This window comes from Ornithorhynchus anatinus, chromosome 21, assembly GCF_004115215.2.
Source record: "Ornithorhynchus anatinus isolate Pmale09 chromosome 21, mOrnAna1.pri.v4, whole genome shotgun sequence".
Classification (NCBI taxonomy): Eukaryota; Metazoa; Chordata; class Mammalia; order Monotremata; family Ornithorhynchidae; genus Ornithorhynchus; species Ornithorhynchus anatinus.
The window spans coordinates 21594777-21729468 of NC_041748.1; the positions used below are offsets into that span (position 1 = coordinate 21594777).

Genomic DNA, 134692 nt, shown 5'->3' on the forward strand with positions numbered 1-134692 from the left:
GGCATTTGTTAAGCGCTTACTCGGTGCCGGGCACTCTACTAAGCGCTGGGCCAGATCCAAGCTAATCAGGTTGGACACAGTCCACGTCCCACACGGGGCTCCCAGTCTTCATCCCCTTCTACAGATGAGGGAACCGAGGCCCAGAGAAGCGAAGCGACAAGCCTGGAGTCGAGGCCAGTGTCCACTGGGATCTTGGGACCCCAGACCCAAGTTGGAAAGCAGCACGGAGCGGCAGCAATGTGGGAAAGGCGGAAGGAGCCGGGGGGGGGGCTCTTCCCAGGGTGCGTCCGGGACCCACCGGGAGCAGCGGGGACGGGGAGGAGACCCCAGGAGAGTAGAGCCCAGGAATATCTTCTCACTGAAGGGGACGGTTGGGCCGGTGGAGGAGAGGCCGCCGGGCCGCCTACCCCGCTCCGACCACGGACGTTCTGGGAAGGAATTAGCGGTTGTCGGGATCTTCCACCGCCGGCCGAAGAGAGAGACAGCCAAGTGACCTGGCTGTCTGGAAAAGGCCGCCCGGGAGCCGACCCACGGTCCCCTGGGAGTGGCGGAAGGCGGCCCGTTGCACTCAGAGTGGCGGGGTTAAGGCACCCCTGTTACGACGTGATGCGGTCACGCTCGTAGGTGAATACGCATTCGCGTGCCTAAAATGACCTTCAAGCGCTTGACGTGTGTGGACCAGTCCCTCCCTCCTGGAAATACGATCTAACCGGGGGTTCACCGACACCGTCCTCTCCGATCTCTTCGGGCCGCTCCTCCTCCGTCTTTTCCGCGGGTTCCTCCTCGCCCTCCCACCTGCTGGGGAGGACAGCGAGGCCTCAACGGCATCGTGGAAACGGTTGAAAACCAAGCGGGGGAAACAGTGCGTAACCAACCGGGTGAAGACGGTTGAGCGGATCCTCCGATAAAGTCGCCGAATACGGACTCTAGACCGTCATCTCGTTGTGGGGAGGGAACGTGTCTACCGACTGTTACCTTGTCTTCTCCCCAGCGCTTAGGAGACGGTAAGCGCTCCATAAATACCATCGACCGGTTGGTTGATAGGTACAGCTAGGTAGGAGAGCCGTGAAGGACATTTGGTAGGGAAGGAGAAGATCAAGTGACCCTCACGGACGGTTCAAAGGCCTCAGCGCTAAGGCTGGTCAAATAGTGACATTCGTGGGCGGGATTTAAGGAAGTGGCATTCCCAAGGAGAAGGGGGATTAAAACTGGAGAGACTGAACTGATCGGGATCAGTACGCCGGGCCGTGGGTTCAATAAACCTAGGCCACGTCCTCCCGCGGTCCTGGAACGCCCTTTCTCCTCACCTCCGACAATCTAATTCTCTTCCCCTCTTCAAATCCCTACTTAAAGCTCACCTCCTCCAAAAGGCCTTCCCAGACTGAGCTCCCCCCTTTTTCCCTCTGCTCCCTCTACCCTCCCTTCACCTCTCCGCAGCTAAACCCTCTTCTCCCCCCTTTCCCTCTCCTCCTCCCCCTCTCCCGTCCCACCCCCTCGGCACCGTACTCGTCCGCTCAGCTGTATACATCTTCATCACCCTATTTATTTTGTTTAATGAGATGTACATCACCCCGATTCTATTTATTTGCCATTGTTTTTATGAGATGTTCTTCCCCTTGACTCTATTGCCATTGTTCTTGTCTGCCCGTCTCTCCCGATTAGACCGTAAACCCGTCAAAGGGCGGGGACCGTCTCTATCTGTTGCCGATTTGTACATTCCAAGCACTTAGTACAGTGCTCTGCACATAGTAAGCACTCAATAAATACGAATGGATGAATAAACGACGGCTGTGCTTTGGGTTTAAAGCCCCAGAGCCTCGGAGACTCTGCCTTGCCTTGGCATAACCCCCAACTGTGAGGAATCTCCCCGGGGCCCATCCTGCGTCACCTCCCACTTTCCATCTACACCCAATCCCTCGGAGAACTCGTTCCCTCCCACGGCTTCGACTACCATCTCTACTTGGATGATTCCCAAATCTCCATCTCCAGCCCTGATCTCTCTCCCTCTCTGTAATCATGTATTTCCTCCTTCCTTCTCTACCTGGCTGTCCCACAGGCACCTCAGACATGCATATATACAGAAATATATATATATATATATGTATATATAAAGACATCTCAAATGCCGTCGAGACATTTCTGATTCACAGCGACTTTATGGACCTATTTTCTCCATAACCTTGCTAGTTCTTCCCTTATCGTCGTTACAGTTTCTATCCACCTAGCTGCCGGTCTGCCTCTTCTGTATTTTCCTTGGACTTTTCCTGGCATTAGTGTCCTCTCTAGAGAACCGGTCCACCTGATGTGTCCAAAATATGCTAATCTAAAGTGAGTCATTTGGCCTTTAATCTGCTCCAGAACCCATTTGTTTGCTTTTCGGGCAGTCCGTTGTGTGTTCAAAAGCCTCCTCCGATACCACATTTCAAAGAAAACGGTGTTCTTTCTATCCTGGTCTTTTGACCGTCCAACGTTTGGATCCACACGATGTTAGGGGAAACACCATAGAATTTGTATTTTTTTTGGCAATTGTTACATCAGCACATTTCATGATTTTTTCCAGGGTTTTCATAGCAGATCTCCCTAACAGTAGTAATCTTTGGCAGGTTTCTTGACTACTAGTTCTTTTGTTATTCAATATCCATCCCGGGAGAGAAAAACCGTCAACTACTTTAATCTTCTCTCCGTCCATTAGAAATGTGTTAAAGCTTCCAGTCGTCATGATCTTTGTTTTCCTGACATTCAAATGCAGGCCCATCATTTTGCTCTGCTCCTATATCGCAATACGTCCTTTATTTTCCCTTCAACCTCCCCCTGTAATCTGCAAGTTCCCAGTGGGCAGTGTGGCCTAGTGACAGAGCCCGGACCCGAGAGTCAAAAGAACCTGGGCTCTAGTCCCGGCTCCATCGCTTGTCTGCTGCGTGACCTTGGGCAAGTCACTTCACTTCTCAGGGCCTCAGTTAAGACTGTGAGCCCCAGGTGGGACAGGGACTGTGTCTAACCCAATTATCTGGTGCCCACCCCGGCGCTTGGAACACCGCGTGGCACACAGCAACAGCTTAAGAAATTGCCCAGTTATGATCAGTGGTCGCAGACTCTGCTATATTGCGTTCTCCCAAGCGCTCAGGACAGTGCTCTGCACAAGGTAAGTGCTCAATAAATACTGACGACCGAGGGAGACGATCCCTGAGGCCGGCCCCTGGCTACCAACATGGCTCACGGCAATCCTTACCTGGGGCCGGGTAGGGCTGGGTTGGGAAGAGCTGCACCAAGGCGCCCGTCACAGGGCTTCCGCGGGCGCAGAGAAGAAGGAACGGCGTCAAGGCCGGGGGGAGAGAGGGGCCGGCCGGCCGTTTGCATCGGAAGCCACGGCAGCGGGGCGACCGTCGGAGCGAGCCGGGGCCGGGCGGGCCGAGTCCGTCAGAGGCCGTCGAGGGCCCGCAGGACCTCGGCCGTCAGGGAGGACGGCGCGTGGAGGGTGACGCCGGGCACCCCGATGGTGGTCTCCCAGCACTGGAATCCACAGTCCCGCAGGTCCCTCTTAGTGGCCTCCACCTGGCTCGCCTCCGCACCTGACAGGAGACGAGGCGGCCACCTTAGCGTGGGCATCGGTGCTCCCGCTGCGTGCGGTGGGGAACGGCGGGGCAGAGGGTTGGGCTCGCAGTGGCTCCCTTCATCCTCCTCCCCCGACACCTCCCGACCTCCGCCACTCGGCTCGCGGACGCCCGCCCGAAGCTGCCGAGCCGGACCGCGGACCCATATCAGACGTGAGGCGCTGACCGCTCTCTGAGGATTCTCAAAAGTCGGAGCCACTTCTCTCCAGGGGGAGGGCGGGGGTTGAGGTGACCGGTGGGGGACTGGTTATTAGCCAAGTCCTGCCCGAGGACCCAGAGCTCGCCTAGTTCCCCACGAGCACCCCCCGGCTCACATGGGGCCAGAGAAGTCCAGCGATAAGGCGGCCGACTTTTACTTCGGCAGAAGGAAGATGGGGAGGCCCGTCTGCCTGGGCTGCTCCCGTCCCCCTCATCCCGCCCCCCACGGCCCACTGCCCGTCATCCTTTGGCAAGCTGCTTCCCCGCCGGCCGGCCGTCTCACCTGGTCCGAGCAGGGTGATGGCACAGCCTCCGCCGCCGGCCCCGGTCAGCTTGCTGTGCAGACCGTGGGTGGCCGTCACGCGGCAGAGCCGGTCCAGGCTGGGGTGCCCCACCCCCAGGGCGTTCAGGAAATGCTGGTTCATGTCCATCAGCTCCTACGGAGATAATAAGGGTCCGGCTGGGATGGGCGGGAGAGGCCGGAAACCCCGGCTCCAACGGCGCCACTTGAAGCGGTCTCTGGCCACCTGGGCCCAATCCGGTGTCCGGTGTGAGGACGGGCACACGGGACACCGCTAGGCCTTGTGAGACAGTCAGGGGGACGTGGGAGAGGAGCTGACCCCGAAGAATCTCCCCCAGCTGGGACGGGGAGCTCGAATGGGCTCCTCGGACAGTCACGTTGCCCGGCCGAAGGAGCTTAGCTAAGCTCCCCCCTCTCTCCGCTTTAATCAGCCGGCCGCCCCTCATGACGCCCTAGACACCCAAGTAGTTGAGACGTGAAACCGTCCGATTGGGCATCGTCCCCATCCACCCAACCCCGTGCCCGCAGGGAACGGCCGGCCGGGAAGACGACGGATACCGGAAGGTTCGGGGTCCCGGACCTCCGGGCTCCCCGGCCGACCCCCAGGTTCGGCGTCTGATGAAACCCACGGCCCGGAAGGCCCCCAACCCCGGTCTGCCGCCCCCCGGCCCCCGCTGCCAAGGTAGCAACGGGGGTGGGGGGGGGGGGCTGGGTCCGCCGAGAGGAGGAGGGCTTACTTCCAGCACCGCGTACTGGCTCGCGACGGGGGCTTCGGCCATTTTGGCCAGCAGGCCCTCGCACTCCTGGGAGATGGCGTCCATCGAGGCCAGCAGCGGTGCCATGATCTTCGGGAACTGGGCCCGAGGGAAAGAAGCAGGGGACGAAGGAGAGAGGGGAGGCAACAGAGGTCAGCGGTGCCGGGGCCCCTGAGGTGGAAGGGCCGGCCGCCCTCCACCCCCATCCACCCACCCGGGGCGGGACGGCTTGAACGGCCAAGTTTCTCTTTAATTGTGTGAGGCGAGTTTGTGTGTGTGGTGTGTGTGAAGGGTGTGTGTGTGTGTGTGAATGAGAGACAGAGAGAGACAGAAATCAACTCCTCAATTTCCACAGCTTCCCTGGAACAGAGAAGGAATCCACCAGCGGTACTGAGCGCTTACTGTGTGCACAGCACTGTTCTAAGCACTTGGGAGAGGACGGTCTAACAGAATTGGTAGACACGCTCCCTGTCAATCAGAAGCAGCGTGGCTCAGTGGAAAGAGCCCAGGCTTGGGAGTCAAAGGATGTGGGTTCTAATCCCAGGTCCCCCACTTGTCTGCTGTGTGACTTTGGGCAAGCCTCTTTACTTCTCGGTGCCTCAGTTCCCTCATCTGTAAAATGGAGATGAAGACCGTGAGCCTCACGTGGGACAACCTGATGACCCCGTATCTACCCCAGCGCTTAGAACAGTGCTCGGCACATAGTAAGCGCTTAACAAATACCAACATTACTATTACTATTCTCTGGGCCTCAGTTCTCTCATCTGTAAAATGGGGATTAGGACCGTGAGCCCCACGTGGGACAACCTGATAACCCTGTATCTACCCCAGCGCTTAGAACAGTGCTTGGCACATGGTAAGTGGGTAACAAATACCACAATTATCGATCAACGGTATTTATTGAGCACGTACCGTATGCGGAGCACCGTACTAAGCACTTGGGAGAGGACTAGAGAACAATGAACGGACACATTCCCTGCCCACAACGAGCTGACAGTCCAGAGGGGGAGACAGACATTTAGAGGAGGACAGCTAACTGGGGACTAGGAATCGGAAGGAAAGGCTGCCCCAAAATTGTCAATAAACTTATTTGGATCCCGGATGCGCCCCTCAACAGGGCCCTGGACTGGACGCCCCCCAACCGCTCCCCGGCCCGCCGGCCCATCGCCGAGCCACCCTACCTTCAACAGCTTCTCCCGGACTCCGGCCACCAGGGCCTTGGTGCTTCGGGGGACCTGGGTGTTGGTCAGCAGGATCCTCAGAGACGGCACCCTGCGAAGCCGAGCCGACGTCCCACTTCTCAACGCGGACCCCCCGCCGAGGAAGAAGTCCCCACGGACCCTCCCTCCTCTCCCGAGAGGCCGCCGCCCTTCCTCAAAACCCCCTCCCTGCTCCCCGCCACCAGGCCCCGGCCCGAATCCGTCGATCGACCGGACGAGCCATGAGGCCGCGGGAGTCTACCGACCCTCCTGGCCTCTCCCAAATGCTCGGGTCGGGGCTGTGCACGAAGTAAACTGTTGGCTCCTTGAGGGCAGGGATGGTGTCTACAGAAGTGAAGTAACTGCCCAAGGTCACGCAGCAGACGTGCGGAAGAGCCAGAATTAGAACGCGGGTCCTTTCACTCCGAGCGGACGACCGCCTCGGCCCAGCGGCGACCCTCACACGAGCGAGCGGGAAGGCGAATGGGGGGCGGGGGGAGGTCAGGATGGTGGTCAGCGGCCCGGGGGTGGGGTGGGAAAGACCGAGGGATGGGGGGGGGTCTCCCTCCCACCCATCCTTTCCTCGTCTTACCTCGTCAGATGTGAAATGGTCCCGGCTTGGTAGCTCAGTGCTCCTCCTGCAAGGCGACACCGAAAGGAGTGAGGCCCAGGTGCCAAGTGTGGCCGGCAGCTTCTTTGCAATTTGGGGACCCTCCGCCCCCCCGCCCCGGCCCATCTCCCGAGCCCAACGAGGCAGAATGAGGGCCGCACCCCAGGTGGCGACCGCGTTGTCCACGCCCGACGGGTTCCCGTGAATGACCTTCTCCCCGACGAAGGCCCACCGGTTAATGAGCTCCAACTCCTCCTCCGTCCACCTGCCGGAAGCAAGGAAGTCGTCTTCAGGGGTGAGGGGGAGGCAAGGGGGGCGGTCGCGCGGAGGAATCGTGCCCACCTGGAGGGTGGGGGTCCGCTCCGCTTCGGCTTGGCTGAGTGCTCTGGACACAGTCAGCGCTCCATGGGATTGATACCCACCTCCTCCAGGAAGCCCTCCAGGCTGCACACTCCCAGCCATCCCCCTCAGCACACAGGGGCGCACGTCAGAGAGGAGGAGGTGGGGGGCGATGGTGCCCGGCCCAACGTCCCAGGGCTGGGGTTGCCCGGGCCCCCCGTCGCCCCCGTGACGGACCCCCTGCCCCGGCTCACCTGCCCACGTCGGCCCCTTCTTTCCGGGGGTTGGGGATTCGGCCGCAGGAGAGCAGCAGGCAGGCGGCCAAGCAGGCCGAGTAGGCGGCGCTGGACCCCAATCCGCCTCCCGGGGGCAGCTCGGACCACACCGTCACGTCCACGCCGGGCCAGGCGCTGCGGACACACCGGACAGCCCGTCGGGGACCGGCGCACGGCGCCCGCTCTGCGCGGAACGCTCACGACGGCCCCGACGCGGGACACGGCTCCAGTCGGAGACTGTGCCGGAAACCCGACCAAACCAAGTCCGTAGAAGCGGCGTGGCTTAGTGGCTAGAACCCGGGCCTGGGGACTCGGGGGGACCCGGCTTCTATCCCGGGCTCCGCCACCCGTCGGCTGGATGACCCTGGGCCAGTCACTTCACTGGGCTTCAGTTCCCTCCTCTGTCAAAAGGGGCTGAAGGCCGCGACACTAATGTCACATTAACGTCCGTTTCCCCCCCGGACCATAAGCTCGTCACGGGCAGGGAATGTGTCCGTTTATTGTTCTGCTGTCCTCTCACAAGCCCTCTAACCAGTGCTTTGCACACAGTACGCGCTCAATATACACAACTGACTGACTGTTTCCAACGTGATTAGCTCGGGTCTACCGCAGCGTTTAGTACAGTAGCTGGCGGACAGTGAGAGCTTAACAGATACCCTTTAAAAAAAAGAAACAACCCACACCTCCCCTCCACCGCCCCCAACCCCGATCGAAACAGAGCGGCGTCCCCAAGTCCGGCGGACTTACCCGTCCGTCCCGCCGATGGCCGTGTATAAATAGAGGAAAGCCAAGAGTGCCAGGCCCTGGCTGTCCAGGGGCCCCGGCGCGAGGCCCGCAAACTCCTTCAGCTTTTCCATCCGCTCCGGGGTGGGGACCGCCGAGGGGTCCGGGTCTGTGACGGGCGACAGGAGACACGTGTCCGGCTTCGCCCCCCTCCTCCTCAGAGCCAGGCTCGGCCGACGCCCCCGACCCGCTCCTCGAATCGCAACATCGCGCGGACAAGGACGAGACTGGGGGTCTCCCAAGGAGGGGGGAATCCGCGTCCCCTCCCGCGAAGCAGGGCGGCCCGGCCGACGGGGCTCGGACCTGGGAGGCAGAAGGAGCCGAGTTCTAATCCCGGCTCCACCACTGGTCTGCTGTGGAACCTCGGGCAAGTCACTTCACTTCCCCGGGTCTCAGTTCCCTCATCTGGAAAATGGGGATTAAGACGGGGAGCCCCGTGTGGGACGGGGACTACGTCCAACCTGACTGCCTTATCTCTACCCCAGTGCTTAGAATAGTGCCTGGCACATAAGAGCTTAAATACCAGAAAAAAACCCAAAAAACCCATGCCGTATTCACCACAGTGAGCATTTAATAAATGTCATCCTTATCAGGAGAGCATATTTATTAGAGCCATAATTACAGCCATAATTCATTTATTAAAGCTGCGATTTATTATAGCCCTAATTTCTTTATATTAATGTCTTCCCCTGTAGATTGTCAGCTTGTAGAAGGCAGGGAACGCATCTACCAACTCTGTTGTACTGCCCTCTCGCAAGCGCTTAGTACAGTGCTCTGCACCCAGTAAGTGCTCGATAAATACCATCGATTGATCGAAAGGACCCCTAAACTGAAACCTGGTTTATTTGCGTCGGGATGCAACCCCGTCTCTTAGTGGAAGATTTAGATTGGGAGCCCGTTGAGGGCGGGGAATGTCACCGTTTATTGTTGCATCGTACTTTCCCAAGCGCTTAGGACAGTGCTCTGCACACAGTAAGCACTTAACAAATAGGATTGAACGAATAATAATAATAATGTTGGTATTTGTTAAGCGCTTACTATGTGCCGAGCACTGTTCTAAGCGGTGGGGTAGATACAGGGTCATCAGGTTGTCCCACGTGAGGCTCACAGTTAATCCCCATTTTCCAGACGAGGTAACTGAGGCACAGAGAAGTGAAGTGACTCGCCCACAGTCACACAGCTGACGAGTGGCAGAGCCGGGAGTCGAACTCATGACCTCTGACTCCCAAGCCCAGGCTCTTTTCCACCGAGCCATGCTGCTTCCCCAAGGAATGAAGATTTGGCTTTTCCCAAACTGGGATCCAGCTGTGGTCCCAGCCTGCCTGAAACTGGTATTTACTTCTACGCCAGTTGGCTGAAAAAACCCCTAGCCCGGGACCACGGACCGCAAGCTTCCCACGTGCCAAGCGCTGTTCTAAGCATTGGGGTAGATCCGAGGTCATCAGGTGGGACCCAGGCCCTGTCCCCCGAGGGGCTCCCAGTCTTCTTGACGGAGCGAGCGTTTCCCTCGGGGCTCAGGGCGCTTACCCAAAGGCTCGGGGAAGACCAGGCGGAGGCCGGACACCTCCCAGGTCCTCCGGAGGCCGAGGTTGGGCAAGCTGACGGTCACCCGGTCCTGGTCGCCGGGGCGGAACTGGAGGAAGGTGCGCAGGTTGAGAGCTACTGCCAGGGCCACCTGGAATGCAGAGGGCGACGACATGACCGCCGGCGGTGGGCGACGGCCACCCCAGGGCTTTTATGACAGGCAAGGTCGGCCTACCGACACCCACCTGGACATTCTCCGCACCTCCAGCCACCCCGGGGTCTCTCCGTTCCCTCCTCACACACTCCCATTGGAGGGAAAGATCCTTGCGGGCACAAGCACGAGACCGGGGGTCTCAGAAGCACAGCGGCCTAGCGGAGGGAGCCCGGGCCTGGGCAGCGGAGGACCCGCGTTCTTATTCCGACTCAGCCGCCTGCTGGGCGATCTTGGGCCAGTCCCTTCACTACCTGTAAAACGGGGATCAAATCCCGCTCCTCCCGCTTGGGTCGCGAGTCCCAGGTGAGACAAGGACTGTGTCCGACTTGATTACTTCCATCTACCCTAGTGCTAAATATAGTGCTTGGCACACAGCGCTTAACCGGTATGGTGATTTATTAATCCCTTCTTTATTAGGGGACGTGTTCCATTCTACCGTTGCATGAACCGACTGCTTCAGTAGAGCAACTTGGCAGACGGCGGATGCTCAATAAACATCACTACCTCTAATGAAAAAAATATAAATTTAGAGGCCTTCCCCGACCAGGTTCTCCTTTCCTCTTCTCCCGCTCCCTTCTGCGTCGCCCTTGCGCTTGAATTCGCTCCTTTCACTCACCCCTCCCTCAGCTCCACACCACTTATATCCATAATTTATATTAATGTCCATCTGCCCCTCTGGAATGTAAATTCACTGTGGGCAGGGAAATGGGTCTATCAACTACATTACCTTTTCCTCTCCAAACGCTTAGTAGGGTTCCGCGCGTCGTAAGCGCTCAACCAATACCATCGATGGATCGATTACAAGGACTTTGGAAAACCCGTCACCTGGACTCGTCATTACTCGAGCTTGGCTCTGATCTGGACCAGTGGTTGTTTTTCTTTAATGCCGTTTACTAAGCCCTTACTCTGTGCCCAGCGCTTGGCCCTGGGTAGGTTCAAGATAATCGGGTCAGACACCGTCCCTGTCCCACACGGGACTAACAGTCTAAGGAGGGAAGAACAGGTTTTGCAACCCCATTTTACAGGTGAGTTAACCGAAGCCAGAGAAGTGCTGTGACTTGTCCAAGGTCACCCAGCAGGGCAGGGGCAGTGGCTGGGTCAGAACCCAGGTCTGGGCTCCTTCCACGAGGCCGTGCTGCTTCTCATTTCCGCAGGAACAGGGAGGTCGAGTTTAGGAAAACACATGATGTAATAGAGAAGCAATGGGCCCTACTGGAAAGAGCCTGGGCTGGGAGTCATTCATTCGGTCCTATTTATTGAGCGCTTACTGTGTGCAAAGCACTGAACGAAGCGCTTGGGAGAGCACGATACAACAATAAACACAGTCCCTGCCCACAACGAGCTTACAGTCTAGGTGGTCTACAGTCATTAACGTAATAAATGACAGATAGGGGCATAAGTGTCGTGGGATTGGGGCGGGGGGGGGGGGGGAGAATGAAGGGCGCGTGTCGGGTTGCCGCAGAATAGAGAGGGAGAAGAGGAAAGGGTGGATTAGTCAGGGAAGGCCTCTTGGAGGAGATGGACCTTCGATAAGGCTTTGAAGCGGAGGAAAGTCGTCGTCTGTCGGATCCGAGGAGGGAGGGCGTTCCGGGCCAGAGGCGGGACGTGGGCGAGGGGTCGGCGATGAGACAGCCGAGACGGAGGCCCGGGGAGAAGGTCGGCATTAGAGGAGCCGAGCGTGCGGGCCGGGTTGGAGTAGGGGAGCGGCCAGGTGAGGTAGGAGGGGGTCGAGGGATTGAGGCCTTCAGAGCGGGCGATGAAGAGGAAGGCCGGCCCTTTACCTTGCCATGAACCACGGAGTGCTCCCCGTGGAGGATGGCCTTCCCGGGCGCCGACACCACCAACGTCTCCGCCGACATGGCTCCCTGGGGGTCTACGGGCAGGAGGAGCGGGGGGGTTAGGGGGAGGGGCGGGGGGGGTTAATGGGAGGGGCGGGAGGGTAAAGGGGAGGGGCAGGAGGGTAAAGGGAGGGGGTTAAGGGGAGGGGTGGGGGGTATAGGGGAGAGGTGGGGGGCTAAGGGGAGGGGCGGGGGGTAGAGGGGAGGGGCGGGGGTAAAGAGGAGGGGCAGGGGGAGAGGGGAGGGGCAGGGGGGAGGGGCAGGGGGAGAGGGGAGGGGCAGGGGGGTTAAGGGGAGGGGGTTAAGGGGAGGGGCGGGGGGGTAAAGGGGAGGGGGTTAAGGGGAGGGGCGGGGGGGTAAAGGGGAGGGGCAGGGGGTAAAGGGAAAGGGACCAGGACACCGAAAGACAGGAGATGGGGGGCGGGACTGGGATGGGATGGGAAGGTCCAAGAGGGAGGGGGAACTAGGGGAGGAGGAGGCGCGGGGGGGGGGGAAGAGGGGAGGCCCAGAGGGGGGTGGGGGAGGAGAAAACCAGGGGAATTGGGCGGGGGGAGAAGGACCAGAGGGGGAATTGAGGAGGGGGGGATAAGAAGGCCCAGAGGGGGAACTGGGGGGGGGGGGGGGAATCCGAGGGGGAATGGGGGGGGGGTGAGAAAAAAGGCCCAGAGGGAGAAAGTGGGGGGGGGGGGACACACATCCAGAGAGGGAAGGGAGCGGGGAGAAAAAATCCAGGGAAGGGGGACCAGAGGGGGAATTATTAATAATAATAATAATGTTGGTATTTGATAAGCGCTTACTATGTGCAGAGCGCTGTTCTAAGCGCTGGGGGAGATGCAGGGGAATCAGGTTGTCCCCCGTGGGGCTCACAGTTAATCCCCCTTTTACAGGTGAGGTCACTGAGGCCCAGAGAAGTGAAGTGACTCGCCCACGGTCACACAGCTGACAAGGGGCAGGGGGGACGCGAGGGGGGATGGGGGGGGGGGAGAGAAGGGGACTGAGAAAAGGCCCAGAGGGGAATGGGGGAGGACGGAGGGGGCAAAGGACAAGGGGGAAGAAGAAGAAGAAGGGGGGGAAAGAGGAGAGACGGGCCCGGGGCCCCTCACCTCGCCCGCCGCCGCCTCAGCCTCCTCCGCCCGGTCCTGACGCTCCCGCCCCCGAGGCGGTCCCCTCGTGCGCCGGGCCTCGCGCCACCGCCCCCCCCCCCGCCCCGCGCGCGCCGCCCGCAGCCAATCCGGACGCCCAGCGCCGCGTCCCTTCCCTCCGATTGGCGGGCGGCGACCAATGGCGGGGAAGAAGGCGGGAAGCCCGCGGAGGCCGCGCGCCCCCTCCTCCCCCCGCCCCCCGCCGGCCGAGAAGGACCAATAGGAAGCGCGGGGGCCGCGGCTCGGCGGCGCCGGCCAATGGGGAGGCGGCGCGAGGGGGCGGTGACGTCAGGCGGGCGGGGAGGGCGCGCGGGCCCCGAGGAGAAGGGGGGGAGGGAGGGCGGGATAATGGCGGGTTGGGGGAGGGCGGCGAGGCTGGCGGCGCTGAGGCGGCTGGGCCCGGGAGGCCCGCGCCTCCGCACCCTCGGGGCACAAGCGGGACGGGACGGGGACGGGTGAGTCCGTCCGTGCCGCCTCCGCGCGCTGCCCCACCCGGCCCCGTCAGGTCCTGTCCGGTCCTGTCCGGTCCTGTCCGGCCCGGCCCGCATTCATTCATTCACTCACTCACTCACTCACTCATTCATTCCATCTTAGTGATTGAGCACCTACCATGTTGGGATGTGCGAAGCGCTTCCTAGGTGCCGAGCACTGTTCTAAGCGCTGGGGTAGAGCCAGGGGGCAATCAGGTGGTCCCACCCGGAGCTCCCAGTCTTCATCCCCATTTTCCAGATGAGGGAACGGAGGCCCAGAGAAGTGAAGTGACTCGCCCACAGTCACCCAGCTGTGCGGAGCCCTCCGCAGCCTGCCTCCGGGCTGGGGAGTCCGAGGTCATGGGTTCGAATGCCGGCTCTGCCCTTCGTCAGCTGGGTGACTGTGGGCGAGTCACTTCTCTGGGCCTCAGTGACCTCGTCTGGAAAATGGGGGTGGAGACCGGGAGCCTCACGTGGGACCACCTGATTTTCCTGTCTCTCCCCCAACGCTTAGAACAGTGTTCTGCGCCTAGGAAGCGCTTAACAAATTCCAACATTATTAAAATGGGGATGAAGACTGTGAGCCTCACGTGGAGCAACCTGAGGACCCTGTGTCTCCCCCAGCGCTTAGAACAGTGCTCTGCACAGAGTAAGTGCTTAACAAATGCCAACATTATTATTATTATTAAAATGGGGATGAAGACCGTGAGCCTCACGTGGGACAACTTGATGACCCTGTATCTCCCCCAGCGCTTAGAACAGTGCTCTGCACTTAATAAGCGCTTAACAAAAACCAACATTATTATTATTATTTATTAAAATGGGGATGAAGACCGTGAGCCTCACGTGGGACAACTTGATGACCCTGTATCTCCCCCAGCGCTTAGAACAGTGCTCTCTCTGCACATACTAAGCGCTTAACAAAAACCAACATTATTATTATTCAAATGGGGATGAAAACTGTGAGCCTCGTGTGGGGCAACCTGATGACCCGGGGGTGTCTCCCCACAGTCTCAATCCCCATTTTCCAGAGGAGGGAACTGAGGCCCAGGAGAGGGAAGCGCCTCGCCCAAGGTCACACAGCAGACAAGTGGCGGATCCGGGATTCGAACCCCTGACGGTCCGACTCCCGGGCTCTACCCGCTCCGCTGTCCTGGAGTGTAAGACAGTTTGGTCCCTAGCAAGGAACAAGGGTCATAGTCGTAAAGGATTTATTGGGCGCACATGGGGCGGGATTCCTCGCTGATTCCCTCCCACAACCCAACCCACACGCTCCGCTCCTCTAATAATGTTGGTATTTGTTAAGCGCTTACTACGTGCAGAGCTCTGTTCTAACGCCACCCTACCCGCCGGGCCTCCATCTCCTCCATCTCGCCGCCGGCCTCCCGCCCACCTTCCCCCTCTGCCCTGGAAGGCTCACCTGCTTGGACGTCTGTCGAAGAAGTGACCCATATTCCCCACGTCCAAGGAGCGAATCCTCCGTCACCTTTAGACCTCTCTTAAGCCCTTGAGGGCGGCCATCCTGTCTCCCGATCCTCTCGTATTGTACTCGCCCAGGCGCTCAGTACAGCGCTCCGCAGGCAGCGTACGCTCGAAAAACCCCAGCAGTCGGGTGCCGACTGGCCGTCGTACGCTCCTCTTCACCGACGGGTATTGATTTTTCCCTCCAGGCCGGAGCCCACGGCCAAGGTCTCCAGAACGCCAAAGATCTACACAAAGACAGGAGATAAAGGTAAGGCCTCCTTCCGCCCCGCTCCAGAGCGGGTGTTCTGTGAGGATTGAGGAGGAAGAACGTGTGGCCCAGTGCAAAGGACACGGACCTGGGAGTCAGAAGGACCTGGGTTCTAATCCTGCCTCTGCCGCGTGACCGCAGACGGGTCGCTTCACCTCTCTGGACCTCGGTTACCTCATCTGGAAAATGGGGATTCCGACTGTCGGCCCCAAGTGGGACGAGGGACCGTGTCCAACCCGATTTTCCTGTATCCGTCCTAATAATGATAATGACGGGATTTATTAAGCGCTTACTATGTGCCAAGCACTGTTCTAAGCGCTGGGGTAGGTACAAGATAATAATAATGTTGGTATTTGTTAAGCGCTTACTATGTGCCGAGTACTGTTCTAAGCGCTGGGGTAGGTACAAGATAATCAGCCTGTCCCAAGTAGGGCTCACAGTCTGAATCCCAGTTTTCCTGATGAGGTAACTGAGGCCCAGAGAAGGTAAGTGACTTGCCCAAGGTCACACAGCAGACAGGTGGCAGAGGCGGGATTAGAACCCACGCCCTCTGACTCCCAAGCGCGTGTTCTTGCCTCTAAGCCATGCTGCCTCCCAGCATGTCCTAGCGCCTAGTTCAGTGCCTGGCACATAGTAAGCGCTTAACAGATACCGTAATCATTATTATTATCATTATTAATAATTCCCTCCCCAAATAGGATCTTGCCCCTGTACTTTGCGGAAAGGACGCCCAAACCAAAATAAACCCGTATTTGATTTAAAATGGCAATTTAGACTGCGAACCTCCCGTGGGACGTGTATTTTTGTCCAACCTGATTAGCGTGAATCGACCCTAGAGTTTCTTACAGTGCCGGAAGCAGAGTAAGGGCTTAGCAGATACTATTATTCATAATTATTATATAATTATAATATAATATAGTTATAATACTTATGATGGTAATAATAATAATTTCTTCCCCAAATAGGATCTTGCCCCTGCACTTTGCAGCAAGGAAACCCAAACTAAGATAAAGCTGGCAGCCTACCTGTATTTTGAATTAAAAAGGCGATTTAGGCCGTGAACCTCGTACAGGACACGTACTTGCGTCCAACCTGATCAGCTTGGATCGACCCTAGCGTTTAGTACAGCGCCGGGCACAGAGTAAGAGCTTAACTAATACCATAAAAAAAAAAAAGAGTTTTGAATCTCCCGTTGTGTTGAAACCCCACCCAAATGGGTAGTTTTTATTCATTCAGTCGTATTTATGGAGCGCCTGCTGTGTGCGGAGCACTGTACTAAGCGTTTGGGAGAGGACGAGAGAAGAATAATCAGACCCAAGGAGGCCACCCATCGTGCTGAGCGTGCGCAGAGCGTGGAGGTGGGGACGGCCAGAAAGTTCTCGGGGGGAAAACGTCTGAGTCTGTTTCTTTTCCAAGGGTTTTCCAGCACCTTCACTGGGGAGAGAAGACCCAAAAACGACCACGTGTTTGAAGCGGTGGGAACCACCGACGAATTAAGTTCAGCCATCGGGTAAACTCCGTTTGATAATAATGATAATGATGGCATTTGTTAAGCGCTTACTCTGTGCAGAGCACTGTTCTAAGCGCTGGGGGGCGGGGGGGATACAAGGTGATCAGGTGGTCCCTCGTGGGGCTCCCGATCTTCATCCCCATTTTACAGATGAGGTCACTGAGGCCCAGAGAAGCAAAGTGACTCGCCCAAAGTCACACAGCTGACGAGCGGTGGAGCTGGCATTCGAACCCACGACCTCTGACTCCCAAGCCCGGGTTCTTTCCACCGAGCCACGCTGCTTCTCTAATGTGTTGACGCGTTGGATCGATCCGTTCGATCGATTTGCGATCACTGGGGGGGACGCAGGCGGCCCCGCGGGAGGAGCCCGGGCCTGGAAGTCGCAGGATCCGGGTTCGAGTCGCCGCTCCGCCGCCCGGCTGCTGTGTGACGTTGGGCAAGTCGCTTTGCCTCTCTGGGCCTCAGGTCCCGCACCTGCAAAATGGGGATTCAGTTCCCGTTCTCCTCCAGAGACTGAAGGCCCCACGTGGGACCATTTTTGGGGTTCTTTTACGGCACTTCTTTAGGTCTGGTGTTTATGGTGTTTACGGTATGGTATTTGGTTTTACGGTATCGCATTTTTTATGGTATTTTTTTATCCTACAGAGCTTTTCTGGTATCTGTGGTATTGGTTTTATGGTGTTTTTTATGGTATTTGGTTTTATGGTATTTTTCATGGCGTGGTGTTTTCAGTGGTATTTTTTATGGCATCGTGTTTTTCATGGTATTCTTTATGGTGTGTGTTCAACGGTTTTTTAATAGTATTTGTTTTTATGTTTTTCTTTTGGTGTGGTGTTCTTTATGGTATTTTTTATAGTATTTGTTTTTATGGTATTTTTTATGGTGTGGTATTTTTTATGGTATTTGCTTTTATGGTACTTTTTATGGTATTTTTTATGCTATTTGTTTTTAAGGTATTTTTTATGGTGTGGTGTTTTTTATGGTATTTGTTTTTATAGTTTTTTTTATGGTGTGGTGTTTTTTATGGTATTTGTTTTTATGGTGTTTATGTTTATTATGGTATTTGTTTTATGGTATTTATGGTATGATATTTGTTGTATGGGATTTATTTATGGGATGGTATTTGTTTTATGGTATTTGTTTTTTATGGTATTTTATGGTATTTATGGTTTTATTTATGGTATGTTATTTTGTGCCAGGGACTGTACAAAGTGCTGGAGTAGACAAAAGCTAATCAGGTTGGACCTAGTCCTGTCCCCCGCGGGACTCCCAATCTTCACCCCCATTTTCCAGATGAGGGAACTGAGGCCCGGAGAAGTAAAAAGACTTGCCCAAAGTCACACAGCAGACAAGTGGCGGAGCCAGGATTAGAACCCAGGTCCTTCTGACCCCCAGGCCCGGGCTTTATCCACTTGTCTCTCCCCCTGAATTCAGTTCAGTGCTTGACACTTAGTAAGCGCTTAACAAATACCTCAATTATTGCTCTTATTAGTTGAACATAAAAAGTTTAAAAGATCAGGTAGTCCCGTTTGGGCACTTAAAGATGTCTTATTATGGTAGAGTAGCAAAAAATTTGCAGTGCAGGGGCCCAAAGATTCCTTTGAATGTGGGGTATGGGTGACCTTTCGAGACTCTTTTAAGCGTTTGGTACAGTGTTCTGAACACAGTAAGCACTCAATAAATACGATCGGTCGATTGAGCTGCCAGTGATTTGGTTGTCATTCACCGGTAATAGCACGGATGATGCTCCTACGGTAGAGAAGCAGCATGGCTCAGTGGAAAGAGCACGGGCTTGGGAGTGAGAGGTCTTGGGTTCGAATCCCAGCTGCGCCGCTTGTCAGTCGGCAAGTCACTTCACTTCTCTGTGCCTCGGTTACCTCATCTGTAAAATGGGGATTAACTGTGAGCCTCACGTGGGACAACCTGATTACCCTGGATCTCCCCCAGCGCTTAGAACGGTGCTCTGCACATAGTAAGTGCTTAACAAATACCAACATTATTAGTAGTAGTAGTAGTATTAATAATCACCGTGGTATTTATGGAGGGCTGGCTCTGTGCCCAAGTATTTTACCAAGCTCTGGGGATGGCGGAGGATAATCAGATCACAACTACAGGGCACTCACCGTCTAAGCGGAAGAAAGAGGAGCGTATCCCCATTTTACAGCTGAGGAAACTGAGGCCCAGAGAGGCCTGGGCCGAGTTTTTCTCCGCCCTTGTTACTTACAGCATTCAGAGCACCGGACGAAGCCCTTGCGAGAGTTCAGTAGTAGACGCCGTGATCTCTGCCTTCCAGGGACTCACGATCGACCTTGTGCAGAGCAGCGTGCGAAGCGCTGTGGCCTGGCGGAAAGAGCAGGGGCCTGGAAGTCAGAGGACCTGGGTTCTAATCCGAGCCCCACCACTTACTTGCTGACTGACCTGGGGGAGGCCGATTTTTAAATGTCTCCGTGCCTCAGTCCCCTCTTCTGCAAAATGGGGGTTCGATCCCTCTTCTCCCTCCTACTTAGACTCGGAGCCTTATGGGGGACTTGAGTATCTTTTATCAACCCCAGCGCTCAGTACAGTGCTTCGTACATTTTTGGGGTTTAACAGCCTGGCCTAGTGGATAGAGCACAAGCCTGGGAGCCAGGAAGGACCTGGGTTCTAATCCTGGCTCCACCACGAGTCTGCTGGCTGACTTGGGGCAAGTCACTTCACTTCTCCGTGCCTCACTTCCCTCATCCGTAAAATGGGGATTAAGAGTGTGAGCCTCATGTGGGATAGGGATTGGGTCCCACCTGATTAACTTGTATCTACCCCAGCGCTTAGAACAGTGGCACATAGTGAGGGCTTAACAAAGACCATCATTAATAATAATAATAATAATAATAACAACAAATACCACAATCATTATTTAGAGCACTGCACTATGCAATTTGGAAGCATACAATACAGTCAGTAGACATAATCCCTCCCCTTAAGGGTTTAAAATTGACACTGTGCAGCACGCTATACTGACTGCTTGGGAGATTGCAAAATAGGAAGGAGAAGAATAATGATGATTGTGGTATTTGTTATTCAACACCGGGTTGAATTCCCCAACCTTTTTTTAAATGGTATTTGTTAAGCACTTACTATGTGCCAGGCACTCTATTAAGCGTAGTAGACAGGATCCCCGCCCCCAAGGAGTTTACGGCTTAAATCCAGGCTTGGGTAGCCACAGCGTCAGCATAGAAGGTAACCTGGTAAGAATCAGGAGGATGAATTCTCTGGAGAAGACGCTGATGCGAGGAAAAGTCCAAGGAAAAGGTGGAAGAGTCAGGCCGGGAGCTAGATGGAGAGAGACCAGAATGACCAGAACGCTTAGAAGGGTTACGGGTTATGGCAGAAGACCTGACGTTCTGGAGAAAATAGATCCACGGAGTCGCCGTGAATCGGAAACGACCCGATGGCACTTGATAATAATAAAAATGCACCCCTCCCCCGGCCTCCCCCTCACCCCGTGCTCCCCTCGTGGATTGATTTTGCTCCCTCTTCCCCCCTTCCATTCAGGTTTGCGGCGGAATTAATCCGGGAAAATGGCCACGCGTTTGTGGACGAACTAGAGAAAGTGAGTCTCCCCGTTCCCCACGTTCGGCCCGGGGCGTTCGGTTCCCACCGTGTCCGAGCCCCCCCTTCCCCTCCCCCGGTTCCCTGGCCCGGGGATGGACGATGTTCCTAGCGGGATCTGCCTCCACGGTCCGCCCCCGCCGGCCCCGGCTCTGCCGTCCCACCCTCCCCGGATACAAGCGCAGGCCCATTTGCCGACAGACTCCGCTCCGGAACACGTCGGGGAGGTTTCCCTAGCAAATAATAACAATAATAATAATTGTGGAATTGGTGAAGCGCTTACTATGTGCCAGGGACTGTACTAAGCACCGGGGTGGTTCCAAGAAAATAGGGTTGGACACACTCCCTGTCCCAAATGGGGCTCACACGCTTAATCCCCATTTTACAGATGAGGGAACTGAGGCCCAGAGAAATGAATTGACTTGCCCAAGGTCACACAGCAGACAAGTGGAGGAGCTGGAAGCAGGACCCAGATCCTTTTGACTCCCAGGCCCGCACTCGGAGCCACTAGGCCACGCTGCTTCTCAAGACACCGGGTTGAATTCCCCAAACTTTTTTTAAATGGTATTTGTTAAGCGCTTTCTATGAGCCGGGCACTGTACTAAGCGCTGGGGTAGATCCAAGCCACTCAGGTTATACAGAATCCCTATGGGGCTCCCAGACTTAATCCCCATTTTACAGATGAGGGAACTGAGGGCCCAGAAAAGTGAAACGACTTACCCAAGGTCACACAGCAGACAAGAGACGGAGCTGGGATTAGAACCCAGGTCCTTCTGACTCCCCAGACCGGGTTCTACCCACCAGGCCGCTCCATTTCTCCTCCTTGGTTCCGTTCAGCGAGGACCATGTCAGTCACTCGTTCAGCCAGGACTGGGTCCTGCCCAAATCTCGGCAGATGGGGCCTTTCGATGCCAGCCTGAAGGACGGCTGATCGGTTGGCAGGCTGGCACGAGGGCGCCCGCCGCTCGCCCCGGACTCCCCGGGAGCCCGGGGCCGACGGCCAGCAGTGCGTTCAGCCAACGAGCAGGGCACGACGGGGAAGAATTCCACCGGCCCCTTCGATCTCGCGTCCTTAACCAGCTGGGCGGCCGTGAGGCAGTGCGGCCCAGCGGAGAGGGCCCGGGCCTGGGAGCCACGGGACCGGCTTCTCCCATCCTGTGCCTGCTGGGTCACCTTGGGCAAGTCACTTCTCTCTTTTATTTTGTAACGGTGCCGGTTAAGAGCTTAATGTGCGTCAAACCCTGTTCTAAGCACCGGGACGGGTACAAGTGAATTAGATTGAACTCAGTCCCTGACCCGCATGGGGCTCACGGTCTAAGTGGGAGGGAGAAGAGGCGAACCGGGCCCAGAGAAGCGACGGGACTCGGCCGAGGTCACACAGCAAGCGTCTGGCAGAGTCCGGGATTAGAACTCAGGTCCTTCTGACGCCGGGGCCCGGGCTCTACCCACTGGGCCACGCTGCTTCTCATTTCTCAGTTCGTATCTCTGGGCCTCAGTTCCCTTTTCTGGAAATTGGGGATCGAACGCCTGTCCTCCCTCCCCCTTAGACCGCAAGCCCCTGGTGGGGCGGGGACACGTCCGACCTGTCGTGTATCCACCCCAGCGCTTAGCTTAGCGCTTGGCACAGAGTTAGGGCTTAACGGGTACCACCGTTAGGAGGATATCATTCTCTGCCAGAAATGGCTGGCAAAGCGAGAGTCTTCTTGCCCGGATATTAGCGGGCCGGGAATCCGTGGATGTCCGCTGGCTCCGAAGAATCGTCCCCCGGACCGTAACTTTCATTCATTCAATAGTATTTATTGAGCACTTACTATGTGCAGAGCACTGTACTAAGCGCTTGAAATGGGCAAATCGGCAACAGATAGAGACAGTCCCTGCCCTTCGACGGGCTTACGGTCTAATCGGGGGAGACAGACAATAACAATAGCAATAAATAGAATTAAGATAGCAGTAAATAGACTGGAACCCCGTCGTGGACGGGGAACGGGGCTACCAACCCCGCTATATTGGAGAGAAGCAGTGAAGCCCAGTGGATAGAGCCTGGGCCCGGGAGTCAGAAGGACCTGGGTTCTAATCCCGGCTCCACCACTCGTCTGTTGTGAGACAAGCGACTTCACTTCTCTGGGCCTCAGTTCCCTCATCTGCAAAACGGGGGCGAAGACTGCGAACCCCAAGCGGGACAGAGACTGGGCCCAACCCGTTTTGCTTGTTTCCACCCAATGCTTAGAACATTCGTTGCGTCGGTCGGATTTATTGAGCGCTTACTGTGTGCGGAGCGCTGTACTCAGCGCTTGGGAAAGTACAATCCAACAGTAAACCTCACCACAGGCTTTCAATCGATCGGTCACATTTATCGAGCACTTCACTGTGTGCGGCGCACAGTACCGAGCGCTGGGAGGACAACGCGACCGAGTTGGTAGACCCGTTCCCTCCCCACAAGGAGCCTACAGTCGAGAGGGGGTGACCGACACTTAATAAATAATGAATGTAATTTAATTTACTACACATAATAAATACATCTATGGGCTCGAACAGTCCATCGTAGTTATTGAGCGCTTACTGCGTGCAGAGCACTGTACTAAGCACTTGGGAGAGGACAGTAGAACAATATAACAGACACATTCCCTGCCCACATTCTAAGGTGGGGGGGAAACGGGCAGTACTAGAAATAAATTAATCCCGAGCCAACCCTTTTGGCTCTAAACTGTGAGCTCATTATGGGCAGGGAATGTGTCTACCAACTCTGTTATTTTGTACTCTCCCAAGTGCTTAGTACAGTGCTCTGCGCACAGGAAACGCTCAATAAATCAGATCGATTAATCGCTCCTAATCATGTACTTACTATTTATATTAAAGTAAATTACATTGATTGATCGACACCCCTGATGCCAGCCAGCGACCCGGGGAATATCGTGCCCTCCTTTCTCTCTCTCTTTCTCTCTTTCTCCCTCTGTCCCCCCCCCCCCCCAACCGGTCCCCCTCCGGCTTCCCGTGATTCCGGCTTCCCGCCGCCATCCGAAGATCCAGGGCTTCCTCCAGGATGTGGGATCCAGCCTCGCCACTCCAAACTCCTCGGCCAGGGAGGCCCACTTGAGTAATTCTGGGGCGGGGGTCCCCTTTAGGACCAGAGATGTCTTGGGCCCTCTCCCCCGTCCCAGGAGGGAACATATCACTGACCCCTCCTGGGTGGGTCATGGGGTGGGGGGACGCACTGTTCCTAAGCAGGGGATGTTATGGCTTTTTTGGTCGGGGGAGGACTGACAGGGATGTCGGGGGTCTGTCAGTATCGGGTTCGGGGGGTGCCGGGTGGCCTGTTATCCGTCGAAACCTGCAATTTTGGGTTGCTTCCTATCCATTCGTTCAATTTTATCTATTAAGTGCTTACTGGGTGCAGAGCACTGTACTAGGCGCTTGGGAGTGGACATTACAACAAGAAACAGACACATTCCCGGCCCTCAACAAACGTACAGTCTAGAGGGGCAGAGACAGATATAAATATATATAAAAAACGACAGATATGTATATAAATGCGGTGGGGCTGGGTGGGGAGGAAGAACAGAGGGAAAGAGGGCGACTCAGAAGGGAGGGGGAGAAGAGGGAAAGGGGAGCTTAGTCGGGGAAGGCCTCCAGGAGGAGACGGGCCTTCAGTAAGGCTTTGAAAGCAGAGAATATAACTGTCTGTGGGATTGGAGGAGGGAGGGCGTTCCTGGCCAGAGGCAGGACGTGGGCCGGGTATTTATGGAGCGCTTCCTGCGTGCAGAGCACTGTGCCGAGCGCTCGGGAGGGGACAGTAGACCAGCGTAAGAGCCGCGACCCCCTGCCCCCAAGGAATTTTGAACGTGTGGTCCCGCTCTTAGAACAGACGAGGTTGAGCGAGAAGCCCGTGTTGACCCTGGAGCGGTGGATCGACTGCTACAGCGACCAGCTGCCCCCACTCACCGCCTTCATCCTGCCGGTGGGTGATGGTGCCCGGCGCCCGCCCGGGGCCAGTGCCCCGGCCCACCTCGGGACGGCCCTGGGGGTTTCAGGGTTGACGGAGGCGCGTGGCGGGGGCCCTGGGGGGTGAAAGGTCAACGCAGCGACCTGTCCGGTGGCCGCTGGAAGAGCCGGCCCTTTCCCCAACGGCCGGCCACCGGACGACCCCCGCCCCGTCTAACCGGTGGGACCCAATGGCCAGTGTCCTGTCCACCACCGCCCTCCCCACACACACCTAACAGGATGGGTCCAAATGGTCAGCGACCTGACGATCCCGCCCTCCAACCTAACCGGGTGGGCCCAAATGGTCAGCGACCAGATGACTCCCCTCCCCTACCTAAGCGGATGCCCAAACGGCCAGTGATTTAACAAGCCCTTCCTGAACCAGACGCCTCCAAATGGCAAACGGTCAGGGACCCTGGGAGCGCCCCCACCCCCCGACCAGATGTGTCCAAATGGCCCGTGACCTAACGAGCCCCCCCCTCAAAACCGGACACACCCAAATGACCCACGGCCCGACCACCTTCCCTCCCCCAGCCCAACCGGACGCATCCAAAGGTCCGACGGTCCCCAAACCCGGACCGAGGCGGGTCACCAGGTTGTAGGCCTCATACTTCCCTCTGGTTGTCCCAGCGAATTGGCCCCCCCAACCCCACCCCTGGTGTGGGCAGTTTCTGGGGGGGGCGGGGACGGGGGAATCCCACCGACCGTCAACTCCAAATGGCGGGCGTGGGCCTGGGTTGGTCGCGGTGCGGCGGGACGGTGTCCGGACGCGGCTGACGTCTGCTTCTCTGGCCGAGACAGTCGGGCGGGAAGAGCAGCAGCGCCCTCCATATCTGCAGAGCCGTGTGCCGCCGGGCCGAGAGACGGTGAGTGCCGCCTCCACGCCCCTCGGACCGGCCGGCTCTTGCCGAATGACCCCCCCTCGGACCGGCCGGTCCCTGTCGAGCGGCCGCCGGCCCGATCGTTCACCGAGAAACTCCCAGAAAGGGAACTGGGGCCTGGGCAACCCGAAGGGAGGGGGGGCCTTCTTTATGGTGTCTGTTAAACGCTTACTATGTGCCGGGCACCGTTCTAAGCACTGAGGTAGATACAAGCCAGTCGGGATGGATACGGTCCCCGTCCCACATGGGGGGGTCCTAGTCTTAATCCCCATTGTACAGGTGAGGGAACTGAGGCCCGGAGAAGTGACTCACCCAAGCTCACACGGCAGGCAAGTGGCGGAGCCGGGACTAGAACTCGGGTCTGCCGACCGTGGACCGTCTCCACTAGGCCACGCTGCCTGCCGATGCGTGAGCTGAAATAATAATAATAATAATAATGTATTTGTTAAGCACTTACCATGTGCCAAGGACTGTTCTAAGCACTGGGTAGATCCAAGGTAATCAGGTTGTCCCACGTGGGGCTCACAGTCTTAAACCCCATTTTGCAGATGAGGTCACTGAGCACAGAGAAGTGAGGTGACGGGCCTAAAGTCACACAGCTGACAAGAGGCGGAAAAGCAGCGTGGGAAGCGAGGTTCTCAGGAATTTTAGAGCAGCGAATATGGGAAAAAATCTTGTGTTGCTTTGTCACTCCCTTTCGTTGCCGTTCCCTTTTTTTTTCTTATGGTATTGGTTAAGCGCTTACTATGTGCCAGGCACTGTACTATGCAATGGGGCAGATACAGACTCACCAGATTAACAGTAATAATGATGGGGCTTGTTGAGCGCTTACTATGTCCCGAGCACTGCTCTAAGCACTGGGGTAGATCCAAGCTAATCAGGTTGCACACAGTCCCTGTCCCATGCGGGGCTCCCAGTCTTAATCCCCATTTTCCGGATGAGGGAACCGAGGCCCAGAGAAGCGAAGTGACTTGCCCAAGATCCCACAGCAGACAAGTGGCGGAGCTGAAATTAGAACCCAGCTCCTGCTGATTCCTAGACCCCAGAGAGCTGTAGTTCAGGAGTCACCTCAATCAAGCGATGGTATCTGTTGGGCGCTTACTATGTGCAGAACACTATACTAAGCACTTGAGAGAGTACAGTCCAACAGAGTTAGCAGACACAAAGTTAGTGAGAAGCTGCGTGGCTTAGTGGAAAGAGCCCGGGCTTGGGATTCGGAGGTCGTGGGTTCTAATCCCGGCTCCGCCGCTTGTCCGCTGTGTGACCTCGGGCAGATCGCGCAACTTCTTTGTGCCTCAGTGACCTCATCTGGAAAGGCAGTCCAACAGAGTTGGCAGACACAACGTTAACGAGAAGCAGCGTGGCTCAGTGGAAAGAGCCCGGGCTTGGGAGTCAGAGGTCATGGGTTCGAATCCCGGCTCTGCCCCTTGTCAGCTGGGTGACTGTGGGCGAGTCACTTCACTTCTCTGGGCCTCAGTGACCTCATCTGTAAAATGGGGATTAAGACTGTGAGCCTCACGTGGGACAATCTGATCGCCCTGTATCTCCCCCAGCGCTTAGAACAGTGCTCTGCACATAGTAAGCGCTTAACAAATACCAGCATTATTATTATTAAAATGGGGATGAAGACTGCGAGCCCCATGTGGGACAACCTCATCACCTTGTATCCATCCCAGTGCTTAGAATAGCGCTTGGTATGTAGTAAGCATTTAATAAATACCGATATTATTATTGTTATTATTAATAATACGCTGCCTTCTCTCCTTTTAGCGTGGTTCCTCTGGTTCAAGCCGGAGAAGCTGACGCCAACGTGGCCAAATTCTTGAACAGGTAACAGACACCGTGGATCTGAGAGAGCAGTTGTCAATCGATCAATCAATCGATGGTATTTCTTGAGCGCTTACCGCATGTGGAGCGCTTGAGGAAGTAATATTAATGGTATTCGTTAAGTGCTCTGTGCGAAGCACTGATATAAGCCCTGGGGTAGGTACAAAGTCATCAAGTCGGACCCAATCCCTGTCCCCCGAGGGGCTCACGGTCTTCATCCCCATCTTCCAGATGAAGGAACTGAGGCCCAGAGAATTGAAGTGACTTGCCCAGGGTCACACAACAGACAAGTGGTGGAGTCCGGGATTAGAACCCACGTCCTCTGACTCCCGGGTCCGAGCTCCACCCACTGGGCCGTGCTGCGTCCCTGCACTCGGCTGCCCTGTTTAAAGTCAGTCTCATTAGCCCCACTTTTCAGCTGGAGAAACAGAGAGCCAGCGCAGTCCGGTGGAAGAAAACACGGGACCGGAAACCGCAAGACCCGGTATCTAGTCCCGCCACCGGCCCGCTGGGTGACCTGGGGCAAGTCACTTCTCCTCTCTGGGCCTCCGTTTCCTCCTCTGTGGATGGGGATTAATCCTCCTCCCTCCAATTTAGACTGTGAGCCCATGTAGGGCGGAGACTGTGTCTAACTTGATGACCTTATATCCACCCCAGCGCTCAGAACGGTGCCCGGCACCTAGTAAGCTCATAAGTACAGACTATTATCGTTATTATCCCCTGCTCTTCCTCCCTCTTGGACCGCGAGCCCCACGTCCTGGGAGTCCAGAGGTCATGGGTTCCAGTTCTCGCCTGCCACTTGTCTGTTGTGTGATCTTGGGCAAGTCACTTCTCTGGGCCTCAGTTTCCTCATCTGTCAAATGGGGGATGAAGACTGGGAGCCTCATTCATTCATTCAATAGTATTTATTGAGCGCTTACTATGTGCAGAGCACTGTACTAAGCGCTTGGAATGGACAATTGGGCAACAGATAGAGACAATCCCTGCCCATTGACGGGCTTACAGTCTAATCGGGGGAGACGGACAAAAACATGACCACTTAGTAGCCAATATAAATAAAAATTAAGTCTTTTAATAGGGAGGTAAGTGGTGCATATGATTCTTAATTATACAAAAACTAAAGACTAGGATCTTTGTCTCAAGAATTCAACATCATCCCTGGAAGTGGGGCGCACAGTTCCGCCGCCTCAAAGATGGTCGTTTCCTCAGGTATTGGCCCCAGGGGTACAGTGAATTTCTTTTCTTTATCAAAAAGCATTCGTTTAAATCACGTGGGACAGGGGCTGCGTCCAAACCGATTTCCTTGAATCCACTCCAGCCCTTAGTCTAGTGCCTGGCACATAGTAAGCGCTTAACAAATACCAAAATTATCATCATCATGGGGAAGGGGGGACGATCTGGCGGTAACAATAATTTAGGTATTTGTTAAGCGCTTACTGTGTGCCGAGCACTCTTCTAAGCACTGGAGAACATACAAGGTCATCAGGTCGGCACAGTCTCTGCCCACCCCCGGGGCTCACGGTCTCTGTGGGAGGGAGAGCAGGTATCGAACCTCCATTTTCCAGATGAGGGAACTGAGGCCCAGAGAAGAGAAGCGACTTGCCCAGGGTCACCCAGCAGGCATGGGGCAAGCCAGGATTCATTCATTTTCATTCTTTCAGTCGTATTCACTGAGCGCTTACTGTGTGCAAAGCACCGTAGTAGGCGCTCGGGAGAGGACGATAGAACAATACAACAGACACGTTCCCTGCCCACAGTGAGCTTGCGGTCTAGAGGGGAAGACGGACAACAGTAGAAATAAATAGAAATAAATGAAGTGACAGATCTGGACATCAGTGGTGTGGGCCTGGGAGCGGGGGAGGAGTAAAGGGAGCGAGTCAGGGTGACGCAGAAGGGAGCAGGAGAGGAGGGATTAGGGAAGGCCCATTAGAGGAGAAGCGCTTAATAAATACCAGAATTAGGAATGACGCTTTCTCCGTTCCCCGCAGGCTGAGCGACTATCTCTTCGCCTTGGCCCGCTACGTGGCAATGAAGGAAGGAAACGAAGAGAAGATGTACAAGAAGGAAGCGGACCCGGAAGGCTGAGGCCCTCGGCCAGGCCAGAGGCGACGAGGCCCAACTCTGGGTCGTTTCCTCCCGGGGCCACGGGGCGCGGAGAGGCGTGAGGCCGAGCGGGGTGGTGGGCGGGGGGGCCGGGGGGGGGCCGCCGCCCCGGGACGACGGGGGCGGGGGAAGACGGGCGTTGTCGGCTCGGCGCGGAGACGCCGGAAAGGTTTCCGGGAATAAACGGCACCGAGATGGCACCGTTTCCCGCCGTGGCAGAGGGCAGAAGCTCACGGGGGAGAGAAGCGGGAACGTCCCCAGTGGTCCGAGCCGGGACGGGGGTGGGGATTGTGCCGACCGTGTGTGTATCCGCTGTGGTGCGTGTGCGTTGCAAAGCACGCTCCGTTGGCAGGCGAGGTTTAAGCGCTTAGAACGGTCCTCGACGCGTAGCGAGCGCTTAACAAACACCATCGCTATTATTAAGGATGTGTCGTGCGTGTGTATTTTAAAGCACACCCCGCCGGCAGGCGTTGTTCGAGGACGTGGTCTCTGTGTGCGTGTTCGACGTAGCGAGCGCTGAACAGATACCATCGCTATTATTAAGGATGTGTCGTGCGTGTGTATTTTAAAGCACACTCCGCCGGCAGGCGTTGTCCGAGGACGCGGTCTCTGCGCGCGTTCGGGTATTTCAGAGCAAGCAGGCGTCGTTCAAGGACGCAGAGCGTGTTTGTGTGTGTGTGTGCGGCTGTGCGTTTCGCAGATCGCCCTCTACCGGGCAGGCGTCGTCCCAGGATGCCGAGGACGTGTGTGTCCGCTGTGAAGCGCGCTTCACCGGCAGACGTTGTTCAGCGATGCAGGGTGTGCGCGTGGGTGTGGGCCTGCGTTACAAAACCCAGTCTCCCAAGAAGGCGGCGTTGGGAAGGAGGCCAAAGCACCTTTGCAACAGAAATGTGGTTAACCCGTGCCGGAGAAGCTTTAAATGTCCCGCTGAAGGGGGAAAGACCGCCCGCCCTCTGCCCAACCCGCCCGGGTTTTCTCTTTGCATCCCCGAGGCCCAGAGAAGTCAAGCGACTCGCCCAAGGTCACCCAGCAGCGGCAGAGCCGGCGGGAGAACCCAGGCCCTTCTGACTCCCAGCCCCACGCTCCCTCCGCCCGGCGGCGCCGCTTCTCTGAACACTTGCTCCTTCCCGGGGGTTGAGCACCAGTGGTGCCCCGTGGTCGGTGTTGGGCAGTTAGTCCGTGCCAAGCACCGTACTAGGCGCTGAATTGCCTGTAGTTTGCCCTCAACGTGCCCGTTCTCATCGATCCCTCCCCGGGTCCGTCTCGAGAGCGGAAACACCAGCAAAACTCACCCCGACACCCACCCCGGAGGCAGGGATCCTCATTCATTACGGTCTCTGTCCGGCGCCCGAGGCCGCGGAGCGAGACGGGGATGGGCGAAGCGCTGTACTAAGCGCTGGGGTAGATAGAAGATATTCAGGTCCCACGTGGGGCTCGCGGTCTGAGGAGGAGGGAGGACGGGGACCGAATCCCCATCTGGCGGATGAAGGAACGGAGGCCCAGAGCGGTCGGGTGACTCGCCCCGAGTCACACGGCGGACAGGCGGCCGATCCCGAAGGAGAACCCGGGTCCTCCGACGCCCGGGCCCGTTGGGCCAGCGGCGAGGTCCAAGGGGGAAGGACCCGGCCCCCGGGGGTCGGAAGGTCCCGAGTTCTAATCCCGGCTCCGCCGCCCGTCTGCTGCGTGTCCTTGGGCAAGTCGCTTCTCTGGGCCTGGGGGACCTCGTCCGTAAAAGAGGACGAAGACGGCGAGCCCCGTGGGGGACGGGGACTGTGTCGCACCCGATTAGAAAAGCGCCCGGGACATAGTAAGCGCTCAGGACTTACGCTTACCCTGTGTCGAGCACTGCTCTAAGCGTTGGGGTGGATAAAAGAGGGGGCCCGGGGTCCGAGTCGACACTTCCCACCGACGGTAGGTGAAGCTCCAACGCCTCCCCCGTGCCCGGAGGCACGAAAACCTGGGAAAAGGCCGAGCGGGCGTCTGGGACTGAGGGGAGTTGGTTGTCGCGTGGAAAATCTATGGCTTCTTCCAGGGCCTCCCCCGTCCAAGCTGGGAGGGGAGCCTCCCCCACTCCTTTCCTCCCGTCCCAACCCTCTCGCCGTTAGTCTGGCTCCGACGAGCCCGCATCTGTTAGCTCCGTAGGAGCCGCTAGAGGAGATGAGCCGAACTATAACTCAGAAGCCCCTGCGGCCCCGGGGGTAGCAACAGACCGCCCCGTCCCCCCAGAACACACGCCCGCCTTCCCCTCCCCGCAGGAAAGAAACCGAAAAGACGAGCCTACATTTCGTTGAGAAGCGGCCTGGCCCATGATTTGACTTCTCCCTTTCCTCTTCCCCGCTCCCAGCCCCAAAGCACTTAGGTAAATATCGGTCGTTTATTTTTATTTCCGTCATCCCCCCGCTCCCTAGACCGTGAGCTGGTCGCGGGCGGGGAATGTCACTTTATTGTCGTACTGTGCTTTCCCAAGCGCTTAGTACAGTGCTCTGCACTCAGTAAGCGCTCAGTAAATAACGAATGAATGAATGGAGCCCGGGCCTGGGAGTCGGAAGGACCTGGGTTCTCAACCCCGGGTGACCTGGGGCAAGTCACCTCACTTCTCTGGGCCTCAGCGGCCTCATCTGGAAAATGGGGATTAAGATTTGTCAGTCCTATGGGACTGCGACCCTCCCGATTAGCTGGTATCCACCCCGGCGCCCGGCACGGTACCCGGCCCGTAGTAAGCGCTTAACAAATGCCATCGTTATTATTGTCCCTGAGAGGTGCGTAAGCGGAGAGGGCTCGGGTCCGCGGTCCCCGTCCCGCGTGGGGCTCGCGGTCTTAATCCCCATTTTGCAGATGAGGACCCCGAGACGCAGGGAAGTGAAGCGAGTTGCCCGAGGTCACTCGGCGGACAAGGGGCGGAGGCGGGATGAGAACCCACGTCCTCTGACGCCCAAGCCCGGGCTCCCGCCACTAGGCCGTGCCGCTGTGGGCCGGGTGCGTATCCCAGGGCTCGGGAGGGACGCGTTTAAGGTTTAGGGGACGCAGAGAGCACGAGGAAGGGAGGAGGTGAGCGTGCCGATGATCCGCCCGAAGCCTTGGGATCGCTGAAAGCCGAACGGCAGAGCTGTGCCGTCCCCGCCTTGTCCCTCGTGGCGGCCGGGGGAGACGGAGCGACCCACCCGAGGTGACCCAGCAGGCCAGTAGGCCCGCCCACGCTGGAAGCCGGGACTCCTGGGTCTCCGGCCCGTGCCCCTTCCGCCTCTCCTCCCGAGTGGCCGGGGCCGGGCCCAGGTTGCCAGGTCCCGCCCCGCGCCGGGGCCGCCCCCTCCGCCCCCCGCGGGGGCCGCCGTTCCCTCCCCCGGCCCGGCTGCCGGGGCCTGCCTTTCAGGGGCAGACGCCAAGGCGTCCGGACGAGGCCGGCCGCTCGCCGGCTCTTCGCCGGAGGCCCGGCCGGCGCTCCCCGGACGGGGCGGGCCGCCCCAGCCGCCCGAGGCCTCGGCCCCCCGCCCTTTCTCATCCGGGGCGCGAGGACGGGGATCGGCTGTGGGGAAGCCAGAGGCCTCATCCCCGGGGTCCTGGGACTCCGGCGTCTGCCTGGGCTTAATTATTAACAACAACAGTAATAACAGTACGCTGTGGGTTGGTGCATCGCCCTCTCCCAACCGCTCGGTACAGCGCTCCGCGCACGGTCAGCGCTCGATAAATACGAGCGAGTGAACGAGTGGCGACGAGGGTACCCGCGTCGCGCACCGCGCTAAGCGCCGGGGTGGATCCCAGCTGATGGGGTCGGGCGCCGTCCCCGTCCCGCAGAGGGTTCCCGGTCTTTGTCCCCGTTTTACGGGTGAGGGAACCGAGGCGCAGAGGTGGGAAGTGACTTGCCCAGGTCCCACGGCAGCCGGGCCCGGGTCCCGCCGACTGGGTCATCCCGCTCCCCGTGCTGTTTCGGAAACCTCGGCGACAATACCACTAGCCATAAGGAGGATCGGAACCGTTTCGCGCTTAGTCCGTGCCGGGCACCGTCCCAAGCCCCCGCCGGGGTAGATCCAAGCAGGTTGGACCCGATCCCGGCCCCCCGCGGGGCCGACGGTCACGTAGGCGCGAGGACGGGGATCGAATCCCCGCCCTACCGATGAGGAAACCGAGGCTCCGGGAAGGGAAGGGACCCGCCCGGGGTCCCGGACGCCTGCCGCGGGCGGCGAACGCGTCCGGTCGTCGCTCGACTGCCCTCCCCGAGCGCTCGGTGCAGGGTCCCGCGCACGGCGCGTGCTCGACGAATGCCATCGAATCAACGAGGCAGAGGTGGGACGGGAACCCAGGTCCGCCGACGGCCGGGGCGGGGCCCTCTCCACTAGGCCACGCCGCCTCTCGGCACGGAACACCCGACGGCAGAGTAATAAGTTGTATTAGGGATTAACGTGAGTTTAAGCGGTTCAGCCGGGGCTACTGGTTTCTTGCCACTCCCAACGGGTATGTTCCTTTGAGCCTCTCCCTCTTTGCCCTGAAAAGCGGCGCGGCAAGGGCCCGGGCTTGGGAGTCCGGGGTCATGGGTTCGAATCCCAGCCCCGCCACCTGTCAGCTGGGTGACTTTGGCAAGTCACTTCACTTCTCGGTGCCCCGGTCCCCTCATCTGGAAAAGGGGGATTAAGACCGTGAGTCCCCACCCTGTATCCCCCCGGTGCTTAGAACGGCGCTTGGCACATGGCAAGCGCTTAACGAATACCGTCGTCATTATTATTTTCCCTCCTCTTCGGACTTCGAGCCCAAGTGGGGCGGGGACCGTGTCCCACCCGATTAACTTGCGTCCACCCTAGCGCTCAGAACCAGCGCTTAACCGACACCCCCAAAATTTTTAAAAAGAGAGCAGCTCATTACTGTCCTAGGAAGGACCCTTTCCCTCCCGCTACCGAACAGCGCGGCGAAGAAATGAACGGGAGGCAAAAATCGGGACGCCGCCATCGCCTAAAGTAAAAATTTAATACAGCCTGGGACAGAGCCTTAATACATAAGTTAATTATCGGGGGTAAGGGGGGGTTGACTACAGCCACTGAGGTTTCCAGGGGTTAGTACGTAACCACCTCAGTTCACCGCCCGGGCAAACCGCAAGGTCAGTGTTTTATGTAGCGCGATATTTCCGGATGTTGAAACCCAATTTAAAAAAACAAACAAATTTGGGTCAGAGTTGTTCTGAGTGGCACCCGCTCTCGGGAAACGAAAACGGAGGTGGGAGAGGAGTTTTGGAGTTGCAGGCATTGGGAGGCCCAGCCTGGTGAGCGAACACACCCACACAGAGAGAGACAGAGAAGAGACGTTGCCCGGGAAGGAGGCGGTGCCGTCGGAAAGTGACCGGGAAGTCTCTTCGGAAGGGAAGAAGGCGAGTGTTGTGTTCGCGTGGCTTGCGGCGTCTACCTTGGGGCATCCCAGCGGTTTGCGTGCGCGCGCGCGCGGCAGCGGGCCGTCGCTCTTGCGTCCCGACCCCGGGGCGGGGGGTCCCCGGCGGGAAGGTCGGAGGCCGGATCTCTCGCGGCCGCCGGACACCCGGGGCCTCCCGGTTCACCGCTGGCCCCGGGGCCGCCCACCCGTCACCGCCGGGACCCTCCACGTGGAGGCGGGGAAGCCCAGAAGGCGGGGGTGGTCCGCCCGCACCCGGGGGGGCGGAGACCCCTCGGGGATCCTCTCTCTGAGGAGAGACCTGACCGTGTCCCCCGACTTGGCCGGGTAGAGAAGCGGCACGGCCCGCAGGATGGAGCGCGGGCCCGGGCGTCACAAGGATCCGGGTTTTGATTCCAGCTCCGCCACTGGTCTGCGGGGTGACCCCGGGCTAGCCGCGTCACTTCTCTGAGCCTCGGTTCCCTCGTCCGTGGGGGACGGGGACCGGGTCCAACCTGAGTAGCCTGGATCTACCCCAGGGCTTGGTACAGCTATTGGCACGCAGTAAGCTCTTAACAAATGACATTTAAAAAAAAAAAAAAAAGACGGGGCGAGGAGAGGGTGGATCGTGACATGAGATCGCGGACCCCCGACGACGACGACGTTTCCCATCGGGGGTTTTCCACGTACGAGGCACGGGCGGGGTAGATACCGGAGCATCGAAAGGCGCGGGCGGTCCCTGTCCCGTACGGGGTTTGCAGTCTGAGGCGGAGGAAGGACGGGCATTTCATCCCCGTTTTACCACCGAGGCAGTCGAGGCCCGGAGAGGTTCGGCGACCGGCCCCGAGTCACACGGCGGGCAGCCGGGGCTCCGACCCGGGTGTCGGGGCTCCCGGTTCCGGGGTCCGCCCGGCGGGCCGCGCGGCCTCCCCTCGACGGGACGGGGGAGCCCGTCTACCGCTCGCGACCCGTGGCGATCCCCCAAGCGCTCGGGACGGTGCCCCGCGCGGAGCCGGCGCTCAGCGGACGCCACCGACCGGGAGACGGGCGGGGAGGCCCGGGATCGAGGGAGGAGAGCAGTCGGGTCCCTGCCGGGAAGGAGCCGTCGTGGCGAGCGTTAGCGGGGTCGGGGGCTTTCTGATTTTCACGAGTCGACGACTCCCGGCCTCCCGCCCCGCCGCAGAAATAACGCGCCGCGACCTCCCGGATCCTCTGCTGTTTTTCTCCCTCTCCCCTGACGGGGCCTGGGGAGAGAGGGCGGCCGGTGAGCCCGCCCCAAGTCAAGACGGGGGAGGTGAGCGCCCGGCGGGGGGCCGTTCGGGCGGCCGACCCCGCCGGAGGAGGTTCCGGGAGAAAACGGAAGCGCTGCGCGGGTCTGACCCTCCGACCCCCGGCAACCTCCAGGAGCCGCAGAGCGGGATCTCGGGGTCAGGCCAGATGAACTCGGGGGGGTGGGCCGAAGCGAGAGCGGACCGCTCCGGCACCCGCCCGCTCCTCTGCTCCGGGGACCCCGCCGGGCGCGGGCTCCTTCCCTCCCGGGCCGGCGCCCGTGCCCGCCGGGGAGGCCGGCGGCCCGGGCCGGGCCCCCGGTCGGCGCTCGGAGGCCCCGGGCCCCGCCGACCCGGGCCGCCGCCGTCTCGGACGCCTCGGCCTCGCCGGGCGGGCCCCGGGCCGGGCCCCCGAGGGGCTCTCCCCGGCGCCCACGCCATGGGACGCAGCGGGACGCGAAATAGGGAGTCGCCACCCGTAAAAACCCCAGTCTGGGGCCGCGGGGAAGAGAAGACAGATTCGGGGTCACGGCAGCCTCGGGTGTATTGTCGGGGGGGGGGGGGGGGGGGGCGGGGGCGGCTCTTGGGCCGGGGCCGCCTCCTCCTCCTCCTCCCCCCGCCCCCCGGCCTCGTCCGCGGTCCGGCGGGCGGCGGCTAGGACAGCTCGAAGCCCGTGTTCATGCTGATGGCGTAGCGCAGCTTGTCGCGGAGGACGCTCTTCTTGCTGTAGTTGGGGAGCTTGAGCAGGTTGAAGCAGGTGGACGAGGTGGGGAGGCGGCCCCCCGGCTCCTTCTTGCGGATGGTGAAGAAGCCCCTGAGCACGCTGCCCAGCGTGTCTCCCGTGTCCTGAAACACAGACCCCCGCCCGGCTGCCGTCGGCCCCTCGCGGACGTACACGCGGGCACGCACGTCGGCACCCGCGGCCGTCCCCCCCACTAGACCGTCGGCTCGGCGCGGGCGCCCGAGGTGCCGTTCCCTCGTCCCCCCCACCCCGAGCGCCCCGTACGGCGCTCTGCGTTCGTCCGGTCGTATCTACTGGGCGCCGATCGTGCGCAAAGCACCGCGCCGAGCGCTTCCTCGACGCAGGCTGACCGAACGACACGGGCGTACCGAGAGGGGAGCGGCACCCGGACCGACCGCCCCGGGGCGGCGCGGCCCAGTGGAAAGAGCCCGGCCCCGGAGCGGGGAGGACCCGGGTTCTGATCCCGGCTCCCCCGACTGCTTGCTCTGTGACCTCGGGCAAGTCACTTCACCGCCGCGGGCCTCGGTTCTCTCGACTTCCAAATGGGGGTCCGTTCCCCGTTCTCCCTCCTACTCGGACCGTGAGGCCGACGACGACGGTAGCGTTTGTTAAGCGCCCGCTACGGGCCGGGCACCGAACCAAGCCCTGGGGTAGACGGAAGCTAATCGGGTTGGACACGGTCCCCGTGCCACGTAGGGCCCGCCGTCTTCATCCCCATTTTACGGATGAGGGAACCGAGGCAGGGCAGGGAAGCGACTCGCCCAAGGTCACGCCGCAGACGAGCGGCGGGGCCGGGCTGAGGACCCGGGTCCTCCTGAGCCACAGACCCGGGCTCTTCTAGCCACTAGGCCGTGCCGCTCCTCACGGGGACCGCCTGTGACCCGATCGGGGCGGCCCCACCCCGGCGCTCGGAACGGGTCCGGACGCCCGGCGAGCGCTTAACGGATACCGTGAAAGGAAAAAAAAAAAAAGCTCGGGCGAAGCAAGCGCCTTCCCTCTCTCGCTCGCACCCTCTCCTCCGGCCCGGAAGAGAGGGTCCCCCCGGGAGGCCCGGCCGGAGGCCCCGGGTACCTGATCGTCCGACACCTCCACGCAGCGGATGGAGAAGGGCGGCTTGAGGTACGCGAAGCCCAGCAGCGGAGAGCGGGAGCAGCTGGTCACGAACTGGTGGGATGCCGGGAGGCCGGCCGGTGGGCCCGCGATTCCCCGGCCCTCGGGTCTCCCGCCCCCGCCTCCCGACCCCCTCCCTCCGCCGAGCCGGAGGAGCCCGGGAGTCGGGGGACCCGCGGCCCGGCCGGGCCCCGTGGGCCGGGCGGGGGCCGGGCCCTCACCTTGAGGAACATGGCCCTCTCCTCGGGGGTGAAGTCGCTGGACAGGATGTCCCACAGCCAGACGATGAGCCTGTGGCTGCCGTGGAAGCCGCCGTAGTACACCGTGTGCCTCCTGGACAACGGCGCGAGGCGAGGCGCTGGGCCGAGAGGCTTCCCGGACGCCCGCCCGCCCGCCCGGGCTTTCTATCTCTCTCCCTCGCCCCCCTTCAAGCGGGGCTTTCCGTTTCGCCTTCGGGCACCTGAACCTGCTCTGCCCGCTCGGCCCCTAGGTGTGCGTGGGTATATATATCTCCCTCCCTCCCCTTCTCTTACGAAACGCTATCTGTCAGGCGCTTACCAGGGGCCGGGCGCCGTGCCGGGCGCCGAGGCAGACGTGAGGTGACGGGGTCGGCCGCGGTCCCCGGCCCACCCGGGGCTCCCGGGCCCCCCTCCCCGTTCCGCAGGCGAGGGAACCGAGGCCCAGGGAGGCGGGACCGGGGCTTAGTCGGCGGTCGGGGGGACGGGGCGGGGGGGGCGCTCACTTGAGGTCCTCGAGGTCGATTTCGGCGTTGTCCCCGGAGATGAGGCGCTGCAGCTCCGGGCCCGAGAACATCCGGACCCAGTCGGGTCGGATGATGGAGCGGAAGCCCCCGATGAGCGCCGCCGCCTGCTTTTTGATCTGGGTGTGCATCCGGAAGTGGGCCATCAGGTGGATGTAGCTGATCCTGTTTCCCGAACCCGCCGGAACGACCGAGCGTCAGCGCCGTCGGGCGCTCGACGGCGCTCGGGGGAGGGGGAGGGAACGGAGTCGGAAGGCACGAGGCCCCGCCCCCAACGAGCTCGAAGTCCAGAGGGGGAGGCAGGCGTTAACCGAGAAGCCGCGCGGCTCGGGGGAGGGGGCCGGGGCCGGGGAGTCGGGGGTCGTGGGTTCTGATCCCGACTCCGCCGCTTGTCAGCCGTCCGACCTCGGGCAAGCCGGTTACCCTCTCTGGGCCTCGGTTCCCTCATCTGTAAAATGGGGATGAAGGCCGCGAGCCCCACGCGGGGCGACCTGACGACCTCGTAGCTGCCCCGGCGCTCGGAACGGTGCCTGGCGCATCCTAAGTGCCGAGTAAGCGCCACGATGACGACTAATCCAACGGGTGGAGAATAAATAAGGCAGCCGGTCAGCGGCAGAGACGGAACGCTCCCCGTGCGCAGAGCCCCGGGCTAAGCGCCTGGGAGAGGACGACGGGACGAGTCGGTAGGCGTGCGTCCCGCCCGCGACGCGCTTACGGTCTAGAGGGGGAGGCGGGCGTTAATTTAAATAGACGAAGAAATGTAAATAAAAATAAAGCGATCGATGGCATAGACTGAATGCCCACCGTGCGCGGAGCACCGTACCGAGCATTTGGAAGAGGAGAGTAAAATAACGCTGGCGTTTAAGCTGTTTGGAAAGCCCTTCCCCTAGGCCGGGCACTGGGATAAGGCTTAACGCGTTGCTTGGCACGCTGTGAGCCTTGAAAAAATGCCCTCGTCGTCGTCGTCACGCAGTAGGAGCGCGGCCCAAGTGGAAAGAGCCCGGGCCTGGGAGTCAGAGGACCTGGGGGTAAGTCATTTTACCTCTCTGTGCCTCATTTACTTCATCTGTAAAATGGGGATTCACCGCCTGTCCTCCCTCCTATTTTTCTCAACGGTGTCCGTTAGGCGCTCGCTCCGTGCCGGGCGCGGTATTCGCTACGGCTAAGTGAGACTGAGCTCCAGAGCCCTGCTCCGCCTGCGGACCCCAACGTAGGAGGGGGCCTGGGTCCCACCCGATGAGGTTGTTTCTGTCCCAGCGCTCGGAACGGGGCCACGGGGATCCAGTCGGCGCCCCACCCGCAGCGCCATCATCGCGATCGATAACTGACGCGATCCACGCCCTCGAGGAGCTTCGGGTTCACCGGGGGAGACCCGCGCAAAATAAGCGGCAGGTAAACCGGCACGACCGCCCGCGTCCGCTCCTCGCCAGGGGTCCAGTCCGTTTCGATTCGGTGGCGTCTCCTGAGCGCTTACCGCCCGCGGAGCACCGTGCCGCGTGCTCGGGAGGGCACGCCGGAAGCCCTCGGGGGGCCGGCGTCGGGGCCTGGAGGGATCAGGGCTCCGCTCGTGGCGGGCGGGGAACGTGGCCCGCTGATTCCGGTGTATTGTGCTCTCCCAGGCGCTCGGTACGGTGCCCTACGCACAGGAAGCGCTCAATAGATACCAGTGACGGACGGGCCGTCGTCCGCCAAGGTGGACGGGGGCGGCGCGTTCGGAAATCCGTGGGGCCGGGGGCGGTGCCCGGAGCCTCTTCTGATTTCCCGGGAGCCTCTAAACTGTAAGGTCGTCGTTGGCGGGGAACGGGTCTGTTCACCGTCGTGCTGTGCTCTCCCAAGCGCTGACGACAGCGCTCTGCACACGGTAAGCGCTCGATAAATACGACTGATGGATCGACTGACTGAGCGCCTCGGGATTCGGCACCGGGACCCGCCTCCCGCCGTCCAGTCCCCGGGCCCGGCTCGACCCGGCCGCCCGAGGCCCGCGGTGACCCTGGCCCTCCGCCCCCCGCCCGCAAGTCTAACCCAACCCGTGCCCGCGGGCGGGAGCCGGCGGGGCGATGCCGGCCTCCTCCCCGTCCATCCCCCGCGCCGTGTTTTCCGCGGAAGCCCAGGGAAGCGGGATGCGGTCTTCCCGAGCGGGGGAGGCCCGAGGCGGCCGACTGCTCTACTCACTTATTTTCGTTTGTCACGGGGATGGTCTTCCCTCCGGGGACGAGTTCGTGGCAGACGAGCTGGAGGGGAGAAGATGGGGGGAAGGTCACCGCGCGGGACTCGAACCCGGGACGGGGGGGGGGGGGGGATTTTCAAAGCTCAGCGAGGCCTGCCCTTCTGGCTGTTGGCAGTTTGGCTTTAAAGAACAGAAAAGAGGGCCGGCTCGCTGCCCGTCACCGAAAAATCCGACGGCGATCCAAAAAGAGGACTATGGCCCTTTTTTCTTTTCTCGGGTTGGGAGCCAACCCGATTCTGATCGATTCACTGCTGTAAATGTTCGTTCATTCGGTTAACCGTATTTACTGAACAGTTACCTTGTGCACAGCACCGTACTGAGCGCTGGGGAGGGGGAAATCTAACAATAAACAACACATTCCCTGTCCCCGCCGAGCTCACGGTCTCGAGTTTACGGTCTAAGTGTCTCCCCTCGTGTAGGCGGGGAGCTCGTCGTGGGCAGGCGACGACACCGTTTACTGTTGGATCGTCCTCTCCTAAGTGCTTAGTACAGTGTTCCGCGCGTAGTGAGCGCTTAAGAAAAACGTGGACCGAATGAATGAATCTACGGCTGACCGACTGGTGTCTGTTAAGCGCTTTCTGTGCTCCAGGCGGCGGCCTAGGTTAGATACGAGATCTCTAGGTTGGCCGCGGTTCCCGTCCCCCGTGGGGCTCACGGTCTTAATCCCCATTCTGCGGATGAGGGAACTGAGGCCCGGAGAAGTGACGAGGTCAGACAGCAGGCGGGGGGTGGAGCCGGGGCGGGGAACCCGGGTCCTCTCTCTCCCGGCCCGTGCTCTTGCCACCGGGCCACGCCGCTTCTCGGGGCGTAATGGAAAACGCTTCTAAAAACTGAAACGCTTCCGAGACGTGACCGAAAATCAAAAGAGCCGCCGGAGGACCCGAGGCTCAGAGCGCCTCGGCGGGGCCGGCAAGCTCGGCGGGCGGGGCTGCGCGGAGCCGGCGGCCAACGGCGCCCGGGCCCACGGAGTCACGGGCCTCTCTTTCTCTCTCTCTCTCACACGCACACACATGAATGCCCCTGGCCCGGGGCAGGCGGGGATGAAGTGAGGGAGAAGGGGCCGGGGGCGGAAGGAGGAAACAGGAGAGGAGAGGAGGACTCCCCGAGGAGGACGGGCCGACCAGAAACTCCTGGTGGGCAGGGCGGGCGCCCGTTGATTCCGCTGCGCCTTCCTCTCCCGGGGGCTTGGCGTAGTGCTCCGTCCACAGTAAGCACTCGATAAACGGATGGATGGGCGGCGTGGTCCGGCGCCCTGCGTGCCCACACGCCCCCTCCCCGGCCCGGGCTCTCCCTCGCTCCCTCCTCGGGCGGCAGGGCCTACCTGCCCCATCACGTCTTCGTCGTACGACAGGGTCAGGCCCAGATCTCCCACGTCTCCGTCGTAGCGCTGGCGGACACGAGGGCGGGGAGGCCGGGGCGGGTCAGGGGCCGCCCGCCGGGGGACGACCCGGGCCCGATCCCCGGCCCGCGCGAGGGTGCGTGCGTGCGTGGAGGGGGTTGCTTCCGGAGCCGTGACCCCCCAGAGAGAGGTCACGACCCCGGAGGTCGGGGACCCTCCGCCCCGAGACCCAACGTTAGCCCCGAGCGGGCACCGGGGAGAAGCCGTTCCCCGTCGGGGGGGGGGGGGGAGACGGAGGGGAGCGCACCCGGGCCCGGGGACGGAGGCCCGGCACCGGCGGTCGGGAGACCCGGGTGCTGATCCCGGTTCTGCCGCTAGCCTGCCGGGTGACCTCGGGCGAGGCACTGACATGAGAACTGTGCCGTCTGTTAAGCGTTTACCAGGTGCCAGGCGCTGTACTGAGCGCCGAGGCGGATGCAGGCGGATCGGTTTGGACACGGTCCCCGTCCCCCTTTGGGGCTCACAGTCTTAATCCCCACTTTCCGGATGAGGTGACCGAGGCACGGGGAAGTGAAGCGACTTGCCCGAAGCCAGACAGCAGGCATGTGGCGGAGTTGGGATCAGAACCCGAGTCCTTCCGATTCCCAGGCCCGGGCTCCAATTTCTCTGGGCCTCAGTTTCCTCGCCTGGAAAACGGGAATGACGACACCCGCTCCGCCCTCGCTCCCAAGGGTACCGCGTGCACAGAATACCCGTCTTGGGGGGGGGCTTGGGTTGGTTTTTTAATGATATTTATTAAGCGCGCACTGCGTGCCAGGCACTGCGCCCCGCCCCCGGGCCCGGCCGCCCACCTTGATGGAGGTCAGGTTTTTATAGAACTCGGAGTCGAGGGAGGGCAGCTCGTCCACGGAGCTGTAGAAGACGCTGTGATGGTGGCCGAGCAGCTGGCTCAGGAAGAAGGAGGCGAAGGGCACGTCCACCACGATGCCCTACCCGACGACACCCGGGGGGGGGAGACTCCTGCGACTCCGGCTCTCCGTCCGGGCGGCGCCGCCCGGCCCGCCCGAGGGGCCGCCCCCGGGGTCCGCCGGGTGCGGGAGCGGGGACGGAGGGACCCCGGTGAGAGGGCGCGGGACCCCGGGGCCGCCGGAGACGGCTTCCCTCCCGGGCCCCCCTCCCCGCGCCGGCCACTCTACCTCGTACACGGCTTTGCCCAGCATCTTCCCCACGAACTCGAAAAGCTGCAGGTAGTTCTCGTGGATGTACGAGGACGGCGACGGGTACAGTCTCTGGTCCCCGCTGGTCGTCTGCGGGGCCGCCCGCCGGGGCCGGAGGCCTCGTTCAGCCCGACGGAGACCCTCCGCGGCCTTACGGGAGGCCCGTCTCCTCCGAGAGGCCTTCCCCGACCGCGCCCTCCCTCCCTCTTCTCCCGCTCCCTTCGGCGCCGCCCTGACTCGCTCCTTTCATTCACCGCCCCCCCGCCGTCGGCCCCACTTCACTTGTGTCCAAATCCGTCATTTCCCTCTTTCCCTTCGTGTCCGCCTCCCCCTCTAGACCCCGAGCCGGTCGTGGGCGGGGGATGCGTCCGTCCGTCGGCCCGCCGTCCTCTCCCGGGCGCTCGGTACGGTGCTCCGCCCGCGGCGAGCGCTCGGTCGATACGTCCGACTGACCGACCGGCCGGCTCCCGGGCCCCCCCGCTCCATCCCCCGGGCACCTTGAACAGGTTCAGGGCGGGGTCGAAGACCTTCTTGATGATCTCCTCGAGGAACTCCTTGAAGACGCCGTCCTGGTCGATGCCGGCCTCGTCCACCCCGAGGTCGTTGACGAACTTGACGCGGATGACGCCCTTCATGGCGTTCTGGGAGAGCCGGCGCAGCTGCTCGTAGCCGTCCTGCCCGAGGGGGAGACGCGGCCCGTGAGCGGCCCCCGGCTCCGCCGGCCCGCCTCCTCCGGGAGGTCTGCCCCGAAGGGCCCCTCGCCTCCCCGGCCCCGAGACGCCGCTCGGCCTCGCCGCTCCCGTCGCCCGAGCCCTCGGGGGCCCGGCGCTGCCCGACCCGGGCCCTGGCGCGCCCGACTTTTCACTCTGTCGCTTCCCCCGACCGGCGATCTATTTCGGGGTCCGCCTCCCCCGGCGTGGCGAAGACCGGGCCCGCTGACTCGGCCGGACTCGCCGACCGACCGGTCGATCGGCGGTAACGTCGGACTCCCCCCCGGACCGGCCCCCCGTCGTGGGGGTGGGGGGGGGGGACGACACACGCGTCCGCCGATTCCGCCGGACCACACCCTCCCAAGCGCTCAGTCCGGCGCTCTGCACGCAGCGAGTGCTCAACGGCGGCTCGGCGTAGCGGATAGGGCCCCGGTCCGGTGAGTCGGGGGGTCACGGGTTCCGATCCCGGCTCCGCCACCTGCCCGCCGGGTGACCTCGGCCAAGTCACTTCACTTCTCCGGGCCTCGCTTCCCTCTCTGGAAGGCGGGGGTGGGGACGGTGACCCCCGTGGGGGACGGGGACCGTGTCCGACTCCGTCGGCCTGTGCCCGCCCCAGCCGCTCGGTACGGTGCCTGGCGCGCGGTAAGTGCTTAACGGATACCGTCGTTACTATTAATATTATTAGCGGTTGTAATGTCCCTCTCCCTCTCTAGCCTGTAAGCGGATTACGGGCAGGGAACGTGTCCGCTGATTCTGTCACATACTCTCCCAAGCGCTCGGTTCGGTGCTCTGCACGTCTTGGTTGGTTCTTTCGCTCATTCGGTCGTCTTCACTGAGCACTTACGGTGCGCAGGGCACCGTACCGAGCGCTTGGGAGAGGATGACGGAAGAGTAGACGGACGCATTCCCTCCCCACAACGAGCTCGCGGTCTAGAGCGGGGGAGACAGACGTGAATAGAAAGAAAGAAATGAGGGATGTGGACCTAAGCGGTGTGGGGCTTAGGGACGGGGGACGAATAAAGGGAGGGAGTCATGGGGACGTAGAAGGGAGTGGGAGAAGAGGAAAGGGGGGGCTTAGGGAAGGCCTCCTGGGGGAGGCGGGCCTTCGCTAAGGCTTCGAAGGCGGGGGAGAGTAACCGTCTGTGGGATCTGAGGGAGGGAGGGCCTTCCGGGCCAGAGGCGGGAAGCGCTCAATAAATGCCACTGCCGGAAACGCCGGGATCGATCGGCAACCCCGCGTTCCGCCGGGCCGGGGCCGGGCCCTCTGCCCCGGCGAGGCACCCTCCGTGTCCGCCCCCGCGACGGCCGCCCTGCTCCGGCCCGCCCCGCCCCGTCCCGTGCCCGGCCCCCGTCACCTCCAGCATCCGGGATCGGCGGATGGTGATGTGGGTGACGTGAGGCGACGCGGAGCTGGTCTCGATCAGCCCCAGTTTCTCCTTCTCCTTCGTGACCATGTTGCGGAACAGGAGGACCCTCTGGCGGACCGGCGAGAGGACAGGGATCCCTCCGTCAGTCGATCCGGCCGGCGACCCATCGCTCGCTCCACCGAGCTCCTCCTCCCCTAGACGGTAAGCTCCCCGGGGCCAGGGAGCGGGCCTGCCGCCTCCACCCGACGGGGCTCTCCCGTTTCTTCCCAGGAGCGGGGATCTGGGAAGACTCCCCCGGCCCCCGGTCCACACACCCCAGCGGGTCACCCGGGCCGGGCCGGCCAGCCTCAGGGTCGGGGGAGCTCATCCACCTCCCTCTACGTCGTCAGCTCGTCGTGGGCGGGGAACGCGTCCGTTCACCGTTCTACCGTCCTCTCCCGAGCGCTCGCTACGGCACGGCGTAGCGGCCACGGCCCGGGCCCGGGCATCAGAGAGTCACGGATTCTAATCCCGGCTCGGCCACCCGTCCGCCGCGTGACCTTGGACGAGTCACTTCACCGCTCTGGGCCCCGGTGACCTCGTCTGTAAAATGGGGATTGAGACGGGGAGCCCCACGAGGGGCAGGGACCGTGTCCCACCCCGGCGCTCAGAACGGCGTGTGGCACATAGGTAAGTGCTTAACCGTTACCACGATTATTATTTTTATTATTACAATGCTCCGCACGCAGTAAGTGCTCAGTAAACACGACTGAATGAACTTTAAAATCGATCCATCGGTGGTATTTACTGAGCGCTTTCTGTACGCCCGCCGCTGTACTAAGCGCCCGGGAGAGGAAGGTACGACAGAACCGGCAGACCCGTTCCTCGCCCGGGACGAGCTTCCGGAAGCGGAAAAGACGAGCCGGCTCCTACTGCCCGGCTCCCGGATGTCCGTGGCGGGGGGGAGGCGGCCCCGTCCCCGGCTCCCTCCGGGGACCGAACCCGGGCTTCCCCGGCCGGGGGCCGAGGCCGAGGGGGTCCCCTGGGACGGCGCGGATTCGGGTGGGGGAGCGAGGTCCGGCTCCCGGGGTACTCACGTTTTTGTGGGGGATGACGTGCGGGGTGTATTGCAGGAGCAGCTGGGCCCGCTTCCTGTCCTTGTCCAGCTCTTGGAAAAGCACGCTGGGCTTCAGATCCCTTCGACGCCGAGGACGGGGACCGGGAGGGACGGACGGAGGGACGTCGGGGGGGGGGGGAGAGAGCGGAACCGTCGGCCTCCTGAGGTCCGTGAGCCGTTTCCCGTGGGGCCAGACGGGGGCCGGGCCCGGCGGGGCGGGACGAGGGTAGGAGGCGTATCGTCGGGCGCCGCCCCTGGCCCTCGTGGTCTCAGAGCGGGGGGGACGACAGGGGTCTTCCCGCCCGGAGAGGTGGAGCGACCGGCCCCGGGTTCCGCGGTGGGCGACCGGAATTAGAAGCCGGATCTAACCCCGGGATGGGCTCCGGGGAGCCCGGGGGGGGGGATCCGCTCTCACTCGGAGAAGATCCTCCACCCCGCGGGCCCGAGGGCCCGTGTGTTATCTGAAAACCTCCCGTCAGCCTTCTCTACACATTGTCAGACCCCATCTCCTAAGGACTCATACTCACCTACATCTCCCCTGGCCCCTCTTTCTCCTGTCTGTTATTTATTATCGTCATCGTCATTATCCATTCTACTCCCACCAATGAGAGTAACAAAACAACCGGGGTATCCGTTAAACGCTCGCCCTCTGGACGGGAGGGAGAACAGATCTTTCATCATCCCCATTTAACGGACGACGGAAACCGAGGCCCAGAGAGGTCGAGGGACTCGGCCGAGGGAAAGAGCTCCGCTGCGTCACCTTGGGCAAGCCATTTCCCCGGGCCTCGGCTGCCTCACCTGAAAAACGGGGACGAAGTCTGCGAGTCCCACGTGGGACGCGGGCCGTGTCCTGCCTGATTGTCTCGGATCTACCCCGGCGCTTAGAACGGCGCCTGGCACGCGGAGGGCGTTTCACAGATACCATTTATGAAGAGAGAGTCCCCGGGCAGCCGAGTGGCAGAGCAGCCTGGCTTAGTGGAAAGAGCGCAGGCCTTGGGGTCAGGAGGCCTGGGTTCTGATCCCAGCTCTGCCGACGGCTTGTTGTGTGACCTCGAGCGAGTCACCTGACTTCTCTGGGCCTCGGTTTCCTCAACGACAGAACCGGAAAATGGGGAGACGATCCCCGTTCTCCCTCCTACCTAGACTGAGAAGAGCCCCGCGCGGGCCGAGGACGGCGTCGGACGTAACTGACCTGTACCTCCCCGGCTCTTAGCGTCTGACACGTAGTAAGCGCTCAGCAGATACCATAAAGAGAGAAGTGGCGGGTGGGGATTAGAAGCCGGGTCCCCCGATTCCCTGGCCTGGTCTGTCAACTCCTTAGGGCAGACTGTGACTCTCCCCAGCGCTCGGTACGGAGCTCGTTACAGGCAGGGAGTGTATCGGCTAAGTCCCTCGTGTCGTCCTCTCCCGAGAGCTTAGAACGGTGCCCGGCACCTAGTAAGTGCTCGGTACGTACCCTTCATCGACTGAGGGCTCGGAACAGTGCTCCGCACCTACTGAACGCTCAAGAGGTACCGTCCCGCCCTAAGCAGGCCCTCGGGGGGGGTCGCGTGACCCTAACTCTGCTGTCGTCGGCGATCCCGGCTCTGCCGCCCGTCCGCCACGTGACCTGGGCCTCGGTCCCCTCATCCGGAAAATGGGGACGGGGGACCGGGTCCGACCCCATTTGCTCGTCTCCGCCCCCGCGCCGAGGACGGCGCCCGGCACGCGGTCGGGGCGCTCAAGACGTGTTTCTCGGTTCAGGTAGGGAGTGAAGGGGCGGCTCCCGGCACGGGCCCGAGCGCTTAGTGCGGGGTCGGGCTCGGCGGCCCCGGCGGGCGGCCGGGGGAAGGCACTCACTTCCGCAACCAGTGGTCCTCGGGGGCAAAGCGGCGCCGGCAGTCCCGCTCGTACAACACCATGAGCCAGCCGTGAGCGGAATGGAACAGCTCCAGCGTCTCCCCGCTGGCGTTCTCTGGAGGGGAGAGGACGGGGGAGCTCGCCGGCGGGGGCCCGGCGGGGGCGAGGGGGCCCGCACGGAGGGGCTACGGCAAGCGAGCCCGACGGACGCGGCCCGGGGAGGCAGGAGGACCCGGGTTCTAATCCCGGCTCCGCCACAGGTCCGCTCGAGACCGTGGGCGAGTCATTTCACTTCTCTACGCCTCGGCGCCCTCCTCCGTCCAGTAATAATACCTGTGGTGGGCTAAGAAGCGTAGAGACGGAGATTAAGGGTGGGACGGGGACTGCGTCCAACCTGATTAACTCGTATCTGCCCCGGTGCTTACAACAGTGCTGGGCGCACGGTGCTTAACAGATACCCCGATTATTATTATTATAGACGAGGAACGCCTCATCGGCTCACCCACGATGCCGTCCCAGATCATCTTGAACACAAAGGAGTTCAGGAAGGAGGAGATGGTGACCAGTTCTTCCAGCTTGAACGAGATCTGCTCCTCGTAAACTTCGATGTCGTCTAGAATCCTGTGGGCGAGAGGAATGGGCCGTCGGGCTTCTTGACGGTATCCGTTGAGCGCTTCCTATGTGCTAGGCGCCGTTCTGAGCGCCGGGGTAGATAGGAGCTGATCGGGTTGGACACGGTCGCCGTCCCACACGGGGCTCTTGGTCTTTAACCCCATTCTCCAGACGAGGGAACTGAGGCCCAGAGGAGTGACCTGCCCGAGGTCGCACACGGGACAAGCGGCGCAGTCGGATCCGAACCCGGGTCCTTCGGCCTCCCGGGCCCGGGCTCCAGCCGCTAGGCCGCGACCAAGTCACTTTCCTTCCTCTGGGCCTCAATTCCTGCCTCTGTAATGGCAGCCCCGTGAGGGACACGGACCGTGCGATTACTTCTGTGATTGATTTATTTCTATTACCGTCTCTCTCCCCGCCTAGACTTCGTTGCGGGCGGGGAACGTGTCTGCTCTGTGACCGTACGGTCCTCCCCCAAGCGCTCAGCCCAGTTCCCTGCACATAGTTAAGCACTCAAAAATACAACTGCCTGCTCAGCCCGTGCCTTCTCCGGCACTTCATCCAGTCGTACTTACCGAGCGCTTCCCGTCTACTGACTGCTCAGTAGAGTGCCTGGCACATAGTAAGCGCGTAACAGATACCGTGAAAAAAAAGAAGGGGGGCTGGGATGGCTTAAGTCAGGCCGGACCGTCCCCCCGCGGGGGTCCCCCGGGGAGGGTCGGCCCCGGGACCCCTCCCGCCTCCGTCCCGCCGCGGGGGGGGCGGCGCGTACGTGACGAGGTGGCGGGAACAGTCACAGAAGAGCATGAGCAGGGCCAGGAGCTGCTTGGACTCGGCCGAGGGGCTGTTGAGGCACTCGAGGAAGAGCTTGAGCCCGCCCTGGGGCCCCAGCTCGCAGATGAAGGCCCACAGCTTGGGCAGGAGGTCGTCCAGGTGGGTGAGGCCTGAGGGAGGGAGGGAGGGAGGAAGGGACGGGTCAGGAAGGCGTCGTCTTCTCGCCCGCCCCCGTCCCCCAGCCATCCCGGCCCAACCGAGGAGCGGCGCGGCCAGGCGGATCGAGCCCGGGCCCGGGCGTCGGAAGGACCCGGGTTCTCGTCCCGGCTCCGCCGCCTCGGGGCCGGGTGACCTCGGGCGAGTCGCTTCCCCGGGCCTCGGCTCCCTCAGCTGTAAAACGGGGATGGAGAGTGGGAGCCCCACGTGGGATAGTGACTCGATCGGTCCGAATCCACTCTGTCGCCCAGCAGAGTGCCTGGTAGACAGCAAGAGCTCAACAGAAACCACGGAGAAAAACCAAAATCCGAGAAGCGGCACGGTGTACGCCAAGCGCCTGGTGCGGGCCGAGGGCTGTGCCCAACGCTGGGGCCCTGCGAGGCCTCCCCGGTGGCTCCGCGTTCTCGGAGCCCTCGGCAGAGGCCGCCCTCGGGCGAGGGCCTTCCGCGAGCCCTAAGCGCTCGTCCGCGGCCGAGCGGAAGGGCCGACCGCTTTCTGGCCGAGGCCGTGAGAACGAGGAAAGAAAGAGGGAACCGCCTCCGAGTGGACAGGGGCCCCGAGCCCGGACCGCGGCTTTTCCGAGGCTCGTCTCGCCCCAGGAGGGAGGCCTCTCAGCGGGGTCTCGTCAAGATAAGCGGCGTGGCCTCGTGGCTGGGGCCCGGGCCTGGGAGTGAGAAGGCCCCGGGTTCTAATCCCGGCTCCGCCGGCCGTGTGACCTCCGGCGAGTCACTTCACTTCCCTGGGCCTCGGTTCCCTCATCTGGAAAATGGGGACCGAGGCTGAGAGCCTCGTGTGGGGCACGGAATGGGTCCGACCTGAGTACCTTGTATCTACCCCAGGGCTTAGTACAACGCCTGGTGCGTAGTAAGCGCTTGACAAATACCTTAAAAAAAAATGAAAAAAGCGGGAGCCCCATGTGGGACATAGACTACGTCCAACCCGTCTAGCTTGTATCTAGCCCGGCCCTCACCATAGTGCCCGGCACACAGTAAGCGCTTAAGAAATACCCACAAATAAAGGGTCGACGAGAGGGCGGGCCAGCCGGGAGGCTTCGCCGCCTCCGACGGCCTCAACCTCCCACACTCTTTTCTCTCGGGCCCCCCCCCCCCCGGCTACCCGTCCCCTCTCTCGTCGGACACCCGCTCTCCGCTCCTCCCGGCCGGAGACGGAAGCGCGCCCTAAAGCCTGGCGGGCTTCCCGACGGCGGTGGGCGGATCTCGGCCGCCTCCCGACCCGCGGCCCCTCGCCCGCCCGGGGCTCCGCTCGCTAAGCGTCCTGGGTGTGGAGGGAGGAGGCTTCAGGGGGCCGGGCAGGGGAGGCGGACGAGGGGGTCAGGTCCCCTCTCGACCGGGAGCTCGTTACGGGCGGGGAACGTGTCCGCTCCTTCTGTCGGACTGGACTCTCCCACACCCGCGGCGCAGCGCTCCGCGCGCGGTCGGCGCTCAGTAAATACCGGCGCCGGACGGACGGACGGGCGCCGGACCCGGAACCGAGGCGTCCCCGGCGGAGGCCAAATCCTCCCGCCGCCCCCAGAACGGCCGGGCCCGTCGGCCGTCTCCGCCGGCCCGGAGGACGGCCGTCGGGCCCGAGAAACCAGAGGGGGCCGAGCCCCGGGGCCGCACCGAAGTCGGGGCGAGGCGGCCGTCGTAGCCCGGACGCCCCTGCCCGGGACCCCTGACCTGTGAGGATCTGCAGGCGGAGCTGGGTCAGGGTGGTGAGCGTGGTCTGGTAGAGCCCGCACACGCTGCACACCTTCCGCACCTCGAGCGAGTCCACCCGCTTGCCCCCGACGGGTCTGAGGATGTTGCGGACGGAGGCGGACTTCTGGAAGGCCCGCTTGAAGAGGCCTGCGGAGAGGTGGGGGGCTGCGTGGGACGGACCGGGCCCCGGGGGGACGCGCGACCGTCCGGAAACGGCCCCCGCGGCCCCCCGCCCTTCCCCTCGGGCACCGGATGGGCCGTCGGTCCGAGAAACCGCGGGAGAGAGCCCGGGCCTGGGGGGTCAGGAGATCCGAGTTCCCGTTCCGGCTCCGAAACCTTTTTTTTCTCCTTCTGATGGTATTCGTTAAGCGGTCGCCACGTGCCACGTACTGTTCCGTACACGGAAGCCGATCGGGCCGGACGAGGTCCACGTGCCAAACGGGATTCCCCTTTTTACAGATAAGGGAACTGAGGTACGGAGGAAGTGAAGCGACTCTACCAAGGTCACGTGGCACCTGTAAAACGGGAATTAAGACGGCGAGCCCCCCGTGGGACATGGACCGGGTCCAAACCCCAGCGCTTAGTACAGTGCCCGGCACGGAGTAAGCGCTGAACGGATATTACGGAAAAAAGAGATAACGTACCGAGCACCCCCCGGGAGGGTCCGCACGGTGGGCCGAGCGGCCGGGAAGGACCAAAAAAGATGCGGAACGGCAGACCGGGCCCGGGAGTCTTCTGGGAGAGCCGAGGCCCGGCTCTCAAAGGGTAAGGGCCGGGAGCGAGCGCCCGGGAGCAGATTAGCCCGTGAGCCCGTCAGAGGGCAGGGACCGTCTCCGTCTGTTGCCGATTTGTACATTCCAAGCGTTTAGTACAGTGCTCTGCACCTAGTAAGCGCTCAATCAATATTATCGAATGAATGAATGAGCGCCGCCGGAAGGGGAAGCGGGGGGGCGGGGGGAGACCCGGTCCGCCCGAGGGGGCCCCTCCCCGGCCCGGCCCGAGCCCCCCAACCCCGCGGCAGGGGCGGGGCCGACCGGCCGCCACTCACTCTTGACGGGGAGGCCGCTGGGCGGGGAGGCGGAGGCCCCGGGGGCGGGACCGGCCTCCTGACTCTCCAGCAGCTTCTTGCTCAGGATGTCTCTGAAGAGGATGCGGATGAGGGCCACGCCCCACAGGTGCTGGAGCTGCTTGGTCAGCAGCGGCATGGACTCGTTCAGGCTAGGACCCGGAAGGCAGACGGGTCGATCCCCGCGACCGCCCATCCGCCGCCTCCCCGCTCGGTGACCTCGTTCCTCCGGGGGCTCGGTCTCCTCAACGGCACAACGGGGATTCGAGACCCTCCCGTTTCGGGGACCGTGCTGGGCCCGATCGGCTCGGCCCCGGCGCCGAGGACGGTGCTCGACACGCAGTAAGCGCCTAACGGGTATCATCAGACAACACACGTGCGTCCGTACGTTTGTACAGAGCTCCAAGTCGAGGGAAGGACGGCTTTGGAAATGACTCCCGGGGGGAGGAGAGAGGGAGCGGTGAGGGAGAGAGGAAAAGGGGGGGGAAGGAGGGAAATGGAGAGACAGAGATAGAGGGAGAGAGAAAGGAAGAGAGGAAGAGAGTGTGAGAGAGAGGGAGAGAGAGGGAAGGGGAGAGACTGAAAGAGAGATGGGCTGAGCCGGGGAGAGAGAGACAGAGAGAGGTTAGGAGGAAGAGGGCGAGGGAGGAAGAGACTTAGAGAGATGGAGTGAGAGCTAGAGAGAGAGGGAGACAGAGGAGGAAAGAGACTGAGAGAGAAGGAGGGGGAGAGAGAGCGAGCACGCGCGCAGACACGGGTGACTGACCCGTAGTCGACCGCTTGAGAGAACCAGCCGAGGACGGGGTGCCAGTGGGTGAGGTTGGACTTCTTCTGGGACACGTACTTCTGGCAGTAGGACAGCATGTGGACGAGCACGGCCACGAAGCGGCCCGTCTCCTCCTCCAGCACCCTGGACGTCAGGTAGCCCAGGTGGATGAGGTTGCCTGCGGCGGGACGAGAGACGGGAGGGGAAGGGTCGCGGGGGGACCCGGACGGGCGGCCTCCCGCGGCCTCCCGGGCTCCCCGCGGCCGACGAGGGGGGCCGGAGGGGGCGGCCCGACCGCCCCTTCCCTTCTCCGCCGGGGAAGGCGGGGGTCCGCGCGGAGAGAGGCGGGCCGGGGGGGGAAGGCTCTCCATTCCGAGGGCTGGGGCAGAGAGGGGCGGGGATTTTCAGGGGGCCGGCTCGGAAGGGCTAAAAGGCCGGCCGGCCGCCATCTCGGGTCGCCCCGGCCCTGACCGGACAGGCGTCGGAAAGCAAAGCCCCAGAAGCCCCTATCTGAGGTCTCTTCGGCCCTGACTGGCAGGTCTCAGAGAACGAAAAGATCAGAAAGTCACCGTTTTAAGTTTCTCTGGCCCCGACTGGACGGGCTTCAGAGAGCCGATAGGTCAGAGAGCCACCATTTTGGGTCTCTCTGGCCCTGACGGGACAGGTTTCAGAGAACAGGCTACTGACGCCTGTTTGTTTTGTTTTGTCGTCTGTCTCCCCCTTCTACACCGTGAGCCGGTTGTTGGACAGGGATCGTCTCTATCTGTTGCCGAACTGTACTTTCCCAGCGCCTAGTACGGCGCTCCGCACACAGTAGGTGCTCAATAAATACGACTGAGTGAACGAACGAGTGAAACGGGCCCGAGAGCCACCATTTGGGGTCTCTCCGGCCCTGACCGGACGGGCTTCAGAGAGCTGCCATTTGAGGGTCTTCTTTTAAATCCAGACGGGAACCTCTCGGGTCTCGTCAGGCACCCGGGAGACGAGAAAGGCGGAGGGTCCAGCTCTGACACCTCCTGGGGCCCCCGCGGCCTGGGCACCTATGCCCAGAGAGCTTTAATCAATCACCTTAGAGGACGGGCCCCAGGGCCCCTCAATCCCGCCGGCGCGGTGTCGGCCAGAGAGGGGACGGACCACACGAAGACGCGGAAGAGAGCATCTGGCCTAGACTCTCCCCCAAAGCCCAGAGAAAAATTCCTGCCGACGGCTCCCGGACGTTCCGGTCACTCGACGGTCTTTACCGAGCGCCTACCGGCTGCGGAGCGCCTGGGAGGGCGTGATACCTAGTAGACACAACCCCTGCCCTCGAGGGGTTTCCAATCTAGCATTTCGCTTCAGCGTGGCCCAGTGGAAAGAGCCCGGGCCTGGGAGTCAGAGGACCTGGGTTCTAATTCCGGCTCCGCCACCTGTCTGCCGGGCGGCCTTGGGCAAGTCGCCCTCCGGGCCTCGGTTGCCTCATCTGGAAAGTGGGGATCGAGACCGTGGGCCCCAGGCGGGACAGGGACCGTGTTCGACCTGATTACCTCGTACCTACCCCGGTTCTTAGAACAGCGCTTGGGACACAGTAAGCACTTCGCAGATACCACGTTTATCATTATTCCTTCTTGACAGGAACCGACCGGGAACGCGTTTTAATTCTCAAGCCCGTTCACTTACCCAGTAAACAGAGAGTGTGGCTCCCCTCTAAACACATACAGACATCTTTGCATTGGTCCTCGTGACTCAAAAACACGATGAATTTGTGCAGAAGGTCGTGGGACTCCAGCATGGTGAGACACTGCAAGGCAATGGCGGACGGCGGAGGCGGTCTGATTTCCTGGACCTCGGGAAAGCTATTCAGCACTCTTCCCACAACTATCCCTGCACGATTTAAAACCTGTCCTTCTAGCCGGCCGCTCGCCCGAACGAGGATGGACCCGGTCGTTACCGCGAGGACTGTGAATCGAGCGGCGCCGGATGGCGGGGCGCCGGACTGGGTGCTGGGGAACGACACGGGACGGAAGGCGAGTTTCCTGACCTGGAGGAGCCTGCCGCGTAACGTGCTCGGAAAGCGAACCCGCGGGCTTCGGCTACCGGCGTTTGCGGGGGCGGGAACTTGAGTCAGTCGCTTAATCGAGGATATTTATCGGGTCCCTAACGAGTACCATCGTGGTCATCGCTGTCGCGATGCTAAAATCGAGGTGCACGGGGAGCCCGCAGTAAGCTCCGTCATCTTCAACGTCGTTCTTACGGCGTTAAAAATGCGAGGTGGCGGGTGAGCGGTCCCCCGCGTGCAACCCCTCCCCAGCCACCCACGCGGACACGCACACGCTAAGCCCCCCGCTCCCCGGAGAGAAGTACTGGACGCGCCGGGTTCTGAGCGCCTCGGTGACGAGTGCGGATGAGAGAGAGAGAGCGCGGCCTACTGGGAAGAGCCCGGGCCTGGGAGTCGGAGGGCCCGGGTTCTAATCCCGGCTCTGCCGGCTGCCCGGCGCGTGACCTCGGGCAAGTCACTTCCGGGCCTCGGTTCTCCTGTTCTCTCTCCCACTTAGACTGCGAGCCCCATGGGCGACGGCGACCGTGTCCCATGTATTTCACTTACATCTACCTACCTCAGCGCTTCGGGTGTGTCTGACGATAATGAGCGCTTAACAAATATCGTTGAAAAGAAACCCAAAGCTGTGGGAGGCTGATAAGAACGATAGTAATGACGGTACTTGTTAAGCGCTAACTGAGTGCCAAGCACCGTTCTAAGCGCTGGGGGAGATACAAGGTCGTCGGGTTGTCCCAGGTGGGGCTCGCAGTCTTAATCCCCGTTTTCCAGATGAGGTCACTGAGCCCCGGGGAGGTGAAGTGACTCGCCCGAGGTCACCCAGCGGACAGGTGGCGGGGCCGGGATGAGAACCCAGGTCCTTCTGACTTCCGGGCCCTAAGCCACGAGGCCGGAAGGGAGGCGGGGGGTCCCGGGGGGGGCGAGGGAGCCGAGGCCGCGCCCTCACCTCGGGGCTCAGCGCGCTGAGGTGGGACACGATGGCCGGCACCGACAGGATGTGGACGAGGAACGACCGCAACAGGTTGTCCGAAAACTGGGCCGCCACCACGGGGCTGGATCCGGAGACGGGGGAGAGGGGGGACCGCCGCCGGTCAGTCGGCGGGGCCGCCCTCGGCCGGCTCGACGCCCTCCCGCCTGCTCCCCCCGGGGCGGCCCGGGGCGAGGGACGGCGGGCTTCGGGCCGGACAGGAGGACCGCCCCCCGAGGCCCGGGCGGAGGGGGAGGATACCCCGGCTCCCCGCTCACCGCAACGCCAGGGAGAAGATCGCCGTCAAAGAGCCTTTCGAGAGGGACGGTCTGGACCTGGCCAAGCCGGCCGTCAGCAGGATCTGGAGAGGACGCGGGGACTCTGTGAACTCGCCCCAGGCCGGAGGCTGCCGGCGGGCGGCCAACAGGCCTACCGACTCTGGCGCAGTGCCCCGCGAACGGTAAGCGCTCCGTGAATACTTCCGGTCGCCAGATGGACGGGTGAGGCCCTCCCTCGGCCGCCACTGGACTCCCGGGAGGTGAGGGGCCGACGAAGCTGGGCCGGGCGAAATGACGCGAAACTCCGGGAGGCTTTTGGGGGGCCGAGGGAGGTGTCCGGACCACGGCTTCTCTTCCTCCGCCATCTCCTCCTCCTCTTCTCCAGGAGGTAAAGGGGTGACCCCCGCCCCCCCGCCCCCCCTCGGCCTGTCCGCTACACTGATAATCGTAATCATTACGGTACATGTTAAGCGCTTACTACGTGCCAGGCACTGTACCGAGGGCTGAGGTGGAAACGGGCAAATCGGATGGGACAGAGTCCCTGGCCCGAACAGGGTCCACGGTCTTAATCCCCGTTTTCAAGACGAGGGAACTGAGGCCCGGAGAAGTGACTCGCCCCGGGCCACCCGGCAGACGGGAGGCGTGCCGGGATTAGAACCCGTGGCCTTCTGACTCCCCGGCCGCCCTTGCTCCAGCCACTCCGCCCCGATGCTCCTCAACTAGAATGGCCCTTCCCGACCAAATGGACGTCGCCTCGGGCGACTTCTCCGAGACAGGGAGGGTGGTCGGAACCAGGCCGGGGGTAGATTTTGAAAGGAACGGCAAAAGGACGATTTCCCCTCTGATTCCCACATCTGCCGGGGAAGACAATAAAATACCGCTGTATTCATCCAGGGGAACCAGCTTGGCCTAGTGGAAAGATCCCGGGCCCGGGAGTCGGAGGACCCGCGTTCTGATCCCGGCTCCTCCACCTGCCTGCCCAGTGACCTCGGATAAGTTGTTTGTTATTACAGTGTCCTCTCCCGAGCGCTTAGTACGGGGCTCTGCACGCGGTAAGTGCTCAATAAATACGATCGACTGACTGAAATCTCTTTGCTTCTCTGGGCCTCGGTCCCCTCATTTGTAAAATAAATTATTATTATCATTATTATTATTATCATCATAGGCCACCAGCCTTTTCTTCCGATTCCTAGTCCCCTGCTAGCTGTCCCCCTAGTAACGTCTGTCTCCCCCTCGGGACCGTCAGCTCGTTGTGGGCAGGGAACGTGTCTGTTTATTGTTCTCTTTCCTCTCCCACGTGCTTAGTACCGTGCTCTGCACACGGTAAGTGCTCAGGAAATAGCACAGATTGATAATCGGGTTTCTGTTAAGAGCTTACTCTGCGCCAAGCACTGTTCTCAGCACTGGGGTAGTTGGAGGGTAATCAGGTGTCCCACACAGGGCTCACAGTCTTCATCCCCGTTTTACAGATGAGGTAACGGAGGCACTGAGAAATTAAGCGGCTTGGCCAAGGTTACACAGCAGGTAAGTGGCGGAGCCGGGACTGGAACCCACATCCTCTGGCTCCCAAGTCCGGGCCCTTTCCACTGAGCCACGCTGCTTCTCCTCTCCCAAACTCTCAGTACGGTGCCCTGCACGCGGTAAGCGCTCAATAAATACGACCGACCGACTGAAATCACTTTCCTTCCCTGGGCCTCAGTGCCCTCATTCGTAAAATGGGGATTCAATCCCCGTTCTCCCTCCTCCTTCGACGGGAAGTCTCACACGGGACCCGAATGCCTTCTGTCGTCCCCGGCGCTCAGTGCTCGCTACACGGTAAGCGCTTCCTAAATACCACAGTTACGACTCCCGCAAGCTCCCTCTGGGCCGTCAGCTCGACGCGTCTCTGTCGACTGTCAGCCCGGGCCCCCTCAGGCCTCTAGTCCGGCGCGCCGCACACGGTAAGCGCTCGATAAAGACGACCGGTTCCGTCCGGCACCCTGCCCCGACTAAGCGCTCCTCCGACCCCGCCGACGGATCGGTCGGCAGAACTGAGGCCCGCCGGGCCGGCGAGGGCGCGACCCGAGCGGCGGGACGTCCGGCTCCGGGGGCGGACCCACCTGCAGCACGGAATAAAATCCCTTCCGGTTGAGGTGTCCCATGATGTTGGCGCAGATGCGGCTCATGGCCGGTCGCAAGGCCTCACCTGGAAGAGAAGGGGGTGCCGTGAGGCAGAGGCAGAAGCCGGGCCGCCCGCGGGGCCAAACCTTCCCAGACTCCTTTCCTGGCCCGTTTCGGCCGGGACCCGGGGTGCGAGTGCGGGGAGCCTGGACCTAGCACGGCCCACGGATCCCATCTCCTCCAGGGAGCCTTCCCCGGCTGAGCCCTCGTTTCCTCTTCTCCCGTTCCCTCCCGCGACCCCCTTCCCCTTCCGTCCGCTCCCTCCCCTCGCCCCTTCCTCGCTCCCACCGCGCTCACGTCCGCATCCCTCATTTATTGATTTCTGTTCCCGTCTGCTCCCCCCCCCCCCCGGACTGGAAGCTCGTCGTGGGCGGGGGGTGCGCCTGCCGACTCTGTTCTACCGACCTCCCGCAGGCGCGCTTGCTACAGTGCTCTGCGCACATTAAGCGCTCGACAAATATGACCGACGGAACATCCGGCAGCGCTACATCTAGACCCCGAACCTCCGGCGGGCCGCAACCGCGTCGTCCAACTCTGCTGTACTGTCCTCTCCCGAGCGCGCTCAGCACGGTTCTCTGCGCACGGTGAGCGCTCGGGAAATACGCCGGATTAAATATCTGTCAGCGCTGAATAACGCCACTTCTAGACCGTTAGGTCCGCGGCGGGCCGGAATCGCGTCTACCAACTCTGTCGTGTCGTCCTCTCCCAAGTGCGCTCAGTACAGTGCCCCTCGCCCGGTAAGCGCTCAAACTATACGCCCGATCGACTGGCGGCGACTGACGCTCCCTCTCGATCGTAAGCCTCCGGTGGGCAGGGACCGCGTCTCCCGACCGTCCGCTCCCAAATGCTCCGCGCTGTCCAGTGCTCTGCACGAGGTAAGCGCTCCATAAATACCCCCGACCCGCGGATGGACCGAATGACCCGACCCTCCGTCTGGCTCTGTGCCGGGGTTGGGGGTCTGTGGTTAGACGGGGGGTCGGACGCCCCGAGAGCGTCCTTCCTCCGGGCGGGCTCACGGACCTCTGCCCCGGAGGATCTTCCAGGTGGACGGGTCCGTGAAGGTGACGAGCATGCCGAGGTGGAGGGTGACCAGCTTGGAGTCGTGGAGGATGTCGGGCTGCAAGAGACGGTACGGGACGGTGGAGCCCCGGCCCCCGGCCAAGCTTTCTCGTCTCGGGGCCCAGCCGGCGTCGCGGCCCCGGGTTCGGGACCGTCGCCTCGCGGATCCTCAAGTGGGGCCGGACCAAAGCGGGATGGCGGGAGAGGGGCCGGAGGCTCGGGAGCCGGGCGGAGCCTCTCCCGCCGCCGGACGGTCCCTCCCGCTTGGCCCGGGGCAGACCGCCTCCTTCCCCCTCTTCGAATCCTTTGCGAAATCGCCTCTCCTCCAGGAGGCCCTCCCCGATTCGGCTCTCACCGCCCCACCCCGTTTCCCTCACTCGGTGCCACCTCCGAACTCCGCCTCACACGCCGTGGGCATCCGCACCCACGCTGCCCTTCTGCGTGTGATCTTTACACTCCGTCGCTTCCTCCCAACTGCGATCGATAATAACGACAGGGGGATTCGTTACGCGCCTACTACGTGCCAGGCACCGAACTAAGCGCCGGCGTGGAGACGAGCCAATCGGGTTGGACCCGGGCCCTGTCCCACACGGGGCTCGCACGCCCGATCCCCATCCGACAGGCGAGGGATCGGAGGCCCAGAGAAACGAAGCCAACTCGCCCAAGGTCACGCGTCGGGCGAGCGGCGGAGCCGGGATCAGAACCCGGATCCTTGATTTATTTCAGCGCCTGCCCGGCCCCCACAGTGTGAGCTCTAGCAGGGCGGGGAGCGCGTCTCCTGACTCGACTGTCCCGTCCGGCGCTCGGTCCAGCTCTCCGCGCCCAGGAGGAGGCTCGCGCGACGTCGGGAATCCATCCGTCAGGCGACCCCACCCCCAGCGCTCACTTTCCACCCGCTCCGGAGTCGCCGCTAAGGGACCCGACGTGGCGTGAGGTCCCCGTGCCCGCCGCGTCCCCGGGGGGAAGGACGCTCTTTTACCTTCAGCTGCTTGAGGATCTCGCAGCAGAACCAGAGAATGTCCTTGATCTGTTTGATCCAGAGGAGCGTGAGGTCCTTGGACAGCGCCAGCGACACGTACCACACCTGACAGCGGGCAGGGAGGCCAAGGGGACCGTCAGCCGGCTCGGGCCGGCCATCGTGGCCGACGGGTCTATTTTCTTGTCCTCTCCCAACGACGCTCGGTCGATCGATCGACCGACGGGCCTTCTTGAGCGCTAACCGTGTGCAGGGCACCGGGCTAAAGCGCTCGGGAGAGTACGACGGGATCAGCGGACACGTTCCCTGGCCGTAATGAGCTTACGGTCCCGGGGGGGAGATGATGATAGCAATAACACCGCCAACAATAATAACGGTAACCGTGGTACTTCTCAAGTGCTTACTTTGCAGGTGGGGAAGCAGCGTGGCCTAGTGGACAGAGCCCGGGCTCCGGAGTCGGAGGCCCCGCTTAACAAATACCATCAGATTTACAACAGGGATGTCAGCCCCGTTTTACGGACGAGGACGCCGAGGCCCAGAGAGGTGAGGTGAGTTACCCGAGGCCACACAGCAAGGGGGGGAGTATAGACCTGGGACTAGAACCCGGAGCTCTGGGCCTGCGTCCTTTCCGCTGGGCCACCGGGTCCACCGGAGAAGTTTCTGGGGGGCGCTAAGTGGCAGTGACTGGGAGGTAGATAATAACGATAATACTACTGGTTCCAGTGATATCTGCCGGGCGCTTTCTGTGTGCCAGACACCGCACGAAGCGCTGGGGTGGACACACGCAAATCGAGATGGACGTAGTCCCTGTCCCCCATGGGGCTCCCAGTCTTGATCCCCATCTTACCGACGAGGGAACTGAGGCCCAGAGCAGTGAAGCCGCCTGCCCAAGGTTACACAGCAGCCAGGTGGCAGAGCCGGGATTAGAACCCAGATGCTTCCGACTCCCGGGCCCGGGCTCTAGCCACCAAAGCCACGCGGCTTCATTTCCCAGTTTCTCCCGGCCATGCCGACTCAGGACAAGCCCGATCTCTGGGCTGGAAGAGCACGGAAGGGAAGGATTTGGCCGGGGATGAGAGAAAGAACCCGGGAGGCCCGCGACGCCCAGCCCCAAGGCCACCCCCACCCCCACCGTCCCGGCGGACCCGAGCGGGGCCACGGACCGCTCGGACCGCGGCTCCGGGTCACTGACCATCCCGGGCCACGCGCGTCACGTGCGCCATCGTACGCAGAATCCCTCGGGGGCCGGAAGGGTCGGAACGGGGGGGCCCAAGGTGGCTCTCTACAGGCCGGCGGGCCGGGGAAACACCTTGCCCGCCTGGGGGACGTTTGGGTCGCCGGAGGAGACGCCCCCGCCGCCCCCCGCTCACCTTGGGTTCGTTCTCGACGTCCATGCTGCTGAGGAGGCAGCGGCACAACCTTTCCAACACCTGCGAATACGAGGCAGGGAGGAAGGGCTGAGCTCCCGGGACCGTGTCTGACGACGCTGTCGGATCGGCCTCCCGCCGGCGCCCGGTACAGCGCTCTGCACGCGGGGAGCGCTCGATGAACGGCGCCGGTCGGTTGGAAGCGTGCGAGGCCCCCGAGGCCCGGGGTGGCCCACGGCGGGGGAAGGAGGAGGTCCCGGTCGGCGAGGCGATGCCGGATTTCCCGGAGCCCCCCGTCCCACCCCACCAGCCCCTCACGGGCGTCTCTACCGAGCACTCGGGCGGCCTCCGGATGAGCGCGCGGGAGAGCCGCCGCCTGTCCGGAGCCAAGGAGGCAGAACGCTGCGCTGAGCACTCGAGAGAGACCGACAGGAGGCGGTCCCACGCGCCACCGTGGTCCGGTCGGAGCCGTCGCCCGCCTGGGCGTTCCCGCGTCAGGGTTCCCGGGGGCCGGCCCGGATGCGGCCCTCGGCCGAGAAACCCAACGGGCCCCGACCGGGCCTCTCCCAAGAGCTCGGTACAGTGCTCTGTACCCGGCGGACCGAAAGCTCCTCGAGGGCGGGGACGGCGCCTGTGAGGCCCACCGTCCTCGCCCAAGCGCTCCGTACCCATCGGGCGCTCCACGGGGACCGCCGATCGACTGGCGGGTGGGAGCCCGATCGCCGAAGGGGCCGGCGAGGGGGAGAGGGGCCGGCTACCTCTTTGTCCTCCCGGACGCTGAAGACGAACAGGAGCTTCCTGGCGATCTTGAAAACGGCCAGGGCGCTTCTCTTGCCGGATCCGCCCTCGTTGGCTTCGAAAAACTCCTCGACTTCTCTCCTGGGCGAGGGCGACGGGGCGGCGAGGAGTGAAGTGAGGCCGTTTCCCAGACCCCCCGCGCCGCCAGTGAGGGCGAGGAAGGCTCTGGGGGCCTCGTGGGGCTGTGGGGGCTCGGGGTCGGGGTGGGGGGAACGGATGCCCGCCGTCCCGTGCAGGCACCCCCACGCGCGCGCACGTCGACCCGCACACCCAGGCTCTCCCCACTCGAAAGCCCCGCCCAAGGCCGACCTGATTTCCCTCTGCAGACGGCAGCGACAGAGGAACCTCCGTGCCAGGGCCTGGATGAGGGTGGCCGCCCGCTCCCGCTCCTTCAGCTCCTTGCGCTCCTGCCGGGCCTGCCGGGCCTTGTCCAGGAACTGGGCCCTGGAGGACGACTGGGCCGTGCTGAACATCTCGGCCGGCCTGTCCCGGACGGGAAACGGGAGACGCCCGGCCCGTGAGGCTCCCGGGGCTCTCGGGCGGAAGGGGCGCCGGGGTGAGACCGGTCCCCCGGAGGCCGGGCTCGGGACGCGGGGCGGACCCCCCGCCCCACCGTGGGTCCCACGCGCCGCCGAGGCCTCCCGGAGCCGTCGCCCGCCTCGACGTTCCCGCGTCGGGGTTTCCGCGGGCCGGCCCGGGCTCGGCCCTCGGCCCGGAAACCCGACGGGCCCCGACCGGGCCTCCCCCGAGTGCTCGGCACGGCGTTCCGCGCACGGCGGACCGTCGGCCTCTCGAGGGCGGGGACCGTGTCTCCTATCAATCTCTCTCGACTGCTCGGCACGGTGTTCTGCGCACGGCAGACTGTCGGCTTTTCGAGGGTAAGATCCGGTCTACTCCTGGACTCTCCCAGGCGCTCGGCACGGCGCTCTGCACACACGGGACCGTCAGCTTCTTGAGGGTGGGGATCGTGTCTACTACCATCTCTCCCGAGTGCTTAGCACGATGCTCTGCAAAAGGTACCCTGCCAGCTCCTTGAAGGCAGGGATCGTGTCTACTATCAGACTCTCCCGAGCGTTCAGGACAGTGCCCTGCGCACGGCTGACTGCCAGCTCCTTGAACGCCGGGATTGCGCCTGTCAGCTCTGTCAGACTCTCCGAGGCGCCTACTACAGCGCTCTGCCTAACTACTGTTCTCTCTCAGGCACTTAATACGGCGCTCTGCCCGGAGTAAGCGCTGGGGAAATACTACTGACTGATTAAATAATAATCCTGCCTTGGTTCTGAATGGCGCTCTGATGCCCAAAGCGCTTTCAAGTTAACAGTTATTTCCCTCACCGCTTCCCCGGGATGTCGGCAGAGGCAGGTATGTTACAATTCCCATTTCACCGATGAGGAAACTGAGGCCCGAAGAGGTCAAGTGACTCGCCCCAAGTCACCCAGCCAGCCGGGGGCAGGACCGGGACTAGAATCCAGGAGAAGCGGCGTGGACTAACGGTTGGAACACGGGTTGGACGTCAGAAGGACCTGGGTTCTCATTATTATTTATTTTTTGGGGTATCTTTTAGGCACCCGCTACGTGCCAGGCACCGCGCTGGGGTAGATACGAAGTGATCGCTTGTCCGCTGGGTGACCTCGGGCATGTCACTTCACTTCTCTGGGCCTCAGTTCCCTCCTCTGTAAAATGGGGGTTCAGCCTGTGAGCCCCATCCCAATAAAGATCGGGATGAGCCCGCAATAAGCCGCCTTCTTAACGACCGTCCGTGAGGCCGCGAACGACAAGGGAGAGACTCTGCCAAGGCAGTGACGGGCTCTACCCGAAACAGGTGATGGCCGGCCCGGGAGACGGGGCTTCCTCTCCCTCTTCTAGCCGGTAACGGGCCCGGACCAATCACCGACTGCCACGAAGAGCCCCCCTCCCCCCTCCCGGCTGCCACGCCTAAGGCCGACAAAAGGCCGGGGCCCGCGGCCCACCTGGAAGCGGCAGAGAAGAAAGGCAAGGAGGCTGAGGGCGGCATTTGGAAGCAAGGCTTCCTTCATTTGATGCTGTTTATTGAGCGCTCGCTGTCTGCGGAGCACGTCTTAAGTTGCCGGGGAAGTGAGATTCGGCGACAGGACGCTTGGAAGCCGCGAGAAGAAGCCTCGGCAGAACGGGCTCCTTTGGCCGCGGGCTGGTACTGGACCCTTGGTGGATCGAGCGAGCGAGCGAGTGAGTGTGTGTCCGTGTCACTGCTCTGCACGTGGGTCAGATTCAGTAAAAACCTCTCCCCGTGAACCTTGGTGATCAGAGGGGTGGTTTGAATTCTACCACGCGTCACTGAGGCTCGCCTGGTCCAGGAAGGTCCTGGTTAACGATAATGATTAAGGTATCTGTTAAATGCTTATCGTGTGCCAAGCACTATTCCAAACCCTGGGGAAAACACATGATCTTCAAGGTGGACACAATCCCTGTCCCACATGGGGCTCCCAGTCCACGTACATGGGAGTAGGATTTAATCCCCCATTTTTACAGATGAGGAGACCGAGGCCTGGAAAAGTTAAGTGTCCCCAGGTGGGACGGGGACGGTGCCCAGCCCAATTAGCTTGTATCTACCCCAATGCTTAATATAGCGTCAGACACGGTAAGCGCTTAACAAATAACATTTTAAAAAAACAACAGGAAAACCACCCCAGCTCCTGGAAGGCTTCCACTCCCAGCAGGGCAGCCAACTGCTTTTGCTGGGTTTTTTTCTTTTTACATAGCATTTATTAGGTGTCTATTATGAGCCAGGCACTGTACTAAGCGCTAGGGCAGACAGAAGCTAAGCGGGTTGGACACGGTCCCTGTCCCACGTGGGGCTCACAGTCTTTAATCCCCCATTTACAGGTGAGGGAACTGAGGCCCAGAGAAGGGAAGCGACTTGCCCAGGGTCAACCACAGGTGTTAAAGTGGCGGAGCTGGGCCGAGAACCAAAGTCCTCCGACCTCCGGGCCGGGGCTCCGTCCACTGGGCCGCACCGCTTCAATCCATCGGCCGCATTTACTACCGTCGTCGTTATGGAATTCAGTGTTTCCTAACATAATTAATAATTCCGGTATGTGAAAGCGCTTACTACGGGCCGGGCACCGTACTGAACGCTGGGGTGGATACAAGCAAATTGGGTGGGACTGAATCCCTGTCCCACGTGGGGCTCCGGGTCTCAATCCCCGTTTTCCAGATGAGGGAACTGAAGCCCGGAGAAGTGAAATAACTGACCCAAGGTCACGCAGCAGACAAGTGGTGGGGGGATGATTAGAACCCATGACCTGCTGATTCCCAGGCCTGGGCTCTACCCACCTCACCGTGCTGCTTCTCTGTTGGCTGAGCACTGAAAGAAGCACTGGGGAGAGGACGGCAGAGGTGGGAGAAGGGGTCCCCGCCCTCAGGGAGCTTACTACGTAGCACCGGACACAAACACTGAAATCATTTAGAGAGAGGAGGAGGGAGTGGCTATGTATGAGTTGTGCGGGGTGACCTGAGGGTCAGAGGGGCTTGTGAAGGTGAAAAGCCCCCCATTCGAGCTCACCTGAGGATCTGCGTGTGCCCAAGAGACACCAGCTGACCATCAGTGTCCGAAGACGAGGCGAAGGGGCCAGGGATTCGAAATCAGCCCGCAGTCTGACCTTAGCAGAACTCGCCCTCTCCACCTAGAGAAACAGAAACCAACAGGTATTTTGCCGAGTTCAGCTGGGGGTGCACTGTGGATTTTTAAATGCCAGGGCACCGAGAAAGCAGGGTGGCCTAGTGGAGAGAGCCCGGGACCCGGGTTCTAGTCCCGGCTCCGCCGCTAACCTGCTGTGTGACCTGGGGGCGAGTCACTTGACTTCTCCGGGCCTCGTCGGTTCACTAATCTGCGAAACAGTCGATCCCTGTCCTCCCTCACCCTGAGACTGGGAGGCCCAAGTGGGACTGGATGAAATCTGACCTACCTCAATGCTCAGTGAAGTTCTTGGCACAAGTTAAGGGCTCGACAGACACGATTATTATCGGTGCCGTTAGCACAATTTAAACAGCACGGTACGCTCACTGTCACGGGAAACGAACCCTCCTCCACATTTTTTGCCAAGCGTTCCCTGAAACCTTGAGCTTTTGGACCTTTATTTTTTTTCAGACGCTTTAACATCTCCTTTTTTGAGTGCGTCAATCCATCCTCCCTCGTATTAGCGTTTTCCACGCGTGGCATGCTCTGCTAAGTGACGTGAGGCGGTAAGTGGCAGATGTTATCACCTTCATGTTACAGATGAGGAAACTGTGGCCCAGAGGAAGTTAAGTGACTCGCCCAAGGTCACACAGCCAGCCCGTGGCCCAGCTGGGGCTAGAACCCAGATCCCTCGACTCTGAGGCCCGGATCCCTTCACCTGGCCACGCCTTCTCCATCCGAAACTGCAAGGGGACGCTTCTTTCTAGCCTGGAAAAACTAGAAAGCGCAAGGTGATGGCTAGTCCTGAACCAGAGTGGCGTTTCTAATCTTGACGACGGATCCCCAGCGCTTAGAACAGCGTTAGGCACATACTAATAATAATAATGTTGGTATCTGTTAAGCGCTTACTATGTGCAGAGCACTGTTCTAAGCGCTGGGGTAAACACAGGGGAATCAGGTTGTCCCACGTGGGGCTCACAGTCTTAATCCCCATTTTACAGATGAGGGAACTGAGGCACAGAGAAGTTAAGTGACTCGCCCACAGTCACACAGCTGACAAGTGGCAGAGCTGGGATTCGAACTCATGAGCCCTGACTCCAAAGCCCGTGCTCTTTCCACTAAGCGCTTAACAACTATTAGGATAATACTACCAGACATTTCAGCAAATTCTCGCCGGATACAACAGCCCCCAGCTGCTTCCACTTTACCGTGGCTGTGATTTTGGCCCACCCGATCAATCGATCGATCCCTGGTATTTATTGAGCGCTCACGAGGTGCAGGGCACCGTACTGATCGCCTACTCTCCCGGCTTCTGTTTACCCCGGATACAAGGAGCTTCACGACCGGGCCGACGATCACATTTCCCATTTAAAACCATCTGTCAGAGTTATGCAGCCCCCGAGCCAAAGCCTTATTAAAAATCACACCTCCTCCGGGAGGTGGCTGGGGAGTACAACACAACAAAAACAGGGACACGTTCCCCGCCCACGATGGGCTTACAGCCTAGCGACGAGCTTACAGTGCTCTGCACACAGTAAGCGCTCAATAAATACCATCGGCCGCTCGTATTTTCCCCAGCGTTTAGCAGCGGATACTACCGACGGAGCGAGGGACGTCCCGCCGTTTCCACGCCTGCCAGTGAGCTGACCGAAGCCCACGGGGGTCAGGGGCTCGACCCCCTGCCGCAGGGTGTCCATCACACTCGTTTTATTAAGCGCTGGGGAAGACAGCGTGGACGTCAGCCCGACCGACCACCTCCGTCCCACCCAGGGCTCACGGTCTCTGTGGAAAGAGCCCGGGCTTGGGAGTCCGAGGTCAGGGGTTCGAATCCCAGCTCTGCCACTTGTCAGCTGGGTGACTGCGGGCGAGTCACTTCACTTCTCTGGGCCTCAGTTCCCTCATCTGTAAAATGGGGATGAAGACCGGGAGCCTCACGTGGGGCCATCTGATGACCCTCTATCTACCGCAGTGCTTCCAACAGTGCTCCGCACGTAGTAAGCGCTTAACAAATACCAACGTTATTATTATTAAGGAGGAGGCAGAGAAAGGACCGTTCTCTCCCAAGCGCTTAGTACTGCACGTTTGCCGTTTGGCTCGGATTTGCCCCCTTTCTTCACCCCTCCCTCGGCCCCCACGGCGCATACGTCCGTAGCCGTGATTTTATCTATTCATATCCACGTCTGCGCTGCTCGCGGTGGGCAGGGAATGCGTCTATCAAGCGAGGAGCAGCGTGGCTCGGTGGAAAGAGCCCGGGCTCGGGAGTCGGAGGACGCGGGTTCTAATCCCGGCTCCGCCGCCTGTCCGCGGCGGGACCGTCACTTTGCTGCTCCGGGCCTCAGTTCCCGCGTCTGTAAAATGGGGATTAAGGCTGAGAGCTCCACGTGGGACACCCTGATGACCCTGTATCTGCCCCGGCGCTTAGTACAGTGCTCGATACCTAGTAAGCGCTGAACAAACACCTTCACTATCATTATTACTACTAAGTCTTACGTTACACTCTCCCAACCGCTTATTAGAGTGCTCTGTACACAGTAAGTGCTCAGTACGACTGATAACGTTCTGTGCCCGTCGTAAGCGCTCAATAAATACCATCGACGGTGAAAGGTTATCCATCTCCATCGTAAGGACATGATGGTATTTGTTCACTCATTCGATCGTATTTATTGATCGTGCAGAGCACCGGACTGAGCGCTTGGGAGAGGACACTATAATGATAAGCAGGCCCATGATAATAAGGATGGTATTTGTTCAGTCAATCGTATTTATTGACTGTGCAGAGCACTGGACTAAGCACTTGGGAGAGGACACTAATAATAAACAGTCCCATGATGATGATGATGGCATCTGTTCACTCGATTGAATTGACTGTGCAGAGCACTGGACTAAGCACCTGGGAGAGGACGCTAATAATAGATTCATGATAACAATAATAGTATTAGTTCAGTCATTCAATCGCATTGATTGATTGTGCAGACCACTGGACTAAGCACTGGGGAGAGGATACTAATAATAAACAGACCCACGATAGGAATAGTATTTGGTCACGCATTCAATCGTATGTATTGATTGTGCAGAGCACTGTACTAAACACTTGGGAGGGGATAGTAATAATCGTTCACTCAGTCGTATTGATTGTGCAGAGCACTGTACTAAGCACTTGGGAGAGGATACTAATAATAAACAGATCCATGATAATAATAGTATTTGTTCACTCATTCGATTGTATTTATTGATTGTGCAGAGCACTGTACTAAGCACTTGGGAGAGGATACTAAGAATAATCGTTTACTCAATTGTATTGATTGTGCAGAGCGCTGTACTATGCACTTGGGAGAGGATACTAATAATAATAATCGTTTACTCAATCGTATTGATTGTGCAGAGCGCTGTACTAAACACTTGGGAGAGGATACTAATAATAATAATCGTTTACTCAATCGTATTGATTGTGCAGAGCGCTGTACTAAGCACTTGGGAGAGAATAGTAATAATCGTTCACTCAATCGTATTGATTGTGCAGAGCACTGTACTAAGCACTTGGGAGGGGACACATAATAAAAAGACCCATGATGATAATAGTATTCGTTCACTCATTCAGTCGTATTTACTGACTGTGCAGAACACTGTACTAAGCGCTTGGGAGAGGAGGCTATAATAACGAAGAGACACATTCCCTGCCCGCCACGAACTCCCAGTCTACCTAAGCGCTTACTATGTGTCAAGCACCGCTCTAAGCGCTGGGGCAGATATAAGCGTGACTCAGCGGCAAGAGCCCGGGCTTGGGAGTCAGAGGTCGTGGGTTCGAATCCCGGGCTCCGCCACTGGTCAGCTGGGTGACTTTGGGCAAGTCACTTCCCTGGGCCTCAGTGACCTCATCTGTAAAATGGGGATGAAGACTGTGAGCCTCACGGGGGCCCTCATTCCCCTGTATCTCCCCCAGCGCTTGGAACAGTGCTCTGCACATAGAGAAGCGGCGTGGCTCAGTGGAAAGAGCCCGGGCTTGGGAGTCCGAGGTCATGGGTTCGAATCCCGGCTCTCCCACTTGTCCGCTGGGTGACTGTGGGCGAGTCGCTTCACTTCTCTGGGCCTCCGTTCCCTCATCTGTCAAATGGGGATGAGGACCGTGAACCTCACGTGGGACAACCTGACGACGCTACATGTCCCCCCGCGCTTAGGACAGTGCTCTGCACCTAGTAAGCGCTTAACCAATACCAACATTATTAGTATTCATTTCTCTGGGCCTCAGTTCCCTCATCTGTCAAATGGGGAGGAAGACCGGGAGCCTCACGGGGGACAACCTGATTCCCCTGTGTCTCCCCCAGCGCTTAGCACAGCGCTCTGCACCTAGTAAGCGCTTAACCAATACCAGCATTATTATTATTCACTTCTCTGGGCCTCAGTTCCCTCATCTGTCAAATGGGGAGGAAGACCGGGCGCCTCACGGGGAGCCTCAACCTGCTGACCCTGTGTCCCCCCCAGCGCTTAGCACAGCGCTCTGCACAGAGTAAGCGCTTAACCCATCCCAACATGATGACAGGAAGCGGTTAAGGAACGTCATGTTGATGATGCTGCCGAGGAGAAAGGGCTAAGGCGGTGGGCCCCGATCCCCGGCCCCCGGGGGGGCTCCCGCCTTCAGCCCCATTTTCCAGACGGGGTCAGTGAGGCCCAGCGAAGGGAAGCGACCGGGCCCGGGTCGGCCAGCTGGGCGCGGGGCGGAGGCGGGAGGCCTCGGGCCGCTCGCTTCCCTTCGCCGGGCCTCGGTGTCCTCGTCAGGAAAATGGGGGGAGCCCCCGGGGGGGCGGCCTCGGCGGCTTCTACCTCCCCGGCGCCGAGGTGAGGGAAGCGCCTTGTTGTCGTTGTCGTCGTGAGGGGCTTTTTACCCCCGTCGGCGGCGGCGGCGGCGGCGGCGGCGGCGGCGGCGAGGCGGGTCCGGCGGGGCCCGAGGCGAAGGCCGCGGCTGAGGCGAGCGGGCCCGGCCGCCATCTTGTCTGCCTCCCTGCCTCCCTCCCTCCTTCCCTCCTTCCCTCCTCCCCTCCTTCCTCCCCGCGGCCGGGCCGCCCGCTCCGCCGTCCCCCCGGAAACACGCACCGGAAGCGGCCCGCCCGCCCGCCTCCTCCTCCCCGCCCCGCGCTCCCCCACCCCCCAGCGGCCCGGCAGGGCGGAGGACGGTGTGATGTGAGGGAGGCCGAGGGGCCCGGCCGGGGACGGGGCTGCGGAGGCCGCGGGGCTCCGCGGCGCGGGAGGAGCGGGGCCGGAACCCGCGGGCGGCGCGCGCGGGAGCAGGGCGGAGCGCTAGCGCGGGGGCGCCGGGTGAGGGCGGAAGCGGGGCCGCGGCGGAAGCGGGCCGGGCGGAAGTCCGCGGGAGAGCGCCCCGCCCTCCGCCCGCCTCCCTCCTCCTTCCTCCCTGCTCCCTCCTCCCTCCTCCCTCCTCCCTCCTCCCTTCTCCCTTCTCCTCCCCCCTCCCCCCGGCCCCTGCTCCGGCCCCTGCTCCGGCCCTGCGCCCGGCCCTGCGCCCTGCTCGGCGCTTTTCATGGTGAGCGCGGCCCGGGGCCCGCGGGGGTTCGGGGGAAGCGGAGGAGGGGGGTGGGCAGCGATGGAGGGGTAGGAAGGCAAGGGGGTGGGGGGGACGGGGGAGGAGCAGAGGAGGGGGTGGCGGGAGCATGGTGGGGGGGAGAAGTAGAGGAGGGGGCTGGGGAGGAATGGGGGGTAGGAAGTAACGGGGGTTGGGGGGACCGGGGGCGGAGCATTGGGGGAGGATGGGGGGGGTGGGAAGTGGAGGAGGGGGTGGGGAGGAATGGGGGGTAGGAAGTAAAGGGGGTCGGGGGACATGGAGGGGAAGCAGAGAAGGGGGTTGGGGGGACTGGGGGAGAAGAGGGGGGTGTTGGGGAGGAAGTAAAGGGGGTTGGGGAGGAATGGGGGTAGGAAGTAAAGGGGGGTGGGGGACATGGAGGGGAAGCAGAGAAGGGGGTTGGGGAGGAATGGGGGGGTAGGGGGCAAACGGGGGAAGCAGAGGAGGGGGTTGGGGGGGAATGGGGGGAAACAGAGGAGGGGGTTGGGGAAGAATGTGGGTTAGGAAGCAAAGGACTTTGCTGGGAAGCAGAGAGGGGATTGGGGAAGAAGGTGGGGTAGGAAGTAAAGGACTTTGCTGGGAAGCAGAGGAGGGGGTTGGGGAAGCATTGGGGAAGAGAGGAGGGGGTTGCGGGGGGGGGGAATGGGGTGGGGGGGAGGGAGGGGGTCTGGCAGGGGCTGAGCTGCAGAGCCTCCTGTTCCCCAGGGTGATTTTTCACCCCCCAAACGGACCCCAGACCCTCGCACCGATCTGTCGATCCGCAGGATTTACTGAGCGCTTCTTGCTGGCAGAGCGCTGGACCGGTCCCTCATCAAGCCGTCGGTGTGGGTGGGGCCCTCACTGGGCGCAGAGCACCCTACCGAGCTCTCCGGAGCGGACAGTGCAGCAGAGTGGGCGAGGCGCGTCTCCTCTCTCAGGGAGCTTCCATTCCGCTTAAGACCCTCACCCTCCTGGGGGTCGTCGTCCCCCTTCTGCCCCCCAACCCCCAGCTTGGGGTCAGGGGCTCCGGTCCGGCCCATCCCCCCGGCGGGACCCCCGTAAGGCACCCCCTGTGCCCAGTGTGGACACCGAGAGTGAGGGCGGGGAGCCCCATCGATTAATCCTATTTATTGAGCTCTTTTCTTTGATTTAATAGCATCTGTTGAGTGCTTACTATGTGCCAGGCTCTGTACTAAGCGCCGGGGTAGATGCAGGCTAATCCGGTTGGACACGGTCCCTGTCCCACGTAGGGCTCACGGTCTTAATCCCCATTTTCCAGTTGAGGGACTGAGGCCCGGAGAAGTGCGGTGGCCGACCCAGGGTCACACAGCAGCAGGATCAGAACCCAGGTCTTTCTGACTCGCGGGCCCGGGTTGTAGTCCCTGGGCCTGGCAGAGCACTGTGAGAAGTGCTTGGGCGAGTGGAGTGACGCCGGTGGTGCGGGGATGGGAGGGGGGATGAATAAAGGGAGCGAGTCGAGGCGACGCAGAAGAGAGGGGGAGAGGAGGAAAGGGGGGGTGCAGTCAGGGAAGGCTTCTCAGAGGAGATGGGATTTTACTGAGGCTTTGAAGCTCTCGCCCGATTGCCTAGTCGAAAGTTGGAGGGAAGACGGGGAAGGCAGTGCGGCCCAGCGGGAAGAGCCCGGGCCCGGGAATCCGAGGACTTGGGTTCTAGACCTTGCTCTGTCACGTCTTTGCGGGGTGGCCTCGGGCAAGTCGCTTCACTTCTCCGGGCCTCAGTTTCCTCGTCTCTAAAACGGGGATCCACTGCCTGTTCCCCGCTCCGGCTGGGGCCCAGAGGAAGGAAGCGACTCGCCCCAGGTCCCACGGCAGGCAAGCGGAGGACGGGGGATTAGAACCCGGGTCCCCCCGGCTCCCAGGCCGAGATGCTCCCTCCCGTTGGCTCTCTCCCTCAGCCCCACCCCGCCTGTGTCCAGATCTGTCGTTTATCTATTCCTATCCACGTCCGACTCCCCCTCTAGACCGTCAGCTCGCTGTGGGCAGAAATGGGGTCCGCCGGCTCGGTCGGGGAACGCCTTGGTTCATTCAGTCGTATTTAGTGAGCGCTTACCGTGCGCCGCGGGGCACCGTACTGAGCGCTTGGGAGAGGACAGGAGAACAATAAACGGACGCATTCCCTGCCCACCGCGAGCTGTCAGTCTAGAGGGGGAGACGGCCAGGAATAGAAATGAGAGATGCGGACGTAGGCGGCGTGGGGCCGGAGGGGGGATGAAGATGGGAGCGGGTCGAGGTGACACGGAAGGGCTCGGTCCGGTGCTCTGCCCGCGGCGAGCGCTCAAAAAATACGTCTGACCGAAACGGGTGGGGTGGGGTGGCTCGGGTCGTCCGGTGGGCGTGGACCGGCGTCGGCGTGACCGCCTGCCTCCCCCCCCTCCCCTCTCGTCCGCTAGGAAGAGATGTCGGGCGAGAGCGTGGTGAGTTCGGCTGTGCCGGCGTCCGCCCCCCGGACCACCCCCTTCAAGGGCACCGGCCCCAGCTCCAAGTACGTCAAGCTGAACGTCGGGGGGGCCCTCTACTACACCACCATGCAGACGCTCACCAAGCAGGACACCATGCTCAAGGCCATGTTCAGCGGCCGCATGGAGGTGCTCACCGACAGCGAAGGTAAAGGTGGCCGGCCCCAGCCGGGCGACCGCACCGAACCCCACCCCCGCCCCCTTCCTCCTTTCGCTGCCATCCGTTAAGCGCCCGCTACGTGCCGGGCGCCCTTCTGCGCGCCGGCCCGGGGCCAACCTCGTCAGGACGGGGCCCGCCTTCTTCGGCCCCGTTTTACAGAGGGGGGAACCAGAGCGGTGAAGCGACCGGCCCAGGGGCACACAGCGGACGAGCGGCAGAGCCAGGATAAGGAGAATAATTGCGGTATTCGTTCGGCGCTCGCTACGTGCCGGGCACCGATCCGAGCGCCGGGGTAGATAGACGGTAATCAGGTCGGACCCGGTCCCCGGTCCCCGTCCCCCGTGGGGCTCACGGTCTTCATCCCCGTTTTACAGAGGAGGGAACGGGGGCCCAGAGAAGTGAAGTGAACTGCCCACGGTCGCGCAGCAGAGATAATAACTGTGGTATCTGTTAAACGCTCCCTGTGTGCCGGACACTGTTCTCAGCGCTGGGGTAGACAGAAGCTTATCAAGTTGGACACAGTCTGTGATCCACCTGGGACTCGCAGTCTCCATCCCCCATTTTACCGAGGCGGGAATTGAGCCCCAGAGAAGTGAAAAATAACAGTAGGAATAATAATTGTAAATCGTGGTGCTCGTTAAGACGTACGATGTGCCGGGCACCGTACTGAGGGCTGGGGTGGATACGGGCAAATCGGGCGGGACACGGTCCCCGTCCCCTGTGGGGCTCACGGTCTTAACCCCTCCATTTTCCAGATGAGGGAACTGAGGCCCAGAGAAGTGAAGTGACTCGGCCGAGGTCACACGGCAGGCAAGTGGCGGAGCCGGGATGAGAGCCCGGTCTCTCTGACCCCCAGGCCCGGGCTCTTGCCACCGGGCCCCGCCGCTTCTCTGCGGCCGCCCCCCGGCACCCCCTCCCCCCCAGATAGGAGTAATGATGGGAGGGTTTAGCGCCGGGGCGGAGGCGAGATCGTGGGGATGGACGTCGCCCCTGGCCTTCCCCGGGGGGACCCGGGCTAACGGGGCGGGCAAGCGGGGACTGATCCCCGATTTGCCGAAGAGGCTCCGGCTCACACCGCAGAGAGGTGGCGGAGCCGGGATTAGAACCCGGCTTCCCCAGCTCCCCAGCCGTTAGGCCTCGCCGCTTCCCCGTTTCCGTCTGCCTCCCACGTGGGGAATTGAATAATTGGGATATCTAGAAAACGCCGATGACGCGTCAAGCGCCGTATTGGGCGCCAGGGAAGACACGAGGTCATGCGGTCGGTCACGTGAGAGGCATTAGACCGGAAGCCCCTTGAGGGCCGGGAAAGAGCGTCTGGCCGCTGGGGTACCCTCTCCTCCCCCCAGCCGCTTGGCTCGGGGCCCTGGGCACCCCGGCGACGCCATCGGTCGATGGCCAGAGCAACAGAGTGAAACTGTAGAAGACAGACGGTCCCTGCCCTCGGGAAGCTTGCCGTCGAGAGAAGCGGCGTGGCCTAGTGGGGAGCGCCCCGGCCTGGGAGTCAGGAGGTCATGGGTCCTCGTCCCGGCTCTGCCGCTTCTCTGCTGCGGGACCTTGGGTAGGTCATTTCGCTTCTCTGGGCCTCAGTTACCTCACCTGGAAAATAGGGATGGACGGTGTGAGCCCCCGCAGACGGGGACCGTGTCCAACCCGATTTGCTTCTATCCACCCCGGTGCTCAGTACAGTGCCTGGCACACAGTAAGCACCGAACAACTCCCGCAATCACTGTTATTATTATCGTTATCGTTAAGGTGGGCGAAACTTCGGAAGAATTTGCAGAGGAGAAGATGGTCTGAAAAAGCGGGGATCGGGTGTGAAAAGGACCCCTTCTAGGCTCGGATTGAGCCTTCCCAGGGCTTCCTCGATCACGTCTCCGGCTTGCACCCGTTCCTCGGCTCCAGGGAAGGTCCAGATTCGGACTGCGGGAGTTGGAGGGGGCGGCCTCCCCGGGGGGAGTGGGAGAGGGGCCGGAAACACGCACCCGATCTCCGCTGTAGCCTCACGGATCCAGTCAGGGCTGGAACTGAGGCGGGGTCCCCCCCTTCCCCCACACACTCTGGCCCTGCCTCAACGTCCAGCCCGGGTTCGAGCGGGAGACCAGCCAGAAGGGGCCACGGACGGGGAACTCCCGGTTCCCCTCCCCGCCCCAGGAGTCGAACGCTAAGCAGGGAGCGCGCGTCCCGGTGCCAAGACGGAGCACGGCCGAGGTCCGGGCCTCTTTGGGGCCTCCCGGCCTCCTGCCAAACCGTCCGCCTCGGCCGTCTCTGCGGGCCGGGAGCGGGGCCCGCCCCCGCGCTCCCTCTCCGTCTCTCTGACTCCGTCTCTCTGTCTGTCGCCTCCTTGCCCCAGTTCCTCACCCGGCCCGGCCCCCCGTGCCGTTGGCTGACGTCACCGGGCGAGCCTTGGGCGCCTTAGGGACGGGAGCTCTCCCTCTGGGAGAGGGGCGGCCGGTTGGCTATTGGGAGGAACTTCCAGAAATCTCCCCGAGCGTGTGAGGCTCCCGGCCCGGGCCGTCCCCAGCCCCCGGCGGGACTTCCGATCTGCCGCCCCGTCCTCCTCCTCCTCCGCTCCCGTCCTTCTGCCGTGGAACGGGAGGGGTCGTCCCCTCTGATTTGGGGGGTGGGGGGGACGACATTGTGATTGAGAGCAGAGCAGAAGACCCACCCTCCTTCCCCGCCCCTCCCCGGGGGGCTCGGGGCCTCCAGATTGAATTTCCCGCCCGCACCCCCATCTCCGCCGGGAGCGCACGTGCCCCGGAGGCCGCCGCGTGGATTCCCGGGACACCTCGGGTGGGGTTCGGGTCAGGCCCGGCACCCCGGACGCGATAGCAAGCGTCGCCCGAGTCCCGGCGGACCGGCCGTCTCCGGGCACCGGGCAAGCGATGGCTCGGTGCCCACAACGGGGGACCCAAGCACCCGCCCGGTGGGGAGGCCTCGGAACTCAGGTGGGTGCGAGTGAGGCCGCGCCGGCCGATGGGTCGGTCTCCCCCGGCCCCCTGGACTCTGGCCCCTCCTGCCCTGGCACGGAGCGCGCCCCCGTTGGGGTGCCCGCCGGTGGGTAAGCGCCGTACTGGCCGCCTTGGGGAAGGTACAGCCGAAGAGATGGCCCCGGCCCCCGGGGAACTTACTTTCCATCGGTCGTATTTATTGAGCGCTCACCCTGTGCAGAGCGCTCTAATAATAAAGGAGCAGCGTGGCCCAGCGGACGGAGCCCGGGTCCGGGAGTCGGAAGGTCACGGGTTCTGATCCCGGCTCCGACACCTGTGTGCTGTGTGACCGTGGGCGAGTGGCTTCACTTCTCTGTGCCTCCGGTCCCTCCTCTGTGAAATGGGGATCGAGACTGTGAGCCCCACGTGGGACAGGGAGCGTGTCTAACCCGATTTGCTTGTATCCACCCCAGGGCTCGGTAGAGGGCCTCCCACAGTAAGCACTTAACAAACGGCGTAATTAGTATTATTATTGTTAAATGGGCCAGATCCTGCCCCAGCTTCTTCCTCTGCCCGCTCCCCTCCCCCGGGATTTGCCCCTGCCCCTCCGGGGGCGAGATCGGGGGCGTTGGCGTGAACGAGAATCCTCCCCTTCCAGTTAAGGGCAGGATCGTCTCTCTCGGAAAGTCAAGGAGCGGCGAGGTTTGCCGCGGCCTCCTTTTCCCTTATTTGTGCAAAAATCTGGCTCTCTCACCACAAGCATTTCCTGCCGGCATTCCGAGATTCCTGGGCCAGAGCCCAGAGGCCGGGACCTCTCCTCCCCTCCCCCCGTCCCATCCCGCCGGCGCGTGTGGCCACCCCAGCCCGTTCCCCTAACGGTGGGCTTCGGGGGCCCCCGGCCCGCGTCGCCCGCGGGCCCCAGGGCGGCAGCGAAAGCCCGTCGGCCGCCCACGCCCGGGGCCCCGCCGCCCGGCCGCTCCTGGACCGCCCGGCCTCGGCCTCGGGAAGGGACCGTGGCCTGGAGAAGCAGCGCGGCCTGAAGGATGGAGCCCGGGCCTGGGAGTGGGAGGATCTGGTTTTCAATCCCGGCTCCGCCTCTCGTCCGCCGCGGGACCTCGGGCGAGCCGCTCCGCTTCGCTGGGCCTCGGTCTCCTCGACTGTAAAATGGGGATCAAATCCCCGCACCCTTTCCTTCCGTAAACCGCGAGCCCCGTGTGGGACGGGGACTGCGTCTGACCTGATTGGCTTGTACCTACCCCGGCGCTCAGAACAGAGCTCAGTACAGTCGGCGCTTAAATGCCGGAAAGAGAGGAGCGATGGCAGCCTCGCTCGGGCCGAATATCTTGCGCTCAGTCTAACCTAGGTTCCGTAGATAATCTCAATCGATCCAGCACTGCGGGGGCTGAGGGCAATGTGGTGTAGCGGACGAGACCTCTGGGCAGAGCGCTGTACTGGGCGCTTGGGAGAGTTCAGTGTCATCGGTTGTATCGATTGAGCTCTGACGTCTGCAAAGCACTGTACCGAGCGCTTGGGAGAGCTCAGCGCCGTCAATCGGTGGCCTTTATTGATCGCTTACTAAGGCAGACTTTACTAGAAAGAAATAAATGACAGATGGGGACGTGTGAGGAGGGGACGGGGGGATGAATGAAGGGAGGGATTCAGGGAGACGCCGAGGGAGCGGGAGAAGAGGAAAGGAGGGCGTAGTCAGGGAAGGCCTCTCGGAGGAGACGGGCCTTCGATAAGGCTTTGAAGTGAGAAGAGAGGAAACGTCTGTCGGATAGGAGGAGGGAGACCGTTCCAGGCCGGAGACGGGACGTGGGGCTCGCGGTCTCAATCCCCGTTTCCCAGATGAGGTGACTGAGGCAGAGAGGAGGGAAGTGACTTGCCCGGGGTCACGCGGCGGACCGGCGGCGGAGCCGGGAGTAGAACCCGGGACCTCCGACTCCCAGGCCTGGGCCCCATCCGCTCGGCCACGCTGCCTCTTCTTGAGAGAAGAGTGTATCTCCCGACGTCGCCGTGGTGGGGCTGGGGGAGTCTGGGGGGCGTCGGGGAGTCCACCTGGTGGTCCCTGAGCTCAGAGAGACTTAGAAAAGCTTGTCGTGGGCAGGACGTGTCTGTTTATTGCTTCACTGTACTTTCCCCCAGTGCTCAGTGCAGCGCTTACTGCTGCGTTATTGCTCTGCACGCCCTAAGCCCTCGGGATCGTCTCTAGCTGTCGCCGAGTCGTACTTTCCAAGCGCTTAGCACAGTAAGCGCTCAACAAATACCATTGAACGCGTGAATGAGTGAGCGACGCGGACGATCGGATGAATGACTATCTGTAACTGATTTATTTCTCTCGACGTCGGTCTCCCACTCTAGACCGTAAGCCCGTAGGGGGCAGGGAACGTGTCTGTGGTCGTACCGTCCTCCGCCAGGCGCTCGGTCCGGCGGCCCGCCCCCGGCGAGCGCTCACTAAGTACCTCTGACGGAGCCACCGCGTCCCCTCAGGCTGGATCCTCATCGACCGCTGCGGGAAACACTTCGGCACCGTCCTCAACTACCTGCGCGACGGGGCGGTCCCGCTGCCCGACAGCCGCCGCGAGGTCGAGGAGCTGCTGGCCGAGGCCAAGTACTACCTGGTCCAGGGCCTGGCCGACGAGTGCCAGGCGGCCCTGCAGGTCAGCCGCCCGCGCCCCACCCCCCCGTCCCTCGGCCATCCCGCCGAGACCCTCCCGGAGGGCCCCCCGGTGCCCCCGGGCCCGACGTCCGCCCGACCCCAGGACGGGGGGCCGCGGGGGGTTGCGTCTCCCGCCCGGAGGGCCCCTGACCGGACGACCCCCCGCCGGGCGGGGGGCTTCCGTCCCAGCAGAACAAAGACGCGTACGAGCCGTTCTGCAGGGTGCCCGTCATCACGTCCGCCAAGGAGGAACAGAAGCTGATCGCCACGTCCAATAAGGTAGGCGGCGCCTGCCAAGCCGTCCGCCCCCCCACCCCGCCTCGCGGCTCTCCGGCTACCACCCGGCCCGCGCGCTCCGCTCCTCTGAGGCCGGCCTTCTCACCGGAACGCCATCTCCCCTCTCTCTTTCGACCCTATTTTTGGGGCGCTTACCGTGTGCAGAGCACTGGACGAGGCGCTGGGGAGAGGACGGAACGACGACAGACACGTTCGCCGCCCACCGCGAGCTTCTGGCCTCGCCGAATCCCGGCTCCCGTACCGCCCGTGGCCCGAAACGCCCTCCCTCCTCATATCCGACAGACAGTTACCCTCCCCACCCTCCTTCTTGCAAGCACACCTCCTCCGAGAGGCCTTCCCCGACTAAGCCCGGCTTTCCTCTCCTCTCTCTCCCTTCCGCGTCGCTCCGACTTGCTCCCTTCAATCTCCCCCGCCTCTCCCAGCCCCGCAGCGCTTGCTTGGGTCCGTATCCGTCATGTATTCGTTCCTATTCCCGTCTCCCTCCTCCTTGTAGACCGTAAGGTCACCGGGGGCAGGGAATGCCTCTGCCAACTCTGTCCTTTCGTCCTCTCCCGAGCGCTCAGCCCAGTGCTCTGCACGTGGAAAGCGCTCAGTAAACACACGGGAACGAAAGACTGATTGTAAGCAGGAGTAGGGCAAGGGAGCGTCCACACCCAGGGGCTCCCCTGCTTCCACCAGCCGGGGAGCTGTCTTCCCACTGGACCCCCCCACTAAATAATAATAATAATAATAACGGTGGTATTTGTTAAGCGCTTCCTCGGTGCCGAGCGCTGTTGTAAGCGCTGGGGTAGAACCGTGTCGAGTTGGACACCGTCCGCGGCCCTCACGGGGCTCCCAATCTTGAGCCCCATTTTATGGGAGAGGCGACTGAGGCCCAGAGAAGTGAAGCGACCTGCCCAAGGTCACAGAGCGGACCCGTGGCGGAGCGGGGATTAGAACCCACGACCTCCGATGCCCGGGCTCTTTCCGACAGGCCCCGCCCCGATGGGGGTTGGCCTTTAGTTATTGGATTGAAGGGTGGGGGGCTCCAATCGATCCCCCCCCCCAATGCTGGGCCCCACGAGCTGGGGAGGAAGATGGGGAATTCTGGTTTCTCTTCTCCCCCTGAGCGGGAGCCTCCGCCCCCAGCCGAGTAACCCTTCTTCCTCCCCTTTCTCTTCCCAGCCGGCGGTGAAATTGCTCTACAACCGAAGTAACAACAAATATTCGTACACCAGGTAGGGACCGCCCCCCTCCCCCCGGGCCGTGGCCCCCGGCAAAAACACGGCTCCGTCCGGTCCGTCGCTCGGACCCACGGTGGGCGCTCGGGAGATACCGCTGGCGGTGGCTCGTTGGGCGCCGTCCGCACGCGGGGCTCCTCCCGGAGAGGTCGGGCCGGACTCTAGGCCGTGGGGAGGACACCCCCCCCCCCCCCCCCCGGCTCCATCACGCCGGACCCCGTGCCCTCCCCGGCGCCGGCCGGCTCCGTGGCGTCAGAGAAGCAGCACGGCGGAGTGGCCGGAGCCCGGGCCTGGGGGTCAGAAGGTCACGGGTTCTCATCCCAGCTCTTCCACTTGTCCGCTGCGTGCCCTCGGGCAAGTCACTTGCCTTCTCTGGGCCTCAGTTCCCTCATCTGTCAAATGGGGATCGAGACCGTGAGCCCCACGTGGGGGACCGGGGCCTCGTCCGGCCCGATTTGCTTGTAGCCACCCCAGCGCTCAGTACGGTGCCCGGCGCCTAGCGAGCGCTTAACGGGTACCAGACCATTATTACGCACGCCCACACCCCCCCGGACCCCGGGCCCGGTCGACACCCGCCGTCGGAAACCCGGCCCCGTCCAGCCTGTGGCTCGGCCCCCGACGGCCCGCCCGCCTCCGTCCTCCCGCAGTAACTCGGACGACAACATGCTGAAGAACATCGAGCTGTTCGACAAGCTGTCCCTGCGCTTCAACGGGCGGGTCCTGTTCATCAAGGACGTCATCGGCGACGAGATCTGCTGCTGGTCTTTCTACGGGCAGGGCCGCAAGATCGCCGAGGTCTGCTGCACCTCCATCGTCTACGCCACCGAGAAGAAGCAGACCAAGGTCGGGCCCCTTCCCCCTGCCTCCCCCTGGCCCGGCCCCCCGCCGCCCCGCGCGTTCATCCGGTCCTGTTTACTGAGCGCTCGCCGTGGGCGGAGCGCTGGAGTGAGCGCCCGGGAGACGACGGCAGAACGACGTTCCCCGCCCGCGACGAGCTGAACGCGCTGCACCGGCTCGTCGCCTCGGTCTGACCTGGCGCTTCCCGCCCGGATCCTCGAAGGGGAAGGGGGGCGGCAGCCGATGGGGAGAAGCAGCGCGGCCCAGTGGGTAGAGCACGGGCCCGGGGGTCAGGAGCACCTGGGTTCTAATCCCGGCTCCGCCTCCCGTCCGCTGCGTGACCTCGGGCGAGTCGCTTCACTCCTCTGGGCCTCGGTCGCCTCATCCGTGAGGTGGGGCTTAAGACCGTGAGCCCCACGTGGGACGGGGACCGTGTCCAACCCGATGCGCCTGTATCCACCCCAGTGCTTAGTACGGTGCCTGGCACGTAGTAAGTGCTCAACGAGCACCGCGGTCGTTATCGTCGTCATTATTAGTTGTGGTTCCTCCCAAAGCTCCCCCTGCCAAACCCGAGGAGCCAGGAGTCCCTGGTCCCCGCGTCCGCTCCGCTAGGACAGAAACGGGGCTCGGAACAATGACGATTCTGGTTTCGGTTAAGCGCTCGCCACGTGTCCGGCACCGTACTGAGCGCTGTGGGCCCTGGCGGGGAGGGCCGGGGTGGCGAGCACGAGGCGGGAGGACACGGAGGACGTAGCTGGGCGATCGGCAGAGGTAGGGACGGTGGCCCCGTGGGGCTGGGGCGGGGGGCGGAGAGGGTGGGGAGGGGAGGCCCCCCGGTTTCGAAGCGGCCCCCGGCCCTTCCCGCGGCCTCCAGGTGGAGTTCCCCGAAGCCCGCATCTACGAGGAGACCCTGAACATCCTGCTGTACGAGGCCCAGGACGGGCGCGGGCCGGACAACGCCCTGCTGGAGGCCACGGGCGGGGCCGCCGGACGATCCCACCACCTGGACGAGGACGAGGAGCGCGAGCGCATCGAGCGGGTCCGCCGCATCCACATCAAGCGCCCCGACGACCGGGCCCACCTCCACCAGTGACCGCGGCCGCCCCCCACCCCCGGGACCACGGGACGCGGCCGCCTCGGCCCAGGCGGGGGTCCCGCCCCCCGCCCCTCCCCGCCGCCTCGGCCCCCGATCCCCTAGGAAGCCCTTCCCCCGGCCACCGGCCCCCTTACCCGCAAGTGCCTTCCGTCTCCCCCGCCCCCGCCGGTGGGCGTCTCCCCCGTCCCCTTCCAGCCCCGGTCTGCATTGGCCGCCTCCCTCCGTCGGGCAGTCGGTAGGATCGCCCGGGCACCCCTCCCTCAACCCACCCCCCACACCCGAGCGTGATCTCGGCGTCTGTCCCCGTCCCCCGCCCCCTACAAGCTCCGCAACCCTCATCCCCGGAGCTCTCCCTTCCGGAAATCCAAGGGCGCGTCGAGCCGGCCCCCCGCCCCCCGGCCCCACTTCTCTATTTTTCTACTCTCTACAGCTTTCGCGGGGCGAACGGTTCACCTCTCGGACACCGGTCTGACGGCCCGGAGACGTCCGGGGGTCCGGAAGCGTCCGTCGGGTCTACGGGGAAGGAACGCGGAAGGTCGGCCGGGGGGAGGCCGGGAACGGAAGGTGTGACGACGGGCGGGCGGGGGCAGGACCCTCCGGGCCCGGCCGGGAGCGACGGACGCCGTCGAGTCCCTAGGCCGCCGTCTCGTCGGACGGGGACGGGACCGTGGTCCCGGAGCGCCCGCTGGGGCCGCTCGGGAGAGTAGGGTAGAAGGAGCGGACGCGTTTCCCCGCCCGCGCGGAGCTTAGGGTCGAGCCGGGGAGCCGGGCCTCGGATGAGTCGCAGGTGGGAGGACGGAGCGCCGGGATGGGGCCTTCTCCAAATCCGGAAGAGCGGCGAGGCCCGGAACGGGTCCGGAAGGCGGCGGATCGGGAAGCGGCCACGGCGACGAGAGCGAGGGTCGGGAGAGCCGTCCTCCGTCGCCGTACCGCGGGGAGGGGCTTGGGGTCGCTCAGCCGCAGCGGGCCGCCCCTCGGCGGCACAGGTTCGAGGGGCCGGGGATCCCCCGCGAGAGGGAACGACGCCTTTTAGAGAAACTCTGCCCGTACGTCAAGTCTTCGCGTCCGCGGAGCCGGGGGCGGCTCCGGACTCCTCTCTCGGCACACCTGACACCCGCTGCAGGCCTGGGGGGTCTCCACCGATCGGGGAAGGGGCCGGCCCTCACCAGAACGTGGCGCGGAGATCTCCCCGCGGCCGGGGTTCGCGGCGAGAGGCGTCTGAGCCGGGCCCGGGAGCCGGAAACGGGCGGTGGTCCCACCCCGTCAGAGCTGAGGAGAAGCGCTTCTAGTTGTCATTTCCCGTCTTAGTCGGGTCGTCGTCTCCCGTCCGTCCGTCCGTCCGTCCGTCCGTCCGTCGGTCCGTCGCTCCCACGGCGAGAAGCCGTCGCGCGACCGCTTCAGGTCGTCCCTCTCCGTTTCTGTCCCGCTCCAATAAACCGAAACGCCGTCCGAGGGCCCGGCGCGTGAGATTTCTGAGCGCTCGCCCCCCCACGCCCGCGGCTCCGTCCCACCCCCGGTCCCGCCCGGCCGGGGTCCGGCCCACGGAACGAGAGGCGGGAGGCTGGGCCCCTGACCCTTGGGGATCGGGGTGCCCGGCGTAGATAGATCTGTAAGGCCCCATTTCCCACCGAAGGGGGCCGGGGGGAGAGCGACTGTCGGATACGAAGAGGGAGGCCGGAGGCGGGACGTGGACGGGAGGTCGCAGTGAGACGGATGAGATGGAGGTCCAGGGAGAGGGTTGGCGTTAGAGGGGCGGAGGGGGCGGGCTGGGGTGGAGTAGGAGAGCGGCGAGGTGGGGCGGGGACGAGGGGATCGAGGGCTTTAAAGCGGAGGGTGAGGAGTTTCTGTTGGATGTGGAGGTGGGTGGGCGCCCAAGCTCCTCTCGTCTGCCCCCGTTAACGCACACGCATACGCAAACGTTCCCCAGGACCCCCTCCCTAGTCCCCTCTGGCCGGGCAGCGGCCCGGCCCAGCGCCCCGCCCCTTCCTCCGGGGTCACTTGAGGGCTCGGACAACCCGAGTCATTCGGGCAGGAGCGGAAAGCGGCGCAGACCCAGGTCATCCCGGGAGGGACCCCTACCCGCGGCCTGCGCGGTCAGCGGCGGAGACCTCCCCGGGCGCCACGGGCAGGCCAGGTCCGGTCCACGCTCTGGCCACGATCCCCCGGAGCGGGGCAACAGGATGGCAGAAGAGGGCGGGCAGATTCGTTTCCCTGCCCACAGCGAGCTCAAGATAGACGGCGAGGGCCGCAGGAAGGGCACCGTCCCCACCCTACGGGATGCCCGGCCTGACGCCGAGGGCCCGGCTTCCGCTGCGGACCTCTGACTGGCACCGCCTCCGGCCTCGGCGCCGCGGCCCGACCGGGACCCCACCCTGGGCCGCTCCGGGGGGGGGCGAGACCGGCCTTCACCGTGGCTACTGCCGCCTCGGCGCTCCCGGGCGGGACCCGGCCATTTCTTATCAACGTCTGTCTCCCCTTCCGGGACCACAAGCTCCCGGTGGGCGGAAAACGTGTCGCTTTATCTGTGCCATTGTCTTCTCCCAAGCGCTCGGTCCAGTCTCCGCGCAAAGAAAATGCTCAATACGTAGCACTGATTGATCGAGTGCCCTGCACCCAGGTAACGCAGAATAAATACCATTTCTATTGTACATATTTATCGCTATTAATGTCTGCTCTCCCTCTAGACTGGCAGCTCCTTGAGGGAGCTCATTAGGAGAATCAAGGGGTGAACCTTGCTTCCACAGCCCATCTCTAAGTGCCCTGGACGTGTGCCGGGCTGAGTAGACCCCCCTCTGGACTTTAAGCTCGACTTTAATTCCCGAACGACCACAGCAGTAGAGGACGAGGGCCGGATTCCTCCCTTCATTCATTCGATCGTATTTATTGAGCGCTCGCTATGTGCGGAGCACTGTACCAAGCGCTTGACATGGACGATTCGGCAACAGAGACCCTCCCCGCCCAATGATCGGCTCCCGGTCTAAACGGGGGAGACGGACAGTAAAGCAAAAGAGAACAAAACAAAAACAACGTCATCGAGATAAACAGAATCGAGGAGATAGACACCTCACAGGGGCTTCCAGTCTAGCAGCCGGTGCAAACGTTCGTTCGTTCAATCAATCGTATATTTTGAGCCTTTTCTGTGTGCAGAGCACTGTGCTGAGCGCTTGGGAAGTACAATACGGTAATAAAGAGAGACAATCCCTGTCCACAACGGGTTTGCGTTTGACCCAGGGACCCCCCGCCCCCACGATTGCACTTTAAGGGGATTCTCTATTCCCAAGGGGGCGGGGGTCATAGTTTTCTTTGTTATAAATAATAATAATGACGATGGCATTTGTTAGGCACTTACTATGTACCAGACACCTTTCTAAAGCCCCGGGACAGGTACAAGGCAATCAGGTCGGACACGGTTCCCGTCCCCCGTGGGGCTCACCGTCTCTATCCGGCACTCAAAAAGAAGACAAGCGCTAGGGACGGGTGGCAGATAACGTGATATAGGTGTGTGTATATATAGTTATATATACGTAAGTATACATACATATAGGCGTACAGTGACTGTGAGCCCGACTTGGGACAGTCCGATGACCCTGTATCTACCCCGGCGCTTAGAAAAGTGCTTGGCACGTAGTAAGCGCTTGACAAATACCATCATCATCATTATTACATTTATATATACCTACACATATACTTTATATTAAATAATTTACATACGTACACATCTATATCCAAGGCATTTGTTAATCGGTGGAATTTATTGAGCACTTACTCATGTAATGAGCAGGCAGAGCACTGTACTAAATGCTTGTCGGACGCTTCTTCTACGGCCGACACCGGGCCAAGCGCTGGGGCGTCCGGCAGCTCCTCAGAAGGGCCGGAGGGCCGCGGGGGGGGGGGGGGGGGGGGGTCCTCCGAGGCCGCTAGGGGGCAGGGCGGAGGGCGCTGGGGCCCTGCCGCTCTGCCCGCTCTATCCGGTCGGCCGCCGGCTCGCTGCTCCCGGCTCAGGCCCCGCCCCCGTTGGGGCCTTCGATCCGTCTGCGCAGGCGCGCGCCCTAGCGGGCCCCGCGGTCGGTCTTTCCGCCGTCTGCGCAGGCGCGGGCCCTCCAGGTCCCCGGTCGGGTTTTCCGTCCGTCTGCGCAGGCGCGGGCCCTTCCAGGCCCCCAGCCGGTCCTTCTGACGGTCTGCGCAGGCGCGGCGCCTCCATGCCTCCCTCCCTCCCTCCCTCCCTCCTTGACGCCCTCCCTGCCGGGCGGTCATCCGTTCCTCCCTGCATCCGTCCATCCCTGCATCCGTCCCTCCGTCCACCCGTCCCTCCTCCCGCCCGGTCGGCATGGGTCCCGGGCCTCTGCCCGCGCTGTGGCCGCCTCTGTCGTGGCCCCTGCCGCTGGTGCCGCTGGTGCTGATGGTGGTGGGGCCGCTGGTCCTCCCGCGCTGCCTCGGCCTGTCCGGGCCGGGGGCGGGGGCGGGGGCGGGGGGCGGGCCGGGGTCGGGGCCGGGGTCCGCCCGGGTGGACGTGCTGCTGCGCCGGCCCCAGGCCCGCTACACCCTGCAAGGGGCGCTCCTGGCCGCCGGCCCCCACCCGCACCCCCTGCAGGGGCGCCTCGTCCTGGTGAGGACCCCCCACCCCGCTCCCCCCACCGTCCCCCCGAGCGTCGGCACGTGGGGGGCCCGGCACCGACCGCCCCCCGCCCCGGGGAGGGGCCGGAGGGACGGCACGCCGACCACGGCTGCGGGGTGCAGGGGCTGCCCCTCGGGAGAAGGGTCCGGCTGTGGGATGCTGGACGGAGGCCCGGGGCGCTGACCACGGCGGCGGGGTGCAGTTGCTGCCCCTCGGGAGGACGGCTGTGGCATGGTGGACGGAGGCCCGGGGCGCTGACCGCGGCTGCGGGCCACGGGCGGGGTGCGGGTCCCGCTCCTCGGGCCAAGGGTCCGGCTGTGGGCCGGAGGGCCGGAGGCCCAGGACGTCGGGCGCAGCCGCGGGTCACGGGCGGGGTGCGGGTCCCGCTCCTCGGGCCAAGGGTCCGGCTGTGGGCCGGAGGGCCGGAGGCCCAGGACGTCGGGCGCAGCCGCGGGCCCCGCTCCCCTGGGGGAGGGGGCCGGCCGTCGGGCGGGCGGACGCGTTGACGGCGGGTCCGGGCCGCAGGTGGACGAAGCGGAGCCGGAGCTGGAGGCCGGGTCGGAGGCCGGCTGGATCGGGGTCGTGCCCGTGGGCGAAGAGCAGGGCGAACCCACGCGGAGCCCCACCCGGGACACCTTCACCGCCGCGGCCGGCGTGGTGGACAAGGTGGGTCCGGCCGGATCGCGCCGGGGGGCCGCCGCCGCCGAGCCCGGCGAAAGGGGAGGGGGCCCGGCGGGCCCTCGGCAGAGTCGGCCCGGGGTCCGCCCCTCCGGCACGCGGTTGGCCGGGCGGAGACACCCTTCTGTCGGGGGAGGATGGGGTGGGGAGACCCCTCTGACGGCGGGGGGCCGGGTAGGGGACACCGGGCCCACCTCCGGCTGCGGCTCTCCTGCTCCGCCGGACGCCGCCCGGCGGGAAGGGCCCGGGCCCGGGGGCGGTCGAGTGCCGACGGCTCACGTCACCTCTCCGAGCCCCCCTTCCCGCACCCTTCAGTCGGGGACGAGATCCCTGTTTTCTCTCCTCCCAAGACCGTGAGGCCCGCGTGGGACGGGGCCCGCGACTAATCGGGCGGTCGGCCGTCCGCCGTGGCGCTCGGTACGGTGCGCTCGACCGAGGGCGGCCGCTCGGCGAATAGCCCGGCCCTCATTGGTGTCCCCGCCCCCTGTCCCCACGGCGCAGATGAAGCGGGCCCTGGTCCTGGGAGCGTCGGCGCTGCTCATCCTGGCTCTGAACCAGAACGCCATTCGCGAGGTAGGGGGCTCGGAGGGGGCGGGACGCGGGCGGGGGCGGCGGGGACGGACCGCAGATCCCGGCTCGCGGTGACCGCTCCGCGTCCGGCCCCCCCCCCCCGCCCCTCCCCGAGAAGCTGGATGTGTCCCAGGTCCCGTCCAAGCCGGTCATCGTCGTCCAGACCTCGGACAACGTCACCAAGCTGCTGGCGGCCCTGCTGCGGTGAGGGGAGTCGGGGAGGGAGGGCCGGGCCTCGCCCTCGCGTGAGAAGAGCCCGGGCCGGGGAGTCGGAGGACCTGGGTTCTGATCCCGGCTCTGCCGCGCGTCCGCCGAGAGGTCACGGCACTTCTGGCGTCCGGTTCCCTCATCCGGAAAAACGGGGATGAAGACTGGGAGCTCCCCAGGGGAGGGGGACCCTGTCCAACCCGATTTGCTTGTGTCCACCAGCGCGTAGAACGGTGCTGGGCACTTAATGAAGACCGCGGTTATTCTAATTACTGTTATTATCTGGCCCAGGTGGCCCAAGCCGCCTGGGCTGGTCCCCCCAACCGCCCCCACGCACACATACAACCCGCCCCCCACCCCCAACGCCCCAGAGCTCTGTGCCCACCGCGGGGTCGGAAGCCCCGGGCACCCGACCTGGCTCTGTGACTTTCCCCGGCAGGGGACTCCAGGCCACCGCCGAGATCACCTACCAGGCCATGCTCCTGGAGAACGTGGGCGTCACCCTGACGCTGTGGTCGACGTGCGGCCTGTCCCGCGGCGGCCTCTACGGGGAGTGGCAGGGGGTCATCTGTCCGGAGGAGGCCGGCTCCCGCGGCCAGGCGAGTGGCCGACGGGCCGAGGGCCGGGGCGGGAAGTGGCGGGACGGTCATCGCGTCGCTCGTCCATCGGTCCTATTTAGCGAGCGCTTACCGCGTGCCGAGCGCTGGACTAAACGCTCGGGAGAGGACTACAGGACGACAGACACATTCGTACCCGCGGCGAGCAGGTTGGCGGGTCCCCGGGGGGGGGGGGGGGGGGGGCGAAGCCAGAGCCGTGCCCTCCCGCCCCCCACAGAAGTGCCTGCAGCAGCTGTGGAACACCATCCTGCTGGTGGCCCTGCTCCTGGGCACGGGCCTGGTGGTCCAGGCCCAGCGCCAGTCCCGCCATCACCCGCCTGACCGGGATGACCAGGTGGGCAGCGGCCGGCCCCTCCCCCAACTCCGGGCTCCCCTGCCGTGGGTCCCCGGCTGCGCTCCCTAAAAAGCGCTCCCCGACCGCTCTCCCGACGTCGCTCCCCCCAACCGTGCACAGGGTTCCCCGCTGGATCTGAAGCAGCGGATCCTGAGGAGGCTCTCGGCCCTGAAAACCCGGCGTTACCACCCGGGCCGGCAGCCCCGGGCCCACGTGCCCGACATCCAGACCTGTGCCGTCTGTCTGGATCGGTTCTGCAAGAACCAGGTAGGGCGGGCGGGTCGTGGGGCGGGGGGGGGGGGGCCGGGGCTGCAGAGGGCGAGTCCAGCAGGCCGAGGTTAAGGGTGGGGGGGTCTCCCTTTGCTCCCGAGGGCCCGGTGATTGGGGTCGGGGGCGGTTGGTGACAGCCGGAGGGGCCCCGGACGAGTCCCCCCATCCCAGTTTCCTCCAAGAACAAGCGGCGCGGCCTAGTGGCTACGGCCCGGGCCCGGGTGTCAGAAGGACCCGGATTCTAATTCCGCCCCCACCACGTCTGCTTTTGGGACCTCGTGCAAGTCGCTTCACTTCTCTGGCCCTCAGTTCCCTCATCCGCGAAAGGGGGATGAAGAGCGGGAGCCCCACGTGGGACGGGGACCGTGTCCAACCTGATTTGCTCGGATCTACCCCAGCGCTTAGAACGGGGCCCGGTCCGTGGTAAGCACTTGACGAGTACCGTGATTCTTTTTCGTCTTATTTTATTATTCTCCACGGGCCACCCGCCCCGCCGATCTGTGCCCGTGCTTGCCCCACCGCGGCCCGGCGGTCTCCCCAGTTCCTGCGCGTGCTCCCCTGCCTGCACGAATTCCATCGAGACTGCGTGGACCCCTGGCTCCTCCTGCAGCAGACCTGTCCCTTGTGCAAACACAACATCCTGGGTGAGCCCCCCGATCCCGAAGCGGAGAGCGGCCGGCCCGGGCGTCGTGCGGGGCCGGCGGCGGCGGCGGCGAAGGCGAAGGAAGAGTCCGGTGACGCGGCTTCTCCCTCCGGATTCCCCACAGGGAGCTGCCGTGCCTCCCGTGACGCCCCGGGGTCGGAGGACAGCTGACAGCTGCACTTTGCGGACGCCCCCGGGCCGGGCCCGGGGAGCGTGTGGCAGCCCCGCCGGAACAGACCTCATCTCCTGGGGCCGGGGGGGAGGGGCGCGGAGGAGCCCCGGGCCACCTCCCGCCCCCCAGCCAGCGAGGGCCGGCCAGGGAGGACGGCGCACGCCACTTCCCGGACACCGAGCGGACGGCCTGAGTGGTGGGTTCTGAGGGGTCCTCCCGGGTCTCTCCGTCCCCCCGACCCCGGCCCGACCGCCGGAGGAGGGGAGGCTGGAGACGGGGTCGGGGGGCCGCCCCCAAGGAACCGTTCCTGCCCCGGATGTCTCTCCGGCCTGGCCCGCGGCTACCGAGGCCCTCCCTGCTCTCGGGAAAGCCGGAAACGGCTCTGTGTTTGGTGCGTATTTATTAGGGGGTGGGGCGTGGAGGGGCCGGGGGACCGGGGCCAAGTTTCCTCTGTACGGTCAGCGCCATTAAAGCCACGAGACACTGCCGCCCCTCGGGCCTTCCCTCCGCCTCGCGGCCGATCCCGGCCCGGGAGGGCGGTCGGCGGTCCCCGGGTTCGGGCGCGGGCGGGCCCGTCCCCCCTCCGCAGAGCCTCCCCCGTCGCGACGGCCATCGCCTCCCTGGCGGGGTCCGGTCGGCGGGAGCGACCGTGCGGTCGGGGCTGAGCGGAGGGCACGGGGAGGAGGGGGAGGGCGGTGAGAAACGCGGGTCCGTCGGGGAGGAGGGCGTGGACCCCCGTTTGGGACCCGTCCCGCCAACTCCCGCCTCGTGCCCACCCCCCCCCCCCCCCCCCGCAGACCTTCCTCCCGAACCCGCCGAGACCCACCTATGCCCCTGCCCGCCTCCCTTCTCCCCCGGCAGCCGGCGGGCGGCCGTCGTGAGGCCGGGGAGGGAGGGGAGGCGGCCGCAGCCCCGGCTCGGAGTGACCCCGGGGAGAGACAGGCCCGGCGGCCCCGAGGATTGAGGGGAGGGGGCTCCGTCGGGCCCCGCCACCCCCACCCTCCTCTCCCCTTCTCTGGAAACGACAGGCGGAACCCCCGGCCGTCGTCCTACCGGACCCGGCCTCGGTCGGGCCGCTCGGCCTTGTTTCTCGTTTGCCACCCCCGACCTGGAGGTCCCAGCCTTCGGTCTGGGGGGCTGGGGCCGTCTCAAGCCCCGGGCGAAGCCCCTTCCCACTAAGGACAGAGCCCAGGGAGCTGCTCGATAGGGGAGCAGACTTGTTTTCTCTCCTTGCTTCCCCGACGGCCCCTCCCGCCCCCCCTCCACCCCCTTCTACTTGCGCCGTTGCCCGGGGGCGGACCGGGCCCGGCCCCTCCTCGGCCCCGCGCCCCTCAGTCTGGCCAGCGCGCTCACGGGGCTGGCGGCCGGCAGGGTCACGAGGCCCGCGGGGCGCGGGGGGATGAGCGGGCCGCTTGGGGGGAGGGGCGGGGTCCCGTCCTCATCGGCGGGGCGCCCCCATCTTCCTTCGCCACGCGGAGGGCCGGGGGGTCCCGAGCGCTCTTGGCCGGCGTGGCCACCGGATGCGGCCGCGTGGCTAGGAGGGGAGCGGAGGCGAGATTACGAGCAGGACCCCCCCCCCTTCCTCCCGCCCCCCCCACCCACGCCACACGCACCCCAGGGACGTTCTCGCCCTGGGGACGGTCTCAGGACAGGGCAGAGGGACACGCTCACAGCTCACCATGGGGTCGCCCTCCCTCCAGGGGACTCTCCTCGCCCGGGGAGGATCCCGGGACGGGGAGGGGGGCGTCCCCACTTCAGGGACCCTCCTGGGGCGGGGCGGGGGTGGGGGGCTCACCCCGAGGAGGCGCTCGGAGAACCGGCCGCACGTTCCGGGGCCGGGGCTGTCCCGGGGGGCTGAGACCAGAGTCGGGTTGGTGGGATCATCTGGGGGAGACAGGACAACCGGAGCGAGCGGAATCAGGACCCCAGCTGGCTCTCCCCATCTCCGGTTTCTTTTCCCACGCCCCGGCGGCAGGGGAGGGGGGCCGAGGTGAGATGCGTTCGTTCGTTGTCGTATTTATGAGCGCTTCCTGTGTGCAGAGCACTGTACTGAGCACTTGGGAGAGGACGATACAGCGACGACCCCACTTCCCGCTGTAGGCAGCGGAGAGGGGGCGGCGTGCAGCCTCCTCCCTGGATCTCAGAGGGGTCTCCCCTCCCTGTAGACCCGGCTCAATCCCGTGGCCGTTCGGGACGGGGGCAGCCCGGGGTTTCCACGGCATCTCCCCGGGGGGCTTGACAAGCGGCTGGCTTCCGGACCCCGGCCTGGGACGTTCCTGGCCCAGGCGGGGTCGGACGGGGCACCTCCAGTCGCGGGGACGAAGCGGGTGAGGGCTCTGGCAGCCGGACCCAGTAGGGGGTCCAGGGGACCCCCGAGGACCAGCGGGGCCTTGGGGATCGCGGACCTGCCTGGGCCGGGGCCGCGCCGGCCCCGGGGGTGACCCGGGGGACGGCCACGACGCCTTCCGGGCCCCCCCCCCGGGTCCCACCCCTTAGTCATCGCCTCGGCGGGAGGGGTCGGGCTGGCCGGCCGAAGGAAGGAGGGAGCCGCCGGGGCGGGCCGGCTGCGGGCTCGCGGGGGGGCCACTCACCCGGAGCGTCCCTTGTTGGGCCCCCTCCTTCACCTTGGCCAGCGAGGCCCGGAGCCGGCGGTTCTCCTCCTCCAGGACGTGCAGGCGGACATTGTTGGCCCGCAGCTGGCGTTCCATGTCTTCGGCCACGTCCCCGGAACCTGCGGGGACGCCCGGGGCGGGGGGACGCACGAGGAGGGACGGTGTGTTGTCTGGTGCCGACCGCCCCCCAACCCGAAGATCTGGCTCCCTCGGGGTTCCGGCTGCCCCCTTCGGGGAGGGTCCGTGCGGAATCGGGCCACCTGGTCATTCCGGGGCTCTTTTTTTGACGGTATGTGTTAGGCGCTTACTACGTGCCAGGCACTGTGTTAAGCACTGGGGTAGATACAAGATAACCAGGGTGTTCTTTTTTAACGGTATTCGTTACGCCCTTACTGTGTGCCTGTAGGTATGGGGCTGGATACAAGCTAACCAGGGTTGGACACAGTCCCCGTCCCACGTGGGGCTCACGTTCTTCGTCCCCGTTTTACAGATGAGGGAACTGAGGCCCGGGGAAGTGAAGCGATCTGCATTAAGGTCACGCGGCAGGCGGAGTTGGGATTAGAACCCAGGTCCTTCCGACACCCAGGCCCGGGCTCTAGCCATGAGGCCACGCTGCTGCTCGGGAGACTCCAACAGAGTGAGCAGAACCAGCCCCCGCCCTCGGGGAGTTCCCAGTCCACCGGACGCAGTGGTCGCGAGAGTGTGACGGGGTTAGCGGGCCCGATCCCCGCCCTCGGCGACCTGAGAGCGGGCCGGGGGGGGGGGGGGGAGAAACAGGGTGTCGGAGGGGCCGGCGGCGAGGGAGTGGGGGCGGAGGAGCGCGGGCCCCGTCTTCCCTGCCCCTTCCCTCCGCTTACTCTCCCACCGCGCCTCCGGCGGGACGTGGAGGGCAGGGAAGGCCACCAGCAGCCGCTCCCGCTCCCTCAGCTGCCGGACCAGCCCCTCCAGCTCGGAGACGGTCAGCCGGGAATCCTGAGCCGACCCTTCCAGCCTCTGGTTCTCCCGCCGCAGGCTCCGCAGCAGCTCCTGCGGGAGACGGTGAGGCCCGGGAGACGCAGATCTGGACCGGGGGCGGGAACCGGGACCTGGGGTCCGTCCCCCGTCTCGCCCCCGGAGCCGGGGCCTACCCCCACCCGAGGCCGGCGTCGCGAGGGGCGGTCCGTCCGGGGTCCCGCCTACCTGCTGAGCGGCCAGCCGGCGCTGCAGCTGTCCCCTCTCGGCCTCCAGGGCGGGCAGCTGCCCCTCCAGCCGCCGGCGGGCATCCTCGGCCGCCCCCAGGCTGGCCCGCAGCTCCTCCCGCTCCTGGGCCACGCCGCTCAGCTGCTGCGTCAGGTTCCTGTGCTTGGCCTGCAGAGCCTGCCGGGCGCGGGGGGACGGAGAGCGGGGCTCGAGGGAGGGGAGGTGGACCCGACCGGGGCCCCCGAGGCCGTGCCCGTTCGGAGGGGACGGCGTTTCTCAAGCGGGGCTCTGGGGGTTCGTCCGGCACGCGTCTGGACTGGACTTTTCTGTGTTCTTCCCCAGTGTCCCGTGCTGGGCGGGCGACGGGCGCTCGGTAAATACCACCGAATGAAGGAATGACCGACAGGATGAATGACCAAATGAAGAAATTAACGTCCCAACGAACATAGCGAGAAGAGAGGAAGGGAATGGGAGAGGGAAAGGGAGGAAGGAAGAAGGAAGCAGCGTGGCCTAGTGGGCAGGGCCCGGGCCTGGGACTCAGAAGGTTGTGGGTTCTAATTCCACTCAATACTGTGTGACCTTGGGCAAGTCATCTCGCTCCTTTGGGCCTCGGTTCCCTCATCTGTAAAACGGGGATGAAGACTGCGTCCAACCTGATCACTTTGAACCTACCCCAGTGCTCAGAACAGCGTCTTCCACGTAGCAAGCACTTAACAAATACCATTTAAAAAAAAAAAGAGCATCACTGAGCCTACAGGCTGGAATTTTTTTGGCTTTTGGGGTTTTTTATGGTGTTTTTTAATTGGTTACTAGGCGCCAGGCACTGAACCAAGTGCTGGGGCAGATAAAAAGCAGCGTGGCTCGGTGGAAAGAGCCTGGGCTTCGGAGTCAGAGGTCATGGGTTCGACTCCCGGCTCCGCCACTCGTCAGCTGTGTGACCGTGGGCGAGTCGCTTCACTTCTCTGTGCCTCGGTTACCTCATCTGTAAAATGGGGATTGGCCGTGAGCCTCACGTGGGACGACCCGATGACCCTGTATCTCCCCCAGCGCTTAGCACGGTGCTCTGCACATAGTAAGCGCTTCACAAATACCAACATTATTATTATAATCAGGTTGATCACAGTCACGGTCCCACATGGGGCTCGCGGTCGTTTTACAGATGAGGGAACTGAGGCCCGGAGAAGTTCCGTTGGGCTCCGACCCGAGGTCGGTGGCGGGGAAGGAGCGGAGCCGGTCTCCATCGGGGCGGGCCGGGCTCACCTCCCGGTGGCGGGCCACGCTCTCCACTCTGGCCTTCTCCTTGTCCAGCTCGGTGCCGGCCCGGTCGAGCCTCTGGCGGGCGCCGTCCAGCTTCCCGCTCAGCAGCTGCACCTGGTCCTCCAGCCGGCTGACCCGGGCCCGGGCCTCCCCGCCGGCGTCCGCCTCCCGCTGCAGCCGCCGCCGTGTCGCCTCTGGAGCCGGGGGCGGGTGTGCGTTTGTGACGGTGGTCCCCGAAGGATGAGCTCCCGAGGGCCTCAGGCTCGGGAGGGAAACCCGGTGACGGCCGGGGCCCGGTGTCGGGAGAGCCCCGGTCGTGACGGGAAAGGCCCAGTGATGGCGGGGACCCAGTAATAATAATAACAATCATTACGGGATTTGTTAAGCGCTAACTACGTGCCAGACACCGCACTAAGCGCTGGGGCAGGTACAGGGTACGCTCCTAGAGCCCGGGCTTGGGAGTCCGAGGTCATGGGTTCTTATCCCGGCTCCACCGCCTGTCAGCTGTGTGACCCTGGGCGAGTCACCTGACTTCTCTGTACCTCAGTCACCTCATCTGCAAAATGGGGATTAAGACTGTGAGCCCCATGTGGGACGACCTGATTACCTTGTATCCCCATCAGGGCTTAGAACAGTGCTTGGCACATAGTAAAGGCTTAACAAATGCCATTATAATAATAATGATACAAGGAAATCGGTTGGACGCAGTTCCTTTCCCATGGGGGGCTCGCGGTCTCAATCCCCATTTTTCAGAAGAGGTAACTGAGGCCCAGAGAAGTAAAAGTGAGGTGCCCGGGGCCACCCAGCAGACAAGTGGCAGGGCCATGACCTGACTCCCAGGCCCGGGCTCTAACCACCACGCCATGCTGCTGCTCAGGGGCGGCAGGGGCCCGGTGACGGGCGAGACCCAGGGACAGCGGGGGCTTAGTGACAGGAGGGGCCCCCGGGGATGATGGCAGGTCCCCCGAGCCGGCCCCTCGCCGGTCCTTCCCTCCGCGGCGGGTGGACGGACCGCCGTCCGCAGGTTAGTGAGGAGAGGGCGAGTTTGTGCCCACCCCCCGGCGGGGGCTCCGCCACTTCCGGCTCTATCGTATTGGACTCTCCCCAACGCGTAGTACGGTGCTCTGCCCATGGTAAGGTACTGGATAACTGTCTTTGAGGGAACTGAGTGATTCTGAGGACGGTGGTGTCAGTCGGTCGTATTTATTGAGCGCTTACTGTGTGAAGGCCACTGTACTGAACGCTTGGGAGACTGTAGGCTCCAGGAGGGCGGGGAGCGAGTTTCTTAGCTCCTAATACAGTCTCTGTGAGCTCGTCGTGGGCAGGGATTGTCACTTTTATTGTTGTATTGTGCTTTCCCAACCGCTTAGTACAATGCTCTGCGCACAGTAAGCGCCTTAATAAATACGACCGAGTGAATAGTGAAGTCTCCCAAGTGCTTAGCACAGTGCTCTGCGCCCGATGACACCGACCGCCTGATTGAAAGATAGATGGGGAGACTGAGAAATAACAATAAACAGACACATTCCCCGCCTTCCTAGATTTTAAGTTAATTGTGGGCGGGGAATGTGTCTGTTTATTGTTCTGTCGTATTCTCCCGAGCGCTCAGTACAGTGCTCTGCGCGCTCAATAAATACGACCGACCGAGACAGACCGGGGACGGATCTTACCCAGGTCCTGCTTGAGGGCTTGGTGCTCCTCCATCTCCTCCGTCAGGGCCGACAACCTCCGCTCCAGCATGGCTGCTTCTAAGTCATTGAAAACGTCCTCGTCTGCCGTGCGGCCCTGGGCAAGTCACTTCGCTTCTCCGGGGCCTCGGTCTCCTCATCTGGAAAGTGGGGATTCATCCCCCCCTCCCTCCCACTTAAACCGGGGGTCCCACGTGGGCCGGGGATTGTGTCCAACTTGATTATGTGGTACCTATGCCGGTGCTCAGTACGCTCCCTGGCACATGGTAAGCGTCTAACTGGTGTGAGTGCCATCGGTATTGCCCGGCGGGGCCCGGGGCCGGGGGTTAAGGGCAGGTCGTCTGCTCCCCGGCAGCCGCGGGGAGAGTGTCCCACCAAGGCGGCGATGCAGCGGTTCCTAGTGGACAGAGCCCGGGCCCGGGAGTCAGAGGACCTGGGTTCTAATGCCGGCTCCTCCACTTGTCTGGGGCAGGTCACTTCACTTCTCTGGGCCTCAGTGACCTCATCTGGAAAATGGGGATTACGACGTGAGCCCGATGTGGGGCAACCTGATTACTTAGAACAGTGCTGGGCAGATAGGAAGCACTTAACACATTCCATCATTATTAGATTAGCTGCATGCCTCGTGGAGAGAGCGTGGGCCTGGGAGTCAGAAGGTCATGGGTTCTCATTCTGCCTCCACCACTTGTCTGCTGTGAGGTCTCGGGCAAGGTACTTCGCTTCTCCGGGCCTCAGTTCCCTCATCTGTCAAATGGGGATGAAGACGGTGAGCCCCACGTGGGACCACCTGATGACCTTGTATCTAGTCCAGCGCTTAGAACGGTGCTTGGCGCCATAGTGAGCGCTTAACAAATACCGTGATTTTTATTACTGACGGACGGGTAGACGGACGGACGGACGGAAAGCTGCCTTACCGGCCTGCAGGCGCTCCTTGTCCCTCTGCAGGGTGGCCACGGCCCGCTGGCTCTCGCCGACCTTGTCCTCCAGCTCCCGCTCGGCCTCCGCCCTGAGCCTTTCCCGCTCCTCCTGGCCGCGTCGCAGCGCAGCCTCTAGCTCGCGCGCCCGGGCCTCCAGCGCCTCCTTCCCGCCCTCGGCCTCGGCGAGCCGCGCCCTGAGCGGGCCCACCAGCTCCCCCAGGGCCCGCAGGTGCTTCTCCAGGCGGGCCAGATCCTTGCCCTGCTCCGAGGCCCAGTAGCCCAGGTCGGCGGCCGCCAGGGGCCGGGGGCCGCCGGCCCGGTCCAGCGCCCGCTGGAAGGCGTCCAGGGAGGACGGGAGGTTCTGGCTGAGGCAGAGGCCGGCGATGGCGTGGCCGGCGTCCAGGAGGCTGCTCTGGACCCGGGCGCAGGCGGAGCAGGGCACCAGGGACGTCTCCACGGTCTGGGAGTGGGCCGCACGGGTCGGCGGCGGGGGGGTCCGGCCCGGGGCCGAGCCCGGCTCGGGGGCTCCGGGCGGGGGGCTCTTCGGGGGGCGGGTCCCGGCCGCCGGGCTCCCTGGCGGAGGCTCCAGGGAGGGGAGGTCTTCCTGACTTCCCGACTAGGACAAAGGAAGAGAGCAGAAGGTTGCGGGGAGTGGGGATGTGACCGGAATAAGAACAGTCACGCTGGCATTTGTTAAGCGCTTACTCTGTGTCAAGCACTGTTCTAAGCGCTGGGGTAGATGCAAGCTCATCGGGTTGGACCCAGTCCCTGTCCCGCATGGGGCTCGCAGTCTCCATCCCCATTTTCCAGATGCCGGAACTGAGGCCCAGAGAAGTGAGTTACTTGCCCGAGGTCACACAGCAGATGAGTGGCGGGGCCGGGATTAGAACCCAGGTCCTTTCTGACTCCCAGGCCCGGGCTCTAGCCACTAAGCCACACTGCTTCAACGAGACGGGGGGGGGGGGGGGTGTCACCTGAGCCAGTCCCACTTGGCCCCTTCCCCATCCAAACGCTTAGTACAGTGCTCTGCACGCAGTCGGTGATCGATGAATACCAGCCTGGGTCCTCTGAGTTGTAATCCTGGATCTGGGCTGCCCCAGGTCGGGACCTTTCTTTCTCAGAGTTATCCACTCAAAATTCATTCGATCGTATTTATTGAGCGCTTCCTATGTGCAGAGCACTGTACTAAGCGCTTGGAATGTACAATTGGGCGACAAACAGAGACATTCCCTGCCCACTGACGGGCTCACGGTCTAGTCGGGGGAGACAGACAAAAACGATAGCAATAAATAGAATCAAGGGGATGTACACCTCATTAACAAAATAAATAGGGTAATAAAGATGTCATTCCGTGGTATTTATTGAGCACTTACTACGTGCAGAGCACTGGACTAGGTGGTTGGGAGAGGACAGTCCAACAGAATTAACAGTCACGTTCCCCGTCCACGTTGCGCTTACGGACGCAGCTTCTAGTTCCGGCTCTGAACCACCCCTCCCCAGCCTGCTGGGCCGCCTGGGGCAAGTGGCTACTCCTCTCTGGGACTCTAGCGTCCTCATCTGGAAAATGGGGATGGGATCCCTGCCTACCCCCACCTCTAAGGCGGTGAGCCCTTTGTGGGCCGGAGGCTCTATCTGTCCCGATGATCTGGTATCTACTCCAGAGCTTAGCACGTGGTAAGCACCTAATAAATAATAATAATGATATTTGTCAAGCACTTACTACTTGCCAGGCACTGTACTAAGCACTGGGATGGATACGACAAATCGGTTTGGACACGGTCCCTGTCCCACGTGGGGCTCACAGTCTCAATCTCCATTTTACAGATGAGGCAACTGAGGCACAGAGAAGTGAAGTCACTTGACAAATCCCATTTTAAAGAAAAGCAAAACATCGATCGATTCCCCTTAAGCACTTCGATACTCATCCCGCCTCGGCCTCAAAACTTGATGTTCACATCCAAATCCTCTCCGCCTGCTGTCTGTCATTTGTTACCTTGTCTTTCCCCCAGCTAGACCGTAAGCTCTTTGTAGGCGAGGAACGGGACAACCAAGTCTTAGCTTCTCTGTGCCTGAGCCCTCGCTCCAAGCGGGCTGGCGCTCCGCGGGGCCTCCGTGCCGGGGCCACCCGGCCGCTCGCGGGGTCGGGCTCTGCGCTCCCAGTGGGGACCGGGCCGCCGGTCAGTAGTCCAGGGGTTGCCCATCCACCTCCGCATCCAACAGAATGGCTTTAAAGCCCTCAGTCACCTCGCCCCCTCCTCCTTCCCCTCCCTGCTCTCCTACTTTGTTCCCCTGATGTCACCCTTGTCACAGGGCCTCCGTCTCGTCTATCTCACCACCAGCCTTTTGCCCACGTCCCGCCTCCGGCCGGGAATGCCCTCCCTCCGCCTCTCTGACTCTCCTCCCATTCAAGGCCTTATTGAAGGCGCATCTCCTCCAAGAGGCCTTCCCCGACTAAGCCCTCCTTTCTCCCTTCTGCGTCCCCCTGACTTGCTCCCTGTATCCATCCCCCGTCCCAGCCCCACACCACTTACGTTCATATCTCTAATCAATTCATTTCTATTCATGTCCGTCTCGATTGTGAGCTCACTGTGGGCAGAGACTACGTCTACCGCCTCTTCTACTGTCTACTGGAATTGTTCTGTTATCCTCTCCCAAGCCATTAATCCAGTGCTCTGCCCACAGTAAATGCTCAGTAAATTCGATCGCCTGACTGTTAGATTGTTCTGTTATCCTCTTCCAATCGCTGAGTCCAGTGCTGTGCACACAGTAAGCGCTCAATGAGCTTGATCGACTGACTGACAGTTGTACTATCCTCTCCCAAGCATTTAATCCGGTGCTCCGCACAGGGTAAGCAGTCAATAAATACGATCGACTGCCCGACTGTTATATTGTTCTATGATCCTCTCCCGAGCCCTTAGTCCAGTGCCCCGCTCGATAAATACGATCGACGACCGTCCGCCTGAGTTAGCGGTCGGGGCGGGGGCTCGGCACGGGGCCTACCTGGGTGACCGTCCGCTGGCCGAGGGCTCCCAGGCTCAGCAGGCCGTTCCAGGCCCGGAGGGCGGCGAGGCCGAGGGACGTGCGGGGCCCTTCGGGGCGACCCGGGGGTCCGGTCCGGCGGCGGCCGGTGAGACCGTCCGTGTAGTTCGAGAAGCTCTGGAGGAGTAGCAGCAGCCTGTTGGGAGTCGGTGGGGGACAGACCGGGGGGGAGACGGGCAGACAGGAGGCCGGTCGGGGGGTGTCCGACCTTGCCGGGGAAACCAAGGCGCGCTTGGGGTCTGTGGGGAGCCCGGAGACTGAGCCCTCTGGGCTTGTCCGCTCTGTGAGCGGGGGCAAATCACTTCACTTCTCTCTCTCTATCTCGACTCTGACCTCTCGCCCACATCCTGCCTCTGGCCCGGAACGCCCGCCCTCCCCATATCCCACAGACCATAATAATAATGTTGTGCCAAGCACTGTTCCAAACGCTGAGGTGGATCGCGTGGGCTTCGGAATCAGAGGTCATGGGTTCGACTCCCAGCTCTGCCACTTGTCAGCTGTGAGACCGTGGGCAAGTCACTTCACTTCTCTGTGCCTCAGTTACCTCATCTGTAAAATGGGGATTATCTGTGAGCCTCACGTGGGACAAACCGATGACCCTGTATCTGCCCCGGCGCTTAGAACAGTGCTCTGCTGCACACAGTAAGCGCTTAACAGATCCCGACATTATTATTATTATCATTTGACTGCTGTGTGACCCCGGGCGAGCCACTTAACTTCTCTGCGCCTCAGTTCCCTCATCCGTAAAATGGGGATTCAGACTGTGAGACCCCCCCCCCCCCCCCGTGGATCACCCTGCACTTCACTCCGCGCTTAGAACAGTGTCTGGCACAGAGTAAACGCTTGACCCATACCGTCATTATTATTATTACTATTATTGCCACCGTGTCCTCTCCCAAGCGCTTAGCCCAGTGCCCCGCCCGCGGTAAGCGCTCCGTACGTCGGACTGCCCGCCCGACCTACCTGTCGATCACCAGCTCCAGGAGGACGACGTGGGCCAGCTGGGAGAACTCGGGGTCGCCGTCCACGTGGTCGTAGCGGTCCAGCAGGGCCACCAGGTCCAGGTCGCAGGACAGCCGGTCGGGGAACTTCCAGGACGGGCGGCGCACGACCCCGGCCCTGGAGAAGACGTCCAGCACGGCCCCCTGAAGGTCCGTCAGGTCCTGCCGCAGGCCGTCCATGCAGGCCGGGGCTCTGGACGGCTGGCCCGTCCTCCCCACCGGCTCGCCGACCGGAGTGGCCACGGTCCCCGGCCTCCTGCGGGGACGGGGAGGGAAAAATAGGGATCCCTCATCAGCCCCCCTCCTTTCCTCTTCTCCCACTCCCTCCTGCGTCGCCCCGACTTGCTCCCTTTATTCATCTCCCCTCCCGGCCCCGCGCCGCTTACGTCCATCTCTCTCATTTATTTATTTCTATTCATGTCCGTCTCCCCGTCCAGACTCTCAGCTCGCTATGGGCGGGGAATGTGTCTGATATCCATAATATCAGAAGCCACGTGAAGCAGCGTGGCTCAGTGGAAAGAGCCCGGGCTTTGGAGTCGGAGGTCATGAGTTCGAATCCCAGCTCTGCCACTTGTCAGCTGGGTGACTGTGGGCGAGTCACTTCACTTCTCTGTGCCTCAGTGACCTCATCTGGAAAATGGGGATTAAGACTGTGAGCCCCACGTGGGACAACCTGATTCCCCTGTGTCTACCCCAGCGCTTAGAACAGCGCTCTGTACATAGTAAGCGCTTAACAAATACCAACGTTATTATTATTATTATTATAATATCCCCAGTATCAATAATGAAGAAAAATAATGGGGTGGGGACGCGGAGGTAAGTCCCAACCTGCACATGCAAATGACATCCTATTCTTTCAGTCGTATTTATTGAGTGCTTACTCTGTGCAGAACACTGTACTAAGCGCTTGGGAGAGGACACTACAACAATAAACAGTCTATTCCTATCCGTCTCCCCCTCTAGACTGTACGTTTGGCTAATAGGAAGTCAAGAATAGTTCTGGTACCTAACCCACTAGTCTGTTAAGTGCTTAACAAATATAATTTGAGAAGCAGCGTGGCTCGGTGGAAAGAGCACGGGCTTTGGAGTCAGGGCTCGTGAGTTCGAATCCCAGCTCTGCCACTTGTCGGCTGTGTGACTGTGGGCGAGTCACTTCACTTCTCGGTGCCTCAGTTCCCTCATCTGTAAAATGGGGATTAACACTGTGAGCCCCACGTGGGACGACCTGATTCCCCTATGTCTACCCCAGCGCTTAGAACAGTGCTCGGCACATAGTAAGCGCTTAACAAATACCAACATTATTAATTATTACTCATTCTTTCAATGGTATTTATTGAGCGCTTACGTGAAATGTACATCGCCTTAATTCTATTTATTCGCTATTGTTTTCATGAGATGTTCATCCCCTCGATTCTATTTACTGCTACTGTTCTCGTTTGTCCGTCTCCCCCGATTAGACCGTGAGCCCGTCAGAGGGCAGGGACTGTATCTGTTACCGATTTGTCCATTCCAAGCGCTTAGTACAGTGTTCTGCACATAGTAAGCGCTCAATAAATACTATTGAATGAATGAATGAATGAGTGAGCGAGCGAATGAATGAGTGAGTGAATGAGTGAATGAATGAATGAGTGAAAATGTGTCAATGAGTGAATGCGTGAATGAATGAATGAGCGAAAATGCGTGAATGAGTGAATGCATGAATGAGCGAATGAATGAATGAATGAGAGAGAATGAATGAATGAGTGAAAGTGCGTGAATGAATGAATGAGCGAGTGAATGAGTGAGTGAATGAATGAATGAGCGAAAATGCGTGAATGAGTGAATGCATGAATGAGTGAATGCATGAATGAGCGAACGAATGAGTGAATGAATGAATGAATGAGAGTGAATGAATGAATTAGTGAAAGTGCGTGAATGAATGAACGAATGAGTGAGTGAATGAATGAATGAATGAAGCCAGGCCCAAGCTCTACCCACTGGACCGCACCGCCTCCCAGAGTTTGGACTTCCGGTTTCGGGGAGGGAGGTGAAGGAGATGAGGGAGGGAGGTGAGGGAACCGCCATCGCCGCCACCGCCTCCTCTCACCTTCCCGGCCCCAACCGGTCCCAACCGGTCCCGTCCGGCGCTGAGGAGAAGGCGCGAGGACGCCGCGGCCGTTTCCGTGGCAACGGCGTCTCCCCCCCCTCCCCTCCCGCCTGAGGCGCCGACCGGAAGTGAAGACCCTTGACCCGGAAGTTCTTCCCCCCCCTGAAGCCGCGCCGCCCTCCCCGCCGCCGCCATCTTGTGAGCGCCGCGGCCTTCCGTTCTCCTCAGCCCGTTCTCCTCAGCCCGTCCTCCCCCAACCGCCGCCATCGCCGCCTCCGTCGCCGTCATGCCGGCCGGCCCGGTGCAGGCGGTGCCCCCGCCGCCGCCCGCGCCCACCGAGCCCAAGCAGGTAGCGGGGAAGGGGGGGCCGCCGCCGACCTGGGTTCCGGTAATGATAGCGATAGGAAGAAGGGGATTCGTTAGGCCCTTGCGACGAGCCCAGCGCTGCGCTAAGCGCTGGGGGAGATACCAGTTAATCGGCTTGGACGCAGTCCCTGGCCCATTTAATAATAATTGAGGTGTTTGTTAAGCCCTCGCTGTGTGCCAAACACTGTTCCAAACGCTGAGGGAGATATCCGTTAATCAGGTTGGACGCAGGCCCTGTCCCACAGAATAATGACAGTATGGCTCAGTGGAAAGAGCACGGGCTTTGGAGTCAGAGGTCATGAGTTCGAATCCCAGCTCTGCCACTTAGCTGTGTGACTGTGGGCAGGTCACTTCACTTCGCTGGGCCCCAGTTACCTCATCTGTCAAATGGGGATGAAGACTGGGAGCCCCACGTGGGACAACCCGATGACCCTGTGTCTCCCCCAGCGCTTAGAACAGTGCTCGCCACATAGTAAGCGCTTAACAAATACCAACGTTATAACATTATTAATTGAGGAGTTTCTTAAGCACTTATTATGTGCTTAATAAGCGCTGGGGGAGTTACCATTTGATCAGTTTGGGCACAGGCCCTGTCCCACATGATAATATCCATAATAATTGAGGTATTTATTAGGCCCTTACTATGTGCCAAGCACTGTTTTAAACGCTGGGGGAGATACCAGTTAATCCGTTTGGACACAGTCCCTATCCCACTTAATAATAATGGAGGTGTTTGTTAAGCGCTCACTATGTGCCAAGCACTGTTCTAAGCGTCTTGGGAGATACCAGTTAATCAGGTTGGACACAGGCCCTGCCCCACATAATAACAGTAATAGTTGAGGTGTTTTTTAAGTGCTCACTATGCACCAAGCACTGTTTTAAGCGCTGGGGAGATGCCGGTTGATCAGGTTGGACACAGCCCCTGTCCCACATAATATTCATAATAATTGAGGTATTTGTTAGGCCCTTACTATGTGCCAAGCACTGTTTTAAGCACTGGGGGAGATTCCAGTTAATCCGTTTGGACGCCGTCCCTGTCTCACTTAATAATAATTAAGGTGTTAAGCACTCACTATGTGCCAACCACTCTTGTGTTAAGCACTCACTATGTGCCAACCACTCTTGTAAGCGCCTTGGGAGATACCAATTAATCAGGTTGGACAAAGACCCTATCCCACATAATAATGACAGTCATAATTGAGGTGTTTCTTAAGCACTTATTATGTGCCAAGCACTGCTGTAAGCGCTGGGGGTGTTACCATTTAATCAGGTCGGACACAGGCCCTGTCCCACATAATAAAATCCATAATAATTGAGGTATTTGTTAGGCCTTTACTATGGGCCAAGCACTGTTTTCAGCGCTGGGGGAGATACCAGTTAATCCGTTAGGACACTGTCCCTGTCCCACTTAATAATAATAATAATAATAATAATAATAATAATAATTGAGGTGTTTGTTAAGCACTCACTATCTGCCAAACACTGTTGTAAGCGCCTTGGGAGATACCAATTAAACAGGTTGGACACAGGCCCTGTCCCACATAATAATAACCGTAATAATTAAGGTGTTTCTTAAGCGCTTACTATGTGCCGAGCACTGTTCTAAGCGCTGGGGGAGATATGAGGTCATCAAGTTGTCCCACGCGGGGCTCACAGGCTTCATCCCCATTTTCCCGATGAGGTAACCGAGGCCCAGAGAAGTTAAGTGACTCGCCCAAGGTCACACAGCTGACAAGTGGCGGATCCAGGATTAGAACCCACGTCTTCTGACTCCCAAGCCCGGGCTCTTTCCCCTGAACCACACTGCTTCTTGTAAATAATAATAAATAATAATGATGGCATTTGTTAAGTGCTTATTATGTGCAAAGCACTGTTCTAAGTGCTGGGGTGAACAAGTTAATCAGGTTGTCCCACATGGGGCTCACATTCTTAATCCCCATTTTACAGATGAGGTCACTGAGGCACAGAGAAGTGAAGTGACTCGCCCAGAGTCACACAGATGATAAGTGGCGCAGCTAGGATTAGAACCCACGACCGCCGAGTCCCAAATCGGGGCTTTTTCCAGCAAACCACGCTACTTCTCTGTTTATCTAATCCCGGCTCCGCCACTTGTGTGCCGTGTGACCTTAAGGAAGCCGCTTCACTCTTCCGTGCCTCAGTTACCTCGTCCTTAAAATGTGGATTAAGACTGTGAGCCCTACGTGGGACAACCTGATTACCCTGTATCTACCCCAGCGCTTAGGACAGTGCTTGGCATGTAGTAAGCCCTTAACAAGTACCATAATTATTATTGTTATTATTGTTATTGTGTGCCAGGCACCGTTCTAAGCGCTGGGGTGCATACAGGCCAATCAGGTTGGCCACAGTCCCTGTCCCACATGAACAGTCTCCATCCCCATTTTACAGATGAGGTAATTTAGGCACAGAAATGTGAAGTGACTTGGCCAAGGTCACAGAGCGGTGACGGAACGGAGATCAGAACACGTGACTCTCTGACTCCCAGACCCGAGCTTCATCCACTAGGCCATGCCGTTTTTCTGATCGGCGCTGACTGTGTGCAGAGCACTCTACTAAGCTCTTGGAAAGTACAATTCAGCAATAGAGAGAGAGAGTTCCTGCCCACTACGGGCTCACAGTGTAGAAGGGGGGGGCACAGACATCAAGTAAACAGGCCTTAATATAAATAAGTAGAATTAAAGACACGTAGAGACGTACACGGCTGCCGTGGGGTGGGGGGTAGAGCAGAAGGTGGGAGTCGGGGCGATGGGGAGGGGGAGTTGAAAAGGGGGGCTTAGTCTGGGAAGGCCCCCTGGAGGAGGTGAGCGCTCAGTAGGGCTTGGAAGGGGTGGAAGAGTCATTGTTTGGTGGGTTTGAGGAGGGAGGGGGTTCCGGGCCAGACGTGGGAGGTGGGCCGGCGGTCGTTGGCCGGACCAGGCGAGCTGGAAGCCCAGTGAGGAGGTGAGCGGCGGCAGAGGAGCGGAATGTGCGGACGGGAGATTTATGAGGAGGGGAGTGACGTGCCCAGAGCATTTCTATAGAAAGATATTCAGGGCAGCAAAGTACAGACTGTTTCTAAGCGCTGGAGTAGTTAGAAGATAATCAGGTTGGACCCAATCTCTGTCCCTGTCTTGCATGGGGCTCACCGGCTAGGGAGGGAGGAGGTTGAACCCCCATTTTACAGATGAGGCCCAAAGAAGGAAAGCGGTTTGTCGAAAGCTACACAGCAGACAAGTGGCAGAGGTGGGATCGGAACCCAGGTCCTTTGACTTCGAGGCCCGGGCTCTTTCCATTAGGCTGTGCTGCTGTGTGGGAGACGACAAGGTCAGGTAGGAATGGGCGGAGGGAACACTCAGTCAATCCATCAATCAGTGGTATTTATTGAGCGCTTGCTAGGAAACTAGCCTTTTGTGGGGTTTTTTTAAAGCTATCTTTTAAGCGCTCACCCGGTGCCAGGCACGGTACTCAGCTTGGTTAGATACAATCTAGTCCAGACGGCCATAGTCCATGTCTCCATGGGACCCACAGACTCTATCCCCATTTTACAGATGAGGGAACCGAAGCCCAGAGAAGTAAAGTCAGCTAATTGTGTTTATTGAGCGCATACAGTGTGCCGAGCTTGGGAGAGGATGGTAAAACAGACACATTTCCTGCCCGCGGCGAGCTTACAGTGTAGAGGGGAGAGATATTAATATGAATAAACAAAATGACACATACGGATATAAGTGCAGTGGGGCTGGAAGGGACGGGGGTGATGAATAAAGGGGGCAAGACCGCGCGACACAGGAGTGGGAGAAGAGGAAAGGAGGGTTTAAGCAGGGAAGGCTCCTTGGAGGAGATGGGCCTTCAACATAAAGCTTTGAGTGGAGGAGAGTGATCGTCAGATATGAAGAGGGAGGATGTTCCAGGATGTGGGTGAGAGGTCAGCAGCGAAGTAGACGAGTGGGGGAGGCGGGATTCATTCAGTCGTCTTTATTGAGCACTGACTATGTGCCGAGCACCGTACTAAGCGCTTGGAATGTTCAATTCGGCAACAGATAAGAGACAATTTAGAACCCCCGTCCTCCTCACGTCTTCCCGTTTGGGCTTCGGCTGCTCAGCATCCTCCCATCTCCCAAGAAGGGGTGCGACTAGAAAAAAGCAGTAGGGCCCAGAGAGGGGTGAGTAAATTCAGGCACTTGACTATCCCAGTGTGGTTACTTAAGGGAAAATTAGGGATATTAGTATTAGACTGCACGTGCCTTATACGACAATGTGCCGAGCACTGTTCTAAGCGCTGGGATATGCGACCTTGGGCAAGTCGTTTAACTTCTCTGTGCCTCAGTTACCTCATCTGTAAAATGGGGATGAAGATTGTGAGCCCTATGCGGGACCACCTGATTCATTCATTCCTTCAATAGTATTTATTGAGCGCTTACTATGTGCAGAGCACTGTACTAAGCGCTTGGAATGTACAATTCGGCAAAGATAGAGACAGTCCCTGCCCAGTGACGGGCTTATGACCTTGTATCTACCCCAGCGCTTAGAACAGTGCTTGGCACATAGTAAGTATGTAACACGTACCAACATTATTATACGAGGTGATCAGATTGTCCCTCGTGGGGCTCACAGTCGTAATCCCCATTTGACAGATGAGGTAACTGAGGCCCAGAGAACCAAAGTGACTTGCCCAAAGTCACACAGCTGACAGATGGCGGAGCCGGGATTAGAACCCACCACCTCTGACTCCCAAGCCCGGGCTCTTTCCACTACGTCACGTTGCTTCGCTGCTTATCATAACCACATATTCCCCTTATACGTGCAGATATAATGATTGTGGTATTTGTTAAGCACTTACTGTGTTTGGGGCACTGTACTGAGGTCTGGGGTAGATACGAGATAATCGGGTCCCACACCGGGCTCACAGTCTATGCGGGAGGAAGAAGTAACGCGGCCGCGGCTAGAACTAGAATAAAGCCCCGGCCTGAGAGTCAGACGGACCTGGGTTCTAATCCCGGCTCCACCACTTGTCTGCTGGGTGACCTTGGGCAAGTCACTTCACTTCTCCGGGCTTCAGGCACCTCATCTGGAAAACGGGGAGTGAGACTGCGAGCCCCAAGTGGGACAAGGACTGTGTCCAACCTAATTAGCTGGTTTCTACCCCAGTGCTCAGTACAGTGCCTAATCAACTAAAAAAAAAAAAGGTGTTGACTTCCCATTTGGCAGACGAGGGAAGAGAAAATAAGTGTGACTCGCCCAGGGTCACACGGCAGGAGAGCGGCAAAGCCGGGATTAGAACCCAGATCCTCTAACCCCCCGGGCCCATGCTTTTTCCAGCAGGCCCTGCTGCTGCTTAAAGTACAGTACAATAGAGCCGGTAGGTGCCGTCCCTGCCCTCACGTAGCTTACAGACCTGGGGGTGTATCCAGTGGCTAGAGTTGACCTTTCCACTTGGACACACCATTTGACACCTCCCCCTAAGAAGCAGGGGACCCTGCCTAATTCCCAGCGCTGTATTTTTTTTCCTCAGTGCTGATTACAGTGTTCTGCACCCAGTAAGTGATTAATAAATCCAGTCGCTACTGCCCAAGGCGAAATTCACCTATGGGGGAGGCTGGGGTCTTTTTTTGAAGGTAAGGCAGGGATGGCCCACTGTCAGCGGGACGTGAATCAGTGGTGTCTATTGAGCTCTTACTCCGCCCAGAGCACCGTACTGAGCGCCTGGGACAGTATAATGGAGCTAGTAGAGCACGTTCCCTGCCCGCAGCGAGCTGACAGTCTTCCGACTGGCATTAAAAACCGGTGACAGGTGGAGGAAGGGTAGAGTGTAAGGATAGGGACGTCAGTGCGGCGAGGTCAGGAGCTGCTGAATTGTTTCTCGGCCGTGGCGTTGGGCCGCCCCGAGTCACCCACGCTCACCGGCCCAGCCCTCCAGGGGCTTCCAGCGGGTCCCGCGAGGCAGTTGGTTGGGTTTGAAGGGGACCCCGAACCTCGTGCCCGGCCCTCCCGTGCCCTCACCCGACTGGTGGTGCCCCGCGGTCGAACCGGACGCTCCCATCCGACGTTCCGGGACCAGCGGTGGGCAGCCTCCCCGGGGCGATCCAAACGTCCCGTTGCCGGGGTCGCGGGGAAGCCGCCGAGGGGATTGGCTTTAATAGGGCCGTTCGGCAGGGGTCTGCTGATGGCTCTCTGTCCCTCAGCCTGTTTCCGGCCAGGAGAAACATCCCGAGCCCCCTCAGCCCCTCTCTGGTTGCCCTTCTAGCCCACGGAAGAAGAAGCCGCCAAGGAGGAATCGACGCCTTCCAAGCCCGTGGTGGGAATCATTTATCCTCCTCCCGAGGTCAGGAACATCGTCGACAAGACCGCCAGCTTCGTAGCCAGGTGACGCACGGCGGTCAAACAGTTGGCTCGCCGTTCTGTTTTAAGATGGTACTACGCGCCCTGAGCGGTGTGCTAGATCAGTGTTCAGCTCGGGGCTCACGCCTCGCTCCCCGCTTCCCTCCCGGTCCAGGAACGGCCCGGAGTTCGAGGCGCGGATCCGCCAGAACGAGATCAACAACCCCAAGTTCAATTTCCTGAACCCCAATGACCCCTACCATGCCTATTACCGGCACAAGGTGGGCGAGTTCAAGGAGGGCAAGGCCCAGGAGCCCTCCGCCGCCATCCCCAAGGTCATGCAGCAGCAGCAGCAGCAGGCCCAGACGCAGGCCACGCAGCAGCAGCTCCCGCAGAAGGTGGGTTCCCCGCCCCGGCTCGAGGGAGGGCGGGAGAAGGGGTCGGCCCCGGTTGCGTGGCCACCGGCTGATTTCACAGCCGAGCCCGGAGCGGGGCCAGGACCCCAGACCCGGGCTTCGTTTTGGGGTCCTTGTGGAGGGCGGGGTTGGGGGATTTGCTCTGCGACCCCCCTCTGACCTCCCTCCCCCCACACCTTGCCTTCAGTTCCTGTTCCTCTCTCTCTCGGCTAGTGTCGCTCCCGGGGGCTCCCCGGGATCCCCGTCCCTCCCCCCGACCACGTCACCGTGTCCGTCTCCCCGCCCGGGCCTTAGGTCCAGGCCCAGGTCACCCAGGAGGCCGTGGTCCCCAAAGAGCCCCCCCCCGAGTTCGAGTTCATCGCCGACCCGCCCTCCATCTCGGCCTTCGACCTGGACGTGGTCAAGCTGACCGCGCAGTTCGTGGCCCGCAACGGGCGCCAGTTCCTGACCCAGCTGATGCAGAAGGAGCAGCGCAACTACCAGTTCGACTTCCTCCGCCCCCAGCACAGCCTCTTCAACTACTTCACCAAGCTGGTGGAACAGTACACCAAGGTACCCGGGCGCGGCTGGCGTCGGGAAGGGGGTGGGGAGGTGGGGGGAAAGACGCCTCTTCCCCGACCCCTCCCTAGCAAGCTCGGGCACACCGTCCCGACTCTTCTCCCCCCTCCCGTCGGCCCCCGCCGGGACCGGCCGGCCTTGTTTCTCTTGGCCCCGGGTGGCTTTTTCCCACTCGACCTGGAGCCGGAGGGAAAGGGATCGTAGGTGCCCGCCGCCCCGGCGTTCTTGCAGCAGGGGAGACGGGTCGGGAGAGGCCACGGCCCCAGCTCTCAAGTCAGACGGCCGCGGGCCCGGAAGGCCGGTGGCCGGTCCGTCCCGTGTACCTCCCCTGCACCGGCCCTCATCCGGACCCCTCTGCCTTGCAGATCCTCATCCCCCCCAAAGGACTGTTCGTCAAGCTGAAGAAGGAGGCCGAGAACCCCCGTGAGGTCCTGGATCAGGTGAGCCTCAAGCCGTTGGCTTCCGGTGTGGGGAGCAGGGAGGCCAGGGGACGGCAGGCGCCCGGAGCATGGCGTCCCCGGGGGCCTCACCCATGGGTCCGGATTCTGTCCAGGCGCCGGGCCCCGAGCGGCCATCACGCCCGATCCGAGGGACTCGTGATGTCGAGCGGGACTGGGCCGGGCCACCGCGTCGGGGCTAGGCAAGTGGGCCGGGCTCCACGCCGAGTTCGGGAGTCCCTGGGGTCAGTGGCGTAGCCCAGCCGGACGCCCATCTGTCGCCCCATTGGGTGGCCGAGGGCGCCCCACTTCAGGAAGGAAGGGGCGATCCCGTTCCACCTCGTCCCTCTCCTCCCGTCCCCCCGATCCGGCACGCAGGTGTGCTACCGCGTGGAGTGGGCCAAGTTCCAGGAACGTGAGCGGAAGAAGGAGGAAGAGGAGAAGGAGAAGGAGCGGGTGGCCTACGCCCAGATCGACTGGCACGATTTCGTGGTGGTGGAGACGGTGGACTTCCAGCCCAGCGAGCAAGGTGGGGTGGGATGGGAGGGTGGGAGCCAGGGGACCGGCAAGAGGCCCCTCGGCCCCCCACCCCCTCCCCGGGCGGGCTTGTCCCGCCGCTCCCCGAGACCCCCGAGCCGCCGCTGGGGGAGGGGGCGCGCGGCCCGCCCATCGCCAGTGCTGACGGAGCACCCGCTTCCGTGCAGGAAACTTCCCCCCGCCCACCACCCCCGAGGAGCTGGGAGCCCGCATCCTCATCCAGGAGCGCTACGAGAAGTTCGGGGAGAGCGAGGAGGTGGAGATGGAGGTGGAGTCGGACGACGAGGACGAGAAGCCGGAGAAGGCGGAAGAGGCGCCGTCCCAGCTGGATCAGGACACCCAAGTGCAGGACATGGATGAGGTAAGGATGAGGCGGGGAAGCGCTTAGTCCAGGGCCCTGCCCGCAGTGAGCGCTCGATAAATACGATTGAATGAAGGAATGAAAGGCCGGGCGCCCGGGTCCGCCTACTCGGCCTCCCCCCCCGAGCCAGGCCGAGCCTCCCGGGGCCCAGTGTCCGCGACCCGCCCCCGTCGGACTTCCCGCTCGCCATGAGGAGCGGAGGCCGCCGAGGCTCGGCCCGCCCCGCCCCGCCCCAACAAGGCTCCCGCTCGCCTTTCAGGGCTCGGACGACGAAGACGAGGGGCAGAAGATCCCCCCGCCCCCCGAGACCCCCATGCCTCCGCCCCTGCCCCCGACGCCGGACCAGGTCATCGTCCGGAAAGACTACGATCCCAAAGGTGGGCGGCCCCCGAGGTGCGGCGGGTCCCTCCCCGGGCCCCGGCGGGCCCCTCCTCGCCGACGCCGTCTCTCTCCTCCCCTTCCTCTTCTTTCCCCTCAGCGTCCAAGCCCCTGCCCCCGGCCCCGGCCCCGGACGAGTACCTGGTGTCCCCCATCACCGGGGAGAAGATCCCCGCCAGCAAGATGCAGGAGCACATGCGCATCGGGCTGCTGGATCCCCGCTGGCTGGAGCAGCGCGACCGCTCCATCCGCGAGAAGCAGAGCGACGACGAGGTCTACGCCCCAGGTCCGCCCCGTTCCCGCCCCTTGTTCCCGCCCCCCACGGCCTCCCTTCTCCAGTGCGGGGAAAGAGAGGTAGCGGGCCCGGGCCCACCACCCCGGCGCCTGGCACGTGGCAAGTGCCGAATGAAGGCATCCCTCCCCCTCCCTCGGAGATCTTACCGGGCCCTCGTGTGTGCAGAACACCGTTGGAGCACTTGGGAGAGTCTAGTGTAACAGAATCGATAGACGTGTTCCTTGCCCACCGTGAGCTTCCGGTCTAGAGGGGAGATGTAGAGTCAGGAGCCCCGCCAGGCCTCGGTCAGGTCGCCCTCCCGCCTGGCCCAGAACTAGAGCGATCCAGGCCGAGGCGTGGTGGGTGGGGTCGAGGGGGGCTCGGGCTCCCCGCCGGGGGTCAGCGGGAGCCGTGGGCCGCCGCCCCCCCCCCCCCCCCGCCTGTGCTTAGCTCCCTCTCCCGCCCCGCCCCCCTCCCCAGGTCTGGATATCGAAAGCAGCCTGAAGCAGCTGGCCGAGCGCCGTACCGACATCTTCGGTGTGGAGGAGACGGCCATCGGCAAGAAGATCGGCGAGGAGGAGATCCAGAAGCCTGAGGAGAAGGTACGGTCCGAGCCGGCCGGGTCTCTTCCCCCCACCCGCCCCGGCGGCCCCGGGGACCGACCCCCGACGCGGGCGGAGCGGTGAGCGGCCGGCCTTGCTCCCTCTCCCCAGGTGACCTGGGACGGCCACTCGGGCAGCATGGCCCGCACCCAGCAGGCCGCCCAGGCCAACATCACGCTCCAGGAGCAGATCGAAGCCATCCACAAAGCCAAGGGGCTCGTGCCCGAGGACGACAGCAAGGAGAAGATCGGGCCCAGCAAGCCCAACGAGATCCCCCAGCCGCCTCCGCCTTCGTCCGCCCCCAACATCCCCACCTCGGCGCCCCCCATCACCTCCGTGCCCCGTCCCCCCGCGGTGAGCCCGGGTGGGGGACGCTCCGCCTCGGCCTGTGGGCCCGAGGGATTCCCCCGGCTCCGAGCCCTCCCTTCGGCGGGGCCGTTGGGGGCGGATCAGGGACGGGCACGGGGTCTTGGCCGCCGAGTCTCGGCCGGGGACGCTTTGGTTCTCTCTCGCCGTCGGGAGGGGGGCCGCGGGGATCTATCCCTGCTGAGAGAAGCGGGCCCGGTTCTGCGGTGCCCGAGGTGGAGAGCTGGTACGGTCGGGCTTCCCCGGGGCCCGGTCTCCCTGCCCGCAGCTCGGGAATGGAATCGATCGCTTGGGTGCTGGAGCCCTCGGGCGGGCGGGCGGGTGGTCCCTCTGCGGGGAGGTGGGATGAGCTGACACGCCGTCCCCCCCCCCCCCCCCCGGCAGATGCCCCCCCCAGTCCGCACCACGGTGGTGTCTGCGGTGCCCGTCATGCCCCGGCCCCCGATGGCGTCGGTGGTCCGCCTGCCCCCGGGCTCGGTCATCGCCCCCATGCCGCCCATCATCCACGCGCCCCGCATCAACGTGGTGCCCATGCCGCCCTCCGCCCCGCCCATCATGGCGCCCCGTCCGCCCCCTATGATCGTCCCCACAGGTCAGCGATCGGCCGGGTTGGGGGCGGGGGGGTGAGGGGTTGCCCGGGCCCGGGAGGTGAACCCACCGGTGAAGCGTGCGGAGCCCCTCCGAGCCCGTGCCTCCCCGCGCCTCGGCGACCAGCGAGCGGGCAAAGGAGGCCGTCCGGATGGTCTCCGTCGGGGAGGTTTGAGCCGAGCTGGCTGGCCTGGACCGGAGGCGCGGAACCTGGGGCGGGCACCTCGTGTCCCCTGCCCCCGGGGGAGGCTCACTGTCTCTCTCTCACCCTCTATATGCCAGCGTTCGTCCCCGCCCCACCCGTGGCCCCGGTCCCGGCACCGACCCCCATGGCTCCCGTCCACCCTCCGCCTCCCCTCGAGGACGAGCCGGCGTCCAAGAAGCTCAAGACGGAGGACAGCCTGATGCCAGAGGAGGAGTTTCTCCGCAGGAACAAGGTGGGCGGCCCCCTCCCCTGGACGACAAACCCCCCCGGCCCTGGGCCGGGAGAGAGACAGGGCGGGCGGAATCCGGGTCGGCTGCTGCCCCTGGGGAAGACGACTCCTGCTCAAGCCGGTCCCTCGCACTGGCGTTTGGGGCGGCGCCGGAAGGGGCCGTGTGGGGACGGGACGGTCGGGGAAGAGCCTGTGCCCTACCGGACCCGCTAGTCGGAGACCAGAAGTGTCCTGGAGGAGGAGGTGGAGGACCCGGGCGGCGGCCCACCTCCTGGGGCCGGACCGGGTGACCGTGGCCCGCTCTGACCCGTCCTCTCATCCCCAGGGCCCCGTCACCATCAAGGTCCAGGTCCCCAACATGCAGGACAAGACCGAGTGGAAGCTGAACGGCCAGGCGCTGGTCTTCACCCTCCCGCTCCCGGACCAGGTGAGTGCCCGCAGCCGGCCCTCCCCTTATCCCGCCCCCTCCCGTCCTCGGGGCCGCCCCCGGGCCGTCGGCCAGGTCCGCCCGACCCCGGACCGCCCTCCGGTCTCTGCCCCGCAGGTCTCCGTCATCAAGGTGAAGATCCACGAGGCCACGGGCATGCCGGCCGGGAAGCAGAAGCTGCAGTACGAGGTGAGGCGTCCGGTGGGCACGACGTCCCCCGCCCCGAGATCTGGAGCCCGGAGCCGTGGGGGGCTCCGGTCCTCGGCCACGGGCCCAGACCGCCCCGGGCCTTGCGCTCGGGGCGCCCCGTCCGCCCCGTCGTGGGCAGCGAACCCGCCCCCGGTATCTTGCACCGGGCGAGGTACGGAGCGGGAGCTCCGGACCCACCGTGCCGACCCCCCCCCTTTCGCCCCTTACTCGCAGGGCATCTTCATCAAGGATTCCAACTCCCTGGCCTACTACAACATGGCCAACGGCGCCGTCATCCACCTGGCCCTCAAGGAGAGAGGCGGCAGGAAGAAGTAGAGCCGGGCAGCCCGGCCGCCACTCCCTTCCGTTTCCGGCGAGCCCCCCCGCAGACGGGACCCCCGGGGCGGGCGGGAAGGGGCGGGAGCTCTCCGCCGGGGACGCGGCCGCGGCCCATCCCTCCCGGCGCGGGGCGGGCTCTCGGCCACGCCGTCTCCGGGCCTGCCGGCCCGGTGGCCGCCGCTCGCCGTTCCGGGGTGACCGGACCCCTCCTCAAGCTTTCCGAAGCCGGGCCGGCCGCCCGCCCCCAGCCGGGGTCGGCTTCCCTTCGGCCTGCCGCCCGCGGGAGGGGGCTCGGAAGGGCTTCCAACCCCTCTCCCACCGGAGAGCAGTCCTTGGGTCCGAGGCCGGCGGAAGCTGTTTGGCTTAGGTTCCTCCCTCCCTCAACAGAGAGCCGCCCCCTCCCCAGATCCTCCTTCACCCCTTCGATCCGCTTAAAATCCCACCCCCGCCTCTCCCGCGTGCTATCCTGGATTTCAAATAAAGTTGAGCGAATAGGAGCCGTTCCCCGTGGTGGCTTGCCCGAGACCGACGTTCGGTGACGCCGGACTGGGCCACGGAGGAGGCCTGGCTCGGGCGCCGGGGCCGGCGGCGGCGGTCTTGGGATGCGAGGGGGCAGGGAGCCAGGGGTCGCTTCGCAAGTCGGGGGTTGTGTCAGAAGGTGGGCGTTAGAGGAACGAAGCGGGTGGGCTGGACGGCGAGCTCGTGGGCAGGGCTCGTCACTCTTTATTGTTGTACTTTCCCAGGCGCTTAGTACAGCGTACGGCGCTTCATAAATCCGGTCGAATGAATGAATGGAGTGGGAGAGGAGCGAGGAGGAGGAGGGAGAGAGTTGATTGAGGGCCATAAAGGTCTGGAGCTTCTCACGGGACTTCGCTCTTGTTTGCCTTCTACCCTCTGCTCATCCACTCCCCAGGGCCTGGAAACTTTATTTTAACGGTATTTGTTAAGCGCATAGCGTGTACCAGGCGCTGTACTAAGCGCTGGGGCAGATCCAAGATCATCCGGTTGGACGCAGCCCCTAGCCCAGTCTAAATCTGAGGGAGGAGGGTTTAATCCCCGGTCTAGAGGTGAGATGACTGAGGCACAGAGAAGGGACTTGCCCGAAGTCACAGCGAACAAGCGGCAGAACCCACCGGACCTGAGCTCACGCCCTCCTCAGCGGTTCATATTCCGAGCAGGGAATAGTAATTATGGTATTTGTAAAGCGCTCACTCTGTGCCAAGCACCCTACTAAGCGCCGGGGTGGATCTACCCCGGTGCTTGGAACAGTGTTGGACACATAGTGAGCACTTAATGCCGTCGTTATTCATGATTATATTAGTATATATAATGCAATATGTAATAATATGTAATGATGGCTTGCGGCCAAAAAATTGAGTACAAAGAAAGGCGTATAAGAGAGAGACCCCGGAGGACGGAAAACGGTAAATCCTGAGAAGCCGTACGGCCTAGGGGATAGAGCCCGGGCCTGGGAGTCAGGGGACCTGGGTTCTAATCCCTGCTCCACCGCCTGTCTTGGGCGAGTCGCTTCTCTTCTCTGGGCCTCAGTTGCCTCGTCTGAAATACGGGGATTAAGAGAGTGAGCCCCACGTGGGACAAGGACTGGCGCCAGTCTGATTTAGAGAAGCAGCGTGGCTTAGTGGAAAGAGCCCGGGCTTGGGAGCCAGAGGTCACGGTTTCGAATCCCGGCTCTGCCACTCGTCAGCTGTGGGACCGTGGGCGAGTCACTTCACTTCTCTGGGCCTCAGTTCCCTCATCTGTCAAATGGGGATGAAGACTGTGAGCCTCACGCGGGACAACCTGATTACCCTGTATCTACCCCAGCGCTTAGAACAGTGCTCTGCACATAGTAAGCGCTAACAAATATCAACATTATTATTATCATTATCCCAGATCTGCTCCCAACGGGGAGTGCGGTGCCTGCCAGAGCAAGCATTTAGCAAATCAGTCGTATTTTTTGAGCACTTACTGTGTGCAGAGCACTCTACTGAGCTGTTGGGAGAGCGACTCTGTACTTTGAACTCGCACTTGGATTTTTACCCTTTGTACCCTTGATATTCACCCCACCCTCAGCCCCACGACACATGTCTATATCGGGAACGTATTTATTTACATTAATGTCTCTCTCCCCGATTAGTCGGTCGGCGCGGAACCTGTCTACCAAATCTGTGCTATTGTCCTCTCCCGGGCACTTAGTACACTGTTCTGCATGCAGTAAGCGCTCAGTAAATACCCTCGATTGCCTGAGTGGAGCAGAGTTAGTAGCTACGAGGAGAGGGGTGGGCCGCCGTCGGATGGGCTACTCTCTGCTTGTGTAACGGTGTTCGTTCAGTTGTATTTATTGAGCGCTTACCGTGTGCAGAGCACTGTACTTAAGCGCCTAGGAGAGGACGATACAGTGAAGAGCGACATTCCCTGCCCACAGCGGGCTCACAGTCTAGAGCGGAGGAGACGGGCATCCATACAAATAAAATTGCGGACTGTAGGTGCCTTTATTGATTGAAGCCCCCCGACGTTACGCCCCCCTCAACACGCCCCGAAGGAGATCTGAAAGCCCTTATACCACGCCCAGCTTCGAAGCCTTATCGAAGGCCCATCTCCTCCAAGAGGCCTTCCCTGACTAAGCCCCTCCTTTCCCCTTCGCCCACTCCCTTCTGTGTCACCCTGATTTGCTCCCTCGATTCATATCCCAGCCCCACACCGCTTATGTCCGTATCTGTCATTTATTTCTCTTCGTGTCCGCTTGCCCCTCTAGACTGTCCGCTTGTGGGCAGGGACCGTGTCTTTTGTATTGTTTCGGTGTCCTCTCCCAAGCGCTTTCCCCATAGTAAGCGCTCAATAAATGCGACTGGCCGCGCCCTGCTCCCCCGCCGATGCTTGGTGCCATAGTATAATAATAAGGTGTTTGTTGAGCATTTACTGTGTGCCAAGCACTCTTCTAAGCATTGGGGTAGACACAGGGTCATCAGGTTGTCCCACGTGGGGCTCTCCTCATTTTACAGATGTGGCGACCGAGGCCCAGAGAGGCTGACTTGCCCCGAGTCACCCAGCTGACGAGTGGCGGAGCCGGGATTAGAACCCACGACCTCTCACTCCCGAGCCCGCGCTCTTTCCACTAAGCCACGCTGTCCCTTCTGCCGGTCGGCGGGCCCTGCTTGCCCTTGGGATGGGGCGCGCTCGTTCCCCGGCCAAATGGGCATCGACAAGAGACGAGGAAACCCGCCCCCGGGCCGCCGGCCGAGAATAAGTCATTTTGTCTTGAGTCGCTTAAGACGGGGAACGTCGGAGCCTGAGAGAGAGACGGACCCAGGCTCTGTGAGCGTTTATGTGTGCGTGTGAGTCAAATCCAAACCCTGTGGGAGTGTGTGTGTGTGTGTGTGTGTGTCTGTGAGTTGGCCCCAAACTCTGTGTGTGTGTGTTGAGAGAGCCGGGACCGAACTCTGTGTGTGTGAGCGACCAAAATAACTAGGCCTTTGTACTCCTCCCGCCAGCCCCCAGATCTGTTTTTAGGACTTCATCTGCTTTCCGGTGGCGTTAGGGAAAACCAGAAGGGCTCGGGATTTCTAGGAACGCGGCTAAATCCTGAAGAATGAGCCGTGGCATCCCGGAAACAGCTGACGGAGGCCTCGCCCCTGCCACGGGCCGGGGAGATCCGTGCCTGTTTAGGGGACTGATGTTGCACCTCCAAACTCAGCCGCGCTGAACGGACAGGAGAAGCAGCGTGGCTCGGGAACGGAGCCCCGGCTGGGGAGTCGGAGGTCGTGGGTTCGAATGCCGTCACTTGTCAGCTGTGTGACTTGGGGCAAGTCACTTCTCCGGGCCTCAGTCTCCTCATCTGGAAAATGGGGATGAAGACTGCGAGCCCCACGTGGGACAACCTTGCTACCTTGTATCTACCCCAGCGCTTAGAACAGTGGTTGGCACATAGTAAGCGCTTTAACCAATACCATTATTATTATTAAAATGGGGATTAAGACTGTGAGCTGCTTGTGGGACAGGGACTCTGGATTTTTTCTGGTTTTTTTAGGTATTTGTTAAGCGCTCACTATGTGCCAGGCACTGTTCCCAGCACTGAGGTAGCTCCAAACTAATCGGGTTGGACACAGTCCATGCCCCACACGGGGCTCAGTCTCAATCCCCATTTTACAGTTGAGGTAAACCGAGGCACCAAGCAGCGAAGCGACTTGTCCAAAGGGACAAAGCAGACAAGTAGCGGAGCCGGCTTTAGAACCCAGCTCCTTCCGACTCCCGGGTCCGTAGTCCGTCCGCCGGGCCACGCCGCTTCCCGACAGATTGTGTCCAAGCTAGCTGGCTTGCGTCGGCCCCAGGGCTTACCACGGTGCCTGGCACAGAGTAAGCGCTTAACAAACACCATAGAAGAAGGAGGACACCATCAGCTGCTGTGTTTGCAGCATCACCAAGTGGGGAAACTGAGGCACAAAGCCAGGCAGTCGCCCACATTCTCAGAGTGGGTGATAGAGGAACAACTCCCCGCAACCCGAGTTGTAGTGACCTTAGAGCCATCTCTGATTTTAGGCATTTATTTACTTAAAACATCTCTGTCTCCCATTGTACATTCAGTTACTTCTTCTGATAATTCCGGTACTGGCTAAGCGATCACTACGTGCCAAGCACTGTACTAAGCGCAGGAGTAGACACCGATTAGGTGGGACACGTTCCCTGCCGCAGAGGGGGCTCGCAGCCTACGAAAGAGGGAGAACAGGTATTTAATCCCCATTTTACAGATGAGGAAACTGAAGCCCGGAAAGCCCAAGATCATACGTCAGGCAAGTGGTGGAGCCGGGATTAAAACTCAGACCCGGGCTCCTTTCACCAGGCCAACCTGCTTCCTGTGACTCTATTTCTGAGTATTTTTACGACTTTCTCACCACATGCAGCCCCACCCCTCCTCACACGTACACACCATCATATTTATACGGCCCCTACTGTGTGCAGAACACTAGTGGAAGCTCACAGGGGGCAGGAAACTTGACTTTTGCTTCTAATAATAATAATGGTGTTGGTTAAGCGCTTACTATGGGTCCAGCGCTGTTCTGAGCGCTGGGGTGGAGACAAGCTCATCGGGTTGGACCCGGTCCCTGTCCCACAGGGGGCTGACCGTCTTCTCCCCATTTTACGGGTGACGTGACCGAGGCCCGGAGGAGTGAACTGACCTGCCCCGGGTCACCCAGCAGACAGGTGGTGGAGTCGGGATTAGAACCCAGGTCCTTCTGACTCCCAGGCCCGGGTTCTATCCACGTTAGGCCACGTTTCTTCCTCATGTTTCTGTCCGACTTTCCCCCTTGCTCCACTCCATGACCCCCCCCTAATACTAATAGGAGCCGGGGGGTTTGGACAGCAGTCGAGCGATAGTATTTTTTGAGCACCTACTATGTGCAGAGCACTGTACTAAACCCTTGATACTTTAATAATACCTTAATACCTTAATAATTACCTTAATAATAATGGTATTTGTTAAGCGCTTTCTGTGTGCCAGGCACTGTACTAAGCACTTGGGTGGGTCCAAGCAAATCAGGTTGGACACAGTCCCCTGTCCCACGCGGGGCTCCCAGTCTCCATCCCCATTTTACAGATGAGGGAACCGAGGCCCTGAAAAGCGAAGTGACTTCCGCAAGGTCAGCGTGGCTCAGTAAGAAGCAGTGTGGCTCAGTGGAAAGAGCACGGGCTTGAGAGTCAGAGGTCATGGGTTCGACTCCCGGCTCCGCCCCTTGTCAGCTGGGTGACCGTGGGCAAGTCACTTCACTTCTCTGGGCCTCAGTTCCCTCATCTGTCAAATGGGGATTAACCGTGAGCCTCCTGTTGGACAACCTGATGACCCTGTATCTCCGTGCTTAGCACACTGCTCTGCACCTAGTAAGTGCTTAACAAATCCCAACATTACTATTATAAGCAGCGTGGCTCAGTGGAAAGAGCCCGGGCTTGGGAGTCAGAGGTCAAGGGTTCGAATCCCGGCCTCGCCCCTTGTCAGCTGGGTGACCGTGGGCGAGTCACTTCACTTCTCTGTGCCTCAGTTCCCTCATCTGTCAAATGGGGATTCACTGTGAGCCTCACGTGGGACAACCAGATGACCCTGTATCTCCCCCAGCGCTTCGAACAGTGCTCTGCACCTAGTAAGCGCTTAACAAATCCCAACCTTATGATTACAAGCAGCGTGGCTCAGTGGAAAGAGCCCGGGCTTGGGAGTCAGCGGTCATGGGTTCGACTCCCGGCTCCTCCCCTTGTCAGCTGGGTGACCGTGGGCAAGTCACTTCACTTCTCCGCGCCTCAGTTCCCCCCTCTGTCAAATGGGGATGAAGACTGTGAGCGCTTAACAAATCCCGACGTTTATCATGAAGTGGCAGAGGCGGGGGGAATCGGGGGCCGCCCGGCAGGGGGCGCTCGATTGAGGGGCGGGGAGGCGCAGGCGCCGCGAGGCGGAGGCGGGGCGGCCCCGGCGCCGATTGGCTGCGGGCGGAGCGGGCGGCCAATGGGAGGGCGGCGCGCGGGGGGCGGCGCGCGGGGGGGCGGCGCGCGGGGGGCGGCGCGCGGGGGGCGGCGCGCGCGCGCGCGCGGGGCGTCGTGTGCGGGGCGGCGCGCGCGGGGCGGCGGCGGCCATGGCCAAGCTGCGCGGCCCGCGGGGCCCGGGGCGGCCGGAGGGCGAGGGCGGCCAGGGCCCCCGCCGGACCCCGGACCCCGCCCTCCACCCCCGCCCCGACGACGACGACGACCTCAGCTCCCTCGGCTCCGACTCGGAGCTCAACGGCTTCGCCCAGCGCCGCATCGACAAGTTCGGCTTCATCGTCGGCGCGCAGGGAGACCAGGCCGCGTGAGTCACCCCCTCCCCACCCCCCCCCACCCCCGGGACTCAGTTTACCCCCCGCCCCTACCGCTGCTCGATGATAATAAGAACGTTGGGATTTGTTACGCGCTTACTAGGTTCTAAGCGCTGGGGAGATCCAGGGTCAGCAGCTCGTCCCCCGTGAGGCTCCCAGTCTTCATCCCCATTTTGCAGAGGAGGGAACTGAGGCACAGAGACGTGAATAATAATAATAACGTTGGTGTTGGTTAAGCGCTTACTAGGTGCAGAGCGCTGTGCTAAGCGCTGGGGGAGAGACGGGGTCATCAGGTTGTCCCCCGTGAGGCTCCCACTCTTCATCCCCATTTTGCAGAGGAGGGAACTGAGGCACAGAGACGTGAATAATAATAATAATGTTGGTGTTGGTTAAGCGCTTACTAGGTGCAGAGCGCTGTGCTAAGCGCTGGGGGAGACACAGGGGAATCAGGTTGTCCCCCGTGAGGCTCCCGGTCTTCATCCCCATTTGACAGATGAGGGAACTGAGACCTAGAGAAATAAATAATAATGTTGGTGTTTGTTAAGCACTTACTGGGTGCAGAGCGCTGGGGGAGACACAGGGGAATCAGGTTGTCCCCCCGTGAGGCTCCCAGTCTTCATCCCCATTTGACAGATGAGGGAACTGAGACCTAGAGAAATAAATAATAATGTTGGTGTTTGTTAAGCACTTACTGGGTGCAGAGCGCTGGGGGAGACACAGGGGAATCAGGTTGTCCCCCCGTGAGGCTCCCAGTCTTCATCCCCATTTTGCAGATGAGGGAACTGAGGCCCAGAGGAAGTGAAGTGACTTGCCCGCGGTCACCCAGCTGACAAGGGGCAGAGCCGGGATTCGAACCCATGACCTCCGATTCCCAAGCCCGAGCTCTTTCCACTGAGCCACGCTGCTTCTCACGCTACTACTATGCCCTGAAGCACCGTAACGGTCATCCATTCAGTGTGCCGAGCACTGGACTAAGCGCTTCGACAAATCACTGCCCCAAAATGATGGTGTTCGTTAAGCGCTTACTAGGTGCAAAGCACTGTTCTAAGCGCTGTACGGGGTCATCGGGTTGGCCCACCTGGGGCTCGCAGGCTTCATCCCCATTTGACAGATGAGGGAACTGAGGCCCAGGGAAGCGACTCGCCCCAGGTCCACGCGGCAGGCAAGAGGCGGGATTCGAACCCATGACCTCTGACTCCCAAGCCCGGGCTCTGTGTCTAATGGGGGATCCTGGTCGAGTCACCGCGCACCTCTGGGCCTCAGTTTCCTCCTCTGCACCATGAGGAGGGTCCCCGTGAAGCCCCCAAGGGGACACGGACCTCACAGCGTGGCTCAGTGGAAAGAGCACGGGCTTTGGAGTCAGGGCTCATGAGTTCGAATCCCAGCTCTGCCACCTGTCGGCTGTGTGACTGTGGGCAAGTCACTTAACTTCTCTGTGCCTCAGTTCCCTCATCTGTAAAATGGGGATTAAGACTGTGAGCCCCACGTGGGACAACCTGATTCCCCTATGTCTACCCCAGCGCTTAGAACAGTGCTCGGCACCTAGTAAGCGCTTAACAAATACCAACATTAAATTACCTTCCGTCTGCCCCAGCGCTTAGAGCAGTGCTTGGCACAGAGCGAGCGCTTAAGCACCATAATTGTCTTTATTATTATCATTAATAATAATTAATGCCACATGTCGGCTGGGGGACTTTGGGCAAGTCACTGCCCTTCTCTGGACCTCAGTTTCCTCCTCTGCAAAATGGAAGATGATTAAGCCTGTGAGCCCCGTGTGGGACGGGGACTGTGTCCAACCCGATTTTCTTGTGTGTCTACCCCGGTGCTTAGAACAGTGCCTGGCACATAGTAAGCACCTATCAAGTACCATAATTACGATAATTATTATCCCCTCTCCACCCTCTACAGCCCACGCATGTAGACCTGCTTCTCTCTTCCTCCCTTCTCCTTTCCTCTTCCTCTCTCCTTTCCCCCCTTTACATATGTCTACATTCATTCGACTGTATTTATTAAGTGCTGACTCTCTGCAGAGCACTGTGCCAAATGCTACTTTTCCTCGGCCCCCGCTCCCTTCTGCGACGCCCTGACTTGCTCCCTGTGCTGTTCCCCCGCACCCCCGCCCCCCCAGCCCCACACCTCTTCTGTCATTTTATTTATTTGTATTGATGTCTGTTTATTTGTATCGATGTCTGTCTCCCCTCACCTCTAGACTGTGAGGTCGTCGTGGGTGGGGACTGTCACTCTTTTTGGCTGTATTGAACTTTCCCAAGTGCTTAGTACAGTAGTTTGCCCACAGCAAGAGCATAATAAATACGATTTAATTAAATGTGTTTATATATATATACACACACACACAGACACACAAGCATTTAGTACAGTACTAAGCACTTCGGAGAGGGCAACAAACACTCCTCATATGTGTGTATATGTATGTATGTACATATGCACACACACACACATATTTATACACACACACATATATATATATATATATATATATATAAAATTGTAGCATTAGTTGAGTGCTTACATGTGCCAGGCACTGTACTAAGCTCTGGGGTAGACACAAGTTTGGACACAGTCCCTTGTCCCACATGGGCTCACCCTCTTAATCCCCATTTTATGGATGAGGGCACTGAGGCAAAGAGAAGTGAAGTGATTTGCCCAAGGTCACACAGCAGATAGGTAGCAGAGGCAGGATCAGAACCCAAGTCCTTCTGACTTCCCCGCCTGAGCTCTACCCACTAGGCACCTCTTTCTCTTTATTTATGCCTTTGCCCCCTTTTATTTCCCCCTTTTTCCCTCCTCCCTTTTTCCTCCCATTTTGGGCAGACACTCCCAACCCTTGCCTCCCTTTCTCCCCCCTCTTCACCCTCCCAGTTCATAATATTAATAATTGCGGTGTTTATCAAGTGCTTTACTATGTGCTGAGTGCGGGGGTAGGTGCACGGTTATCAGGTCGGACACAGTCCCCTTCTGACACGGGGCTCCTGGTCTCCGGAGGAGGGAGAACAGGTATTTTTATCCTCCTTTTACAGACGAGGAAACAGAGACCCAGAGACGTGAAATGACCTGCCCAGAGTCACAGGGCAGGGAAGTGGCGAAGCTGGGCTTAATCTCCAGGTCTCTCGACTCCCAGGCCTGGGCTCTTTGCGCCAGCCCCCCTCTGACTTCATTTCTCCAGCGCCGACGGTGTGCGGAGCACTGTTCTAAGCACTTGGGAGAGTACGATGTACCAGGCACGTTCCCCGCGCACAGCGAGCTTACGGTCTAGATGCATGAGACGAGCCCTTTTGCCCCCTGGCCTCGAACATCCGGGATCGAGGGCTGTTTCTTTTGGAACTTGTCCCCTGCCCCCGACCTGGAAAGTCCTGGGAGGGAGGGAAGAGGCCCCGGAGCAAACTCGTAATAATCTCGGTAGTTGTTAAGCGCTTACTCTACGCCGAGCACTGTTCTGAGGACTTGGGTGGGTACAAGTTAATCAGGTTGGACCCGGTCCCTGCCCCACCCGGGGCTCACGGTCTTCAACCCCGTTAGGTGAGGGAACCGAGGCCCAGAGAAGTGAAGTGACTTGCCCCGGGGTCACCCAGCAGACGTGCGGCCGAGCCGGGATTAGAACCCACATCCTTTGACACCCGTTGACACCCGGGTCCGGGCTCTTGCACGCTGCACAGCTACGGGAGGACGAAAATGTGGCCCGGAATTACCCAGCCGGGGGGCGTGAAGCCCCAGAATGACGCCTCCACCCGGGGTCTGGGGCCAAAAAGAGCTGGGTGCGAGGGGTGGCAACGGCCGGCCCGGGCTTCACCCCTAAACCGCGCCCCTGGGGGTGCCGAGGCCCGGGACGGGGAGAGAGGGAGGCGCGCAAGCCATCCCTGCGGTTCGAGCCGGGCGGAGCGATGCGAATGGGAGCGTCGCCTCCCCCGGCTTCCCTTCCCTGGTTTTGTTGGTCTGTTTGGTTGTTTTCCATTTTATTTATGGTGTTGGTTAAGCCCTCACTCTACGCCAGGCACCGTACCAGGCCCTGGGGTAGATACAAACTAGTCAAGTTGGACGCGGTCCAGGCCCCACCCGGGCCTCACGGTCTTCACCCCCCATTTACAGACGAGGAAACTGAGGCACACGGACTTGCCTCGGGTGACAGAGCAGACCCGGATTAGGCCTCCAGACTCCCCCTCCCCCGGCTGGTCTGCCCTTGCAGGGGCAGCTGTGGGCGTGGGGACGGCGCCCTGATGTTGCAGTTGGGGGGCTCGTGGGCAGGGCCCCCTCTTGTCGGGGGTGAAGGTTGGTAGAAAGGCTTACTTTGTGCTAAACGGCGAGGTGGACACCGGGTCGTCGGATCGGACACGGTCCCCGGCTCACCTGGAGTTCACCATCCAACCGGAAGTCTCCAGTTTTACGAAAGAAGAAACCGAGGCCCAGGGAGGTCAAGGGAGTCGCCCGTAGACCCGCAGTAGCCTAGCCATGGAGCCGGGATCATATGATAATGATAATAATAATGATAATGACGGTATTTGTTAAGCACTTACTGTGCGTTAAGCACCCTTCTAAGCGCTGGGGTAGATAGAAGCTAATCAGGTTGATCACGGTCCCTGCCCCACATGGGGCTCACCTTCTTAATCCCCACTTTACAGATGAAGGAACTGAGGCCCAGAGAAGCGAAGTGACTTACCCGCGGTCACGCGGCAAAGTGGCAGAGCCGGGATTAGAACCCAGGTCCTTCCGACTCGCAGGCTGTCTGCACCAGGCCGCGCTGCCCTCCCCGGGATCCGAACGCGGGGTCGTCCCGGCTTCTCCCACGTGGCCTCGGCACCCGCCGCTTGGGCGTTGGGCCTCGGCCCCCGGCGTCCCGGGCCCCCGGCGTCCCGGGCCCCCGGCGCCTTCTCTGTAGGGTTGGGGGCTGGGGTGGCGGCGGGCGGGCGGGGGCAGGTGAGGGAGACCGCAAGGGGGAAGTTGTGGGGAAGCGTAGCCGCGGGCCCGACCTCACCCGGGAGAAGCACAACCTGACCGGAAACCCGTGTCGGCGGGCGGCCGGCGGCCCCCGCGGCTACTCCGAGCCAAGGGCTCGGGCCCCCCGGCCCCCCGCCGGCCCCTTGGGAGCCCCCCAGGCCCCGAGCGGAGGGCTGGGGCCAGCCGGACCCCCCGAGGGCGGGGCCGCTCGAAGGGCCGGATCGTGGGAAGGGCCTGCCATCCGGGGGCGTTGGGCCGGGGGCTCTGTGCCCGTGGAACGGCCTGGCAGCGGGCGGGAGGGCGGGCCCGTCCGCTCCGGGAGCTGGAGGCCCCGCGGAGTTGGCCTCCCTGCCCCCGTTGGTCTGGGGGCGAGGCGGGGGCCGCCCCCGGGACCGGTCCGGTACGCCGGAGTCACTGGGGGGCCGGGGAGGACTCAGTCCGGGGCCGGCCCCCCGGCGCCCCGCCGACCCCCTCCGGCCGCCCCCACGGCGTGACGTCCGCCCCACGAGCCCCGCCCGGACACCCTCTGGCGGGCTTCCTGGCCGGGGAGCCGCGGGCGGCCGGCCGGGTGGTCCCGCACATCTGGAGCGGCTGGGGACGGCCGAGGTTATTTCTGGGTGGGCGGGATCCGACAGCAGTGCCGGCCGGGCCCGCCCGGCTCCCCGGGCGGCCCGCGGCCTGGCGTTGCGTAGATCGGCGGGCGGGGCCGGGCGCCTCGGGGAGATGCGGGCAAGGGGGTGGCCGCCCGGCCCCACCCCGCCTTCGAGGCCGGTCGGGTGACCCCGTGGACGTTGTACCGCTCGGACGGGTGAGCCGGGGGGGGCCGGGCCGGCGGCGAGCACCCCCGAGCGGAGGGCGCTGGGCCCGCCCGCCCACTCGCCCCCGGGGGTCTTTGAGCTAGACTCGCCCCCGCCTCACGTGGTCACCGGCGGAGGGGGACGTGGACAGCCCCGTGCCGTGGCCGGGGAAGGGGCGGGTCGAAATCCCAGTCCCCTCATGTGTCCGGGGCCCGGGGTGGGCTCCGGCCCGCTGCCCGCCCCTCCCGGCCCCCCAGCTCCTGGAGGAGAGGGAGCCGCCCCCTTCCAATTCCCTCCGGCCCTCTCTGCCTTCCCCTCCCCGCCGCGGCCGGCCGCCCTCCCCGCCCGGGGTCCGTGTCCGGGGGGAGCGGGGCCTGTCGTGGGTGCGGAGCTTGCGGATGCCACCGCCCTTCGAACGGGCTTCCTGCCACCTCTGCCCCCCGGGGCCCGGCCGGGGCCAGAGAGCCGTCCTCCCTCTCTCCCTGGGGAAGGTTCCCTGACAGCCGGGCTTCCCCCGGTGGGCCGAGGGTCCCCGGCCGCCCCGGCTCTCCCTCTTGCCCCGCGTTCCCGGCCCGCGCCCCGGGGGGGAGGAGGCGGCTTCCCCCGGCCTGCCGTGCCCGGGCGCGTCCCCAGAGCGGACGGGCCTGATTCTCAGCCGGCTCGCGGTCAGACCGGAGAGGACGCGGGTGACGGAGAGACACAGAGAGAGAGGGAGAGGCGGGTGTGACCCGGAGGGGCGAGGCCGGAATGCCCAGCTGTCGGGGCCTGCCCGGGAATGCGGGCGACACACGGGGAGGGGGCTCCCGCCCGCCCTGGGGGCAGCTGCCACTGCGTTTTTCTCTCCGGGTCAGGTCTCCGGTGGCACCTACTCAGCCCCGGGGTTAAGAACCGGGGTGGACGCCAGTTGGGGTCTGTCTTACGCCCATCTTACAGTTGAAGAGACCGAGGCCCGGGAGGCGAAGCGAGCCGGTCACGGGCACGCAGCGGGGCGGTGGCCGAGCTGGGACCGTCCTCTCCCGTCGTGCACGGGGCGCCCGGTCTAAACGGGATGGAGGGGAGGGGGCTGAAGCCCCATTTTACAGACGAGGAGACAGACCCAGAGAAGTCAAATCACTCATCCGAGGTCACCCAGCGGAAGCAGCGTGGCCCGGTGGCTAGAGCCCGGGCCTGTCGGCTGTGGGACCTCGGGCTTGTCGCTTCTCTGGGCCTCGGTTCCCTCATCTGTAAAATGGGGATTAAGCCTGTGAGTTCCTCGCGGGTGGTGGACTGCGTCCAACCTGTCTCGTATCTACCCCGGCGTGTAGTATGGTGCTATAGTAAGCGCTTAACAGATACCATTTAAAATTTTAAAAAGTGGTTGGAGCCGGATTGGACCCAGGCCCCGATTCCCAGGCCGGTGATCTTGCCGTTCGGCCACCACGCTGTCCGTCTCCCGGCCGGTCCGCGCTGTAATCTATGGAGCCCCGATGTATTCGTGTAGCCGTAACTTATCGACGTTCACGTCCGTCTCCCCCTCTAGACCGTAAGCTCGGTGTGGGCCGGGAATGTATATTATATCGTCCTCTCCCAAGCGCTTAATACAGTGCCCCGCCCACAGTAAGCGTTCGAGAAATAGGACTGATGGATGGATCGATTGAAGCTCCCGCAGGGCAGCAGTTGATGGATGGTTGCCCTCGGGTTCGGACCTTAGCTGGGGGCTTGTGGTCGGCTCAGCCGCCCTCCCTCTAGCCCGGGGTCTCCTCGCCCCCTCCCCACCGCCCAGTCGGGCATATTGTGATCGCGCGCTTACCGTTTGCAGAGCACCGTACCAAACGCTCGGGAGAGTAAAGCGGCGTGGCTCAGTGGAAAGAGCCTGGGCTTCGCAGTCAGAGGTCGTGGGTTCGACTCCCGCCTCTGCCACTTGTCAACTGTGGGACCGTGGGCGAGTCACTTCGCTTCTCTGGGCCTCAGTTACCTCATCTGTAAAATGGGGGTTACCCGTGAGCCTCACGTGGGACAACCCGATGACCCTGTATCACCCCCAGCGCTTAGAACGGTGCTCTGCACATAGTAAGCGCTTAACAAACACCAACAGTATTATTATTAAAATCGGTCGTCACATTCCCTTGGGAGGCGGAAGGCTGTGGGTTCTAATTCCGGCTCGGCTGGCCTCGGCTAAGTCACTTCACTTCTCCGGGCCTCAGGGACCTCATCTGTAAGATGGGGATTGAGACCGTGAGCCCCACGCGGGACAGGGCCCGCGTCCAACTCGATCTGCTGGTGTCCATCCCAGAGCTTAGTGTCTGACACGTAGTAGGCGCTTAACGATTATTATTATTATCATTCCTTGCCTACAAGGAGGTCTAGACGGGGAGACCGACATGAATAGAAATAAACGGCAGTATGGCGATGAGCGCTGTGGGGCCGAGGTGCTGTGTTGTCCTCTCCCAAGCGCTTCGTACAGTGCTCTGCACATAGTAGGCGCTTAGAACGGTGCCCGGCGCTTAGAACAGTGCTCTGCACATAGTAAGCGCTTAACAAATACCCACATTGGTATTATCATTATTATTCTTAATCCCAGCCCTTCTGCTCGTCCGCCGCGTGAGCCTGGGCGAGTCACTTCTCCGTGCCTCAGTTCTCTCATCTGTCAAATGGGGATGAAGACCCCGAGTCCCAGCTGGGACAACCTGCTGAACTTGTATCCACCCCAGCGCTCAGAAGAGTGCTTGGCACGTAGGAAGCGCTTAACAAATGCCAACGTTTGTTATGATTCTTTCCAGCTCCAGGATTGTGTCCCCGTGGGCTTGGTTTTGATAGTAAAGCAGAAGTGGGAGGAGGGGCAGGGAGGCGGCCACTTCCTGGGGCCGCCTCCACCTGGAAGCCCTGCCCTGCGGCCCCTGCAATCTCAGCCGCCCCCGCTCGCCGATGCGGTCGGGGGCCGCGGAGAGCCGGGGCGGGGGGGCGGGATCCCTCCCCGACGGCTTCCGGGGCGGAACCCTGGCCTAATAATAATAATAATGTTGGTATTTGTTAAGCGCTTACTATGTGCAGAGCGCTGTTCTAAGCGCTGGGGTAGACACAGGGTCATCGGGTCGTCCCACGTGGGGCTCACGGTCTTCATCCCCATTTTACAGATGAGGTAGCTGAGGCACAGAGAAGTGAAATGACTCGCCCACAGTCACACAGCTGACGAGGGGCAGAGTCGGGATTCGAACCCGTGACCTCCGACTCCCAAGCCCGGGTAACGGAGGCCCGGAGAAGTGAAGTGACTCGCCCCGGGTCACACAGCAGACGGGTGGCGGAGCCGGGATTAGAACCCAGGTCCTCGTGACGCCCGGGCCCGCGCCCTACCCGCCGAGCCCTGCCGCCTCTCAGTGGTGACAGTAACGATGCCAGCAGCGTGGCTCAGTGGAAAGCGCCCGGGCTTGGGAGTCAGAGGTCACGGGTTCGACTCCCGGCTCTGCCCCTCGTCAGCTGTGTGACCGTGGGCGAGTCACTTCACTTCTCTGGGCCTCAGTTCCCTCGTCTGTAAAATGGGGATCAACGGTGAGCCTCACGTGGGACGACCTGATTACCCCGTATCACCCCCAGCGCTTAGAACGGTGCTCTGCACATAGTAAGCGCTTAACAAATACCAACGTTATTATTATTATTAATAATGGTAGTGATAATAAGAATGTTATCAGCGTCCCCGGCGCGGCGTTCCAGCTGGGGATTCGAAGTAAGCCGGGGAGTCCCGGCGGCACCTTGCCAGGGCCGTGGGCGGTCTCCGGCCTCCTGGCATCTGTTCCCCGCCGAACTGGCTCTCTTCCCCTCTTCAAAGCCCTACCGAGAGCTCACCTCCTCCGAGAGGCCTTCCCACACTGAGCTTCCCCTTTTCCCTCTGCTCCCCCTTCACCTCCCCTCAGCCAAGCCCCCTCTCCCTCCGCTCCTCCCCTCAGCGCTGTGCTCATTTGCTAATTATTTCGCTAATGCGCTGTCCATCCCCTTGATTCTGTTTATCGTGATTACGTTGTCTTGTTTTTGTCTCCCCGCCGCCCCCGATTGGACTGTGAGCCCGTCATCGGGCAGGGATCGTCTCTATCTATTGGACGTTCCAAGCGCTTAGCACAGTGCTCT

General features: G+C 61.9%; 8 protein-coding genes across 12 annotated transcripts in view; 5 read left to right on the forward strand and 3 right to left on the reverse strand.

Moving 5' to 3' along the window:
- Positions 1-2487: 2487 nt before the first annotated feature.
- Positions 2488-12812, reverse strand: MVK (mevalonate kinase). Its single transcript, XM_029049116.2, has 11 exons — positions 12751-12812; positions 11591-11682; positions 9599-9746; positions 8036-8180; positions 7268-7423; positions 6836-6939; positions 6657-6702; positions 6047-6137; positions 4848-4964; positions 4093-4246; positions 2488-3569 (listed from the first exon to the last, which is right to left on the reverse strand). Exons 2-11 carry the CDS (start codon positions 11666-11668, stop codon positions 3418-3420), a joined length of 1191 nt encoding a protein of 396 aa, XP_028904949.1. The 5' UTR covers positions 11669-11682; positions 12751-12812; the 3' UTR covers positions 2488-3417.
- A 325-nt stretch (positions 12813-13137) lies between these two features.
- On the forward strand, positions 13138-28961 carry MMAB (metabolism of cobalamin associated B). The gene is made up of 9 exons (XM_029049610.1): positions 13138-13244; positions 14930-14991; positions 16408-16501; positions 20033-20090; positions 23111-23183; positions 23947-24044; positions 24869-24933; positions 26719-26778; positions 28764-28961. Exons 1-9 carry the CDS (start codon positions 13138-13140, stop codon positions 28858-28860), a joined length of 714 nt encoding a protein of 237 aa, XP_028905443.1. The 3' UTR covers positions 28861-28961.
- A 7134-nt stretch (positions 28962-36095) lies between these two features.
- UBE3B (ubiquitin protein ligase E3B) lies at positions 36096-71237 on the reverse strand. 5 transcript variants are annotated; one of them, XM_039915050.1, is made up of 28 exons: positions 71206-71237; positions 66212-66332; positions 62980-63153; positions 62631-62751; positions 61876-61935; positions 60509-60613; positions 59491-59587; positions 58410-58495; positions 56311-56393; positions 56012-56117; positions 54690-54810; positions 53034-53211; positions 52250-52419; positions 51181-51348; positions 49284-49455; positions 48405-48523; positions 47903-48017; positions 46044-46143; positions 44956-45075; positions 43388-43564; positions 42870-42980; positions 42525-42617; positions 41656-41721; positions 40280-40338; positions 38090-38272; positions 37569-37680; positions 37309-37401; positions 36096-36341 (listed from the first exon to the last, which is right to left on the reverse strand). In XM_039915050.1, the coding sequence occupies exons 3-28, from the start codon at positions 63141-63143 to the stop codon at positions 36150-36152; spliced, it is 3171 nt and encodes a 1056-aa protein (XP_039770984.1). In that variant the 5' UTR covers positions 63144-63153; positions 66212-66332; positions 71206-71237; the 3' UTR covers positions 36096-36149. The 5 variants fall into 5 exon arrangements, with proteins under 5 accessions (XP_039770984.1, XP_039770985.1, XP_028905300.1 ...); XM_039915051.1 differs by having other exon boundaries at positions 37309-37350; positions 42525-42662; XM_029049467.1 differs by having other exon boundaries at positions 42525-42662.
- Positions 71238-71801: 564 nt separating this feature from the next.
- Positions 71802-85001, forward strand: KCTD10 (potassium channel tetramerization domain containing 10). Its single transcript, XM_029049468.1, has 7 exons — positions 71802-71858; positions 74284-74497; positions 79927-80096; positions 80288-80374; positions 81557-81609; positions 82260-82455; positions 83324-85001. Exons 1-7 carry the CDS (start codon positions 71856-71858, stop codon positions 83540-83542), a joined length of 942 nt encoding a protein of 313 aa, XP_028905301.1. The 5' UTR covers positions 71802-71855; the 3' UTR covers positions 83543-85001.
- Positions 85002-88021: 3020 nt separating this feature from the next.
- RNF215 (ring finger protein 215) lies at positions 88022-92139 on the forward strand. Its single transcript, XM_029049452.1, has 9 exons — positions 88022-88151; positions 88686-88826; positions 89340-89411; positions 89527-89612; positions 90055-90214; positions 90450-90566; positions 90687-90833; positions 91378-91480; positions 91604-92139. Exons 3-9 carry the CDS (start codon positions 89340-89342, stop codon positions 91648-91650), a joined length of 732 nt encoding a protein of 243 aa, XP_028905285.1. The 5' UTR covers positions 88022-88151; positions 88686-88826; the 3' UTR covers positions 91651-92139.
- A 783-nt stretch (positions 92140-92922) lies between these two features.
- CCDC157 (coiled-coil domain containing 157) lies at positions 92923-105718 on the reverse strand. Its single transcript, XM_039910080.1, has 12 exons — positions 105689-105718; positions 105431-105540; positions 103307-103600; positions 102305-102479; positions 99302-99920; positions 98370-98447; positions 96703-96893; positions 95443-95619; positions 95121-95289; positions 94243-94382; positions 93447-93535; positions 92923-93185 (listed from the first exon to the last, which is right to left on the reverse strand). Exons 1-12 carry the CDS (start codon positions 105716-105718, stop codon positions 92924-92926), a joined length of 2334 nt encoding a protein of 777 aa, XP_039766014.1. The 3' UTR covers position 92923.
- Positions 105601-118511, forward strand: SF3A1 (splicing factor 3a subunit 1). Its single transcript, XM_029049426.1, has 16 exons — positions 105601-105779; positions 112035-112153; positions 112284-112506; positions 112819-113076; positions 113448-113522; positions 113898-114048; positions 114224-114417; positions 114677-114794; positions 114896-115081; positions 115550-115671; positions 115783-116025; positions 116422-116629; positions 116908-117062; positions 117385-117486; positions 117604-117675; positions 117910-118511. The coding sequence occupies exons 1-16, from the start codon at positions 105717-105719 to the stop codon at positions 118009-118011; spliced, it is 2391 nt and encodes a 796-aa protein (XP_028905259.1). The 5' UTR covers positions 105601-105716; the 3' UTR covers positions 118012-118511.
- A 6117-nt stretch (positions 118512-124628) lies between these two features.
- Positions 124629-134692, forward strand: part of TBC1D10A (TBC1 domain family member 10A) — a 22335-nt gene continuing 12271 nt past the window's right edge. Inside the window, exon 1 of the mRNA XM_029049612.1 lies at positions 124629-124840. Within this exon, the coding sequence (XP_028905445.1) occupies positions 124629-124840 (212 nt within the window). The remainder of the gene's footprint in view (positions 124841-134692) is intronic.

Bases quoted from the DNA above. Each gene is read 5' to 3' on its own strand.
- KCTD10 (XM_029049468.1), top strand. The intron at 80,375-81,556 runs GTAGGCGGCGCC...TTCTCTTCCCAG, and splicing joins TGATCGCCACGTCCAATAAG to CCGGCGGTGAAATTGCTCTA. The intron at 81,610-82,259 runs GTAGGGACCGCC...GTCCTCCCGCAG, and splicing joins AACAAATATTCGTACACCAG to TAACTCGGACGACAACATGC.
- SF3A1 (XM_029049426.1), top strand. From the start codon at position 105,717: ATGCCGGCCGGCCCGGTGCAGGCGGTGCCCCCGCCGCCGCCCGCGCCC. The intron at 112,507-112,818 runs GTGGGTTCCCCG...CCCGGGCCTTAG, and splicing joins AGCAGCAGCTCCCGCAGAAG to GTCCAGGCCCAGGTCACCCA. The intron at 117,063-117,384 runs GTGGGCGGCCCC...TCTCATCCCCAG, and splicing joins AGTTTCTCCGCAGGAACAAG to GGCCCCGTCACCATCAAGGT.
- MVK (XM_029049116.2), bottom strand. From the start codon at position 11,668: ATGTCGGCGGAGACGTTGGTGGTGTCGGCGCCCGGGAAGGCCATCCTC. The intron at 9,747-11,590 runs GTAAAGGGCCGG...TCTGCATTCCAG, and splicing joins ACTCCGTGGTTCATGGCAAG to GTGGCCCTGGCAGTAGCTCT. The intron at 4,247-4,847 runs GTAAGCCCTCCT...TTATCTCCGTAG, and splicing joins GCCAGTACGCGGTGCTGGAA to GAGCTGATGGACATGAACCA.
- UBE3B (XM_029049467.1), bottom strand. From the start codon at position 63,143: ATGTTCAGCACGGCCCAGTCGTCCTCCAGGGCCCAGTTCCTGGACAAG. The intron at 56,118-56,310 runs GTGAGCGGGGAG...CTCCGGATCCAG, and splicing joins ATCTTCTCCCTGGCGTTGCG to CCCCGTGGTGGCGGCCCAGT. The intron at 49,456-51,180 runs GTCAGGGGTCCC...TCCCTCCCTCAG, and splicing joins CCGCCTGCAGATCCTCACAG to GCCTCACCCACCTGGACGAC.
- CCDC157 (XM_039910080.1), bottom strand. From the start codon at position 105,718: ATGACGGCGACGGAGGCGGCGATGGCGGCG. The intron at 103,601-105,430 runs GTGAGAGGAGGC...CCGTCCCCGCAG, and splicing joins GACCGGTTGGGGCCGGGAAG to GAGGCCGGGGACCGTGGCCA. The intron at 94,383-95,120 runs GTAAGCGGAGGG...GCGTCCCCGCAG, and splicing joins GCCGGAGGCGCGGTGGGAGA to GTTCCGGGGACGTGGCCGAA.
- MMAB (XM_029049610.1), top strand. From the start codon at position 13,138: ATGGCGGGTTGGGGGAGGGCGGCGAGGCTGGCGGCGCTGAGGCGGCTG. The intron at 14,992-16,407 runs GTAAGGCCTCCT...TTCTTTTCCAAG, and splicing joins CACAAAGACAGGAGATAAAG to GGTTTTCCAGCACCTTCACT. The intron at 16,502-20,032 runs GTAAACTCCGTT...CCTTCCATTCAG, and splicing joins GAATTAAGTTCAGCCATCGG to GTTTGCGGCGGAATTAATCC.
- RNF215 (XM_029049452.1), top strand. From the start codon at position 89,340: ATGAAGCGGGCCCTGGTCCTGGGAGCGTCGGCGCTGCTCATCCTGGCT. The intron at 90,567-90,686 runs GTGGGCAGCGGC...AACCGTGCACAG, and splicing joins CGCCTGACCGGGATGACCAG to GGTTCCCCGCTGGATCTGAA. The intron at 91,481-91,603 runs GTGAGCCCCCCG...GATTCCCCACAG, and splicing joins GTGCAAACACAACATCCTGG to GGAGCTGCCGTGCCTCCCGT.